Source organism: Barbus barbus, assembly GCF_936440315.1.
Source record: "Barbus barbus genome assembly, chromosome: 15".
Classification (NCBI taxonomy): domain Eukaryota; kingdom Metazoa; phylum Chordata; class Actinopteri; order Cypriniformes; family Cyprinidae; genus Barbus; species Barbus barbus.
Window position 1 is genome coordinate 29,131,186 of NC_136743.1, and position 123,008 is coordinate 29,254,193.

General features: G+C 37.3%; 2 protein-coding genes and 1 pseudogene across 3 annotated transcripts; 2 read left to right on the forward strand and 1 right to left on the reverse strand.

The window, feature by feature from the left end:
* Window positions 1-3,448: 3,448 nt before the first annotated feature.
* LOC306881126 (hypoxanthine-guanine phosphoribosyltransferase-like) lies at window positions 3,449-18,139 on the reverse strand (the record flags this gene model as incomplete). Its single annotated transcript, XM_079435041.1, has 9 exons — window positions 3,449-3,496; window positions 5,646-5,722; window positions 13,230-13,276; window positions 13,404-13,486; window positions 14,202-14,219; window positions 15,506-15,571; window positions 16,689-16,872; window positions 17,801-17,907; window positions 18,086-18,139. The coding sequence occupies 9 exons, from the start codon at window positions 18,137-18,139 to the stop codon at window positions 3,449-3,451; spliced, it is 684 nt and encodes a 227-aa protein (XP_079291167.1).
* Window positions 18,140-22,180: 4,041 nt separating this feature from the next.
* Window positions 22,181-69,711, forward strand: LOC306881115 (metabotropic glycine receptor-like; annotated as a pseudogene). Its single transcript has 11 exons — window positions 22,181-23,070; window positions 31,898-32,003; window positions 46,236-46,338; window positions 48,227-48,438; window positions 48,636-48,704; window positions 58,966-59,075; window positions 59,195-59,433; window positions 61,497-61,635; window positions 66,695-66,800; window positions 66,912-67,058; window positions 67,975-69,711. The product of its transcript is annotated as a metabotropic glycine receptor-like (transcript).
* A 17,067-nt stretch (window positions 69,712-86,778) lies between these two features.
* kcnt2a (potassium channel, subfamily T, member 2a) lies at window positions 86,779-117,566 on the forward strand (the record flags this gene model as incomplete). The annotated part of the gene is made up of 27 exons (XM_079435776.1): window positions 86,779-86,870; window positions 87,075-87,154; window positions 87,445-87,458; window positions 88,119-88,178; window positions 88,380-88,454; window positions 89,099-89,182; window positions 89,703-89,797; window positions 97,605-97,785; window positions 98,143-98,304; window positions 98,974-99,110; window positions 100,407-100,470; window positions 101,940-102,048; window positions 102,188-102,296; window positions 102,728-102,877; window positions 103,005-103,198; window positions 104,017-104,227; window positions 104,349-104,454; window positions 105,402-105,574; window positions 105,713-105,784; window positions 111,695-111,829; window positions 112,432-112,543; window positions 112,664-112,765; window positions 113,569-113,652; window positions 113,771-113,899; window positions 114,455-114,743; window positions 116,352-116,436; window positions 117,431-117,566. 27 exons carry the CDS (start codon window positions 86,779-86,781, stop codon window positions 117,564-117,566), a joined length of 3,240 nt encoding a protein of 1,079 aa, XP_079291902.1.
* Window positions 117,567-123,008: the final 5,442 nt, after the last annotated feature.

The window sequence follows — 123,008 nt, forward strand, 5'->3', positions numbered from 1 at the left end:
AATTTGGGTGGGGACTGGACACAAAGTAAGTGTTGACCTTTAATTCTTATTATAGCTTTAGCAAGTTCCTCATGGTCACATAACAGATAAAAGCATTGCCTGATACTGTAGTAACTCTATAGGGTAAAGGATGTGAGCGATACATGGTAACTCTGGGACAAAAGAAGTCTGCATGATTACGCTTCCTGCTTTTCGGCTTTTTGAATATGCCTATGATGCCCTGAAATGTAGTCTATATAGGCAGTTCATTAGATTTTGCCTGATTTGAATCCATTTTTAGCTTGCTCTATAGATTCTGGATCATGTAGACACTGGTTTACACTAATGGGAACATTGAAGATCTGGGAGACTAGGAAGCTCCTCCAGCAGTTCTGCAGTCAGAATGAGTTGCATTAATAGCAAACTAGTGTACATAGCCTTCAGGGGGTAGACACTTTGATGTTGAAATAAATGGTTATATCGCCAAGGGAATCATGATAAGCTGATTTGAAATTAGTAGTATGTGTCAGCTATTAAAGTGACCTGTCAATAATATGCTTTCAAACTAACAGAGTTCAACAAAGAGAGATTTATCTGTTCCAAAAACAGCAAAATGTGTCAGTCTGTGGCAAATGTCCTGAAGAACATTTTTAATTGAAATTTGCCAAACAAATGGCCCGCCATGCCATATCACAAGAGGAGAAAATAAAAAAAGTAATTAAAACATTTCTTCATTTCAAATTTTGTTTTATTTTTGCATTGAAATGTAAATTCTTTTTTTATATATATAATAATAATTTTTAAAAAGTCATACATTTTAATATAATATAGTTGGATATAATGCAACTTTTACTTTTGTCCCATGGCCTTCAATAAAGTTGCAAAAAACATTTGTCCCTTCATATGAAATTGTTTTGCCTTTTTGCCTAAGTTGAAAAAAAAAACGAGGACGAGGAGACACCACCCCTCACAATGTAGAGCGCTTTGAGTGCTTAGAAAAGCAGAAAAGCGCTATATAAATGTAATGAATTATAATTATTATTATTATTACAATATTGAATTGCATTTGGTCACACTGTTCACTTGAATTTAAGATGTACTTTGATTAATAAAGTGGGATGCATTTAGGAATATTTTCTTTGCAGATCAAACAGAAAGTAAAAGCATTGAGGATTGTGTTCAAATATTTAATTCAAAGTATGAACAATAGTACCAGTAAGCAACTAATTTTGGCAGGACTCAAAGCACTTATATTAATGACCTCTAGATCCCTGAGCAACGAAGAAGCTGATAGGCTTCATTAATGACTTGATTTCATGCATTTGGATGACTTTGTTTTTGACAAGTCAAAGGATGCCTTCACCCCATAAAGTCTGTTGCCATTTGTTAAACACGCTGGAAATCCCTAATGACATGTGGGAGCAGTCCTGTGGGAGTCATTAGGTCTAATGAGGGGCTTTAATGGCCAAAAAAAATAAAATAAAATCAAGTCATTTAACAGGACCATGAACATCAGAATGCAAACACTAATCACTTATAACATTCCCAAATTCCAGGATGAAACTGTCTCCCCACACACACACACACACACACACACACCTAAACGAGTCAAATAGAGCCCCATTTCCATGAACACCAAAATGAAGACAAAAATTGATCATGGCTTCTCCAATCTTTTTCCACATATTTGTGAATCTTTTTGGTAAAGCTGCAATTTTATGTTCAATTGCTAATCACTGGTCTGTTTCAAGCATCAAAATGACAATTCATATATGTTGGCTTGACAAAATTACAGATCACTGTTGTTGTACAAACTTTTCAACACAATGACTTTTTTGACTCAAATTTTCAAGTTACATCCACCAAACCCTGCATAATTTTATAAAACACTTGTAACTTTTTTTTATTATTAAATCCATATTGTATCTGATCAGCAACTTCTTATTAAAGAGAGAATGTGAAAATGTGAAAATTAAATGTTACCATGATTCACCGTGTTATTACTGCATTTCCCCTTTGTCTTACTTGAAAATTTGAGAAATTTTAAATTTGAATTTTGCAAATTAAAAAAAAAACAAAAAAACAACTATGCTGTAAAATTCATACATATTTTCTCAACATTGATAAGGAATGTCATTTGAATATATAATTGTATGAAATTTACAAGGACATGTGATTTTAGAATTACCAGTATTAAACACTTTTAATGGAATTAATGTAATTTAATTAAATTCCTTTGAATTATAACTCATGATTGAACAAAAACCGTACAAATGTATGAACACTACATATTTATTTTTAATAAAACATCAAAACAACATGTGTATATATATATATATATATATATATATATATATATATATATATATATGCTCTGAAAAGTTTTCAAATAAATTAATTTTATTCTCATAAAATCAAATTTTCATGCTGCAGTTGATCGTCAATATGCGCACATTTCATATTTATCAACAAAATTTAGTTCAGAAAGTGTGTGAGATATGGGGAAACGACTAAATATATATATATATAACTTAATAAATAATTTTACTAAAAGTATTTTTAACACCTTTTGGTACTCCATACATTCTTGGGTACAAAATGAACTGAAATACGAAACGTGTAACTTTTTTTAAAAAATGGTTACCTATTACAAAAAAAAAAAGAATGTACAAAGTTTCATTCCTGAACTCTGTTCCACTTTATCCCATTGTGTGTGTGTACAGGTGTGTGGCATGTCTGAGTCGTCTTCTGAAGTAACAATACCACAGAAAGTCATGCATAACCAAACAAGCAGGCTTTCATCTCTATTGTTCAAAACAGAAAAACAAAAAATGACATAAGTGATGAATACAAATGGATAAAATTGTAATGTCGTTACATGGAAATATTATAAAATGTATAAAATTCACATAAATGTAAACGTCCACAAATGTTTGCCAATAGTTTCTTAAGCTGTAGTTCACACAGCTTCTGCTGGTGAATAATCAGTGTATTATTAATTAACAGTGTAAGTAAACAGCTGTCCATTACAGAATGGAACACATTTCATATTTGCATTGTAACAACGCCCTATTATGATGGCCGCTTGTTAAAATGAGACACACTTAGTCTTAAAGGGACAGTTCACTCAAAAATTTTAATTCAGTTATCATTCATCGCCGTTCTAAACCTATAAAACGTCTGGTCAACTATCCCTTTAATGTCTAAATAGCATACTAACATATATATTAAAGTGAGAGCAGTATGTTAGTATGCTATTTCTGCTTACTACTGCATGCATAGGGTACATGTGTGAAGTTGTAACCCAGTACTTCATTTCTAACCAGTGGAACCGGTCCATATCGAACACAAGGAGGAGAACAGGAGATCTTCTTTGGATAAAGGTGTTTGATAACACATTGTGTGAGATCCACAGACATCTTCCATCAGTGAACCTTCAGAAGCTCATATATGAGTGAGATCATCTTCTTCAGATCTTGTATTTCTGTTTCCCTCTGTCACTGATCACACAGATGTGCTGAGAGAGAGAGAGAGAGATCGTAGTAAGCTCTCAAGAGAACCACTGCACGCTAAACACATCACGAGCACAGAAATGTACAAAGATGGCTAGATAAAAACAGAAATTAAACAGAAATCCATTAAGAAAGCAGGCTTGGTTATCAGGGGAAGCTGGTCTCAAATTGAAAGACAACCTCAAAAATGGAGGCTGAAAGTAAAAGCCCTCTCTACAGACATCAATTCTGTCAAAAAAGCACTTCTCACATGAAGATCCTCCACTCTTGGTTGATTTCAGTAGAGTTTGGCGTTAGCATGTTGCTAAGCTAACAATACAACTTGTAAAATTGTCAACAATTTTAATTAGACTGAACTTTATCTGTACTTTTGTGTATTGATATGAGATTTCCAGACTTTTTTGTCAACTGAAACCCTTATTTAAACCTAAAATATTTACTTGAAGCATCCCCTGAGAAATATTTCCATAATTTAACACATCTGTTGTCAGTTAATGATCAAATCACATGCAGTTAAATAAATAAATGACATTATTAAAATTATAAAATATTCTTCTTACACTACACTACACTAATATTATTGTTTCATTACTCTACCTTTTAAAGTTTGCAGTCAGTAAGTTTTTTCCTGAATAAAAATGAAGCGTAGCATTAGTTCTGGCAGGTCACATGAATCAAGCTTGCATCAGACTCTCAGCTGATCACTTCCACCTATACGACACCTATCGAGGCATTCCTAAATAAGCGCTATTCAGTATTATTCAGCAGCTTGCTTGCTCAGGAGCACATTACCCTCCTCCATCCCCAACTCCTCCTTTCGCCACAGTCAGGACTTGGCTTCTGATATTCCTGTTGAATCAGATTCTCTAATCTTGAATAATGTGTTGCACTAAATGTAATTAAGTACATTAATGATATCTGCTTGGTTCTGTTCTGTTAACCCTTGGGGGGTTTTATTATTGCTGCTCTCCCTGCTAATTAATGACAGGCTGCATGGATGAGCAGGGAGTTTTTGCCCAGAACAGAACCAGACTGCCAAACCAAACTGTATGCTAAGTGGCTATCATTGATGATAGTGTTCCTGATAGAAATACCTTTTTTTAATGATAATCTGGTATTTAAATATATGTGGGGCCCATTTTCAATATATTTTTGCACATTTTATTGCATGTCAGGTATGTATTTTACCATATGTATAAAAAAAAAAAAAAAAGAAATGAATACTTTAAGCAAGGAGGCATTCAAATTAATAAACAAATTCTATTTTAATTAAACGCTGTTCTTTTGAACATTCCATGTATTAAAGAAACCTGAAAAATACATAATTTTCCAGACAAAAATATTACGCACAACTGTTTTCTAAATTATGTTTTCAAGCAGCAAATCAGCATATTGTAATGATTTTTTGAAGGATCATGTGACACTGAATACTAAAAATTCAGCATGGTAACATCACAAAATTTAAAATAATTAAGTTATTGTAAATTGTGATAATATTTCATAATATTACTGGATTTACTTCAAAACTACATCGTGCTTACAATACATCATGTTGTGAGTGCTCCTGAAAATGCTGTGTATGTAGGCAGCTCACTAGATTTCAGAGCGGCGCTACGGTCTATGATGTATGCATGTGAGAGATAGATACTAGATTGTTGGATAATTGAGTTGAACGGCCCAGGGCATTCTCTGAAGTGGGTGTCATTTTTCACAACAGCTCACTTACCCCTAGCAACCGGGCCTCCAAATGGAGCCAAATGGACAACCGTGCAGCTGCACAGAGACTTTTCTTCCCTAATTCTTGCAGTGCTAATTCTGTCTGTCATTTCACACTTTGGGTAGACATTACAGGCTCAGCTCAATAATACGTCACTGCAGTATTAGCAAACAAACTCGCTTCTGCTTCAAAGAGAAGTTCTGCACATGTTTCTCGAGCCGCTGATCTCACACCAGTTGTCACATCCAGTCTGTGGAATATGTAGACACACGGGGCGAGTCCTTCGTCTGGGGATATTCTCACATTAAGCTTCATAAAGCTCTTTGACAGGAGTGACAAACAACATTTGAGTACACTTTTACAGACTGAATGAACCTATCAAGATGTAAATTTCAGTCAGTGTAACACACTTTAAATGTTGATAAACAGGCTCTTACATTGAGATCTCTGAAGTATTCGTTGTAATCCAGGGCATAGCCGACCACAAAACGATTGGGGATCTCAAATCCAACATCTGGAACAAATATTGCATGTGAATGAAATGGAAATGTTAATCTGTGGTGTTTCAGAGTAATGTTTTTGAGGGAAAAAACAGGCAACAGAGCTCTTAACCCTGTAAAGCCTGACATATGAAATAATTTTTTAAAATGGAACAGTCTATTGAACCTGTTTAAAAAAAGGTTTGCACATGTGTTGAATATAATATTTGATAGATCAGGCTGTTATGGCTCATATAGTATGATATAGTGAGAATATGGAGGTGGAAAGGCCTTCGGTTGTATACAGAGATCGATTCAAATATATGCAGTTTTGTGCAGTTGTTGATATTTATATAGGCAAAAAAAGTAATATGAATTTCTGATTGTAATGTAAATCAATGAGATCTTCTAACAGTATGGCAGAATACTTATATAAAATGCATATTAATATCAGTTGTCACTCTGTATCTCCTAAAAAATGTCTTAGTAAGAGGATATGATCAAATCTTTATTTTTTATTAGCAAAAAATATATTATGTAATGCAATAAAATGACGATTGAGAGATGAACAAATAAATGTTCCTCAAAAGCCTGATGGATCATATTTAGGGCCCAAGCCAGTAAGGCGCAGGGCCCTATTGTTCTTCTAAGGATTATTAGGGCCCAAGCCAGTAAGGCGCAGGGCCCTATTGTTCTTCTAAGGATTATTATTTTTTTTTTTTTTTTTATTATTTTTTATTTCGACTATCCGGGTACTTTTGGGGGCCTTAACGTGCCCGAAAACTCTTGAAAATTGGCACACACATTGGAACCTGCGGCCATTAGGACGCCGCTGAGGCTGGGACCCGGGCGTGGCACAGGGGCTCTACGGCGCCCCCTGCAAAATTGTCAGAAAGCTTGATGTATAGCTCACACATACTTGCACGTATTCATATGAAACTCGGTACACATATAGAACTCATTGAGCTGAACAACTTTCACGCTGCATGTTTTAGGCTCCGCCCAACAGGAAGTCGGCTATTCAGGGCTGTTTAAAAAGCGCATGCTCTGGAATTTGATATACTCCTCTGAGGATTTCCATACGATTGCCACCAAACTCGGTGAACATGATCTCAAGACATTGGGGACGCTAAATTGCGAAGATATTTTTGATATGTCGAACGGTTTGCCCGTGGCGAGGCGATGAAGTTATGGCGAAAAATGAGACACAGGAAATGCCTAATAACGTCCACATACATTGTATGATGTAGATCAAACTTCATTGATTTGTTCGTTGTGTGATGCCGATCGGATAGATGTGACTATTATGACTGAAAGTTATAGCGCCACCAACTGGCTGCAGGAAGTGTGTCGTTTTCAAAATGCTTTGAATTCAGCATCTTATTTTTACTCGATTTGCTTCAAACTTCACCAGAATAATGTCAAAACACGGCCGATGTAAAACTGTGAAGGAAATATTGATATCTAAAATTATGTTACCATGGCAACGTGTCAAAGTTGAAAATTCGTTTCTGGTGATTTTGAGGCAGATAACATGTTTAGAATGTCATGAAACTCAACACACATATCAGTATTAATGATAGTTAGACACTGGAAAAAGCTCATAAACGGGCGTGGAAGAGGCACTCTATAGCGCCACCTTTTGTCAAAAATGGGGGGGTTAGTTTTAGCTACAGACACCAAACTCGGTACATAAATTGTTCTTATTAATCCGGACAACTTTCTAATTTACAGTCATTAGCTACGACCAACAGGAAGTCGGCTATATTTATTTTAATGTGGGTTTTTTTTTAAAACGGGCTGTAAACAAATTAATACTCCTCCAAGCAGAAACACGGAAATCACACGAAACATTTTTTATCATGATGCCAAAATGCTGACGATGCTAAATTGCGGACGGATTTAGGATATCTTGAACGATGATTTAATGGCAATTTATTAAAGTTACAGTAAAAAAGATAATTTTTATTTTTTTTTATCTTTTAAGAGCAGCTTCCAAACACTTCATAAAAAATTACATACACAGAACAATACAGTCTGAGGATATGTGAATAATTTCATGAATTTACAATACACTATGCTTAGGAGAAAATTTAAAAACTATCAGAGAGTTGATATAATGCTTCTGAGTGAGAGGTCCTGTCAGCCTGCAGCTGAGTGAGGGGTGGGGGTGGGGTGGGGTGTGAGTGACTGTGTGAGTGACTGTGTGGATTGAGGAGCTGGGTGAGAGAGAGAAAGAGAGAGAGAGGGTCTGTTTTTTTTAAATCTTTAAAAAATGCTTATAAATCATTAAAGATTTTGATAACACTTTATAATAAGGTCTCAATTCTTAACATTAGGAAATGCATTAATTAACGTGAACTAACAATGAAAAATATATTTTTACAGCATGTTAATTCTTCCAGGATAGTGTGAACTAACAAAGAACTTTTTTTTAAAGCATTTATTAATCTTTTTAATGTTAGAAAAATAATCATGTTCAAAAGATTAACTTTAAAATGTAATAATATATAAACACATTTTGGAATTAATATTCATCAACATTAAATGGTATATAATTATTAATGATTATATATATATAATGATAGCTACAGACACCAAACTCGGTACATAAATTGTTCTTATTAATCCGGACAACTTTCTAATTTACAGTCATTAGCTACGACCAACAGGAAATCGGCTATTTTTTTTTTTTTATGTGTTTTTTTTTTTTTTTTAAACGGGCTGTAAACAAATTCATACTCCTCCCAAGCAGAAACCAACAATTCACACCAAACATTTTTTCACATGCTTCCAAGATACTGAAGATACTACATTGCGGACGGATTTAGGATATCTTGAACGGTGATTTAATGGCAATTTATTAAAGTCACAGTAAAAAATAACACTTTTCTTTTTTTTTATCTTTTAAGAGCAGCTTCAAAACACTTCATAAAAAATTACATACACAGAACAATACAGTCTGAGGATATGTTATTAATTCCATGAATTTACAATACACTATGGAGAGGAGAAAATTTAAAAACTATCAGAGATCTCCTGTCACTGCTTCTAATGTGTGCGGTGGGTGACTGGGTGGGTGACTGACTGTGTGAGTTCAGTGAGTGTGGAGGGGGAGAGAGAGAGAGAGAGAGAGAGAGAGAGAGAGAGAGAGAGAGAGAGAGAGAGAGAGAGAGAGAGAGAGAGAGAGAGAGAGAGAGAGAGAGGGTCTGTTTAAACTTCTCAATAAAATCCTTAAAAAATGCTTATAAAGCATTAAAGGTTTTCATAACACTTTATAATTAAGTCTCATTTGTTAACAGTAGGGAATGCATTAATTAACATGAACTAACAATGAAAAATATATTTTTTACAGCATGTTAATTCTTCATTGATAGTATGAACTTACAATGAACTAACAATGAACAAAATATTTGTAATATTAGAAAAATAGTCATGTTCAAAAGATAAAACATTAAAATGTAATAATATATTAACACATTTTGGAATTGATTTTGATAAACATTAAATGGTATATATTTATTAATGATGTAAATTAACAACAGTTAAATAATGTTGTTTTTTAACATTGGTTAATTCACAAATAACATTAAATATTAACAATATATTTTTTACTTTATTCATTTGTGTTAGAAAAAATTATTAATGTTAGTTAATGGAAAAATAAATCATTAAAAAATGCTTATAAATCATTAAAACCTTTGGTAACTATAATAATTTCTCATTTGTTAGCATTAGTAAATGCATTAACTAACATGAACTACCAATGAAAAATATATTTTCACAGAATTTAAAGTTTTTTATGTTGTTCTGTGTGTGTGTGTTTCACAGAGTTGATGGTTTGGATTAACCCTTTAATTGCCGTATCCCTTAAAACCAAACTGCCAGAGGGTTACTGTGATGCGTGTGCTCGCTGGGCACCGTTTTATCGATGCCACCGGGGTGGCGTATGCTGACGGCTTGGGCCCGTCATCGCTGCTCGCAGCTATATTTATTTATTTTTTTTTTTTTTTTTTTTTTTTTTTTTTTTATTTCAATCATCCGGGCACTTTTGGGGGCCTTAACGTGCCCGAAAACTCTCGAAAATTGGCACGCACGTTGGAACCTGCGGCCATTAGGACGCCGCTGAGGCTGGGACCCGGGCGTGGCACAGGGGCTCTACGGCGCCCCCTGGAAAATTGTCAGAAAGCTTGATGTATAGCTCACACATACTTGCACGTATTCATATGAAACTCGGTACACATATAGAACTCATTGAGCCGAACAACTTCCGCGCAGCATGTCATAGGCTCCGCCCAACAGGAAGTCGGCTATTCAGGGCTGTTTAAAAAGCGCATGCTCTGGAATTTGATATACTCCTCTGAGGATTTCCATACGATTGCCACCAAACTCGGTGAACATGATCTCAAGACATTGGGGACGCTAAATTGCGAAGATATTTTTGATATGTCGAACGGTTTGCCCGTGGCGAGGCGATGAAGTTATGGCGAAAAATGAGACCCAGGAAATGCCTAATAACGTCCACATACATTGTATGATGTTGATCAAACTCCAGTGGTTTGTTCGTTGTATGATGCCGATCGGATAGATGTGACTATTATGACTGAAAGTTATAGCGCCACCAACTGGCTGCAGGAAGTGTGTCGTTTTCAAAATTATTTGAATTCAGCATCTTATTTTTACTCGATTTGCTTCAAACTTCACCAGAATAATGTCAAAACACGGCCGATGTAAAACTGTGAAGGGAATATTGATATCTAAAATTATGTTGCCATGGCAACGTGTCAAAGTTGAAAATTCGTTTCTGGTGATTTTGAGGCAGATAACATGTTTAGAATGTCATGAAACTCAACACACATATCAGTATTAATGATAGTTAGACACTGGAAAAACCTCATAAACGGGCGTGGAAGAGGCACTCTATAGCGCCACCTTTTGTCAAAAATGGGGGGGTTAGTTTTAGCTACAGACACCAAACTCGGTACATAAATTGTTCTTATTAATCCGGACAACTTTCTAATTTACAGTCATTAGCTACGACCAACAGGACGTCGGCTATATTTATTTTAATGTGGGTTTTTTTTTAAAACGGGCTGTAAACAAATTCATACTCCTCAAAGCAGAAACACGTAAATCACACCAAACATTTTTTCTCATGATGCCAAAATACTGAAGATGCTAAATTGCGGACGGATTTAGGATATCTTGAACGATGATTTAATGGCAATTTATTAAAGTTACAGTAAAAAAGAGATTTTTTTTTTTTTTTTTATCTTTTAAGAGCAGCTTCCAAACACTTCATAAAAAATTACATACACAGAACAATACAGTCTGAGGATATGTGATTAATTTCATGAATTTACAATACACTATGCAGAGGAGAAAATTTAAAAACTATCAGACAGTTGTTACAATGCTTCTATGAGTGAGAGTTCCCTGTCAGCCTGCAGCTGAGTGAGGGGGTGGGGGTGGGGTGTGAGTGACTGTGTGAGTGACTGTGTGGATTGAGGAGCTGGGTGAGAGAGAGAAAGAGAGAGAGGGTCTGTTTTTTTTAAATCTTTAAAAAATGCTTATAAAGCATTAAAGGTTTTCATAACACTTTATAATTAAGTCTCAATTGTTAACAGTAGGGAATGCATTAATTAACATGAACTAACAATGAAAAATATAATTTTTTACAGCATGTTAATTCTTCATTGATAGTATGAACTTACAATGAACTAACAATGAACAAAATATTTTTAATGTTAGAAAAATAGTCATGTTCAAAAGAGAAACTTTAAAATTTAATAATATATTAACACATTTTGGAATTAATATTGATCAACATTAAATGGAATATAATTATTAATGATTATATATATATAATGATAGCTACAGACACCAAACTTGGTACATAAATTGTTCACATTAAGCCGGACAACTTTCTAATTTACAGACATTAGCTACGACCAACAGGAAGTCGGCTTTTTTTTTTTTATGTGTTTTTTTTTTTCAAAACGGGCTGTAAACAAATTCATACACCTCCAAGCAGAAACCACAAATTCACACCAAACACAGAACAAGACAGTCTGAGGATATGTGATTAATTCCATGAATTTACAGTACACTATGGCGAGAAGAAAATTTTAAAACTTATCAGAGATATCCTGTCACTGTGCTTCTAATGTGTGCGGTAGGTGACTGGGTGAGTGACTGACTGTGTGAGTTCAGTGAGTGTGGAGGGGGAGAGAGAGAGAGAGAGAGAGAGAGAGAGAGAGAGAGAGAGAGAGAGAGAGAGTCTGTTTAAACTTCTCAATAAAATCCTTAAAAAATGCTTAAAGCATTAAAGGTTTTGATAACACTTTATAATTGAGTCTCATTTGTTAACAGTAGGGAATGCATTAATTAACATGAACTAACAATGAAAAATATATTTTTTAAAGCATGTTAATTCTTCATTGATAGTATGAACTTACAATGAGCTAACAATGAACATAATATTTTTAATATTAGAAAAATAGTCATGTTCAAAAGATAAAACTTTAAAATTTAATATATTAACACATTTTGGAATTGATTTTAAACATTAAAACATTGATTTCAACATTAAATGGTATATATTTATTAATGATGTAAATTAACAACAGTTAAATAATGTTGTTTTTTAACATTGGTTAATTCACAAATAACATTAAATATTAACAATATATTTTTTACTTTATTCATTTGTGTTAGAAAAAATTATTCATTTTAGTTAATGGAAAAATAAATCATTAAAAAATGCTTATAAATCATTAAAACCTTTGGTAACTATAATAATTTCTCATTTGTTAGCATTAGTAAATGCATTAACTAACATCAACTACCAATGAAAAATATATTTTCATAGAATTTAAAGTTTTATATGTTGTTCTGTGTGTGTGTGTTTCACAGAGTTGATGGTTTGGATTAACCCTTTAATTGTCGTATCCCTTAAAACCAAACTGCCAGAGGGTTACTGTGATGCTTGTGCTCGCTGGGCACCGTTTTATCGATGCCACCGGGGTGGCGTATGCTGACGGCTTGGGCCCGTCATCGCTGCTCGCAGCTATATTTAATACTTGCAGTTTAACATAAAAAATGATATATGGATATTCAAGCAAATGCGTCAATCCAGTAAGTTTTCATCCTGAAAAATACTAACAATATAAAAGTTATTATGTTTACTTTACAACAATTAGTAAAGATTTCACAGCAAAAAGACACGTCAACCACAAGCTGAAGGTGGACATTTTTACAATTATACTAAAAGTCTTGATAACACTTTATTATAGGGACCGATTCTCACTATTAACTAGTTGCTTATTAGCATGCCTATTATTAACATTTTGGCTGTTTATTAGTACTTATAAAGCATGACCATATCCTACATCCCTAATCCTACCCAATACATCAATTTAACAACTACCTTACTAACTACTTTATAGGGTTAAACGTATATTATCCATTCTACTAATACAATGTTATTCACATACATTTGCATTATATATGTATTGCATTATATATGTAATCATCACTTACAGTCTGGCAGATATCCTGTCCCACTGGGCACCTGTTTCACCAGCAAACTGTGACAGACACAAAACGAGCCCCCCAAAAACACTTAATATGTGCAAGCTTTCTTCAGAAAATATGCACACACACTCCTGCACTGACTGACTAAAGAAGGTGACTCCTATCAGTCTGTGGACTCACCCAGCTACTTTGATTATCTTGGGCCTGAAGGCTTCAACGTGATCCAGCAGAGTCTTCATGGTCTTTCCAGTGTCCACGATGGCCTGAGGGAGGAAAGACACTGAGATGAAGCCTGTCACACACTATCAGCTTGAGAAGGCAGATCTTGGCATTGCATGAAATCATCAAAGGCACAAAATAAACTGTATTCAGTATTGAGTAGGATTAGGGATGTAGAATATGGCCATGCAGAACACGTGCTTTATAAGTACTAATAAACAGCCAATATGTTAATAACAGTCATGCTAATAAGCAACTAGTTAATAGTGAGAATCGGTCCCTATACCAAAGTGTTACCATTTCTTTTAACAAAAACTAAAACATAAGTAATAATGCACACTTTTTGAACAGTATTATACTATAAAATGATTACACATGCAAATATAATTGATTTAATGTAGGCCCCTATTTTTGCAGAAATGTTAATGTTGTACTTTTGCACTATTGTAGCTGTATGTGAACAAAGAAAATTAAATGCATTGGAAACAAATGTACAAAAGAAAATGTAGAGCACATATGGGGCAAGTTAGCAACAATGCCAATTAAGACTAAAAACAATCCTCTGGCTTCTAAGTCATATGGAATGAATGCGATTTTTTTGCTTGAATAAACAGAGGCACAAAATAATTGACTGACCTCTGAAATGTTCAAGCATATCAAAAAGAATCAACTATAAAGCATCTGAAAGGCCTTTATTTATTTGAAACTATATTAAAGTGACTGAGAGAGAGAGTTTATCCATACAGACAGCAGACTTACCTCCACAATCAGGACGTTCTTCAGGACATGTGAAGAGACACACAGAAGATGAACATCACAATATTCACAGAATACTTACTATTACAAATAACTCACATAGGCAAGCAACAACTTAGCACAGTAAGCAGACTAGGTGAGTATAATGGTGGGAAAAGGACAAAGCTGAATTACAGTAATGAGAATCAGCTCTGGCAATAACAGGAATTACAAAAACAACTTGGAAGGAAACAATCTGGGTGCATTGTACTAATGAGAATTTGTGGGATTGTGTTTAAATAATTTGAATCTAATTTCTTTTGGGCTAAAATGCGTCCTGTTTTCATTAGATTTACCCATGAGCTAGACTGGAGGCATTTTTTTTTTTACAATGTGCCATTTTCTAATGAAAAACTAAGAAATTTTTTATAAAATCTGTGTATTATTTTGTGCATACCATCAAACAGAAAAAAATTACACTGCTTTATGGACTCCTTTTCCCAGTTAAAAACAGAGGGGATTCATCTTCAGCGTGGAATAAAAAGACAAAAGCTGCTTTAAAGAACTGTGTCTGTATCACAGACTCGCACACTGTATCACAATCCTGAGCTCTGCTGGGAAATCCAATTACCTGAGCAACTGAGCAGATCAATCCTCTTACTGAAGAATTAGACATCATAAACCTTTGACAAACTCTAACCTCTCAGTCATGTCTATCACAAGACACATATTCAGAATCACTGCATTTTACCAGGAACTGAAGGAGGGAAAATAGTTCAATTAATGGTTGGATTTAAAATCCATTATAATTATAATTAATAATAAAATAATTTAGTCTCATCTCAATTTTATTATAAAAAGGTTTTAATGAGGGGAAAGTTGTAAAATGACATGATAATATTTGTGACGAATACAGGACAATAAATAGGCTGCATATTTATATTAGTCATCACCATGATTTTTTAAAAAATGTTTTACTTTGTCATTATCACTATATTAGTTTGAGTCAAATAAAAAAAGTGCTAAATAGACATGTCTACAGAAATGATATGAGTGTGAATAGAATGCTATCATATGTATGTGTGTGTATTTGTTTGTGTCAGTGTGTGTGTCTTTTGCATGTCTTGCTTGTGAATCTTAGACCTGTATTCCACAGAAACTGATGACCTTTCAAAAACTCTCACAGTGCTCCTAACGAACACATTTGGCCTAGTTCATTTAAATAAAATTCAAAAGGTGAATCTCAAACAAACACATTTTATTTCTCTCTCTTTTTTTTTTTGCATATTGACATTATTTGGATAGGTTTCAAGAGAAGATTTCTTTACCTTTCCGCTCAGCACAGACAGGTTCTCTGCTCCTTCTATGTGAAGAACTTGAGTTGACTGGTCATTCTGGTGTGAAATCAAGATTGAAAACAGTCAAATATTAATAGTCTAGTATTATATAAACAAAAAATTATCAAAATGAAAATACACAGTAAAAAAAAAACACATTTAACATATATTTACGGGGACCAATGTGTCTGGAAAGACTTACGATTTACTATAAAAGAGTCAAGACATCAGATCAAGTTAGTCATAACTGTTATTATTAAATTAAGTGGATGCTTTCCAGACAAAGTGGTTTAGTGTATAATATAAATGACAGTTATCATAGATTCACCTGGGTTCAGTAAACAGGCTTTAGTTGAAAAATGTCAGCAGAGCTAAAAATAATAAAAAAAACACCCTCAAAGCTGATATGGAAATCAAAAGACTTCACAATCTCACAGGCTGAGCTGAGATACAGAGCATGACAAATATAAAGTCATGATGCCCTCTGTTGACTAAATACATACAATACAGCCAACACTCATCAACAACAGTCAGTCCCATTTCATTAGTCAGAACAAACACACTGAAACTGACCCAAAAAAGGCCAAAATATTGGAACTTGGAGCAAAAACATGCAACTTAGTAGAATTTGCCTTTTTTCTTTGTAGGCTATATATTTGAATAATATATTAAATGAATATATTCACTTAATATAGCATTTTACTCTAGGCCTTTACAGACATTTTAGTAACTTATTAGGTCTTTTGAACTTAAATAAACTGTATCATCATGGTTTACACAAAAATATAAATCAGCACAATTGCTTATAAACACTGATAATATTCAGAAATGTTTCTCGGCTGGCTTAGTTTTGGTAGCGTGTCTGATTTCACACAGCAATTTACATGCAAGAAAGCCGTGATTCATTATAATCGTGAAGGCATGCTGAGAAAATCACAAACAAAGTGGCATTTGTAAAAGAAAACATTTGTGTCCACGTGTACGTGTGTGAAAGAAGCTTGTGATTGATCACATGATCGAAGCAGTTTCATGTTGTTTTAGCATGTAAAACGCTTAGGAAAATCATTTTCAATTTGCTCTACATTCAAATTGTGAGAAAAATGGAAAACAGCATCTATGGAACAAAATAGCAGAGACAGAAAGGTCAAAAACCCCTAACTCCATGCGTGCTCACCAGGTAGCTCTTGAGCCGGATGAAGTCCACCCTCATGGGAAGGGTCTTGTTGGAGTTTCGGCACAGGACTTTGATGCAGTCCACCAGGTCAGCGCAGAACTGATAACCTCCCTTCAGCACACACAGCACCACGATGTCATGATCGCCAAGATCATCCATGATATTTCTGGCCAGTCTCTCTGTCCTGGAAAATCCCAATGACATTGTCCACTTTGTTCCAAAAAGTGTTTGTTTTTCAGAATAAAATGAACAATATCTACATAAAATGAAATAATCCTTCTTGTCATCATAAATTAGAACGCCTGAGTGATCCTAATAGGAATTTTCCAACAAAAGATATTATTTACTATCATTTCCTGTGAGATTTCATTTAACTGTCCAATACCAAGACATTATTCCAACAGAACAAGTATTGGCACAAATAAAAAATTGGTAAATCCTAGAAATGTCTAATGATAAAGTGGCATCTTACTTTTGTCTCGGTATCAAATTCTGATAGAAATTTGATCTAAAAAGCTGATTTTTCATTTCACGTGTAAAACTTGCAATCAAGACTAAAAACAACAAGCTAACAAGTGTATGTAAATGCTTATCCAAAGTCAGGGATAATTGTAGTGTAATTACAAAATGAATCCACATGCAAATGAATTGTCATTAACTTCTCAAAAGGAAAGGCAATTCATTGCATCCCTCACATATATCCATTTCCCCCCACAATTTTTCAATTTTGCTTTGTTAATCTCAAAACTACTTTAGCACAAGTCCATTAAGAAACATTGTTTTCATCATAAATTAGGCAGTATGCTGTAAATGACTGTAGTTCTAAATATTGCTGCCAAAAGTATTTCAAATCTAAAAAAAGTATAATCTAGACAAAACTCAAATGCATTGCTGAAATGTTTTTAAAAAAAAAACTAATATGAATATACAGCACAAAATAACGTCACTTTATATTAATATAATAAAATATGAATTTGCATTTGTTCATACGCAGTGGGGTCCAAAAAGTCTAATCTCATGTAAACCTGTAATGAGAATAATGATCTAGACAGTCTGCACGGTGGACGTCTTCAGTAAGTGTTTACATGACTCTTTAATTTCATTTGCAGTACCTGTCCATGATAACTCCGTGTGGGATGTAGACGCACTCCAGATCCTCGGAGTAATGCTCGGGAAAGGAGAACAGGTCCAGCGGGTAACCGGGCCAGTCATCTGAGATCTGTGAAGCACAGTTGAGATGAGACACATGCATTCTTTTTTCACGTGTTGCAGAGTTGCAACTGCCTGTTGGCTACTTTTACAGTGTGATCACAAAGTTACAATGAAGTAAAATCCGCCACGCAATTTGTATTATAACTTCATTTGCGATGCTTTTAATATATTTAGAGCGCACAAACCACAATTCCTTTATCCACGTCTGTTTGTTTGCATTCCTGTTCCTGTCCTGCCATGTTGGATTCAGCTCGTCGACCCCTAAAGCACGAATGAATCAAACTCGCATGCTTCTCGCGTGCTCGTCGGTAGTGCTGCTGCTGACGCGCTCATGATGGCTGTCACCGGACTCACCGCTAGGGCTGGCGGAGCCCGGAGAATCGGTATGTGGCCTCAAGTCAGAAAGTTTGGGTTCAGTGCAATCCCCAGCTCTTGTTCAGTACATGTGTGTCTGAAGTTACCCCCCCCCCCCCCCCCCCCCCAAACATAGTCATGAATGGAAAAAAGCCTGTTTGTTTCCTTAAAAATATGCATCACAGATGAGGTGTAGGCTGTAACAGTATCATATCAGTTATATTATAGCCAACTGTTGATGGTGGTTTTTACTTTCAGTAATGACATCCTCTGTTGTTTGACTGCTAAAATTTCCTTCACAGAATTTAATAGAATAGCTGAATTTGTAAACTACAGGGTTGTCCACATACTTTTGGCCATACAGTTTATAAAAATTTAATTATATATATATATATATATATATATATATATATATATATATATATATATACATACACACACACACACAACCCAAATTCCGGAAACGTTTTTTAAATTTTAATAAAATGAAAACTAAAAGAGTTTCAAATCACATGAGCCAATATTTTATTCACAATAGAACATAGATAACATAACAAATGTTTAAACTGAGAAATTTTACAATTTTATGCACAAAATTAGCTCATTTCAAATTGTATGCCTGCTATAGGTTTTGTACTCTTCCAAATTCATTCTGCTACTGTCATCATACATTAAGTTATCAGTAAAGTTGAGAGGGCCTGTTTCAGAGACAGCCATGAATGCCCATGCCATGACTCCACCTCCACCATGCTTTACAGATGAGGCTGTATGCTTGGGATCATTGCAGTTCCCTTTTGTCTTAGATAAAGTTTCATCTTTGTCTCATCGGTCCATAAACACAGTTCCAAAACTCTTCTGGCTCACCTTTGTGCTTTTTTTGCAAACTCTAATCTTGCCTTTCTATTTTTGGTGCTGGTCAGAGGTTTGCATCTTGCTGTGTAGCATCTGTAATTCTGTGCCAAAGTCTCCTGAGGACAGTAAATTGTCAGAGCATCACCCAAGCTTTCTGGAAGTTGTTGGTGATTTTACAGACACGTCTTTTAGGGTTCATTTTCACAGCTTTTATGATTTGTCTGTCATCAACTACTGTTGTTTTCTCAGCCGATCAGGTCGTGGTCGCTGGTGGTTTCCAAACTCTTGATTTCTCCATGCCCTTTGTTTTTTTGCTAGAGCTCTAACAGACTTCTTCTTTTCTTTTAGCATCCGAATTGCTTGCTTTTCTCTCAAAGTCAGCTCCCTCGTCTTCATCCTGGTTTGTGTGTGTCATCATCGAATGCAAGATTCAGAATACAGAAGTAATGGATATAACTGATACGACACATTCCCTGCTTTTAATATCTGAAGAATTAATGCAACAGGACACAGCTGATCACTTAGAGAGACCTGTGAGGAAACTGCTCCAATACTTATGCTCACATCAGATAGAGGGATCAAACTCTAAAAGTGCTGATCTTCTTAGCTGGTAAAACATCTATGTGTTGAATCACCCAATAATAAAATGTGACATTCTGTAGTTTTGTCTCATATCCATCTTTTAATCATATTAAAGACAGCAAGGGTCCTTACACGATCAAGAGCCAGAAACGTAGCAAGGAGATCGGTAAAATAATCCATGTGACTTCAGCGGTTCAACCGCAATTTTACGAAGCTACGAGAATACTATTTGTGTACAAAAAAAATAAATTTGTGTGCTCGTCTGCGTCACCCCAGCTCCATTTTGGAGAATATCCACTGGATGGAAACTGCGTACGCTCTTCTGTGTTAGCCGCATACCGGATGCGCTGTTTTTGTTCAAAATGAAAGCGTAAATATACGTAAAAGACATATTTGCAGCTCACACAGAAGAGCGTATGCAGTTTCTGTCCAGCGGATATTATCCAAGATGGTGCTACGCTGATGTAGAGGAGACAAACTGTTGAATAAAGTCTTTATTTTTGTTTTCTTTGCATTCAAAAAGTGTTCTCGTAGCTTCGTAAAATTATGGTTGAACCCCTGATGTCACATGGATTATTTACTGATCTCCTTGCAACGTTTCTGGACCTGATCGTCTAAGGACCCTTGCTGTCTATGGAGGGTCTGAGAGCTCTCAAAAATATCATAATTTGTGTTCCGAAGATGAACAGAGGTCTCACGGGTTTGAAACAACATGAGGGTGAGTAATTAATGGCAGAATTTTCATTTTTGGGTGAACTAACCCTTTAATCACGTTCTCCTGATTTGCACTTGGCTCAAATTTTAAGCACTTTATATACTGATAAATGTAGGTGTTTACTAATGTCTACATAAGAAATAAGTAAGTCATTATGAGCTGAAAAAAATGCAGTATACTTGACTAGATTCACATTTTGTACACACACACTCACATATATATATATATATATATATATATATGTATATATGGTTAGTTAACAAATAAATATTGTCCTATGGTGTGACAGCAAAAATGTAGAAAAAAAACTTAACATACAAATAATATGAAAAAAATGTATCTTCATTCTTAGCATGAGAGAGGTTTGTCTTCAATGTTAGAGTTTTTTTTTTTTTTTTTTGCTGTTACACCATAGGACACATTAATACATCAACTAACCATATATGTATATATATATATATATATATATAGTTATAGTTATATATAGTTATATAGTTAATAATATATGACTTCTGTTGCCTTTATTTTGAGCCAATTATATTTTTAAGAAGACATTGTTCAGTGCCTAAGAAGTCATTTTCCTCATGGGGATCATTTACTTGTCCTGGCAATAGACGATTTCATGTTTTACAGTCCTCGTAGAGATATTTTGGTATCTTTTGATATCCCACAATATAGACAAAAAATCTGGAACATATTTGGAGAATTGTAGCATTGTATCACTTGCTCACCAATGGATCCTCTGCAGTGAATGGGTGCCGTCAGAATGAGAGTCCAAACAGCTGATAAAAACATCACAATAATCCACAAGAAATCCACACCACTTCAGACCATCAGTTAGATGACCAGCATCTTTGAAACGAGAAGCTAAATGTTTGTAGCAAACAAATGCATCATGCAAAGTTTTAACTTTAAACCATTGCTTTAGTCTTTAATCTGTTGTAACACTTCCTCCTGTCCTCTCACATCAAAATCATTTATCTGTTTAGTACTCTTTTAGACTGTTTATAGTGCTTCATCTGCTTTTTCAAGGGAGAAAGTGATAGATAAAGGACTCTAATTAATGTGTTTTAATTATCAATCTGTTTTAAAATTATAAGATAATTCACTCTTTAAAAACACATTTTTTACACTATTTTACAGTAAATGTTTTATTGTCCTTTAAAATGTATTATTATATTTATCGTAAATTGTAAGGAAACTATTAACAATTAGCACGTTTTTGCTGGAAAACTTTTATATTTTTTCAGGTGCATCGTTTAGAGAGTAGGTTAAAAAAGGTTTAATGTCACCCTAATAATGTATAGGCTTATACAAAACAATGCATCTTTAATATCAGTGAGATTATGGAGGAGAAGAATGGACAAGGATTGCTTAATATGCTCATGAGAACATCCCGTACCACCATCCCTTGTCTCTTGTCTCTCTCCACCCCACCCAAGTGCCAAAGACTGACAGGAGCGATGGCCATTCACAAGTCTCCAGTGCAGTAACGAGGGAAAGATGCTTTTGGAAACAATCAGCCCCCCGCCAGCTCCGAGCGAGCATTCGTTACTGATGGGAGTAGTGAACGCTACAGTAACCCACGGCAGAAGCGATGCTGTAGATATTTACCACAGTCGCTCCAAGATCTACGAGGCTCGACGCGTCAGATCCACAGATGTGGGTTGCGTGGTCGGTGTGTGGATGTGTCTGATTGAACCATTAGAGTTGAATAACTTTTGAGAATGCACGTCTGTTTACGTTGAGCTGAGGAATGGACGCGCTTAGGAAGTGAATGTCAATGGAGAATGTTCACGGTCCTCGTTGGCGTCGAGGCATGGATGCATTCCTGCTCTACCTTCTCCTGCTAGTGGGAATTGCGAAGGGATCAAATTATGGCTACGTGGAATGGTCTGAAAACGACAAAGATCCCGACATCAAGGCTAAATATCCGCTTTACAGCACCGGGGAGACGATGCACCAGCAGCCGACCATCTCCAGCACCGAGCGGACGGCAGTGGCGCATAAGCTCGAGGAGGATCTGCCGCGGGTGGTCACCGCTTTCCTGCACACGGGGGACTCATCCACCCTGGAGCATGTCAACTGCTCTCGGCGGTACGAGCTGAGCAGCCTCCGCGGTGGAGCTCACGCCGCCTCGCACTCCTCCCTCCACGGCGTCCTCGACACCATGGCGCACGCCACCAACTTCCTAAACATGTTCCTGCAGTCCAACAGCTCCAGGGAGCAGCATCTGCGGAGGGATGTCCAGTGGTACCACGCGCTGGTGACGAGTATGTTGGAAGGGAATCCTAAAATCCACCGGGCGGTGGTCACATTTCACACGGAGTCTCCTGAGGCGTCCGGTCCGCAGGTGTTCCTTCAGGCGACCAGAGGCGAGGAGCGCATAGTGCTTCAAGATCTATCCAACACCGCGCGCCATCGCCTTAAAAACAGGACGTCTGAGTCCGACTGGTACAACGAGTTTCGTGACCGAAAGAGACCCCAGAGGCTGGCCAAAAGTCGAGGGTTTCCAGCAGCGCAGGGCGGATATTTTCTGGACAGAAGTCATGTCAAGTGGTCTGCGCCCTATCTAGAGTGCGAGCACGGCAGTTTTGTGCCGCACTGGCTGCTGACGCTCTCCGCCGGTTTCTATGGTCTGAAGAATAACACGGCGCCGGAGTTTAGGTAAGACACTCCAATGAACTTCAGCAGAAGTCACAAACATAAACACAGACTGAAGAAGAATTACATTTTATAACTTGCAATCTCCAAATTCATGTTTATGTAAGACATATGTTTTAGTTTGAGCACATACAGCAAATGTATTGTAATTTGTACATACACTATGACTATGCCGTAGCTTATATGTTTAATGCGAGATCAGTTGTTCACATACTCGATATGATTGTAGGGGAGACCGGGGCGGGGCAAGTTGTCACTCACCCTTAAAGTAGTGGCCAAAATTATTAGAACACTAGTATTTTCACCAGCAAAAAAATAAAATAAAAAATAGATTTAAGTCACCTATTTCTATCTTTTGCTGTAGTGTGTCAGTAGGAAATATCAGTTTACATTTCCAAACATTCATTTTGCCATTAATTGTAATAATGAGGTGAGATTTTTGTCTGACAGCAGCCAGTGCTTCACACAGAGATCTGATCTGTGAAGAACTGTGGCAACATCTCCAAGATGCTTCAAGAAACCTACTTGCAAAGCTACTTGAAAAACTATGCACAAGTGCACCTAGGACAAAAGCTGCTTTAAACGCAAAGGATGGTCGCACGCCAAATGTTGATTTAATTTAGTTAATAGAAGTTAATTGATCAAGAAAATCTATTTATTACATAATTTTTGGCAGCATCCTCATTTTACAGCATTTTTACACAAGTGCCTAAAACTTTGCAGGTAGGTTTCTAGAAGCATCTTGGAGATGTTGCCACAGTTCTTCTGGATTTGGTCTGTCTCAGTTTGTTCTGTTTCTTCATGTCATTCCAGACAGACTGGATGATGATCAGATCAGATCTCTGTGTGGAGCACTGGCTGTTTCAGACTCCTTGTGCAAACAAAAATTTCACTGGATTATTACAACTAATGGCTAAATGAATGTTTGGAAATGTAAGCTGATATTTCCTACTGACACACTACAGCAAAAGATAGAAATAACTGACTTAAATCCAATTTTTAGCTGCTGAAAATACTAGTGTTCTAATCATTTTAGCCACCACTGTATTCCAGTGAGTATTTCAGAATTATTTGTAAAATTTCTGTTGGTAAATATCTTAAAGGTTTGGCTCCAAAAAAAAAAAATAGAAACTTTTCCTTAAGAATAAAAGATTAGTTCAGTGAACACATGTTGAGTTGTTATGTGGGGTCAGTGGTCACAAAACAGGAATACTAGTCTTTTAAAAAGGCCGTAAAATTCAAACGGTAAAACAACAATGAAACACAAAACAGTTCATGAAACACCTGGCCAACCTGACTTCTATAAAAAAAACTTTTATCCTGAGAACATCTTTTATTTCAAATCAGTTCATTAGTTGACTCTTATCTTAATGTATGCTAGTGTGATTACCAGTAAAAATAGCAAAGATATGATGATATTATGATTGTTGAATATTAGGTTTGAGGCAAGAATTGTCTTACTGTAACTTACTGTAATATAATTTGAAATTATCTGGCCTCAGAACATTTACTGCCAGTGTACAGTTACTGAGTTATGACCCTGTCTTGTTAGGGTTATTTAGACATTAACCACATTAAAATAAATCTGTATGTCGATGCACTTTGAATAAGGTTAGCACAAGCACACCTTTTAAGTAGAACATTTCACAAGGTCTTATATTCGTGAAAAAATTATATATTGTTAAAAATAAATACAGTATGTATTCAGACACTTTCTGAAAGGTTAGTGGACCATGTTCATATTGAACTACTGTCGTCATACATCTAATGGAAACTGTGATACCAGTTGGTTAAAAGTCATTGCAAAGATGGCTTGGCAGCATTTGTACATAGATGCCACTTGCCTGATATTTTGTCATCAAATGCAATGACATTCAGACATTTTTAATTTAGAGAAAGTCTCTTGAACACATGTAAACACTTGATTGCACAAAAAGAATGCTGGGTTTCTTTCAGCATAGTAATGTGAATATTAATGTGCTAAATTGCTAGGTATCACTCAGAGACAGCATCAGGTCACAAACCTTATTATTTCAAAATCAATCAAACCATGAATACATTTCAAAGGCTGCTGGCTGCACTGGTTGCTTGAACACATTTTGAGTTTTGGGCCAGTTGTACTTGAACTCTGCACATGATATGATATGCACGTGAGTTAAATTTTTTTTAATAATCTACAGCCATTGGAGTTTGTTGATATTGCAGCTGTAATGTTTTTTTGCCAGATGTCATCTACGCAACAAAATGACAATTATCAATTTGAATGGTTATATGACACATCAACTCCTGAGATTCTGTTCAGTATAGGCAGCCTTTAATGAAAAGTTCACCAAAGAATTAAACATTCTGTTGTTTGCCTTCACCTTCACCTTCATGACATACAATAATAGATGGCCATGCCAGTGAAGTAAAAAAAAGCACCATAACATAAAAGTAGTCTATTATGACTTTTCTTCTATAGACCATTATCATGGTAGACACCAATTTATTTTTTGGTGAATGCACATGAGGATCAGGAGTAGATCCGCAGTCCATTCAATGCGTTGTACTGTCTTAAGGTCCTCTAAATGCCACAACACATTTTCATGGAGTGCAATTCTATGTCTTTCATTCCATATAAATTTCATTAATTTAGTTTGTCAAGAGAATAAAAGCATGTTTTGAAGAATGCACATGTGTGTTTGTGCTCTTCACTTCTGAAAAGGATTCCTAAAGGGGGGTTCCCCAAAGAACCTTTAGGTGAACTTTTTTTTTCTTAATGTGAAGAACATTTTGAAAAGCTAAAGTACCCTTTTCCACTATAAAGAACTTTTTGTGGAATGGAAAGTTACCATAAATGCCAGTAAAGATTTATTATTAAAGGAGCCCTATTATGCTCTTTTACAAAGTCTTGATTTTGTTTTGGGGGTGTACTAGAACATGCTCTCATGCTTGGTGGTTGAAAATCGCATTATTTTTCACATAATTTACATTATTACAATACCTTTCTCCCCAGCCTGGCACAAACGGCTCGATTTGTTCCGGGTTTGATGAAGGCCCGCCTTCCGAAAAATGAAATGTGTTGTGATTGGTTAGCTGTTCCAGTGTGTTGTGATTGGCGAACAGCTTAGACGGTGTTTCAGATCTGAGCGCGATTGCCATGTTCACATATTCCCAAAACGAACCGAGCTAAGGGGGGAAACGTGCCAGGTTCCGAAACATCGGGCCAGGTGTGAAATCACCCTTACACTATTTGTTGCAGCATATATATGCAAATTCATTCTCTGCCAGCGGGAGGTGCTATTGGAGCGGGAGAGATCAAGGTTTCCCCGGTAACGCTGTACACAAAGCAGCGCTTCGCTCACAAACGCTGCTTTATCAGACATTACATGCAAGATGAAATGAAAATGACATCCAAAATTTTCTGAAGACAGTCGGTTTCCTTCAGAAATACAGTGATATAAAAACACCCGCACCGGGTTTCTATTCTGAAACGTGCAGTGCTCAACCAAGCGTTCTCCCCACCCCCCAACCATTCAGATTTCAGTAGGCGGGATTTATTTTAATGATATCACAAATACAGGAAAACAAGTTTGTAGTCCAAATGAGCCGTTCGTTGTAGTTCTTGAAAAGGGATTTTTTAAAAACTGAAATATCTCCCTTTAGAGTGGACTTTGAGATGTGTAACTTTGCAGATCTTTTTATGCCCAAACATACACACGACGCACTGACTAAAATTCAAAAAGTGAAAAAACATAATAGGACCCCTTTAAGAGTGTTGAATTTCAATGTAATTTCTCCAATAATGCATCACACTAGTTTTTAAGCAGCGAGTTACATTGTTGTATGGGAAACACATCCTAAGTCTAGAACAACATAAAAGTAAGTAAATGATGATTTCCAGGTCATTGTACAGCTATTCCTTAGTTTCATTCCCTTTGTTTCATTTTTAAGAAGCACATTACATCACTTACAAACACAATGAAGCAAATTAATCTCCTCAACGTGTTTTACATAAGGTCTGTATAGCCTACTTAGACTTATACGGTCAGTGCTGTTTTATTTAATGGTCTGTTGCATAAATTGGCATGCTTCAGTGGTGGATATTTTAGTCTAGCGCCAGACATGTGGGGTTCATTGCTGTCAATCAAACTGAAAACAAACCAACTCCTTCTCAAAGCTTTATTTTTGTCTCCTTTGGAAAAAGCATGCTGCTGACCCTGACCATGCATGCAGCTGTTTGCCAAAACCTGTTTAAACTCTTATATGTGGGCTATTAAATGGATAATTCACCCAAAATGAAAATTCTGAATTATCACATGTATTGTTTTTGGAATTGAGTAGGCCTCATTGATCTGAGCTGATGCACCTCAGTTTTTGAGTGAAAAAGGCATTATTTTGAATAATTTTGGCAATGTTTACTCAAAAACGGAGGTGTATAAGATCACATCACTGAGGCCTATGATCAATCACTTTGAAAAAGAAGTACAAAACCTGTGCTAATTGAAAAAAAACAAAAAAACAAGTTGATAAAAGGATTGAATCCAAATTTGGTAATAATATAGCATAACAAAGTCAGTGTGTTTTAGTCCAATATTATAACATTAACTAGCATTTTTGGAAAAAATAAAATCAAAATGACTGGAACACAATATGAGGGTTAAAACAACAACATGGCAACATTTTCCCCCCTACTCTTCAAGTTACTGACCACTAATTAATTGGGAATGAAAACTTTGAAAGCTTTCAACATTAGCTGAATGTAGCTGATACTTCTGCAGCAAAACTGGAAGCTCAGAATAGTGTAGTTAAGAATGGTCTTTTCTGTCTTATTTTATGATGGGATGCCATTTTTATGGCGGAATATTCTGTGAGGATTTCCAATCTGTCAATAATCAGGATTTTCAAGCCTCTGAAATTAAAAACACATTTGGCTGGCAATGCATTGTTATTTGTTATAAATAGCTATAATTGTCAGTGAAATGCAAAATAGTTTTGTAAATTGCAAGCATAATGCTTATATTTGGAGCTTTGTTACTTGCAGGATGCGTCACGTCAGAGTAGATATTGGTTTGTCATGGAGTTTTAGTGTGAAAACCTATGATTGCGGTTCTAATTTTTCTTGCAGTATGTTTCACATCAGTTATTTTTATCCTTATGTAAGTTATTTATACGTCTGATCATCAAGACATTGTAATAGAGTTTGAGAACAGGATTGTAAACATTGTTAACATCCCTCGACTTGAAAGAGTAGTGCGTTGAGCAGATAAGTCTCACATTTCTCTGTGACTCTCTCTCTCTCGTTCATGCTCCATTTTCTTTGCCTAAAGATAAGAGAGCGCGCTGGCAGCTCCAGCTATCTGCAGGTGTTTGTTTCACATCTCAGCAGACAGATGGCTTCTGCCTTTGGGCCTTCGCTGGAGTCGAAAATGAAACGGGAAGAAATGAGCAGAGAGGAGTGAATTGGGGGCTCATGCAAATAACAATCAGTGTCATTCCCCTGCGGCTCCAGACTATGCCACCAAATGAAGAGAAAATCAAAAAAGAGAACTCTAATAAAATGGATTTTTTTTTAGTCAAAGCAACAGGAACAAATGTATCCGTTCATAAGAATGAAACATTTAATTAAAGCCTGCAGTGTGAAACTGTTGTTGAAGTTTCAGAGGAGCAAGCACTTAAATTGTTCACAATTACACCAGAAAATTAATAACAATATTTATATAAGAAGTTTGAAATATGTAAGATTGGTTAATTTATTGAAGACTCTTATGCTCACTAAGCCTGCATTTATTTTATCAAAAAGTTTTCTATTTGAATATATTTTAAAATGTAATTTATTACTGTGATGCAAAGCTGAATTTTCAGCATCATTACTCCAGTCTTCAGTGTCACATGATCCTTCAGAAATCATTCTAATATGCTGATTTGCTCAAGAAACATTCTGATTATTATCAGTGTTTAACACACATTTTATAACTCGTAATTGCATGTTTACATCTCACAATTCTTATTTTCAGAATTGTCAGATATAAACTCACAATTGCGAGAGAAAAAGTAAAACTGCAAGTTTATATATTGCAATTCTGACTTCCGAGCACACACTTGCAAGTTTATGGCCTGGTTTCACAGACAGGGCTTAGACTAAACCAGGATTAGGCCATAGTTCAATTAGGACATTTATAAACGTGCTTAGGAAAAAACATAGCTGGTGTGCTTTTTGAGACAAAACAAAGGCACTGATATATTTTAAGATCAGTCAGAGCAAGTTTCTTTCAGTTGAAACAGCTAAGACTTACATTTTAGTCTAGGACTAGGATTAAGCCTTGTTTGTGAAACCGGGGGTATGTCTCACAATTCTGACTTTTTTCAAAAACTCACTCTTTTTGATTTATTATTCAGTGTCGGAAACAAGCTTCCACACCATGCAGTGCTGTTTGAGCAACAGAAATATGCGGCACATACTCTTCGGTCTCATCTCTCATGCTGTTATCAGGCAGGAAATGGAAAGGAGAGGTTCGTTTACAGCAATGCATTGATTCTAGAGTTAGTTGAATTAGATGCCGGAGACTGATGTGGTTCTTCATTTATTTCAACAGGGACATAGTAAGTATGTTAGTTTTATGTTACATTGTGCCTTTATAACAGACACCATCATCTTTGTGATATAAAAAAAGTAGCAAAGATTGTGAGAGAACATGGAGTCGATATGGAACGGCTTGGTCCACGGGTCTCAGATAACATGCCTTATGGGACATTGAAAGAGAAGCCCCCCTAATGGACCTCTATCTGGAGTAAAAGACAACAATCCTCATTTTCACGTAATGACCCGGAGGGCTGGCTTTTCCCTTTAAATCAGAAAGTGAGAATGCTTACATGAAAATCTTACATCATACAACCAACAGCATTTGCAAATCAGATTGAATATGGCATTGCAGAATTGATAAAAACACTTTTATTTTTGCAATCTGAGTGTCGGATTCTGTTCAGTCTAATGATGGCTCGTCTCATTCCCTGGGGAAGAGCAATTGAAATGCCCTTGCAAAGTGTAGCGTGCAGCTCATAATGAAACTGCAGGAACTATTGGATGCATGGAGGTTTATTTTGTATCTAACAAGTTGACCATTCTGCATTCTTTCAAAGAAATTGCAGTAGTTTTATTTTCTGAGGAATGTTTTCATGAGAAAAAGTTTATTTTTTCTTTTTAACATTATAACATTGTTTGGAGCATAATAAACAAATGGTCGGGGAAAAAATTATTCATATTTTAAGATATTTTCTATGTAGAGGACTCCAAGAGTTAATAAGGAACTGAAAACAAGACTCTATTACAAAAAAAAAAAAAATTATGTTCTATTTTTATAGTCAATATACCAGTCAATTTGTAGGTTAAAAAAGGTTTAAAAAAAAAAGGTAACCTGCAATTATTTCAAGGACCTATATATATATATATAAACACATTTACTTTTCCTTTGATTGTAATTATACAGTAATTATTCTATGAAATGTGTATTTTGATTTCAAACCATATTTGACACTTCAGCTTCATTCCTATGTGTGGTGAAAAATGTATATATTTATATTATATTTATATTTATAAGATAATTTAGTAATGGTACACTAAATAATTGTGTAGCATTTACTTTGAAAAAAAAATACATATATATATATATATATATATATTTTTTTTTTTTTTTATTTACTTGGAATATGTTTTCAATTGTGAATACATTTCAGAAATTATTACAAATAATTGGTAGGTAACACTTTGAATTAAATGTGAAATTTCAAGTAGAAAGTAGAAAATATTTTCTTGTAAAACCCACTCCAATAAGGTTTGTGTAATTTACTCCTATATTTTTTACAGTGCATCATGGGTGAATGGGAAACAATAATTTTTAATTCATTTAAAAATAAAGCTGAGTAAATGTAACATACCCACCTTTTTCTTTTTATGGGTCTGGCATCTGTGTCCAGCTATTTTAGCTGTATATTGAATATTGGTGTGCCTTACCATATTATTTTAATGTATTATCTTAATTATGAACACACTGGTTTGAAGTGCAAACAGCTTTACCGTTTACTGCACATTGTTATTCTTCTCGTTATTTCCCTGCAGCGGCTAATGAACCGGAAGTCTTGCCCATAGGCTTACTTCTGCATTGAAGAAAAAGGTGGATATAGTTCATACAAATATCAGATTTTCTATTTTGAATTTTAGAGAGTTAAGCACTTAAAGCTTTACTCCACCCCAAAATGAAAATTTTGTCATTAATCTCTCACCCTCATGTCGTTCCAAAGCCGTAAAAGCTTTGTTCGTCTGTGGAACACAATTTAAGATATTTTGGATGAAAACGGGGATGCTTAACGTTATGAAGCTACGAGAATACTTTTTGTATACAAAGAAAACAAATATAACGACTTTATTCAACAGTGAAGTATAATTCAAATGTTGTGCTAAAACACGCATATGTGAGTTTGAGCATAAATACAAAAAATACATTAGCAATGTATTTTTTATTTTTACTTTAGATTAATATTAATAGTAAGTCTTAGCATATGCACCGTAATATTTGAATTCACTCATCTTCATTCTTGCATATATTTGCATACTAATTTGTGCTCATCGGTAGCTCTCTTCACACTGCAAAGGTGGTACAGAAGCCACATTATGTGTTGATTTTGATGTCGCCTGAAATTAAAGTGTCATCATGACTACAGCGCTGCGGCTCTGATGCAAAAATATAACTATTTAACGAAAGCCTAAATCATTGATACTGTTATTTCACTGTCTTTGCGAGTTATCATTCAAATCTCTCTCTCTCTCTCTCTGTCTCTTTCTGTCATGGTGTAGAGGAGTTGTGCGTGTGGATGTTTATCTGCAGGAGGTGGACATTGACCAGTGCTCCAGCAGTGGCTGGTTTGCAGGAACTCACCGCTGTAACTTGACAACTATGGAGGTGAGCGTTCAGTCTCATCACTAACACACAATGATTGAGACAAAAAATGTTTGCTTCTGCATGGAGATTTACATTAGACTAAAGAAGTAAACAAAAAATGTAATTAAAATTAAATATTGAAATTAAGTGAAAAATTCAAAAAAGTGCATTATGATCAACACAAAAACATATTAATGTAATAGGTCATATTTTGGTGGAGAAATGCAAGAGGCTTGCTATTTATTTGTGCATTAAATCACAGATATATAATGACCTGTGTGCATTGTGTATTGTGAGCATATAAAACATTTGAATGTTTCGTTTTGTGCAGTGTTTGCATTTAACATCATTTTTCCCTTATCAAAGCACACCTGCATGTTTAAAGGGGTCCTATTATGCTCTTTTACAAAGTCTTGATTTTGTTTTGGGGGGTGTACTAGAACATGCTCTCATGCTTGGTGGTTCGAAAATCGCATTATTTTTCACATAATTTACATTATTACAATACCTTTCTCCCCAGCCTGGCACAAACGGCTCGATTTGTTCCGGGTTTGATGAAGGCCCGCCTTCTGAAAAACAAAATGTGTTGTGATTGGTTAGCTGTCCCAGTGTGTTGTGATTGGCGAACAGCTTAGACGGTGTTTCAGTATTGCCCCGCCCCTTGCCAAAACAGCAAGTTCGTCAATATTACCATATCAATTCAGACCCCGAGAATATTGAACAAGAGGATCGCGCAGAACCTTTGCACGCTCGGATATTGCAAGACATATTAAAGTGGTAACGTTATTCTTGTTGTTGTTGTTTTTTGTTTTTTTTGGCTAAATCAGTTTTAGATAGGATGTTAAGTTATTTTACAGCTTAAAAATAACTGCATTTACTATGTACAGATTAGTGCAACGGTAATATGTACAGTGGTGTGAAAAAGTGTTGGCCCCCTTCCTGATTTTTAATTTTTTTGCATGTTTGTCACACTTTAATGTTTCAGATCATCAAGCAAATTTTAATATTAATCAAATAGTGTGGTAGTGTGATGGTCTGGGGCTGTTTTGCTGCTTCAGGACCTGGAAGACTTGCTGTGATAAATGAACCATGAATTCAGCTGTCTACCAAAAAATCCTGAAGGACAATGTCCAGCCATCTGTTCATGACCTCAAGCTGAAGCGAACTTGGATTCTGCAGCAGGACAATGATCCAAAACACACCTGCAAATCCACCTCAATGGCTGAAGAAAAACAAAATGAAGACTTTGGAGTGGCCTAATCAAAGTCCTGACCTGAATCCTATTGAGATGCTGTGGCATGATCTTAAAAAGGCGGTTCATGCTCGAAAACCCTCCAATGTGGCTGAATTACAACAACTCTGCCAAGATGAGTGGGCCAAAATTCCTCCACAGCGCTGTAACAGACTCATTGCAAGTTATCGCAAACGCTTGATTGCAGTTGTTGCTGCTAAGGGTGGTCCAACCAGTTATTAGGTTTAGGGGGCAAGCACATTTTCACACAGGGCCATGTGGGTTTGGATTTTGTTTTCCCTTCATAATAAAAAAACTTCATTCAAAAACTGCATGTTCTGTTTACTTGTGTTATCTTTGATTAATATTTAAATTTGTTTGATGATCTGAAACATTAAAGTGTGACAAACATGCAAAAAAATAAAAAATCAGGAAGGGGGCCAACACTTTTTCACACCACTGTATTATGTTTATTGTTTTTTAATTCTAACATTATAACATGAATTGCAGTGAAACTGTTATACAGTTGAATTTACTTATACCATAGTCCCATAGACTTACACTATTAGTGGCGGCATATATAATACGGAAATTAATTATCTGCCAGCAGGAGGTGCTGTTGGAGCGGGAGCGATCAAGGTTTTCCCGGTAACGCTGTACACAAAGCAGAGCTCTGCTCACAAACACTGCTTTATCAGACATTATATGCAAGATGAAATGAAAATGTCATCCAAAATTTTCTGAAGACAGTCGGTTTCCTTCAGAAATACAGTGATATAAAAACACTGTTTCTATTTTGAAACGTGCAGTGCTCAACCAAGCGTTCTCCCCACCCCCCAACCATTCAAATTTCAGTAGGCGGGATTTATTTTAATGATATTCTAATGGACCACTTTGTGATGTCACAAATACAGGAAAACAACTTTGTAGTCCAAACGAGCCGTTCGTTGTAGTTCTTGAAAAGGGATTTTTTAAAAACAAAATATCTGCCTTTAGAGTGGACTTTGAGATTTGTAACTTTGTAGATCTTTTTATGCCCAAACATACACACGACACACTGACTAAAATTGAAATTAAGCATAATAGGACCCCTTTAAAGCTTTCTAACGTCATAATATCCCTGATGTGAAACTTTTCATTTTAACAGCATCAATTGTCCTTTCCAATTAATTGGATCGAGCGCAATTATATTTTTGTTTGCTCAAGTGGGATTGCTTTCATGTTTCTTTTTTTTTCCCACTGTGAAGCTTCACTTTCCCTCCAGATTGGTTCATTATCTTTGTTTGTATTTTAGATGAATTAAATGGGGGATTTATCACATCCTTGACTGGAGTCTGTAGTAAGCTGTCCGGGAAGTTGCTCTGCGAGAGCTAATTAGACCATCCGAGCTGTTCTGCCAGGGTGCCAGTGAGAGTTTGGGTTGGTTTGGATGTTTCTGGAGGGCACACTCGCACGCTAAATCACATCACTGCATGGGTTTATGCATTATGTCACTGCACAAGTGCTGGACTACATGAAGTGGTGTGAAAAACACACAAACAAATCTTAAAGCAAGCATGGTGTAAACATTTGTTCCGCTGTTTTTTGGAAATTTTACTAGTAACATACTATGTAATGTGGTATTTCTTTGAAAAATGTGCTAATTAAACATAACATTCATGAAACACTTAGAGTTCAGAAGCTGCTCTTTTGCTCTTTCTCAGTCTAAAGTGAGATATGTTCTTCATCTGTGTGTGTGTGTGTGTGTGTGTGTGTGTGTGCTGGATAGGGGTAGGTGATATGACCAAAATATTATTGTGTGTGATAATATAATTGTTTTTTGCTGGGATTTCAATGAAACTGATTTATATTTAATAACAAAATGATAAAGCATATCTTTGTATAATTTAGTGAATCTTGGACACCATTAATGATTATTCATAACAAATAAATAGTAAAAACAAAAGACTCAAAACAATAAAACTAACATAACAAATCAAATGATTCAGACTCTACATTTTGTAGCATTTGGACCAATCAGACACATGATTTTGCATTTGATTTAACAAATCAATTAGTCATTAAATTAACAAATAGTCACAGACCCCTCACCCAATACACATACTGGGTCCCAATATGTCTGTGAATGACTCCAGGCCCTCGGTTCCATGGCAAACGATCTGATAACGCTAGTTTTATTGCTCAAAGGAATGCGGGCAGAGCAACATTTCCCCTTAGGAAAGACACATTATGCCATAAAAACGGACTCTTCTATAATTAATTAATAGAAAAACCTTTCTTTGAATGAACACACATATCTTCAGGTCATTGTGTATATTATTACTGTTCTTGTATATGTTTTTGTGTATTGTATCCTGTTTTATGCATGCTTATGATAGAACACTATAATATTACCTCACTTATACAATGTTTGGTCTCTATCAATTCGTCTTCAGATGAACTGATTGAGTGTGTATATTATATGCAGATACCTATGCAACATATAAGTGTTCTAAGAATCTTTAATAGTTTGTATATCAACTTACAATCCAGTTCATATGGAAATTACCATGCATGGAGACAAAGAGTCGTAAACTTTCCCTCCACAAGTTCAAGTCACCATAGGCTCTTTGACTCCCCAGAGGTATGACCTCTATAGCAGATAAAGCTCTCACATCAGTGCAGTATGCGGTTCTGTTAGATCCTAAGAGGATGAGGAGGATGTGAGCTAGAACTCTTCTGGACCCTTAAGTTTTTGTGCCAGGCCTCGCGGCCTTGACTTTCCTTTCAACCAACGATCCTCGGATCTCAGCAGATCTCTTTCTTAGCTCTTTTTCCCTTTCTAACTGGGAAGAAACTCCCAATTACCACCGAGCCAGAATAACATCTTTTGGAGTTCATCACCCTTCAAACCCAGAAGAACTTTCATCCGAGACTGCATCCGGACACTCGTTCAACGACCAAAGGCATTGCAAGTATCGTACATTTAACTTAACAAAATAGAGGTTTAGTATAAGCTATAGACCCCGTTATAAATGGAGCTGATGGTATTATTTAGGTGGTTAACTGACTCTTTTCATAGCTTCATTCTCTGGTTTCCTGATGGTTTCATCCATCAACTCTCATTTGCCCTTTCCCCATGTGTGAGTGATTGTATGTTTGTTTGTTTGTATGTTTGTTAGACTAGTTTACGTTAGTGTTTAGTTAATAAAAGTTGTGTGCACAAATTACATGAGTTTCTGGTTCTGCCTTGCAAATTAAATTTCTCTTTACGATTTTGACCCTCGCTACATGCTCTAATGCATTAATAGGAAAGTATTTTCTGTGGCCAAGGAAATATCCTTTCTTAGAGTTGATATGAACTTGCACTGAATGTTCGCTGGATGGATAGATCAGTTAATGGCAATTTAATTATGCTACAGTTAATTGTAATTAATCATAATTAATTGTAATTATTTATATACAATTTCCCTTTTGAGGTATAATTTGCTACAGTTTTGATTGGACGAGCCACATTTGAAGTCATTGAAAAATCACTTTAATTCTGTTGAATATGGCAAGTTGCAATGTTGCTTAGTAGTACCAAAATTTCAGTAGTCGATTCCATGCCAGTAAAATTACATGGTTCTCTGTATCAATTTTGGTACCATAGCAAAAGCTATTGTAACTATTTTATTGAAATATTTTTATTTCAATTCAATAAATAAAATTATGTTCATTTTTAATGCTATTAATAATTATAAGTAAACAATATGCTAGCATGTAGCCTTAGCCTGTCCTGCATTTTAATATAGCCGTCACTCCAAAAACTAATGTGTAATTCGCAGCAAGAAAAATAAAACTTTTAAACAAATCTAAAGATATATAAAGATAGTGAGGAAAGTTTGAACTGAGCTAAGTGTGCTCCCTGTATAATCAGTTAATCTAATCTAAATCACTTCAGTTCAGCCATTGACTGAGTAAAAACTACAGTTTTGTTATGACAACTCTTGGAGAGTTTAGCATGGTAATAAAGATGGCAATGTTAATGTGTTTGGTCTTGGCGGAACAGATTTGCTATGCTGCTTCTGCAGAGCAAGTACCAAAACTTACTACTGCCAACACATCCACAGACATGCTACTGTGAGCATGTAATAAATACTGCTGCTGCACACATAACCAGGAATTGAAATTAACTTTTTCACTCACCAGCCAATTTTTAAAGTTACCGGCTATTCATAACTTTTACTAGCCAAAAAACAAAAAGAGAAATAAAGATAATTAGACAATATTTTGTGTTATTGTGCTGATATCTTAAGGACTACTGTGGACAGCTGACTCCTAAAGTTTTTGATATTCTTGAGTCAAATTCTTACATTTAATCAGTCAATTATAAAAATAATATATTTAGGCTGTTACTAATCAAATGAAATCAGTATCAAGAAAATTAATCTTTACAGAAGATGCATCTGAAGTGGCATTTAGATGTATTTACACGTTAATGCAGCTTAGAGGGACATGGAATGCTTTAACCTGCAGTTACAAATGCATAAATAATACTTTGATATTTTAAACATGAAATGTTGAATACTGATATTTGAAATTATAAAAAAAATGAAAAGATACTTTAAATGTTAAATTAAAACTGCAAGCAGGTGGCAGCAAGTCACCGAGTCGTTGCGGTTGAACCGAATCATTTAAAAGGTTGATTCATTCAAGGAACAAAACACCATCATTTTGCTCAGAGACATAAAACAGGGCTGTGGCTGTATTTGGAATGTTTTTGTTGGCGAAATAGAGCAAAACCTAAGTCTCTTGATATTAACTTATTGTTTATTGAACTGTTGTATAAAATCAATATCACATTTGTAACCTGATTTTTTAAGAAAAAAACGGCACTCTTCGTGTGATATTGATTAACTATATGAATTGGCATAAATATATACAATTTCTGCCCCCTTATCTTGAATTATGTGATTATTTTGAATGCATATTAATAGACTGAATCATCCTATGAAAGAACGCACTCTAAATGTTCACTAAGTTAGTCTAACCAGACTTAATCACGTCATGTATGAGTGCACTCTGTAGGTGTGTTTTGTTTGTTTTTTGCAATATACTCGATAATGTCATGCTGTCTCGTGAGTTCAGTATTTGTGCTAAACCTGCGCAGACTTGGCTTGCATGAACTTCCCCAAGACATTAATGAGTGAACATAACTTACGAAAAGTAACCGCTAAATCGGCTAGTGATTTGACAGCGTTACCCGCCACAGCTGATTTTTACCCGCATTTGGCGGGTTGGCTGGTGTTAATTTCAAACCATGCATATAACATATATGAAATAACCCCATAGCTGATCTATACAGGTGGAGCTGGGGAAGTGGAGGGTTTCTGAAGTGCATCGCAACTGCTACACCAAGCTCAAAACATTAAAACAATACAGTGGTACATTTTGGTATGTTCACTGCTGCTTTACACAAAACATGTTCTCAATCCATCTGCACTGTTTTTGAATTATTCTTCTATGTTAACATGTCTTTTCAGCATCTTCTGCCATGAATGCCATATTTTTAAGATGCTGTGTCACATTAAAGAGTGCTATTGGGAGCCCTGCATTCTGTTACATTGCATTTTGCTCAGTAGAAGTATGGAATTTTTGCCTTTTAATGCTTAAAAAAGGTAATTGGACACCAGACTTAAGGATATATAATTTGGTCATCTATATGATGTGATCGGATATTGCGTGGACTGGACTGGGTTTGCAAGGCCAAGTTATTGTCTTGTGTTGAGGAGAATTTGCCAGTAAGCTGTGATCCATTATAATTGCAGTATAATGGATTTCGGTGGGCTTACTAAATTATTGACCATGCTCCGTGTTTGTGTGGTCCCACTCATGGGAACACTAGAGGAAAAGCAGCAAGGAAAAGCACGGCAGCCTTCATAAGCACAATGCTTATTCCCGACCACAGCAACTGAAGCAAAACGATATTCGGAAGGGTTTCCTGTGTTCATGAGAGAGAAGTAATACTTGTGTGCTGTCTGAGTATGAGGAAGAAAGCAGTGCGTGTGTGTGTGTGTGTGTGTGTGTGTGTGTGTGTATCACTCCCTGTGTGCCCGTGTGAATCTATTTTTAACCTCATCTCTACCTAAGACAGCAGGACTATGCCTCTTAAAGTCTGTCCTGTCATTCAAGATGAGCAACATCAGCCCAGGGCTTGACAGGAGCGCATCCTGAATGCCCTGCAATGACTTTGTTCCTAAGGTGGATAAACCCGAGTGGATGTTAGACTCTGTCTTTCCATTACAGCTCGAGATAAGAGCACTGGAGACTTGAGACATGAAATGTCCGAGGCCGGCACCATATAATCAGAGCTTTGTCACACAAAGGCAACATTTTCCTTTCTGTTTCCCAAGGGTTGTAAGTCTTTTCTACTGCTGTGCCATTTCTTCCACTCCATTAGTTGTAATGGTAATGTTGTGTTATGGTGGATCTCATTGGCTGTCAGTAGAATGCTATTGTTTCTGAGTGTAATCAGTGAGTGTGTCGCATAAACTCTCATGCATCATTAGTAGTAGAATCTAAAACTGAAGATGAAAGACTTTAAATGGACAGTTTACCCAAAAGGAAAATTCTGTAATTTTTTTTTTTTTTTTTAGAAAACATGTACTTCCTTTTATCTGCAGAACACAACCCTTTGTGTTCCACATTTCACAGTGATGAATATCCAGTTTGGTGAACTCAATACAATGGCAATGGTAACTCAATTAATAAAGGATTAGTTCACCCAAAAATGGAAATTAGCCTGTGTTCAATAAAAGGCCTCCTGTAGCAAATCCATCCGTTTTTGTAAGATAAATATCCATATTTCACGACGCATACATCCTACGTCATCCACCGGAATGGCTTCCACATACGACAGATACCGGAAGTGAGAGAAAAGTGTTTATTAGGTTTGAAATATGGATATTTTTCTCACAAAAAGGCAATGGATTCGCTACAGGAGGCCTTTATTCATGCCCTGGAGCTGTGTGAGGCACATTTTATTATGGATGCACTGTTTCAAAGATTGGAAAGCCTCTGCCCATCTTTACTTCATAGATACCATAACAAATGTTTAAACTGAGAAATTTTACAATTTTATGCACAAAATGAGCTTATTTCAAATCTTATGCCTGCTACAGGTCTCAAAATAGTTGGGACGGGGACATGTTTACCATAGTGTAGCATCTCCTTTTCTTTTCAAAACAGTTTCTCGATGTCTGGGAATCGAGGTTATGAGTTTCTGGAGTTTTGGTGTTGGAATTTGGTCCTATTCTTGCCTGATATACTAGGTTTCCAGGTGTTGAAGAGTTCGTGGTCGTCTTTGACATATTTTTCGTTTAATGATGTGCCAAATGTTCTCTATAGGTGAAAGATCTGGACTGCAGGCAGGCCAATTCAGCACCCACTCTTCTACTACGAAGCCATGCTGTCTTGACGTTGTCTTGAGGGGAGACCTCTAAAACCTTTATATACCTTTCAGCATTCATAGTGCCTTCCAAAACATGCAAGCTGCCCATACCGTATGCACTTATGCACCCCCAACCATCAGAGATGCTGGCTTTTGAACTGAACATTGATAACACGCTGGAAGATCTCCCTCCTCTTTAGCTCGGAGGGCACGGTGTCCAGCAAGAATGTCCAACATGATTTCCAACAAGAATGTCAAATTTGGACTCGTCTGACCATAGAACACTTTTCCACTTTGAAACAGTCCATTTTAAATGAGCCTTGGCCCACAGGACACGACGGCGCTTCTGGACCATGTTGACATATGGCTTCCTTTTTGCATGATAGAGCTTTAGTTGGCATCTGCAGATGGCATGGTGGATTGTGTTTACCGACAGTGGTTTCTGGAAGTATTCCTGAGCCCATTTAGTAATGTCAATGACAGAATCATGTGATGAGTGATGCAGTGTCATCTGAGGGCCCGAAGTCCACGGGCATCCAACAAAGGTTGTCCCTTACGCACAGAGATTTCTCCAGTTTCTCTGAAACTTTTGATGATGTTATGCACTGTAGATGATGAGATTTGCAAAGCCTTATTAAAGTATTCCACAATCTTTTTATGCACTGTTTCAAAGATTGGAGAGCCTCTGCCCATCTTTACTTCTGAGAGACTCTGCCTCTCTAAGACATCCCTTTTATGTTACAGACCTGATGTCAATTAACTTAATTAGTTGCTAGATGTTCTCCCAGCTGAATCTTTTAAAAATTTCTTGCTTTTTCAACCCTTTGTTGCCCCCGTGCCAACTTTTTTGAGACCTGTAGCAGGCATAAAATTTGAAATTAGCTCATTTAGTAGATAAAAGTGTAACATTTTTCAGTTTAAACATTTATGTTATCTATGTTCTATTGTGAATAAAATATTGGCTCATGTGATTTAAAAGTCTTTTAGTTTTCATTTTATTCAAATTTAAGAAACGTCCCAACATTTCCGGAATTCGGGTTGTATAAACAATACAACCTTATCATATAAATTGAACTTCAAATAAACATAATTATTTTGTTTTTTAAATTATTTTAAAAAGAGCTCAAAACTTGAATTTTGATAACACTGACATCAAATAAACAGCAAAAGAATAACAAAGAGCTCAAAACATGAGAAAGTACGGTAGTGTACCATTTTGGGATGTAGAAGGCACTGGTCTTTTTTAATTGTTTTCCTATGTAAACACTAGATTGGCCCCTTTAACAGTTGCAATGAATCTCGCTGTCTTTCCAGCATCTCATACCATGTTTTGAGAACCATACGTTCTGTTTCATTTAGTTTCGTTCTGGTCAGATTTGATCCAGATTTATTGTTTATATAGAGACAGAACGACACGCGTCATAATCTGGAAACTACGCCCACTGGGGGGAAACAATCCAACGCTCTCCATTGACTTTGTATTGCGGGAAGCTGCCTCTTTGTCATTTCTGGCTTATAACAAAAAACAGAACAATGCCTAAAAGCTGGTATGTGACAAGGTGTACAGTAAACAAGCTGAAAAACCCAGAACTACGTTTTTATAAGCGGTTGACCCAAAAACGAGCGTTTAAGGACACAAAAGTAGAGCGCAACGTGTCATATTACTCTGAGAACTGCGCCCACTGGAGGGAAACGTAATCGGTGACATGAACCATTCATTATTTTTAACTATGTCAAAGGATTATTTCTCCACCCTATGTGAACCTGAGAGGAGGAGATATATTAAGAAATTAAATTTTATAGGTCTATGTCAGTGCCCCTTTTCCTTACCTTCCTTTTGTTTGAGAAATTATCCAATTGAATGGATTCAATGTGAAATACCCTGCCATCTACAACTATTTGTGTCCTTAAACGCTCGTTTTTTGGTGGTTGACAGCTTATAAAAACGTAGTTCTGGGTTTGTACACCTTGTCACACAGCAGCTTTTAGGCATTGTTTTGTTTTTTGTCATAAGTCACAAATGACAAAAAGGCAGCTTCCTGCAATACAAAGTCAATGGAGAGCATTGGATTGCCCCCCCCCCCCCATGTGGGTGTGGCCTAAATGCGCTCTGTCTTTGTATAGGAGGTAGCCTCTAAATGTGACTGGTGGAAATTAACAATATTTTAACATTATATTCATGTTATTCATACTATAGATAACAACTGCTTACTGTATGTGTTGGCCAGTTGATTCTTGAATAATTCATGAATCTCTGCACAGATGCACAGTGTAATTGAGTCAATACTATAACAATAGCAAATCAGACTGGCAACAAAAAATGCTGAATTTGTGAAATATTCCTATAATTCACATTGTCAACACCTTCTGTGCTTTGATACTTGATACTACTCAGAATAATTTCTCCATGAATTTGTGATGTGTTTTGATGTCTTGTTTGAACACTATGTAAATATTCCCAGTGCAGGGTGGAAGAAGTATGTGAATGCTTGGATAGTTTTTAATTCCTCTTTATAAAACTCTTTCAGTTTAGCAGTATTCTTGGATGTCTGTTGAATGCATCTCAGGTTAAGGTCAAGCTACTCCAGAAGGCGTATATTTTCTTCTGTTAAGGCCATTGTGTTGTTGATTCACTCCTGTGCTTTGGATCGTTGTCCTCAACTTCTGTTGAGCTACAGATGGCCTTACATTCTCAGGCAAAATGTCCTGCTAAATCACATCTTATCACCAATTTATGCAGAATTGAAAATTGTGAAGCCAGAGTTTGTCTATCCACTGATTCCGAAGCCAATGCCATGCTTAATTTTTTTATAAAAAGCTGAAATGTCATGAGAAGCAGTTAACAGGTAGCTGGTAAACACAGAAACACATCACAGCAGTGCTGGATGAACCGAACTGAAGCTGCGCTGTCACGAATATACACGCAAATCCAAATATATCTTGTTGTAGGCGTGTTATGTCGTCAGCATACAGCAGGAGGTTGAGCACCACTGTCTTCAGTGACAGATTGATCTTCTAACTCTGCTGATGTTGACACTCCTCACTCCCGAAGATTTCCAAACATGAATTCATGGTTTCAAATGTCTCGGCTCGCCCACATTTATCTGCTCTGGAAAGCAGCAAGACTGGTATTATCAAATCATATTCATATAGAGCATGCTCAGAGGGGAACAGCTAATATACTGAAAATCATGTTCTGGTGCCTAGGATAGAGAGAACTATTGAACCACAAGGGTATATAAATCAACATTCAGCCCTCATCAAAGCTTTGCCCTCTGGAAATTAAAATTGGCGAATCTCACAAGAACAAAACCATCGATTCACAAGACCTTTTATGATTGTTTTGCATTATGGCATTCATTTCATGATAATTAAGCACATATACAGTACCCATAAACATTCTCATTACAGTCATGTATATAGACTTTATAATTCACAATTAAATTATTATTTTTTTCAGTTATAACTATTCTCATTCGTGATTTTTATTGGATTCTCATTACTTTTAGTATTTTACAGTAAAAATAGTATTAGTATTTTACAGTATACACGTGTCATAAATGTCCATTGAAGCTGAGTTGAAATGAGCCCATGTGCAGATTTATATGGAAATGTATTTTCTTTGTGTAAGGGAACATATTGATCGCATGGAAATATATTTTTGTTCCATAAGGGGCAAGAACACATGAGGGCATTAGAAGCACGTGACAAAAAACAGGAGATATGACTGTGACTAAACTACAAAATAAAAGACAAGAAAACCTAAACGTGACACAAAACCCAAAACTAAATGTGACAACATCAGTCATGACATTCTGGGGTGTGTAACACATAATAACACACCGCTCATCCGGGTATTTGAGGCCGCGCCGCACTTGCTCTTGTTTCATTCAAACACAACTGCTATCATCTTGCACCTCAGTTATCGACTGTATTTACTGTGAAATGAAACCAGAAGACTTCAGTATTAATAGCAGACCTGCTGTAATATTTTTTGAAGTGTTCATCTTGATTGTTTTGTACACTGGATTTTAATGGATTTTAAGATAATGTACACGTAAGATTTTAAAATACCTGCATCTCAAATATCATTTTTTGTCCTTGTCTTTATTTATGTGGTGGAAAGCTGTGCAATTAGTGATAAGAATTTACATTATATGCTATAAATGTTTGTCTTGTCTTGTCAAAAACACTGTTCATGCAATGCTGATTGTTTTATTTTGCTAAAAGAAACAATCTCGTCAAACAATCTACGTTTCCTGTAAGAAAAAAATAATGTTTAAAAATATCACCACATTATCGATTTTACGAATGACAAACCTTAATGGATAACTTAGTCTAATATGTACAATCAACAAATGTTAAAAAGATGAGCTCTTTATATCACAGTACAACAAATAACTAACAATAATGATGAAGTCAGCAAACAGCAAAACAATAATCCTATAACAGTAACTGCATAATTTAATCATGCTGCAATGCATGCTGGGAAATCACAAAGCCTTAAAATTTCAACAATATGAAATTCTTTGTTCAGACAACTGTGTTTGACTAATTGGGACAATATTTGGGGTAATTTTGTTGGTCTGACAAACGTTTTTATGTAGTTTCAAGAAAATAGCATTTTTTAGTATTTGAGACTCTAAAAGTTTCGTAAACTGGAACATGTGCGGTTGCATTTCTTTACAGTGTGGTTTTTATTGCAGAATAAATAGAATGATATCCGCTTCACATTGGGTCCTGATCACCCTGTCGAGGTTTATTATCTTCTAGAAAAATCATTCCCTCATTAAGACACATTGAATCCTTCTTGCTAAAATAAAGGTGACAAAACAAGGGCTAATTTAACCTGAAACCTTTCTCTGAGATCAGCATCCAGCCCATGATGAGAGCCTCGCTTCATTAGATTTCCTCTGGGCTTCATGGCACTTCCAGATTATTTATAGAGTCTTGTAAACTCGGTGTGAGTTTTTTCAGACCTAGTTCTCTGTACAACAATTTATTTCTCTTTCTGGAATACAGCAGTCTAAAGAGTTGAAGTTCGCAAGTCTCTTTTGCACTTAAAACAGGCACAAAATGGCATTGTTGTTACAGCAGCATGAAATGTGCATCTTTTGCACATCTTTCTTGTTGCACTGTATGTATTGTTCTATACGTAAATACGTTTTGATTTCAAGCTTAGCAGTCATTTTAAAGGGTCTTTAAGGAGAAAGCTGCTGTGAGCCCATCTGTTTGCATGCTCATGTGAGCTTTACGGTGATGGTGCCAGAATATGAATAAAAATAAACTGCTGCACATGTATCGGCTGTCATAATAACTCATAAAACTGACATTTTCATACCTGGCAATGTGATAAATGACAGTGACACCACTGTCACAGATGGTCTATTAGCAGAGCCAATTTCCTCAGGAAGTTCCTTGCTCACACTGTGAGTTGTGTTGAACAAAAATATATCATTTCTAGCATCAGTTAATGTTTCAGTGCTTAAAAATGGAGAAAGAGGTAGTGGAACTTGTATTTGTAGCTGAATTGTGTCTCCTATTACACTGTAATGTAATACAACCTCTAATGAAGTTGTAAAACTAAACCCTTTTTTTTTTTTTTTGCTAGTGTAAGCCAATTACAGGCCATGGATTTGTTCTGGACAAGTACAAGTGCCAATGCAAGAGTGGTTTCTATCACCAAAGCCAAGTGGCGCTCAATGGCTTCTCAAGTAAGTACAAACCTGAACTGCTGGGACTTTGGATTTATAATGTGAATTGTTTTTGAGGTGAGCTGTATAGGAACATCTAACATTATACTTTTAATCTCTCATGGTATTTTAATAATTGATATTAAAAAAATGCTTGCGATTAATATGAAGAGATAAATATGAGTTGTGAAAACTGGGTCATCCTTCAATATAAGACAATTAGATTATTTCACAGTTTTATTGTCTGTGAACAATGAATGTGAATGTAAAATGCACATAAATAAAGTAATGGGTCTTGTTTGAACAGAATTTGTCTGGATTGAATTTATCTTTCTGACAGAAATAGATACACAAACATAGAGTTACTTCCTTCCACCAGATAATTTATGATCTCAAACTAGGCACGAATACCCCAAAGACAGAGTTTATATCTATTTAATGTGGAGAGTCCTAGTTGTTAAGAGCAATATTCCTCTCTCACACGCTCATATATAAACTAATGTAAAAATAGCTCCTTTGAAATGAGGCTCTTCTACTTTTGAAGCAGAAATCTATAGGCAAAACTAGTGTTTTTTCATTCCATTTTGCTTCTTTCAGACTATAAGGAAACATCCAAAATACATATTTAAATGTTTATTATCTATTTGCATCTGTAGATTTTAATTACAATATTTTTTTCTCATGTACTGAATCAGAAATCTCCACCAGTTTCAATGCTATTTAAACAGAAGGGTTTGTTTATATAACATTTGTCTGATTTATATAACATTTTATTCTTAAAAATAAATGTATTCTTTTTTGTCAACTGACAGTATTTTCTGATTTATGGAGTAATAAAAAAGAGATGCAAAATCCCCTCTGTAAAAGTCTCTGGCTTTATCCAATGCTGAGATTTATGTTCTGAAAATTATGCAAATTAGTGGCTCTTTATTTAGATAATACCTCATTTAAATGTTTTAAATGAAAAAAAAACTTGTAATAAAATGTACTGTGATTAATCAGCTGGGGAAAGTATGGTGATACCAGTTTGTTTTGCCTGATTCATAAAGTAATGAAGTAACAGAAGCTTGGAGACAGTATTGGCTAATGTACAGATACATGCAAATATGGACTAATTACAAAAACCTGCAGCTCTGTTCAAACACGTGGCAGATACACGCATTTACCTCATTTCATATTTTATAAACCAAGGCTTCCATGTACATATTTCACAAGCCCTGGGACTCTCTGAAAATCATGCAATCTAAATTTAGTGAATTTGGTTGAGCCTCTGCAGTTATAGTCTGTTATCTGCTCTCTGTCATTGTCACGATTCTGGTTTGTGGTCTTTTGTTCAACTGCCACAAGAGGTCGCCTCTCCAACATATTGGCTCTCACACCACACAGACTGTCATATATTACCCTGGACTGCATTTCCCAGCATTCATTGCACACAATTACACACAGCTGTCTCAATCACACGCTCACACCTGAGAACCATCTCACAATCACGCACCCTTTATAAACCATGGACTTCTTTTCTCAGATCGCTGTGTATTGTTCTGCGTTTAGCACTCTCCAAGTGTTAGCTGCCTTACCGAGCCATTCTGTGTTCGCTAAGTTTAGTTTATTTAGTTTATAGTCTCGTTTCCTGTTTCCCGCCCTTGTATCGTGGATTTACCCTTGTCTCACCATTTCGGACTCTGTGTTTACCTCGTTTGGATTATTGCTCAGGTTATCGGACTACCCCTCTTCTCAAGCCCTCTGGATATTGTTCACCGTTTCATGGTGGTTTCATTGTTTCATGGTGGTAACGTTTATTAGATTTGAGTTGTTTTTGGATAAATCCTTCAGTCACAACGCTGTATAAAATGCAAACACATCAACAGATATGTCATAGTATGGTTCCTTGTCATTCACCTGTTGTTAGAATCAGACCGGGGAACGTACCCTGATGAGTCCTGGGAACCGTCCGGGAGGTGTTTGCCCTGCCGAGAAGGCTGTCCGTTCTGCACAGGCGACACACCGTGTGTGGCTCAGGAAGACACGGCCCTCCGCCTCGCCATGGTCTCCTTTCAGGGCTTCTGCACGCTCCTGGACCTCATCAGCATGGTGGTCGTTTACCACTTCCGTTGCAACAAGGTAATAACATTTACTGCCAAGTATCGCACCTGGAAAGGCTTTGAACTCTGATTTTATTCTGCTAGAATTACCTGAAAGAAAAACTAGAGCTTGATTTCTGCTTGAGCTGGTTTATTTGGCTAAAGGGCAAATACTGCTTTCCAAAATGTCATTGTTCAGTATTCTCTCCTATTACTTCTCTCTCTCTTGTTTTTCAGAGAATCAAAGCATCTGGTCTTATACTTCTTGAAGCGATACTTTCAGGATCTGTACTTCTCTACTTCCCTGTAAGTTCTAACACTTCTTCGTCAGAAGTTCTTCTACAGTTCTTCCAGAGGGCGTCATATCGCGATGGAGGCAGTGCCTCTCGTTACTTTCCTCATTCATTCTCAGTTACCCAAAAGAAAACTCACCGCAATTTATAGACTTTTTTTTTTTTTTTTTTTTTTTTTTTTTTTTTTTTAATAATGTTGTTATATTTTTCTAAAAATCTTTATTAGTATTACATAGAAAAAAAGTCATTTGCATCTGGGGTGGCATGAGGGTAAGTAAATGATGAGAGAATAAATTTTTTTGGTGGAATATAACTGTGGCGTTGTACCAAAATTCATAGACTTCAATAAAAGACAAGATGCGCTCCTTTACCTTTTCATTCACCCCTTTTCTAATTAGCTTGTAAGCCGAGAATTATGGGTTCTTGCAAGTGATGTTGGGTAAAACAGTAGGAGGGGAGGGTTTCAGTGAAATTTGAATTCATGTGATTTCCAGCTAAAAACAGCAATGCATCCTGGCTGACCCTTTTTTTTTTTTTTTTTTTTTGATCAGATTGCCACAAAGGATCTAATACTAGATGGAAATAAGACCAGGGGCATTTTTAATTGCATGTTAACTTTGAAGGACCAGGCAGCCAGGATGCAGCTGTAAAGATCCATTATGATTTCTTGGTTTTATCCTCGGTTGACTGATTTGTACATTCTGCTCCTGAGACACTTTGAAATGCTTTTCATTTCGGCCCTGTGCCACGGCTGGTAGTGTATTACATAAGCCTGTTCAGTGCTGAAACCGTGACATTATTTTCAGTCAAAGCTAAGTATTCGTTGACCAGCTTTCACACAGATGAACCATTTCAAATGCAAATCAAGGTCTCATTCTAGTCACATTTCCTAACTGCAAACCCCATCGGAGTGTCTTCACAATGTAATAACTAGATTACTTGGGTAATTTTTCACTGTGAATGAAACTTTGATCAGACACAATGGGAGATGCCCAATATTTGATCACATCTCATTTGTGAATACTTTTTCGTCTTTTCCGTACTTTTTGTGTAAATTCAAAATTGAATCTGTCAAAGCTGAATTCCTCGGCTGTAGTGATTGTGCTCCCGTTCAATTAAAAACAGGCACGTCGTCTGTTGTGCTCATGTCTTTGTGGTATTTTTCTCTGTTCTTAAGCTAAGCACACCTCCCAGACCATCTGTGATCGTCAACAGCTCCTGCATTTATATGAGGGAGGATGAAACCGGGTAGGGATGGGAACTTCTAAATGGGGGATTTGAGGAATGGATTGTTTTTAATTTGTCACTTTATCTCTGGATTCACTACAGGAATAATGAAAACCAGATAATGTCACAAATATTTAATGTACAAAAAATCTCCCCCAGGATGGCTCTGAGTGTGAGGTTGTGGAGGATGCATCGGACTATGACTGTACAGCATCACTCTGTTCAGACACCTCAATCTGCTCTTGAATAAGAAAGCGTGCTTCACTACATCACATGTCTGGATATGTTTTATTGTAATGCTTATCTCATTAATTTGATCATATTGAATCAATGTCAAACTAATTGATCTCAATAATGACACAATTGTCTTCTTTAGAGCTGTTTATGGCTGGATAGAATTTGTTTCGCACTGCAACTGATGAACTTTGTCCTCTGTAGAGCTGTTTTAATTTAGTCTTACCCTTAGTCTTGAGTCAAATGTCCTTTTTTAGTTTTTATTATACTGAGTCAACCTATCCTGTTTTTTTTAGTTCAGTCAAAGACTTTAGCTAAAAAAAGATAGTGCTCTCCTATTACTTATGAATAGCAGAAAGTGCAATGCGCAATATGGAGGAATAATCCCGCCTTGTGAACAAAAGAGCCAATCGCGTCACTGCAGCTGCCGGTAGAAGATCCGGTTGCTTTAGAAACATTCATCATTCTGAGACATGCACTTAGTACCGCACATGCACATTGGCTGGTCTAGCCTGAAAAATAAGCTTTTCAATGCTATTTGAACACAAGAAACAACATTTATAATACAGTGATGAAATTTAATCGTAAGCCTGGTGAACAGTTTTGGTGTTTCCCCAATCAAAGAGATAGGAGCTGCACTTACATGACTGAAATAGAGCTGCCCAAGAGGCGTTTCAAAGGTTAAATGACTTGCCTTAAAGAGACTTTGGTCAAGTTTTAGTTGACTAAAAATCTGTTTTTTTTTTTTTTTTGTGTGTGTCATTTTAGTCAAAGAATACTATTTTTTTTTTTTTTTTTTTTTTTTTTTTTTTAATTAGAATCCACACAATTCACGAAAGGTAAATACTCCAGGTTAAACAAACACATGAGACACTAAACAATAACTGACAGAAAATTGAACAGAGACTTTATATAGGACAGCTAACGAGGGGCAAACAGGTAATGGGAGTAAACTAATAATGACCCATCCAGGACAGGAACAGGAACGATCAAATATGGGCAAATGATGGAGAAAACAACAGAATGTCCATAACTGTGACAGTTTTAATCAATAGTGATTAATTTAATAGCTTTTAAATTAAAGTTAATGCATGAATATTGTATTTGTTATCATGGGCAAGGATTTAAGTAACACTCAGTTTTTTTATATGAAGAGTTGCCCTGCTCTGGCTGTCTATCCATAAAGGCATCCTTGTCCTTAAAAAGGTTAAAGATCACTGGTTTAGTGATCTTCATCCCTAAATGTTACAAAAATTGGTATTAGCAATAAAAAAATGAAGCAGGGAATTTTTCTTTTTTTGTAAGATGATGTCATGCTTTAATAAAAAGCATTCACAACATCATAAAGGCTCATAAATTATTTATGAATCTTTGTATTATAGTAATAAAACATTGTTTTTATCATAAAAACCCTAATATAATCTGCTCCCTCTCTTAAAGTAAACATGAAATCAAAATTGACTTAATTCGCATTTTTGATAATCAGTGCATGTATTGCCCCTAAAATTATTTTTTTCCTGTTTTTTTTTTATATTTTTTATTTCTCTTCCAGCCACCTGGCTCTATTCTAATATTTAACATTTACTTTTCACAATACAGTAAATTTCTACACATTTTTCTCCCCACATTTTTTTCCAATATTATTTTGATATTTGACATTTATGTTAGTTTATATGGTATAGTTGGCTTCGGGTAAAGCCACTTTGAACCTTAACAAATTCCACTCACATTCATTATATAAACTGACATTCACTAATTATTATAACTGACATGTAATATTGACTTTTAGAAGGCAGAAGTGAGTGTGCAGTCAGGAAATTCAAGTCAGATTTGGAAGAAAGGAAAGAACAGAAGGGCAGAGAGGAAGCAGAAACGGCGAAGCATGAAGTTGAATTTGGAGTGAAAATAGTATGAGAAGAGTATAAATATATAACGTAGATGCAGAGTATGAAGATTTAAAATATGATCACAGTTAAAGTTAATATAAAGCATTTAAAGTTAAATATCCTTTTTAACGCCACATTACATAAGTCAGGGTTGTAAAAGGTGTTTCATGTTCCCTTTTTCTAACAAATTCAGTTTTCATGGCACAACAAATTGATTTTGAGCTCTGTATGTAACAGACGATAGTTGTCAGTGATCAAATATGTGCATGCACTCAGATGATCTATGGCTGCGTGTGTTTTCTATGGTGACATGCTCTGCCACATGCTGCTGTTCTGCTGTGCTGCATTATGCATTATTAATGAGTCCATCAAGTTCTAGCAACTTGTTAAAAATAAATCCACTGATTAATTAATGGCAGAGTGTTGAGGGAAAAGGGGGCCACCTATTTGTCTCAAGTCTGAAGTTACAAACATGTTGCTTCGTTTCTGTTGCTGTCCTTGACTCCCTGCCCTACAGTAATGACAGTACAGATACAGACCAGTTTTACAATGAAATTTAACAACAATTGTGCACGCTTCGGGTGTGTGCGAGTACAGCGCACAAGTAACGAACTGAGTTCTGTTTCGATTCTTCTCCTTGTGGTTTTAAATAACTTGAACGTGTAAATTGGCAAATTAATCTGCGAATCACATGCTGAACGGTGAACCTGGCCCGTATATCATGGATCAACTGCTATCCGTTTAAGCCCTTATAGCCTATATGACAGATCAGAGCAATCTTTTATTTACTAATTTAACATTTAACATGAAATCATCAAATTGCTACTCCATATCAATCGCATATAACGAGAATACAGAATAATTTGAACAATCATTTATGCACAATAAATAACAGAGCGTCATATCTATACACATTTTCCCCAGAACTTTCTCGCGACCCGGTAGGAATTCTTCCATGGCCCGGTAGAGGGTCGCGACCCGGTGGTTGGGGACCTCTGCACTAAATTTGTAATTCAAGATAGGTATGCACCGCTTTGTGATTTGCTACTTCTGCTTTCAAATCCTGTACATTTTATCACAAAATTCAAACCATAAATGCCATTTTCACACTCTTAAATGTGGCGTGACAGATCGCTGTAGCAACTTCACTTCAAGTCTCTTCCGCTTTAATACAGTGCAAAATAAACATGAACGATCTTCATTGAAAGATACAATACAACTTACCGATATGTTCATGTCTCATGTAGTCACTCAGCGTTTCAACCGAAAGAAAAACATTAAACAACATTTCATTTACCTCAAGAAAGTTAACCAGTGTTCACAGTTGGATATGATGCATCCCTGTTTGAAAAAAGTAAGACATATATTAAATGTTTATATCATAAATTGCTAATATCTTATGTTTATACCATGTTTGTATGCCAATTTTAGCTTTCTTTTGTTGTTAATTTTAACTTGTAATATTATGTATCAAATAAGAGGGCTCCCTGTCTATAGAATTGGGTGGGAGAGATTTTTTTCCTTAAAAAAACTGAACTATCAATATTGGTGGTTACTCTTTATTTCGCAGTTTGTGTACTTCCGGTGTACTTATCCAGGAAACGTCTCCAGGTTACACATGTAACCATGGTTCCCCGAGGGAACAAGACGCTGCGTCGGAAAATGCTATGGAGCACCTTTAGCGTGATCACGCTTTGAATCACATGTGTAATCAGTCCAATGGATGGGAGAGACATCATGGGCGGGGTGACGTAGGGACCAGGAAGCTTAAAAGCACGTGCGGTGGAAACAGCGGCAGCTTCTGGAGAATGAAGGAAGCGCTTGCAGGGATGCGAGAAGTATGGCAGGGAGACGCAGCATCACGTTCCCTCGGGGAACCTCGTAACCTGGAGACGTTCCCCTTCAGGAACTCGAGCTGCATCACAAAACCCTAGGGGAACGAGTATGCCATATCACCAGACTTTCAAATCCCTGCATAGTGTGGAAGAGCACAACTAAGGCGAAAGAACATAGGAGCTGGGAGTGGCATGAATGTCGAGGTCATAGAACCTCACAAAGGTGAGCGGCGTGGACCAGCCCGCAGCGTTACAAATGTCCTGCATAGAAGCACCCGACAGGAAGGCCTTGGAGGCCACCACGGAATGAGCCTTGACCCCCAGGGGTGAGGAGAGGACTCGCAAGCGAGGGAAATGGCATCCACAATCCACCTACTGAGGGTTTGTTTAGAGGCAGATCCCAAATCCCACGAAGAGACATGAGATCGTACCGGAGGCCTTAGCCACAGCGCACCGCGGAGGAAATGTGTAACTAGGGGGTTTCTGGCCACCGACTGACCCCCAAGAGGGGTGTGGTAGGCCTCTATAGACGCCACGTAAACCTTCAAGGTGGAGTGGGTCAACCCTGCAGAGAAACGGGCCTGCAGTAACTCCAGGACTGAACCAACTGGGCAGTTAACTGGGTCAAGCTGGCGGTCTCCACACCAAGAAGTGAAAAGCTTCCACTTCAAGGCGTACAGTTTCCTCGTGGAGGGAGCTCTGGATTGGAGAATGGTCTCCACAGCCTCAGTTGAGAGACCGGAGGCTATGAGTTGTGCCCCCTCAGGGGCCACACCCACAGTTTCCACAACTCCGGGCGAGTCACAATCCCCACCACTGTAAGGGTCTCATGTACTGCGGGCCAAAAGGCATCACGTTGGACACAGCTGCCATCAGACCCAGCAGTTTTTGAAACTGCTTGACAGTGAGTGATCGGCCTTCTTTCACTCTCGCGACTGAAGTGAAGATCGACTCGATCCAGGAGACAGATGTCCCTGCATTGTTGTCGAATCCCACACTACAAAATGATAAGTCGTCCTCTGTAATGGAGAAAGCACACTTTTCTTGGCATTCAGTCTCATTCCCAGCTCTCTCACGTGGGCGAGAATGATATCTCGATGCCGGACCGCCGTCTGGTCCGATTGAGCTAATATAAACCAATTGTCGATATAATTGAGTATGCGGAATGTCCTGGAGTCGCAGTGGAGCCGGAGCACCATCCACACACTTTGCGAGAGTGCAAGGCCGAACAGAAGAAATCAATACTGGTAAGCTTCGCCCCCAAAAGCAAACATCAGGAACTTCCTGTGTTGAGGAAGGATGGATACATGGAAGTATGCATATTTTAGATCGATCGTGACAAACCAGTCCTCGGACCTGATCTGAGACACAACCTGTTTTATGGTGAGCATCCTGAACTTTAATCACATGACTGAGAGGTTCAACTGATGCAGATCTAAAATGGGACGCAACCCTACATCCTTCTTCGGAGCAATGAAGTACCGGCTTTAGAACCCGGATTCTCTGTCACGAGGAGTGACCACCTCAATGGCCTACTTCCTCAAGCGAGTACCAGAGTGGTACCTTTTCAACGTAAATACGTATTACGTGAAGTCATGAACGCGCATCACAGAACAGGCGAGCATTTGTGTTTATAAAGCATATACATTTATTTAATTTTTTTTAAATGACTGATCGTTTCGCTAGATAATACCCTTATTCATTGTCTGGTATCGTTTATAGCCCTTTGAAGCTGCACTGAAACTGTAATTTTGACCTTCAACCATTTGGGGTCCATTGAAGTTCACTATATGGAGAAAATTCCCGGAGTGTTTTCATCTAAAACCTTAATTTCTTTTTCGACTGAAGAAAGAAATACATAAACATCTTGGATGACATGGGGGTGAGTAAATTATCAGGAAATTTTAATTTGAAAGTGAATTAATCCTTTAAGTAAACAGTACTGCTCTCACCCCAGGAAGAGAGGGGCGGGGTCAGCAGAGTCATGAGCATTTAAAGGGGCATGGACTAAAAAAACGGCTTGATGAAAACAGAGCTGATTTTGACAGGGTAAAGAAGGTGTTTTTTACACTACCATTGAGAAATTTTAACCTAAGTATGTTATAGACTTTTCATTAAGACCCTAAAGAATCATATCAATTTGTGGAAAATGGGCATCCGATGACCTCTTTAAAAATAGGGGCCCAGGACTGTAAAATAAAGTGCTACTGTATCGGCACATTTCATTCAGAATAATCGGCTATAGGAAATATATGAAAACTTATTGCAAGTATTATGGCATATATGGCAAATTAATCCCATATATGCCATAATGTTTGCAATAAATTGTCATATATTTTTGACAAAACATTTTTTTGCACATATGTGAATTTCTTTAGTATAAAATACTAAAATTAAAATAAAAAACCCTTCCTAATGTCCATCTTGATGTAAAACCAGAGTGACTTCAATTGCATTTACTTCAAATAAGCCACATGACAACTATAACAATATTTAACCAATCACAGGATATCATGCATACCTGCTTGAAAAAGTAAAACATATACTAAATATATAAGTATATATGTATTTAATAAATGACTAATAACATTTTATACAAGGGTTATATGCCAACTTTAACTTTCTTTTTTTGTGTTTTTTTTTTAATAACTGTTTTTTTTAAATCACCATAGGTGAATTTGAAAAAATTGCTGCTTTTACCTGAAGATGGACTTGATGAAAGTAGCACACAGTTCTTGTTCTTAGCCAGTTTCAGGAAACTAACGGTGGCACCTGCTGCTAAAAATGGCTGCATGAGTATTTTTCCACACATCAGCATGATGCCTCATCAAGTTGGACAGCATTTCTAACCAGAATGCACCTGGTAAAGATTTCCAGTGAACATTTCTGTGCCTAGTATAAAGCAGGTTTATAAAATGGAAACCTAACAGAACTAGGACTATAAAATAACAAAGACGTTTTTCCCAATTTGGTTGTAGTGTTGGAGTAGTTTCTTGTGTGGACGGTTCAAATATGAACTGCCTTATCAAGCTTTTCACATTCCTAATGAGTGTAAAAGGCATGTGCTCATTTATTTATCTGAGAGAAGTGCTGCTAATTGAGTCTTCCTCATGGTTAGAAGCTGCACATGGCGAGCTCTTTGATTATACTGGAGGGGCCATTTTGCTGTTTGCACATTTAAGAGGACGACTGTGGATTGGAGAGCTGTACTGGTGATTCTCCTAGGAGACACAAGAACAGATGCATCTTTCCATCAGTCCGCGATGATAGTTATTTAATTCTGCTGCTTTAAATAAGACAGGCACAGAACAAAGGGGACACCAGGCTTGATACATAATGAGGAATTCAGGGAGCACTTTACATACTCGGGAGGATAAAGAACAAGGATTAAACTATGACAATCTGGAAAGCTTGTATTTATACTTCATTCACATGCATAATAACATGAGTATATTTGTGCATATTTGTGTAGTTTTGAAAGATATGTCAGTGTGTTTCATTTGCATCAAGTGAATTGAGCCTATTTTTAAGGCCGTTAACACTGTTGCATTGTGAAACTATTGTAACAATTAAGAGTAGTTTACCCAATAAATGAAAATTTGCTGAAAATTTACTCACCCTCAGGCCATCTAAGATGTAGATTAGTTTGTTTCTTCATCAGATTTGGAGAAATCTAATATTACATAACTTGCTCACCAATGGATCCTCTGCAGTGAATGGGAGCCATCAGAATGAGAGTCCAAACAGCTGAAAAAAAACATCATAGTAATCCACAAGAAATCCACACCACTCCAGTTCATACGATCTTGTGAAGCGAAAAGCTGTGTTTGTAAGAAATAAATCTATTGTAAAGGTGTTTTATACGGTGGCTGAGAGAGCTTAACATGCTGCAAATAGAAAAAAAACATCTGCAAATTAAGAAAACCACTTTGTCAATTTTACAACACATGCGCTGCAAATGCTCACAACACAACTAAATAAAGAAATGCACTGCAAGTAGAAAAAAACACCTTCAAATTAAGAAAACAACTTCATCATTTTGACAACACACACGCTGCAAATGCTCACAACACACACAAACAAAGAAACACACTGCAAATACTCACAACACAACCAAGCAAAGAAATGCTCTGCAAATAAAATTCTTTATTTGGTTGTATTGTGAGCATTTGCAGCACCTGCTGTCAAATGGAGAAAGATATTTTCTTGATTTGCCGGTGCTGTATCTATTTGCACGTGTAATCTGAATTTCAGCAAATTGTCCTTTCATTTACTTTTAGCAAAATATAATTCCTTACTACTTTCTTTTGATTTTTAATGTGGAATTTGACATTCTTGACAGTTCTCATAAGACCTGCTACCTTCTGTTTTCCGTAAGAGCATCAGTGAAACTGTGAAACTGATGTGTTCTTCTTATCATAACTACAGTCTTAGTATTGTGACGAGTCGGCTGCCTCCCCCCTTATTATCATCACCACCCCGTCCCGTAATCGCCGCCCTTCACCAGGCTCCCTACGGGAGTGGGTGTGTGAGAGAGGAGGGGCGCTGAAACAGCTAGGGCTGGCGGCATGTGATGAGGCACACCTGATGTGAATCACCGCCGCTGTTTAAATGCAGAGCGCGCCTCTCCTCGGGAGACCAGTCTCTTACCCGTGCATGCACGCTGGTGTCCTCGTGGGTCCAGGAAGGGTGCGTAGAGGGATTCCCGCACCACCCAAGACGTGAGCTGCCGGACCCGCGGTCCGGACGAAGCCGCACCCGTGACACGGTCGACGGGCCAGGAGGTCGGGCCGTAGGATCCCCGGAAGTGCCGCCGCGACTGAAGAGGGACGAAGCCGCTGGATGAAGCCGCCACCCTTGCGCCCCTTACCTGGACCCTTGCTTCTAGAACACTGCCCTCCTTCACAAACCCCGCAGCACGACGAGGACACCAGACCCCCCCCCTGTTTATTTTGGACACTTTTACCCTGACGCCACACCCACTGTGTCTGTCGTTTGCTCCTCCCGTCACAGTATATAAAGAAATGAATGCAAAAGATATTCAGTGATTAGTCAACTTGCTAACTTTTAATTTTTATCTTTGTATCATCAGGTTATGATACAGTATTTTAATCCAAGTGTTTTCCGGTGTATTCTCCTGAGATGGGTCCGTTTGCTCGGATTTGCTATCGTCTATGGAACAGTGATTCTCAAACTGTACAGGTACAAATAATGCTGCCAGCTTCACAGTAAACAATTATATTTCTGCTGAAGTCTGCATAAAGTGTTTGTGTAGTTTACCACTTTTATATTTGTGCCCCGTCCTTGTTTCTCATACCAAGGGTTTTAAAGGTGTTCCTGTCCCGCACCGCCCAGCGGATCCCGTACATGACCAGCTGGAGGGTTCTGCGCCTGCTTGCTGTGATTTTGCTGGTGGTCGTGTGGTTCCTCGTGGCCTGGACCTCAGCTGTATGCCAGAGCCCTGACACCCATCATGCCCTCGTTGACATCGGTTTTACCCCAGAAGGCCTGCAGTTCAGCATGTGCCTGCTGGACAGCTGGGACTACATGATGGCTGCTGGTCAGTTATGCTTAATGTTATACTACCATAACAAGCACTGAAGAGCAAAATACAGACAGCGACACACTTAAACCACAATTTAAAAAGTCAATAGATGAGATGCAGATTTAAAAACCAGCAATAAATATTATATGACATCATATATTCTTTATACATTTTTTGTAATAATATTATAAGTATATCATGAAGTAGAATGCAGAGGTCAATATCTCACACACCTGCTGCCTTCGTTTGTGCTAGCAGCAGCCTCAAACAAAAGGAAAATGAGGCAAGAATGCCAAAGTCTCAGGGTTATGGATGCAACTTTGACAGAAGAGATGTGGGATGTATAATCGGATCATCTGAGTGTGGCCAGACAGCCTTTAAGGCATGAGGGTGTGAGACGTGGCCAGTGATGCAGAGATGGTTCTCTCTGACAACTCCAGTACCTTCTGCTTACAGCGTGAAGCACAGGGGGAACTGCATGGAGACAGCCCGGAAAACTCATGATATTCATGCATACAAACAAAGTCATTCTCACTTGCATTATTTCAATGGTGGACAAAGATATAAGGTAAACTCATTGTACTTTTTGGTCCTTTTTGAAGACACGAAACAGTCTCCGTTGTCTCATTTGTTATTTATCCCATTTTCCTGGGGGGGACTTTCCTTTAGCATAGGGTCAGTATAGTTAACTAAAACTATAATCATAAAAAAAAAAATTGTTACTTAAAATTAAAAATAATATCTAAAAAAAACTTTAATTGTTATTGAACTAGTTGCCAAGTCAAGTTTAACCTATTGTACTGAAGTAAAACAAAAAATATATGGATATATTTAAACAAATAAAATTACAAAAACAAAACACAAATTTACTAAAATGAAAACAAATAGATAAATCTCTCTTAGTGTGAAGACCAAAGAGTGTAAAGACCATCGACTCTACCGTGCGACTCCACCGGGCTAGGATACCGGCAAAGGATATCACTTTTTATTTAATTATTTTTTTCCCTTTTTATGTTTACTATTGAAATGTTGTTGTATGCATTTGTCAATTTTATTTAATTTCTGTATTTTCTTAAATGGGTGTGTATAGTATTTATAGTGTTAACTGTTAGTTTTAGTTACTTTTTCTTATTTGTAAGTCGCTCTGGATAAAAGCGTCTGCTAAATGACTAAAAGTAAAGTAAAAGTGAACCATTGGGTTGTGTTGTCTATTTATAGTCATTCTCTCTCATTATACTCACATCAGACTGCGAATTACACAAATCAGCTAAAACTAATGATTTTGCTGTGGAACTGTACATTGAGTAGCTATGCAGCAAACATGTCATAGTATTTTTCTACAGTCTTCAGTCCATGTGGTGAAAGAATGCAGAAAAATCAAAAATCATTTGAAGGTTTTTTTTTTTTTTTAAGAAACCGATTCTGAATGAGAAACAGCTCTCAATTCCTAACACTACAGCTTACAAATTAATGTGAATGCTTAAAATAGAAAAAAAACAACTAATATTAACTTTATTCAAATACTAAAATATATGTTGTTTTTTAAGTTATATAAAACAATATATGGTCACTTTAGTTATGTGACCAATTCTCACTATTAACTAACTCTTAACTATGACTTTTCCCTCAATTAACTCCTTATTTGCCACTTAATAATTAGGTAGTTGTTGAATTTAGGTGTGGGGTATGATTAAGGCATCTAAAATATGCTCATGCAGAATAAGGTATTAATATGTGCTTTAAGAATACTTATAAACAGCCAAGATGCTAGTAATATGCATGCTAATAAGCAACTCCTTAATTTGTCCTAATGTTGCAATATATGTATAGTCTGATTATGAGTTTAGAGATTAAGCTAATTCCATTCAGATTTGTTACGTTGTTTCAAACGTCGCCTTCAAGATGTTCATGCACCATCGACTTGGTGTTACTTTGAGTGATGCGGCAAAGGAGAGAGGGAGGGGAAACAGCCTTTCAGGCCGTGTGAAATCACATCTTTTCAGCTGGCATTCCCAGACTTGACACACTAAATAATTAGTGACGGCACTGTGCTGTGTCTCCTTGTGTTCCTGTTCCAGCGGAGTTCCTGTTCCTGCTGTGGGGCGTCCATTTGTGCTTTGCCGTGAGGACCGTTCCCTCCGCTTTCCACGAGCCTCGCTACTTGGCCATCGCCATTTATAATGAACTCCTCATCTCTGCAATATTTCACATCATTAGGTGAGCAATGTGCATTAGTTATGAGTAACAACAGCAGAAGCATGATTAAGATGTCATGCTTTCCATGTTTATTCATGAGACAGGCTCTCTGCTTTGTGAGTGGAATGCAACACCACACTTGAGGACTAACATGAAAGTTGAAATGCAAATGAAATACAAACTGAAGTGATTTTCTGAGATTTGTCATGTGCAAGGAGTTGTAATAGAAAAAAATGGTTAAATCAAACATTTCCCTTTCTTTGTGTTTTCAGGTAGACTTTATTTTTTTTTTAAAATTTTCAAAACATTTTAAAACATTATGTGTCATACACTTGCCAAGTTTGTATATGGTTACAGAGAAAAACTGGACATCACTAAATGATCACGCGCTACCATACTTTTCGTTCTGTGGGTTATGTGCAACAAAACATCACACATGTAGATGGATATCTCATAGTCTATTTTTCTTCTTCTCACTAACATTTGAATATTAAAATCGAATAAAATGATATTCCTTCGCATTTTTGAAAAGTTTTGCATACAGATGACAACACTGTCAAAACGGTCCCCGTTCGTACGGATCCGCTAAAAACAGTGTATTATGCATGACAGGCCAGTAGATGGCGATGTCATTTACACTATATGCCTGCGCACATATCTATAGACTGAACACATAATATGTACGTCACTGTTTTCACTCATTTATGTTTTTGTAGTTTACACAGACATGATAACAATATTGTTTTCAAAACTTGCAGTCTGAAACCTGTTTTTAAAAAGTTTGTTTTCAGGCCCCCAAAATGTTATGTAAATGGCCAAAATGCATAAAAAGTCTTCTATTTTTAGTTGAAAATGCTGTCGTGTAAACACTCCTCATTGCAGTCAGTTTCGAATAGCTTTCTTGTGTTTTCCACACATATTTCTATCATGAGCACTGCAAACACAGTTAGGCAAAGTAGTATCGGCATGCAAAACCTTTGTGAGACGTTCATGCTCTCTTTCATGCATGCATTCCCAACCTAGCACCATTAGGTTACTTACTATAAACTATTTTCAATCCAAACTGGGTCAAATAAATCCAAATTCCTCACCCAACAATCTCAACCCAGCGTTTTTTAGAGTGTAGCCTATTATTGCAGTAACAGGTTAAGAAAAGCTCTTTCTCAGTTTTTGTTTTGGAATAGAGAAAGTGGGATTAGGACCTTACACAACAATATACCAGCAGAGGCTAATTAACTTAGAAATTTAACAACTGTATTTTTAAACATACAATAAATTACAAGTTAAAAGATTAGCCCATGTTGTTTAATTTAAAAAGAGCTTCTCTTTATTTGCATGGAGATTTTTGTCCAACACAAACTCTGTGTTGTTTTAGTAAGGCGTTAAAGTGATTCTATGCAGCATGTCCTCGCATTCCCTCAAGAGTGTCCAAATGTCAGTTATCACACCCACCAGGAACAGAGACTTCCTGTTTTCTTTAGAGAGTGACAGTATAATATTCACATCTTATGAAACTCCAGCCCACATCCACTTATATTTACCACAGCAGTCTTAAGAAAGCTTCCTAAAGGAATGTTTGCTGCATTCAAAACACTGAACACAAGCTCTGTTGACGGCATTTGTGACATAATGCATACTGGTTACTGCAAATAATAATTTGAAATCTTTTGTGTTTTTAGTAGCACACTTAGAATTGAAGACAACCAGGCAAACATACCAGAGGGTTTTAAAGCAGAAATGTGATGCTTGTGTTTTTTTAAAGCACTTGCATTAATTATTCAGTGAAAACCTGTTCATTATTAGAGATGTGAAATTGTCTAAAGCTGTCCTTTCTGAGGTGGGAATACTATGTGGACGAACATCTGTATATTTACAGTATTTAATGGATAGTTAGCTACTGTGAAAAAGAAGTGCCCTTAATTGTATTGAATGTGTAGTGTAGAAGTATCATTCTAAGTAACTATATTTCACAGATAATATACTATTAATTAAAGTGCACTTTGTAACAATGTCAAATTAAAAGTTTTATTTTTTAAGTAAATCATTACCCTTTAAAATTATTACCCTTATTTTTTTAAGAATTGCACTTATTTTGATGTGTTGACTAATATTATAAAGCATATGTAAATACTTTAATAATTTGCAATTATGATTATAATTTGTAAAGTGCTATTTAAACTGTAGTCTTATTCAATATTACAATGTACTAAATTGCAACTTCATCATTGCAAATGTGTAATAACAAAATATACAGTATAATTTCAAGACATAGAACTTTTAATAGAAATTACTTACTTTTTTAAAAGTATAATTTACCATTTTTATTTACTATAAATGCTTTTCGGTACATTCGACAGTACACTTGAACTTTTATTTTAAAGACAATATATAAGTAACTTTGAAATTATGAAATATATAAAGATTAAAAGAAAATGTGTTCAATCTTAAATTGCAATGAATATGCAAGTAATTGTCCTGAAAACATTACATTAATTTTGCACTAAAATAAATTATTTTAAAGTATATTTTTTTACATAATATGTACTCTTTATAAATGTATGCTAAAGTATACTTTTTTTTATTACAAGGGACTTCACATCTGTATCTGGTGTTCTTGCACTTACTGGCTCTGTGCAGACACGCATATCTCCATTTTTTCTGCAACCGTCAATTCCCAGAGTGTGACACTGAACTGCAAATTTGCAGGGGTTTATTTAACATGAATTGTGTAACCAAGCCCCCTATAATGACTGAAAGTCATCTCAGCCCCAATTAGAAAGTAAAAACCGGATCACATCAGCAGAACTTTGCACTAGACTTGTAAAAAAGGTGAAGACAGCTGGCCTCAGCTAAACAACATGCATCATGAAGACAGCACTGATAAGCCACTCGAGAGAAGGTTCATAAAATATGCCTGCTGCAGACCGCTCACGGATAAAACTACTAAAGCCTAAAATAAACCCATTCACCTTGTTCCTGTCTCACCCTCAGTCGCCATCTTTCAGACTGCTTTGGTGCTCCTTCATTTCACTCTCTTTGACCACAGAATGCCTTTCATTTATTTCTCTAATAAATCATTTAAAAAGGCATAGATCTAGCAAGTGGAAGTTTAGGAAATATTTCAGAATCTGTGACAAATAGCCGTGAGCTCTCTTGAGCTTTGGTTCTCAACTAGAAGGTCACAACCCAAAAATAGGTCATTCAAGTCATAATGAATGTATGTATGGGTTGAGTTCACATGGACAGCATCATAAAGTCATAATTACCAATGTGATTTTGTATTTTCCTTATTGTGCCCTTCAAGCGGAGTTGGAAATATCATAATTACAAAATCCGAGCACTTGAATGTCTGAGAGAAGTAATGTTTACGAGTGAGATAATTCATCAGCTGTGACAATGGAAAGGGGGGAGTTGATTTGAAAAAATCATGGAGAGTAATATCATATATCTGTGAGCAGAAAGCAATTTATAGTGAATTATAATCATTTTTGCAAGTTAATTAACTTTTGCTTTATGTAACACGTTTAGTTTTGATATGCATAAATAAGTGATAGAATAATAATTGTCAATAATTTTGAAATGTAGTTGAAATAACAAATGCTCTGAGGTACTCTGAGTTTCCCAGATGCACTTGAAGGCAGTATAAGTCTCAACTTTTTGTGAAATAAAGAATTATGGCAGAATCAAATGGGTATTATTCATGATAAATTGTAATTGTGAATGTTGATACCACTATTCAATTTGTAGGCCTTCTGTGTGCTGCTGAAGATTCTGCTCATTTAACTGATTTATGAGGAGACAGACTTGTACGACCAAACGCATTTCCCATCGTTCTCTGTGGCAACACGAGAATGAAAAATACTCAGATAAAACACTAATTACACACCTAATGTGAATACTTTGCTGTTCATTTTATTAGGTTACTGATAAAATGCTTTCTGGCTTTGTGAAATGGAAAGAAGGAAATTGATGTCTTTTGAAAACAGTAGTAATTACAATTTCTATGTAAGGTTGAACTTCTCAGGAGAACTTGAATGCAGCATTAGATCTGTTCACAGTCAGTAGATACAACTAGCAACGCATGTATAGATAGAACAGAAAAATTAATAAGATCAAAAATCTGTATGCATTCTGCATCTAATATTCTGCAGCTTTACTTTTAAAACATTTTTCCATTGAATTGTTGGCTGCCGACCGCATGGATAAACACTGCATTGATGTGTTTAGGCACTTATTGACCTATTGTGCATTTCTCATATTCAGAAGCCTAATAAAATGATTTGCTCAGTGATTGTTGTTTTATGCAGTAATCTGTGGAACAAAACATCTGCATTGGTCTGCAGGTGTATGCATTTACAAAAATGTCAGTATTTTGCCTGTTAAAAATGTTGCACTTTTTTTAAGGGCAACTGCATTATTTTTGAATGATAGACTGTTTTGGTAGTGCATTGGGCTGCTACTTCATGCATTTATAATCTGGGTCCTGAGTCAGAACCTCTGCCCTAGAGTATACTTATGGAGTAAAAATGCACAGGTGTTATTTATGATGGCGGTATCACAGTGCCTAGCAGTTTTAGCAGAATCTGTTTCTCCACACTCCATTTCTTTGCCGATGTCTGCAACCCCTGCTGGTTCTAGCAGATAAGCTCTGTTTGTCTGAAAAGTGGTGATACTCTGTTTTGATGCTTTGCCAAAGCATCTCTTGAAAGGCGGTGTGATTAATGAGCCAGAATTTCATTACTCTTTTCATAACAGAGGAACAGTGACCTCCGTTGCCTCCAAAATCATCAGAATACCTAACCCTGTTGACTAAACACTGTTTAAAAAACAGAGCAAGCCCTTAGATGCCATACCACACTTTCAATTACATTTGCCCTCATTATGCTGTTTGAAGCTCTATGTTGTGAAATTTGCTCATGATTCTAAAAGGTTTCCTGCTTTTATTTAGCTTTGATCTGCTATTTGTGATGCTCTGTCAAAAAAAAAAGTCAGAGGAGCGGCCTGTAAGTGGTGATGAAAGTTAGCAAAATGGCAAAAATTCGCTTTTGGCACCTTTAACAAGCTTTGGTCTGATCTACAGGTTCTCTCTCGGCACTGGGCTGCATCCAGATTGGATGCTAATGTTATTTTTTGTCCACACGCACCTGACAGTGACGGTTACTCTGGGACTGCTTCTCATTCCAAAGGTGATTATTATCCTTGTCATTAAATCTATAGAATGTCTGCAAACAGCATATGGAGATTAACACATTCGTGTTTTTGAGAAAGTTCATAGATTGTTTCATCCTTCACTGCAGTTCTTGTTCACTGGAACTCATGCACGGGAGGATATAGCCACAGAGGCTTATGAAGATGAGCTGGATATGGGTCACTCGGGCTCCTGTCTGAACAGCAGCATAACATCTGCCTGGAGTGAGCACAGTCTGGATCCCGAGGACATTAGGGTAAGACATCTTCTCTGGTTCTCTGAATTTTTAGATACACAAACAATATCCTAAAAATCTGACAAACATTTTCAATGTTTGAACCACATCTAGTGTTGATTAAGTATCTCATTTAGATTTCTGTTTAAGTTTCAGTGAACAGTCTTGTTAGTGATATCACTGTGTTTTGTTTAAGTACTCTTATCGTGTTTCAGATTAGGTGCATTTTAGGGATTTAATAGCAGTTTGCAATTTGTAGCTCCACCTTACCTTGAACTTGAAAAAACTGTACTTCTTAACAGGACATTCTTAGCATAGCTCTGAATATTGGAAATAATTTTAGCCGTCATAGGTTACCTGTAAAAAAGGTAATGACGATGAACATGACAGAGGCAGTGTTCATTTTTATTCCAGTCTTATTGAGATGATAGCATGAGTATATTATAGGCTTCCCATGGTAATGGAATAGTGATTATTAATATTGAACTGCAAATACTTGTTCTTTATGAGTGTCATCACTCTGTAAAATATGTATCCAGTAATCAAGAACTTTCCATTGTGTGTTGATTCCCAGACCTCTAAATTATCGATGGAGACCAGATCACAAGCGAAATATGATCTGAGTTCACTTTAATATAAAAAAAACAATAGCATTTTGGCCGGTGCCCTGGCATTTAGTGCAGTTGTGTTTCTGGCAACTGGAGTTCAAATCACAGCTTTTGGTCCTTTCCAGTCCCATCTTTCTTCTTTATCTGTTAACTTCCCTCTTCACGATTTATTTGCATAAATGTTAATGCAAAGAAAACTGACCAAAATATGAATTAAGTGAAAAAGAACCCAGTTTAGACTAGAGGTGTCTGAGTTTGGTTCTTCTACAAGAGTAAAGACATTAACTGTGTTTTGTGTGTCAGTTTTATGTGTTCTTTGCCTTTATCAGGAGGAGCTCAAGAAACTCTATGGCCAACTGGAGATCTATAAAAGAAAGAAGATGCTGGCCAATAACCCTCACTTACAGAAAAAACACAGTTCCAAGAGAGGACTTGGACGGACACTAATGCGCCGTATCACAGAAATACCCGAGACAGTGAGTCGGCAATACAGTCGGGAAGATCGAGACGCAAGTGACCATGGGAGTAACAGAGGCACCCTGAGAAGAAACCCATTTGACCCGTCTCACTCCGGGAAGTCAAGGGAAGAATCGGTAAAGAGGAAGATGTTCTCACTGAAGAGATCTCACAGCTATGACCATTCGCATGACCAAGGTGGGGAAAGCAATGGAGTGCGTGAAAATAAAATGGAGAACTCTACTACTGAGGCTTCTCTGCTGGACACCTTGATGGGCCGGAGGTCCAACAAGAAGAACCCTGAGGTGGCAAAAGTCGAGTTAGCTGAATCTACCGAGTCAGTGCCCTTAGTGTGCAAGTCAGCCAGTGCACATAACCTAGCAGCGGAAAAAAAGCCTGTACATCTTCGGACCTCGATGTTACAGAAGTCACTGTCTGTCATTGCTAGCGCCAGAGAAAGGACACTGGGGATTGCGGGGAAAACCCACAGTGTGGAAGATGCCAGTAAAAAGGGTCTCAAAGCAATGGACAGCACGGCGCTTTCGGAAGTCAACGAATCCGCTGAGTGTTTACCTAAAATGATCATCAGCCAGTCGGTTGAGTACAACAAAACGCCTAGTAAGATGGGCATCATGAAGCAGCAGGTGAGCGGTAGTCAGCCCTCCATTTGTTCAGAACCAGGGAAGAGCAAAGACCTGTACGACCTCTCTGAGGTGTGTCCATGGGAAGTGGAGGAGTTACCCACTCCAACGGAGGGCAAGTCCCAGAAGCATGTTTCCATTGCTCCCACCGAAACTAATACGATCCATGGGAGCAGTGCAAAAAGTGTACACAAGTCTCAACACAAACAAAAAGGTTTGGGCCAATCTCCATCAAACCGGCGCCGCTCCAGAGATAAGACTGGGGACCGGGATGAAGGGAGGAAACACAAATCGCCTCTCAACCTCAATGCCCACAAAGACACAAGTCCATGGAACTTCGAGGATCTACCGTTGCAACAAATGGAGTCTGTGGGACTGTCACCCGAGAGAACAAGCCGTAAGAAAAGTGTCACTCCCACGGATGGAAAGCCCAAGATCTTCCTCTCAGACATTTCCAAGTCCACAGGAAGCCTTTTGCAGTCTCCAGCTCTCATGGTGGATATCTGCCCTTGGGATTACGATCCCCCCCTGTCCCCCAACCAGGACAAGACTTGCAGCCCCACACATCATTCAAAGAGAAGAGATTCTTGCTCGAAAAGAAAAGGATCCTGCTCCTCCAAAGACAAAGCTAAGGATAAAGAAGATGACAAACGAACGTCCAAGAGTAAGGAGCGGAGAAGCTCCTCAAGCAAACCCTCCGAGAAGCGTCGCACAAGCCAATCATCAGAGGGAGACCAAGTTGCCACAGTGTCATCTGGAAAGAGAAGAAGCTCTACCAGAGACTCTGCCATCAGTTAGCGTGCTGACGTTTGCCCCTGGGAGACAGAGGTATAGCCAAGTGTTACCTCAAATGATAAACAGCCTGCAACGACTGAAAACCACACAACTCGAACACTCTCCACTTACCTAAACATGGCTGAAGTTTGTCCATGGGACTTTGATGTGAAAATGTCAGGGAAAAGTGCATGACACCGAAATCACAAAATTAGACCACTCCAGTAGGGTTTCTAAGATGAAAGTTAAGGCCCGTTCACACCAAGAAAGCTAACTGTAATGATAACTGGCTTCCACACCAACAACAGACAGTAATGTGTGCTGCAGTTATATCATCTGCCACTTTAAATGCTCCTTGAACTTGGGTGGATTCTTTTTGGGTGTCAATGTTTTTTTATCATTCATCAGCTAAAAAAATAGAATTCTAAATGTTATGTTGCTGTGGTGTGGACTTTGCAGTTTTCATATATTTAGAACAATTATTAAACCTTTTATAGTTTTATATTTATATATTTATAGTTGTCATCCTTGGCGTGAATGGGCCTTTAGCCTTATTTTCACACTTATTTGCTTTGTTTTCAAAACGTTTTCATATATACCAAGTAAAACAATTTCTGAAAACCTATCAAATGAACAATTCTTGTTCATTTAAAATGTAAAAGTTTCATCCACAGAAAATGGCTTCCAGTTGAAATAAAATGGATATGGCTTCCAACTGAAATAAAAAATATAGTGCCTTGCAAAAGTATTCAAACCCCTCTCATTTTTAGTTTCAAGTTTGACATTTTATGCATTTATTTAAATGTTTTTATGTGACATTTCTTTCATTATATTTGATCATTTCCTTAAAAAAAATCTGAAGGGTAAAAACATAACACAGTGGATGTCCCAGATTCACTTCTGTTTCAGTTGTCAGGAAGTGTCCAGAAAATGCAATGTCCAACCCCTAAATAATAACAACAATCTCTTTGAAGAATTAGTTAAAGATGAAAATTAGCTCATATTTTACTCACCCTCAAGGCATCCTAGGTGTATATGATTTTCTTATTTCAGACGAATCCAATCGGAGTTACATTATAAATTGGCCTTGCTCTTCCAAGCTTAAAAATGGCAGTAGGCGGGTGTTTTTGTTCAACAGTCCAAAAGTAGTCAAATAAAGCGTATCCATCCATTTTAAAACATATCTCACACGGCTCCGGGGGGTGAATAAAGGCCTCCTGTAACAAATTGATGCATTTTTATAAAAAAATAAATAAAAATAAATATATATATCCATATTTAAAACAATATAAACAGTTTTGTGTAACTCCCGCTAACTGTCCTACGCAAGTTCATGAGAGACTGCCTTTCCGGCGGATGCCACTGGACGTAGGTGTAGCGCATGCATGTGTGTTTCTTGCGAAAACCAACGTTTATAGGAGCAAAGGAAGCAAAATTTCTTTACTTTACCAAAGGAAAACCAAGTCTCCTCTTGGCTTATATCGAAATCCTCTGACATTTTTCTTTACAAATCCTCGTTTTGTGCTTCTAAGTTGTGACTGGCGTTTTTTTTTTTTTTTTTGTCTCTCTCCGACGCGCTTCCACACTCGTCACTAATCACCGGTGCGTGAAGCATATGTCCTACGTCATCTGCCAGAACAGCTTCCGCCTAAGACGGTTAGCAGAAGTGAAAGAAAGGTGTTTATAACGTTTTAAATATGGATATTTTTCTTACAAAAACGCATCAATTTGCTACAGGAGGCCTTGGCGCATCCGGATGCGCATGGTTTATTTGACTACTTTTGGACCATTGAACAAAAACACCCACCTACTGCCATTATTAAGCTTGGAAGATCAAGGAAAAGTTTTAATATAACTCTGACTGGATTCGTCTGAAAGAAGAAAGTCATATACACCTAAGACGCCTTGAGGGTGAGTAAAACATGGACTAATTTTCATTTTTGGGTGAACTAACCCTTTAATTATTTTTTCTCACAAACCTTTCTGAAAATGAATACTGCAGTTTTTTCAAATCGGTAAATAAGAGAATTTGTTTTGGGGGTTTGAAGACCTTCTCAAGGCACAGTTAGAGAGAGTGGGGTAAGATGAGACACATCCTGTGTCTAGGAAACTATACAATTTTTATAAAATTTTAAGTTGTAATATATGGCTATTTTTGATGGAATAAACCACACAATCCTAACCCTGACTCTAGTGAGTAATTCTCTGGACAGGCTTATTATGAATAATTTTGAAGTTCAAGTTCGTGTTTATTTATAAAGCGCATTTAAAAACAACAAGCGTTGTATCAAAGTGCTGTACAATTTATACACATAATTAAACTATCAAAAGCAGCAACAAATAGATAAAAAAAAAACTCTTAAGATACAAATAAAAGCATGCAAGATAAACCATAAACAACTTTATAACCCCAGGTCAATTGAAGGTCAGTATATACAGTATCTCACAGAAGTGAGTACACCTCTCACATTTTTGTAAATATTTTATTATATATTTTCATGTGACAACACTGAAGAAATGACAGTTTGCTACAATGTAAAGTAGTGAGTGTACAGCTTGTATAACAGTGTAAATTTGCTGTCTATATAATAATAACTCAACACATAGCCATTAATGTCTAACCCGCTGGCCACAAAAGTGAGTACACACCTAAGTGAAAATGTCCAAATTAGGCCCAATTAGCCATTTTCTCTCCCCGTGTCATGTGACTCGTTAGTGTTACAAGGTCTCAGGTGTGAATGGGGAGCAGGTGTGTTAAATTTGGTATTAAAAAAAATAATTGTTGCTCTACATAAAGATGGCATAGGCTACAAGAAGATTGCCAAGATCCTGAAACTGAGCTGCAGCACGGTGGCCAAGACCATACAGCGGTTTAACAGGACAGATTCAACTCAGAACAGGCATCACCATGGTTGACCAAAGAAGTTGAGTGCTCACGTCATATCCAGAGGTTGTATTTGGGAAATAGACGTATGAGTGCTGCCAGCATTACTGCAGAGGCTGAAGGGGTGGGATGTCAGCCTGTCAGTGCTCATACGCCGCACACTGCATCAAATTGGTCTGCATGGCTGTCATCCCAGAAGGAAGCCTCTTCTAAAGATGATGCACAAGAAAGCCTGCAAACAGTTTGCTGAAGAGAAGCAGACTAAGGACATTGATTACTGGAACCATGTCCTGTGGTCTGATGAGACCAAGATAAACTTATTTGGTTCTGATGGTGTCAAGCAAGTGTGGCGGCAACCAGGTGAGGAGTACAAAGACAAGTGTGTCTTGCCTACAGTCAAGCATGGTGGTGGGAGTGTAATGGTCTGGGGCTGCATGAGTGCTGCCGGCACTGGGGAGCTACAGTTCATTGAGGGAACCATGAATACCAACATGTACTGTTACATACTGAAGCAGAGACTGGGCCGCAGGGCAGTATTCCAACATGATAACGACCCCAAACACACCTCCAAGACGACCACTGCCTTGCTTAAAGAAGCTGAGGGTAAAGGTGATGGACTGGCCAAGCATGTCTCCAGATCTAAACCCCATTGAGCATCTGTGGGGCATCCTCAAATGGAAGGTGGAGGAGCGCAAGGTCTCTAACATCCACCAGCTCCGTGATGTCGTCATGGAGGAGTGGAAGAGAACTCCAGTGGCAACCTGTGAAGCTCTGGTGAACTCCATGCCCAAGAGGGTTAAGGCAGTGCTGGAAAATAATGGTGACCACACAAAATATTGACAATTTGGGCCCAATTTGGACATTTTCACTTAGGGGTGTACTCACTTTTGTGGCAAGCGGTTTAGACATTAATGGCTGTGTGTTGAGTTTATTTTGAGGGGACAGCAAATTTACACTGTTATACATGTGCAAGTCGATTTGAACTATAGGTATATAAAACTGGCATTTTTTAAAACTAACAGAAAACAATCTTTTGTGTAATTGTTCCATGTGACAACTATCCGCAGTCTCTGCTGTATATCATACATGTTGGTGACTTGATAGATGTAACTGTCTATCAATGATTTGGCTAAATAATAGCATATTCTACAACATAGCATACTTGTTTTTTTTTTCTTCAAAAAATGGTGGTGGAGAAAAATTACTTACGGGAAAGTTGAGCTTGTAAGAAATCCTATTTCATTTGCCCAATGCTATAAATGTTTTCTTATAATAGCAGTTAAAAGGAGGCTCCTCTTACCCTATTCTTGTCTACATTTTTGAATTAATTGTAAATTGCAAAAACATATAAAATCATTCCTTTAAAATTTTTACGAACAACAACATTCAATTCGTGCCCAATTGAAGTGCAAGCGATGGTTAATTAAGATCAGTCTTTTAAAATATCTCCCATGTTCCTCAAAAACCTACCAAATATATTTAGGGACATGTTTCACATTCATGGGTACTATTTTAGATAAGGCCTACAGTGTTTTAAACATTAATTTATTTAATCAAAGATACCCAATGAATGGTAAACTGTACACCAGCAGGTTACAATGTAAATCGGTTCTTTCATCATTCTCTGTAAAACATTTGTATCAGTAAACTGCATGAATGCGAGTAAATCAAGCTACATTTTTAATCTATGTTGAATATTGAGAGAGAATTACAGTTCAAAGCATTTGTTTGATCATTGCATGGGCACACTTATCTGTTGCATTGTTGCTGGTACAGTATTGTTTTTTTCTCATTTTACCGAACCCCTACTGTTCTGTTGTGATTTGTATTAGTATCAACTACTGTCTTAAAGCATAATCAGTGATGTCACCCTATTGTTGATTGTTGCATCAATGTATACAAAGTCACATTGGCTCTTGCATGACAATGAGTAGGTCTGTCTTTTAACTGCACATGAAATTCCAAATCAGCAGGAGTGTTGTGAGTCTATTGAATATCTCAATGCAAAGTTACATTCCTAACTTCAGTATTATGCAGTTGTTATGCTCAATAACAATCCACACAGGAACATTTCTAAATATCTGTAAATAGATATTGTGTGATTCTTTGTGATAGCATGCACATACAATACTTCCTGCAATAAACATACTGTGTTCTGATTTTACTGGCCTCATGATCTTCATCATACACTTATATGATGAAGTTTTTAAGTAGTCCCCAATGGAATACTTCTCTAGGGTTTGCTTAATGTCTACCAAAGAAAAACAGATTTGGATAAATTTAGCATTGCATGACTTGTTCACCAATGATTCCTCTGCAGTGAATGGGTGCCGTCAGAATGAGAGTCCAAACAGCTGATAAAAACATCACCATAATCCACAAGTAGTCCACACCACTCCAGTCCATCAATTAACATATGTTTAAGTGAAAAGCAATGCATGTTTGTAAGTTACATTTATTAATTTCGCAGACACTTTTATACAAAGCGACTTACAATTGGGGAATACATACAGTGATTCATCTTAAAGAGGTAAACGGAAACAGGAAGTACTCGTAATACCAAGTTTCAGGCATTGTTCCAAACAATACAAGCTAGAAAGGGAAGGAATAAATAAATAGACAAAGTTGTCACTTGAAAATTGTCAGCGAATCAGCATTCCGGATTGGGGTTGGAAGATCGTGCCACCAGCCAGGAATGGTGAACGAAAACATTCTGTAAAGTGATTTTGTGCCTCTCTGTGATGGTACCACAAGGCGTCGCTCACTAGCAGATCTCAGATTTCTGGAGGGAATGTAGATTCGTAATACTGAGTGGAAGTAGGCGGGTGCTGAGCCTGTGGTTGTTCTATATGCAAGCATCAATGTCTTGAACTTGATGTGAGCCGCAACTGCTAACTAGTGAAAGGAAATAAAGAGAGGTGTAACATGGGCTCTTTTGCGCTCGATGAAGACCAGTCGTGCCGCTGCATTCTGAATCATTTGTAGAGGTTTGATTGTGCATGATGGAAGTCCAGCCAGAAGAGCATTGCTGTAGTCCAGCCTAGAAATGACAAGTGCCTGCAAGAAGTTTTGCAGCATGCTCCGTTAGAAAGGGCCTGATCTTTCTGATGTTGTGCAATGCAAACCTGCAAGATCGAGCAGTCTTTGCAATGTGGTCTTTGAAAGTCAGCTGGTCATCAAAGATTACACTAAAATTTCTGACTGAACTTGATGGGGTAATTGTAGAAGAACCTAGCTGGATCATGCTTTAGAGTTGGAGTGGCAGGGAAAACAAGAAGCTCAGTCTTTGCCAGGTTGAGCTGCAGGTAATGTTCTTTCATCCATGCCAAAATGTCCGCCAGGCAGCCTGAGATCCGTGCAGCTACCGTTGGATCTTCTGGTTGAAATGAGAGATAGAGCTGTGTGTCATCAGCATAGCAATGGTAGGAGAAGCCATGTGTCTGTATGATGGGACCCAGTGATGTGGTGTATATGGAGAAGAGGAGAGGTCCAAGAACTGATCCCTGTGGAACCCCAGTGACCAGTTGATGTGCTTTGGATACCTCCCCTACCCAGGCCACCCTGAACGACCTACCAGTCGGATAGGATTCAAACCAGTGAAGTGGAATCCCTGTGATGCCCAGTGATGAGTGATGACAGATCCATCATTAAGATGTATAACTTTAAATCGCCACTTCTGGCCAAAAAAGGGGCCATAATTCATAATAATGCTTACTCTAGTAAAAAACCCACCCCGTTGTCCTCTCACATCAAAATCCAACAACATACTTGTTTAGGACTGTTTTTTTTTTGTTTGTTTTTTTACAATTATGCTTGATCTGTGCATATTTCTCTTCTGATTCAGACGTGATGACTTTTTCACTGGAGAAAGCAATATTATGGATAGAGGACTCTTATTTTAGCCAGAAGCAACTGTTAAAAACATCTTAATGAAGAAATATATCAAGAGTGATAAATCACCCTAAAACATTTTTTTAAAGCCCATTTCTAGAATTCATATAAAGCCATATAATCTTTTATGAGGGAAAAGCCCATTCAAAAGTTGTTTTTCACAATATTTATCTTCAGTTGTACTAAGCACCTATTTGAATTAAGAAATACAGTATAGCCAGTTTTTGTTTAGTTTTTTTCTAGGCCATCATAAAAAGGCTGCATACACCCATGTACATAGAAATGTGCAGCAGAAAACACACATGAAATCCTTCTTTGATAAACTGAAGGGTGTGAACAACATGATGTATACTAGTACGGTTTGTGTTGAGTTATATCAAATAGTAAGACTGCCTCCCTGTGGCCAAACACCAACAGTTCACAGTGTGGCTTAACTGAGAAAGCAGTGCAATAACAATGATATGCTATTTTATATCATATGGCACCCGTTGCACACACATAGTTATACTATGTAATTAAGATAATGATAACAAGAAAACATTTTTTTTTAGCTGGAAGCAAATGATGTTAAATGTCTTAATGATGTATTTGTTTCTTAAACATGCACCTTTTTGCTTCACAAGAAAAGTTAATTGATGGACTGAAGTCATGTGGAATCGATTACTTGTGTATTATTATGATGTTTTTATAAGTTATTTGAACTCTGATGGCACCCATTTACTGTAGCGGATCCATTAGTGATCAAGTGATATAATGCTAAATTTCTCCAACCCATTCAGATGAAGAGACAAACACATCTACATGATGGCCTGAGGGCGAGTACATTCTCATCAAATGTTTATTTTTGAGTGTCACATCTGTGCTAAATACAAGTAAATACAATACATAAATCACTTTAGAATTGCAGTGTTGCAACACCTGAAATACATTTGACTGACACAACAAAACAACATTAAAAGTTATATAATTATTAATATATTGAAAATGACACTATAGGTCTATGTGTAAGTATAGTGTATAGTGCTATTTAAAAGTATAGTGCTATGTATAGTGCTATTTAAAGGTACAGTAAGCAATTTCTGAGAAATGCTGTTGATATTTGAAATCACCAAAACAAACATGCCATAACCAAAAACATCACATCCCTATCTTGATAGCTCCGCCCATACTTGTGATTGGCCACAAGTGTGTTGATGCTCAATCCCATCCACAACAGCTTCTCAGAAATCGCTTTCTGTACCTTTAAAGGGGTAGTTCACCCAAAAATGAAAATTCTGTCATTAATTATCTACTCACACTCATGTCATTCTAAACCCGTAAGACCTCCATTCATCACAATTTAAGATATTTTTAATGCATTCTGAGAGCGCTCTGGCCCTCCATAGACAGCATAGTAATTAAAGCCCCGTTTAGACTACACAATATTTTTTGTTGGTTACGACAGTCACTGTGTCAGATTATGCGATTTTGACTCATAAAATCTTGTCGTGTCGTGAACAAGAAACATGTCAGACTATAAGATGCTACCCGAGCATTCATGGCATGCCATCATTAACAACGTGCATGATGTCATCAGACAAGACAGAAGTTGCTATGAGTGTAAACAAACAATGGCTACCAACAATGTGTCTTGTCATCAGTAAACCCCAAAAAAGAAAGAAAACCTGACAATGGACACAAATCTGGATGGCATAAAGATGATGGTATGGACTGTCAGAGAGAACTGAGGTAAAATAGTTTTTATTTTACCTTTTTTCACTGTGTTGCAGTAGTCCCTCATCATAAATGCAGGAGTATTTTTGCCACAAACATTTCCTCCATTGTAAAATTACACCTAGCAAGACCGATACCATTGTCTCTCTTTCATTTCGACATGCTTGAAAGCTTGTACAAAGGCGCTTCTGTGCTCCTATTGACCAGTGTCACAGATGTCATGGAACTTGTCGTGTACAATGGGGAAAAAAAATTAAACATGCTAGTCTTTCTGTGTTGATGTCGTGAAGTGTCGCAGAGGTGTCATGCACTAAGACACACTACACAAATCCCCACGACACCCTACATCAAGCAGATCGTGGCAAAATCGGGCTAAAATCTTGTAGTCTGAACGGAGCTTAACACGATCAACGTCCAGAAACGTAGCAAGGAGATCGGTAAAATAATCCATGTGACATCAGGGGTTAAACCGTAATATTACAAGGCTACGAGATTACTTTTATTATGCAAAGAAAACAAAAATAACGACTTTATTTAATAATTCCTCTCCTCCGCGCCATTTTGGAGAGTATCCACTGAACGTAAACAGCGTATGCTGTTCTGTGTCATCTAAGCCACACGGATACGTTTTCTACACTTTGATTTGAACAAAAACAACATGTCCAACAGCATACTGTTTACGTTCAGTGGATACTCTCCAAAATGGCGCTAGGGTGACGTGGAGAAGACTAATTGTTGAATAACGTCATTATTTCTGTTTTCTTTCACTTACCCAGTGATTTACACGGATTCACGTGCCGACCTCTCCACCTCAAGCCACCTTTCCACTGCATACGACATTCGGACAATACTGACACATTTCTCCCCCTTGTTGCAGTCGCACAGAACTTTCAAACTGGTCATGCTGCCGTTACCTCGGCATATTCACCATGGTAAAATTAATATTTTTACATATTTTTATTATTATTATTATATAAAGTATTTTATTTTTGAATATAATTAATGTATGAATGCATTGTGAATAATCAAATGACCCCCAAAATAAAAACAGAAGGTTTGATAAATAATGATTTAATAATAATAAAATCATTATTTTTGTCACAATTATTCATGCGATTTCAGCAAGGTATCAACTCACACTGTACAAGAAGATCGTATGCGATGTAAAGCCAAAGCTCACGATTTATGTGCTCACACTATACGGTCCGATTGCCGAGCGCGATTTATGTGCTCACACTATACGGTCCGATTATCGAGCGCAATTTATGTGCTCACACTATACGGTCCGATTGTCGAGCGCGATTTATGTGCTCACACTATACGGTCCGATTGTCAAGCGATTTATGTGCTCACACTATACGGTCCGATTGTCAAGCGATTTATATGCTCACACTATACGGTCCGATTGTCAAGCGATTTATGTGCTCACACTATACGGTCCGATTGTGGAGCGCGATTTATGTGCTCACACTATACGGTCCGATTGCCGAGCGCGATTTATGTGCTCACACTATACGGTCCGATTGTTTAGCGTGATTTATGTGCTCACACTATACGGTCTGATTATCGAGCGCGATTTATGTGCTCACACTATACGGTCCGATTATCGAGCGCGATTTATGTGCTCACACTATACGGTCCGATTATCGAGCGCGATTTATGTGCTCACACTATACGGTCCGATTATCGAGCGCGATTTATGTGCTCACACTATACGGTCCGATTATCGAGCGCGATTTATGTGCTCACACTATACGGTCTGATTGCCGAGCGCGATTTATGTGCTCACACTATACGGTCCGATTATCGAGCGCGATTTATGTGCTCACACTATACGGTCCGATTATCGAGCGCGATTTATGTGCTCACACTATACGGTCCGATTATCGAGCGCGATTTATGTGCTCACACTATACGGTCCGATTATCGAGCGCGATTTATGTGCTCACACTATACGGTCCGATTATCGAGCGCGATTTATGTGCTCACACTATACGGTCCGATTATCGAGCGCGATTTATGTGCTCACACTATACGGTCCGATTATCGAGCGCGATTTATGTGCTCACACTATACGGTCCGATTGTTGAGCGCGATTTATGTGCTCACACTATACGGTCCGATTGTCGAGCGCGATTTATGTGCTCACACTATACGGTCCGATTGTGGAGCGCGATTTATGTGCTCACACTATACGGTCCGATTGTGGAGCGCGATTTATGTGCTCACACTATACGGTCCGATTGTCGAGCGCGATTTATGTGCTCACACTATACGGTCCGATTGTCGAGCGCGATTTATGTGCTCACACTATACGCTCCGATTGTGGAGCGCGATTTATGTGCTCACACTATACGCTCCGATTGTGGAGCGCGATTTATGTGCTCACACTATACGCTCCGATTATCGAGCGTGATTTATGTGCTCACACTATACGGTCCGATTGTCGAGCGCGATTTATGTGCTCACACTATACGCTCCGATTGTCGAGCGCGATTTATGTGCTCACACTATACGGTCCGATTGTCGAGCGCGATTTATGTGCTCACACTATACGGTCCGATTGTGGAGCGCGATTTATGTGCTCACACTATACGCTCCGATTGTCGAGCGCGATTTATGTGCTCACACTATACGCTCCGATTATCGAGCGCGATTTATGTGCTCACACTATACGGTCCGATTGTGGAGCGCGATTTATGTGCTCACACTATACGCTCCGATTGTCGAGCGCGATTTATGTGCTCACACTTTACGGTCCGATTGTCGAGCGCGATTTATGTGCTCACACTATACGGTCCGATTGTGGAGCGCGATTTATGTGCTCACACTATACGCTCCGATTGTCGAGCGCGATTTATGTGCTCACACTATACGCTCCGATTATCGAGCGCGATTTATGTGCTCACACTATACGGTCCGATTGTGGAGCGCGATTTATGTGCTCACACTATACGGTCCGATTGTCGAGCGCGATTTATGTGCTCACACTATACGGTCCGATTGTCGAGCGCGATTTATGTGCTCACACTATACGGTCCGATTGTGGAGCGCGATTTATGTGCTCACACTATACGGTCCGATTGTGGAGCGCGATTTATGTGCTCACACTATACGGTCCGATTGTCGAGCGCGATTTATGTGCTCACACTATACGGTCCGATTGTCGAGCGCGATTTATGTGCTCACACTATACGGTCCGATTGTCGAGCGCGATTTATGTGCTCACACTATACGGTCCGATTGTCGAGCGCGATTTATGTGCTCACACTATACGGTCCGATTGTGGAGCGCGATTTATGTGCTCACACTATACGGTCCGATTGTGGAGCGCGATTTATGTGCTCACACTATACGCTCCGATTGTGGAGCGCGATTTATGTGCTCACACTATACGCTCCGATTATCGAGCGTGATTTATGTGCTCACACTATACGCTCCGATTGTCGAGCGCGATTTATGTGCTCACACTATACGGTCCGATTGTGGAGCGCGATTTATGTGCTCACACTATACGGTCCGATTGTGGAGCGCGATTTATGTGCTCACACTATACGGTCCGATTGTGGAGCGCGATTTATGTGCTCACACTATACGCTCCGATTGTCGAGCGCGATTTATGTGCTCACACTATACGCTCCGATTATCGAGCGTGATTTATGTGCTCACACTATACGGTCCGATTGTGGAGCGCGATTTATGTGCTCACACTATACGGTCCGATAGCCAGAAACAAAAACAAAAAAAAAAACAATCGGTGATATCGTGAGGATTTGGCAATTAACGTATTAAATTATTATTATTATGATGGTAGTTTTATTATTAAATGTATAGGTCTACTACAATTCATTTGCCCCAAAATAATTGCGCATTTACCGCACAACTGAGGCGCGGATGATAAAAGATTAATTTACTCAAAACATAATTTATTTACAAAATCCATTTTATAGTTGTTTATCGTCCTCCGGGACTACTTGGTAATTTTGTGGAAGAATTAGATATGTTGCTCTCAACCTTTCCTGAGGATGGTACTTCCCTTAGTTATACTTGGAGATTTCAACATCCACCTCAGGCTGCAGACTTCCACACTTTGCCTCTTTTGATCTCAAGAGAGTGTTAACTACGGCTACTCACAAATCAGGCAACCGACCTTATTTACACACGTCGCTGCTCCACTGATCATGTGCTGGTTACTCCTCTGCACACCTCGGATCACTTCCTCCTCACTCTTAACCTCAACATGATTCCTGACACATCACATTCCCCTCCACATGTCACTTTTCGACCCTCCCGGATATCAGCTATGGTTTCAACTTTGCTTCCTACCCCCTAAACAGTCCGATTTTTACCCACATCCTGCTTTGCTGACGTTTTATGCACTCTCATTGAAATGGTGTGTTCTGAACGTTGAGCGTGCAAATCTCTCACATCTTTATTGGCTGTTTCCATTGCTTGGTCTATTTTCAATGCCTTCTCAAATGTTAAATCCATCTCTGCCAATAGTCTACGTTGAATACGGTCATCATTTATGCCACATACCAGTCTATCCCGAAGCATTTCTGTTAGTTTTTCTCCATAATTGCAATCATGAGCCAATTTCCTCAATACTGCTACATAATCAAGCACAGTTTCCCCCTCTTCTCTTGATCTTGAATTAAATTTAAATCGTTGTACAATTTCACTGGGTTTAGGGTTGAAATGCTGCTTAAGTAAGTCCACTAATTCATCAACAGTTTTCGAGCCTGGTTTAACTGGGCTTAATAAGTTCCGCAGTAGACTGTATGTTTGACTTCCCACAGAGCTCAACAAAATAGCTTTCTGCTTGGCTGCTTCTGTAATCTCATTTGCCTCGAAGAAATGTTGCAATATTTCACAATATTCTTCCCAAGACTGGGACTGACTTTCAAATGATGTGACTGTTCCTACCAAGTTGGCCATCTTTCCTTCCAAAGCTCCAACTTATAGCGCTCCAGTTTCCTTCTTCATCCTCTAAGTATTCTCCTTTGTTTATCCTCGTCGCCAAAATGTAATAACTTGAGGAGGCATGAGATCAGTTCATGAGTATGTTTACTCAGCAGGATGCATCAACAAACAGTACACTCAATTCCATCACAGGTGGAGTCAATCTACCTGAACCAACTTCTTCTCTGCTGCTTTTAAAGCAAAGACCCACAGTATTAACCTGCCCTCTACAGGTCATCAACAACAACTGACAATTCAGTGTCACTCTACAACACTTATGAAATATGCAAAAACAATTGTGCTTACACCTAGGTTAATACTGCAAAAATTAATTTAAGTGACCCAAGTAGTTTTTAAGAGGTTGTGAATAGACGTCCACTGACGTCCTTTACACATCTAGTCAAGCACCCATACAAAAAAAAAAAAAACACGGAAATCTTTAGAAAAAGAAAAAAAGAAAAAGAAAAAAAAGGACTCAGACCATTTGTATTTACATCTTGTTTAATGACAAATTATATTCACAACGTGCCCTGTGTGGTTAAGTGATTGTGCCACTGCATTTTAGTCATTATTTGACCCGTTTTCCATACATTACAATACTTATATATACATTTATAAATGTATAAAACAAGACTTAAAACAAGAAATCAAAACAAAATTTCAGTGTAAACCATGAATGACAGTCATTATTGTCACAAAAACTGTGGATATGGATAGGGACATAGTTCAGAGCACTTTTACTTGATAGATGAGTGGTTGTGAAATGTATATATATTTATAAATGTACAATACGAATACATTGAATAGCAACACCTTAGCAACCACCCCGGATACCCTAGCAACCACTTAGCAACACACCGGGTACCTTAGCAACCACATAGCAACACCTTAGCAACCAACCTGGGTACCTTAGCAACCACTTAGCAACACCCTAGCAACCACCCTGGGTACCTACTTAGCATCTATCTATCTATCTATCTATCTATCTATCTATCTATCTATCTATCTATCTATCTATCTATCTATCTATCTATCTATCTATCTATAATCTGAGTCTCTATCTATCTATCTATCTATCTATCTATCTATCTATCTATCTATCTATCTATCTATCTATCTATCTATCTATCTATCTATCTATCTATCTATCTCTAACAGACTTTATTGCCTTAAGCTTGTAAAACTACTTCAAAGTATTTCATATTGAAAACCATCAAACTTCAAACTTTTTTAAACTTCTTTAACTTTTTAAACTTTTCAAACTTTCTGGTCCAGCTTTCTCAAGCCAACTTAAAATTTGTCTCGACAAACTTTTTTATCTAGTTTTTATTGGTACCCTTTATTGATTCAGGGGACATTCTCTAAAAGACTACCTGTCTTTATCAGAAATGTCCTGTTCACTTTCACACAGTTACACACCTAGTTAAGGGTCTTTCTCAAGGGCACCATAGTGGGATTGAAGAGGGAGCGGAGAAATGCTCTTTTTTTTTCACAGCTAAAAAAACAGCTAAAATGTAACACACATTTAATGCAGAAAACCTTTTACTGACATAAGATTATGGTAGAGTAAAATATCATATAATACAGGTTGATTACTTTTTTGTAATGCTTTGTTCATAAAATGGATGCAAAATCTTCCATTGTATTTTAAATTTGGTTGTAGGACCATAAAAACATTTTCAAAATTAGTGTGTCATTTACCTCAAACCTTGCCTTTTTTTTTTTTTCTTTTTTTTTTCTTTTTCATATTCTCTTCCCTCAGATGCTTTGAAGAGGTGGAGCCCCAATACTACAGACTCAGACATTGATGCAGCACTGGCGGAAAACCTGAAGCACGCTCCAAGAAGAGCTGGGGGTGGAGGATATAAAAACTTGAGCCATAAACAACTTTCACAGACTCTAAAAACATGTAGACTCAAAAACACCGGGCTGACACAGACAGCATACTCCCTACAGCATACTCCCACTTTACAGTATACCACGCACTGCACTTTAAGTCCATACAGTTCAAACTGGACTACCAGTACACTACTGCACTAATACAACAATCTTTTTGCCAGCACTGGATACCATCCAATGCACATCCATGACATTTGTACATCCGGTTTATATATAATCTGCTGCATCTTCGCATATTACTGTGTATATATAACGTAGAATGTGTACTACATACTGTGTATAATGTGTATCGGTAACTGTATGTCTGTCTAATAGTACACTGTGTGTACTGAGTATATGTATGTGTATATTACACATTGTCATCTGTATAAGTCTGTACGTATGTATGGTAATGTCTATATGTAAATTGTTTCTGCACTGTCTGGAGCACGCTCTCAAGAATTTCACTCACGAAGGCACATGTGCTGTGGTGATGTGACAATAAAAGTGATTTGATTTGATTTGATGTACATATGTGTTAACCAGTGTTTGTGTTTATTTGTTTGATTTATGGCTGTTTAACAGTAAGTTCAGCTCTGACTTCATGCATGAATGGTGGAACACATGAATCACACTCCTGGAAGAGATGGTGGTCGTGGACCAAGAAAATGAGAGCAAACATTTAGAAAAAAAATGTGAAAGACTCTGAAAATAGTTATATGTGTTAACTGTGATCCTGTACTTTTATTTTCTTGTTTAAATAATGGCTGTTTAGCATTAATGTAAAACTGTTAGAGAAAATGCCATTATCATAGATTTAGAATTAACCACATTCTACTATTTTTATTTTCTTGTTTGAATAGCAGCTGTTTAACAAACTGGAAGACATTTTTAAAAAATGTAATATTCACAATAAATTGTGCCTGATTACTGAACTAAGTTATGTTTTGTGCTAATACTGTCAAAACACACAAGGTTTATGTATAGACTCAGCTGGTTATGTCTAAAATGAAAGTAAACCGCTGAGAGAAAGGATGTGCCTTTATATTAGATGCGTGCAGGTCTTAAAGGGACAGGAGGCTAAACATGCTGCCGACTGTATTTAAAGGCATAGTTCACCCTAAAATTTAATTTCTGTCATTATTTTTTCATTCACATGTTGTCCCAACCCTGTATTAATTTATTTCTTGTGCTGAACACAAAATAAGATATTTAGAAGATTCTGGATAGCCAAACAGTTGCTGGTCCACCAGTAGGGAAAAAATCCTATGGAAGTCACTGTGGACCAGCACCTGTTTGGTTTTCCACCTTCTTCAAAATAGCGTTTGTTTGTTTAGCAGAAAAAGGAAACTCATTCAGGTTTAAAACAACTTTTGAGTGAGTAAATGAAGGTATAAAAATAAAACACTAGCTTATTTAAATTTTTGGGTGAATTATTCCTTTAATGTTAATAAAACACCAAACACAAAGAGAAAAATCACTCACTACTCTTGACTGAAAATCTTTAATACAGTTGCTTTAATAGGAATCAAGCTAGTATTTTATTTTTATATTTGTTCATACAGTTTCTTGAATGCTCCTGCTAAATACACATTGTAGCCTACCTGACTAATAAATAAAAACTGTTTACTTTATTTATTTATTTATTTTCTGTGAGAAGAAGCTGCTGCTGAGGGGAAGCATCAATAGCCTATTTGCATCAACATTTGCATATTTGCGTCTATCAATCACACTGAAGTTACCAGATGTGAGCGTTTACTCTGGGAAGAGAGACAAAGGGATTGGAGAGAGCGATTGCACTTTGATCTTATTTTGTAGCTCGACCCTGAAATATTAAGAATAGTTGGAAAAAGGCAAAGACACAAACAAACTATTGGGCTCATATGAAGTTGTCTTACTGATCTGGTAAAGAGTTTATTGCGCTTTTGAGAAATATGGCCAATGGAGAAAACGGAGTGGCACCCTTGCCTAGATACAGATTCAGTGATTTTTTGCTTCGAGAGCAGACACGGCAAAACGATGACAAGTAAGTGCCTCCAGATTCCTCCTCCGTGCTGTCTAATGACTTACAATTGAAATCCTCATGCATTTTTATATTGTTGTGTTCAAAAACAATATGCTAACTGTACTCCAGTAGAAAATCAGAACATCACATTTTAAGAAGTATTTATGAGAGATAACAATCATGCATTGTTTAATCAGTAGGATAATTCTGTGCTTTGCCGTATAGGGTGCAGGTTGACTTCAACGTCAAAGAGAATAGTTTCAAACAACGCCTGCAGTTTTACTTCATCAAAAACCAACGATCCAGTATGACTCAGATTTTTTCTCTTTACACTTTATTTTCCTGTTAAATTCGCAGATCTTAAAATTATGTTTCTTGTTGCCATAATACAAGGAATTCAAAACATTATATAAAATATATATATTTTAAAGAACATTGTTTATAATTTCACACTGGTCTAAAATTAAATTTATGAATATAATATGTTTATATTTATGTTCCAAAAATCTCACTTGTTGAGTGCATGTATCACATGCTTTTTTTTGTATTACCACTGTCTAAAATGGTTTATAAACAGTGTTTTTGTATTATTCAGGTCTCATCCTACGAGTATTTTATCTTTCGCTCAATGTGTTAAGCTGCATTTTGTATATAACCAGAGTGCTGATGGACTCAAGTGAAGCTGATCATAAATGGTATATATATTTTTTTTTCTTGTCTCTAATTCCTTATTCACAGTCAGAATGACAATATAATAAAACATCTGGCCCAAGTAGAATGAGTTTTTGTATAACAAAACTAGAAAATAAATAAATTGCCTCATTATGTAAAAGTAACTTCTTATATTCCGATTACTACATTTTTCTATTCAGTTTACATACTACTATAAAAATGACTGTTCCATATTGATATTTGATATTTCTTCTCTCCTCATAGTTTTGAGTGCCCATACAAAAATTATACCCTGTTTGAAATCAACTGGTATGTAGTTCCAATGAACTGTAAACAAAAATTGAATATAGAATTGCTCTGATTTTTTCATTTTAATAACCCTGTATTGTTGTCAGGGCCTCAATTATTTGGGTTCACCGAAATCCGACAGTTTGGGGTGCACAGGTAATCTTGCAGATTGTAATATCCAACCATTTCTGTAGTATTTTTGGATTATTTTGTGAGAGATTTGTGTTATGGAACCGATATAAAGTTATTAATAATCAATAGAATATTCATTGGTGTTTGGTGTATGTATTTAAGAGTTATTTTCTTTAGGTGTCTGTTGCAGTCATATGTTTATTCATAAGAATCCTGCTGACATATCTACGATACAAGGTATGATTTTATTAAATTTTTTGTATTTTCCTAGCATTATCTCAGATGTTAGTTTACAAGAAGCATTTCGAAACAATGAACCTGAAACCATGGTGCAAAATTAACAATTAATAGAGGCAACCTACCGATATATTTTCCATGCAACTGTATTGATAACATCTGTGATCATTCTGTTTGTTTGTGCTCTCTCTGATGATCTAGGGAAACATATGGCAGCAGGTACTTCAAATAGTGTTTATCTTGGAAATGATTGACACTGTGCCCTTTGTGATTGGAGTAAGTATATCATTGGAAAACTGTTGGCACAACAAAAAACTGACACTAATAGTGCCATGATGTTGGTACTGCCACACCTAAACACAATTCTTTCTGATCTAAAGATTATATAAAGATCGATTTAAGGTATAATCAATTAATGCGTTCATCTGGTCTTCTTTTATTATCAGTGTTGTTTGGTAAAGCAAGCATATCTTATACTTTAGCTTATACATAGAGATTTTCCTAAATATAAACTATCCAGAAACCAGAATATCACGAAGACTCCTTTTGACTTGGGCTTATAATTAATCACTTAGAATACAACATAGCAACACCCTGGCAACCACCAGAACACCCCAACAACCACACAGCAACTCCCCTGGCAACTATCCTGCCTGAACAACCTAGCAACTACAAAATATTCAGATGTAACCTTCATTATAATCGTTAACATTTTCATTAGTAACTGTAATTTAATTACACATTTTTTCTTAATAACTGTAATGAATTACAGTTACATTTATTTCGTAATTAAATTATGTAACGCCGTTACATGTCACTATAGGTACTCCCCAACACTGTTTTTTATGGATTACATTTGTATTTTCGTTAAGTGCTACAGTTTTTTCTAAAAAATTAATGGTTTCTCTTTGTTGTAACAGATTTTTTATCGTCCTCTCCGAAACCTCTTCATTCCTGTGTTTCTGAACTGCTGGCTGGCAAAACGTGCTTTGGAAAGCATGATTGTGAGTATATGTTTGGAAGAAAGTATCAAAAATGTATAAATTCTGTCATGAAACTCTAGATGGTGCTGTCTGATAACTCAATCTGACATAATAACATCATCACATGGCGCAGCTGATTGGTTTATTTTGTATCAGCAGCCAATGAGCTCGCTGCTCAACATTCAAATACTTGGCTACTGCTTGCTGTAGCAGTTGCAGCGCACTTCAGAAGCCCTCCACCTCCCCCAGCTCCACCTGTATAGATCTGCTACGGGGTGATTCATGTATGCTATATATGGGGGTTATTGCAAATATTTTATACAGTATGTGCAGCAGCAGTATTTCTTACATGCTCATAGCAGCATGTTGTGGATGTGTTGGCAGTATCAAGTCTTGGTACTTGCTCTGCAGCAGCAGCAGTGTAGCAGATCTGTTTTGACAAGACTAAACAGATTAACATTGCCATGTGCATTACCATGCTAAAACCTTGAGAGTTGTCATGACAGAAATATATTGACATCTTTTTCTTTGTGGCTGTCAGAATGATCTTCATCGTGCTATTCACCGGACACAGTCAGCCATGTTCAATCAGCTCCTCATCCTCATCTCTACCATCGTCTGCCTCATTTTCACTTTGTGAGTCAGTCAAATATCCACTCACATATAAGCAACACACACAAATTCGACCACAAACTGCTTGTCAGACAGGATTTCCCAACAACTGTGTCTCCTGGTCTTAATCAGTGTTCACTCTCGCTTGGCTTAGACTGCAGTATTAGCCGTGCAGCATGATCAGGGTCAGAAACGGATTGAATTGCAGCTCATTTTCTGTGGTTTCTGCTTTTAGAGAGCACTTACTCACCACAAATGTACTTGTCCATCCTTGTTCACATCCTTATTAATCCCTGCTGTGTTGCCAAGCTAATTGTAAAATAGAGTGGCTCTAAAAAGTGTTGGACATTTGACATTTACCAACTTTGCAAATGGTTACAGAGAAAAACTGGGCTTCATACACTTAAAGGAATAGTTCACCCAGAAATTAAAATTCTGTCATCAATTACTCATGTTGTTCAATTACTGAGATCTTCGTTCATCTTCGGAACACAAATGAAGATATTTTTGATTAAATCCGAGAGCTTTCTGATCTTGCATAGAAAGCAAGGGTCCTACCATGGTCAAGGCACAGAAATGTAGTAAGGACATCGTTAAAATGCTCAATTTGACATCAGTGGTTCAACCGTAATTTTATGAAGCTACGAGAAGCATCACACACATACATCATGGTAGGGTGACATGGAGGAGAATAACTGTATATTAAAGTCATTATTTTTGTTTTATTTTGCGCACAAAAAAGTATTCTTGTTGCTTCATAAAGTTACGGTTGAACCACTGATGTCATATGGACCATTTTTCCTTACTGTGTTTCTGTGCCTTGACTGTGATAGGACCCTTGCTCTCGGATTTAATCAAAAATATCTTAATTTGTGTTCCAAAGATGAAAGAAGGTCTTACGGGTCTGGAACGACATATATGTGAGTAATTAATGACAGAATTTTCATTTTTGGGTGAACTATCCCGTTCACGACTGAGGATGACAAAATACCAGATTTTATAGTCGTTTTGAACACAGTGAACTCATGGAGAAACATTATTTGCCCTAAATTTAGGCCGTTTACACCTGATGTTAAGATGGGTTTTTGTCAATCTAATCACAAGTAGACAACGCTAAATACAGGTGTAAACCGGGTCTGAAAATAATCTTGGTATCCCCCTATTAAGGTTAACTTCAAGCAAGCTAGTCTGGTATTGATGAAAAATAGCATCTTGCAAGGTCTGAAATACCACAAAAAAAAATAATAATAATAATAATAATTATAACTGTCCCTGTATGAATTCTTCAAATTCTTTGTTTTTATAACATTTAGAGTTAAATAATATCATACCAGCAAGAGTGCTGTTTTCTAGAATAGAAACACATTTTGCACTTTAGATGACAGTTCAATACTGTCACGTTTATGTTCTGTTTCTGTCTTCATGTTTTCCTGAGTTCCCTTGTCTATCAGTTTCCAGGCCTGTTAATTAGTTCCACACCTGTTTCTGTTTCTCCATTATGGCCCTCTCCTATTATTTAAGCCCTGTGCTTTGCCCTAGCTCCTTAGTTCTCCTTAGTTCTTCACCAGCTCATTTTCTGTGGTTTCTGCTTTTAGAGAGCACTTACTCACCACAAATGTACTTGTCCATCCATGTTCACATCCTTATTAATCCTTGCTGTGTTGCCAAGCTAATTGTAAAATAGAGTGGCTCTAAAAAGTGTTGGACATTTGATATTTACCAACTTTGCAAATGGTTACAGAGAAAAACTGGACTTCATACACTTAAAGGAATAGTTCACCCAGAAATTAAAATTCTGTCATCAATTACTCATGTTGTTCAATTACTGAGATCTTTGTTCATCTTCGGAACACAAATGAAGATATTTTTGATTAAATCCGAGAGCTTTCTGATCTTGCATAGAAAGCAAGGGTCCTACCATGGTCAAGGCACAGAAATGTAGTAAGGACATCGTTAAAATGCTCAATTTGACATCAGTGGTTCAACCGTAATTTTATGAAGCTACGAGAAGCATCACACACATACATCATGGTAGGGTGACATGGAGGAGAATAACTGTTTAATAAAGTCATTATTTTAGTTTTATTTTGCGTATTTCCGAAATACGAATCTTAGCAGGGGAACCCCTCCAAAAAACATGTATTTTACCCCCCGAAATGTTTTTTACTGGTGGACTCCCCCTGGAAACGTGATTGGGATAGTTTTGAGTAGGGGGTTTTGTTGTGAAAACCTGGCAAACGTGTTTGAAATGTTTGAAAGCGTATAAATGAGATATGAACATACTTCAAAAGGCACATGGAAATCAGAATCAGAATGAGCTTTATTGGTCAAGTATGTTTATACATACAAGGAATTTGTTTTAGTGACAGAAGCTCCACAGTGCAACAGAGAGACAGCAACAGGACAGGACACAGATAATAAAGAATAATACAAATATCCAAATAGGCAATGTACAAAACAGCAAAAACACAATATATAATATAGACAATTATGTGTGTACAGGTCTGATGTGTGCAAATTTGAAAAAAAAAAAATTAGATAAATAAAAAAGTAAGCAAGTGTGGTGAATAAATAATAGAGTTGTGTGTTCCGCGTTTTATTGTCAAGTGTTCATGAGATGGATTGCCTGAGGGAAGAAACTGTTCCTGTGTCTCGTCGTTCTGGTTCGGAGAGCTCTGTAGCGTCGACCAGATGGTAACAGTTCAAAGAGGGAGTGTGCTGGATGTGAGGGGTCCAGAGTGATTTTACCAGCCCTTTTGCTCACTCTGGATGAGTACAGTTCTTGGAGACTGGGAGGGTTGTACCAATGATTCACTCAGCAGTCCGGACTACCCTCTGTAGTATTCTGAGGTCAGATTTGGTAGCTGAGCTGAACCAGACAGTTATTGAAGTGCAGAGGACAGATTCTATGATGGCGGAGTAGAACTGTTTCAGCAGCTCCTGTGGCAGGTTGATCTTCCTCAGCTGGCGAAGGAAGTACAACCTCTGCTGGGCCTTTTTCACAATAGAGTCAATGTGATTGTCCCACTTCAGGTCCTGAGAGATGGTGGTGCCCAGGAACCTGAATGACTCCACTGCAGTTACAGTGCTGTTCATGATGGTGAGTGGGGGGAGTGCAGGGGGGTTTCTCCTGAAGTCCACGATCATCTCCACAGTTTTGAGCGTATTAAGCTCCAGTTTGTTAAGACTGCACCAGACAGCCAGCTCCTTAACCTCCTGTCTGTAAGCAGACTCGTCACCATCCTGAATGAGGCCGATCAGTGTGGTGTCGTCTGCAATCTTCAGGAGCTTGACAGAGGGGTCTTTAGAGGTGCAGTCGTTGGTGTAGAGGGAGAAGAGCAGTGGGGAGAGAACACAGCCCTGAGGAACTCCAGTGCTGATGGTGCGAGTGCTGGATGTGGATTTACCAAGCTTTACTAACTGCTGTCTGTCTGTCAGGAAGCTGGTGTTCCACTGACAGACGGAGGTGGAGACGGAGAGCTGAGACAGTTTATTCTGAAGGGTGTCCGTGATGATGGTGTTAAAAGCGGAGCTGAAGTCCACAAACAGGATCCTCACATAAGTCCCTGGTCTGTCCAGATGCTGCAGGATGAAGTGCAGTCCCATATTGACAGCATCATCCACAGACCTGTTTGCTCTGTAGGTAAACTGCAGGGGGTCCAGTAAGGGTCCAGTGATGTCCTTCAGATAAGCCAAAACCAGTCTTTCAAATGATTTCATGGCCACAGATGTTAGAGCCACAGGTCTGTAGTCATTAAGTCCAGTAATTTTGGGTTTCTTTGGGACGGGGATGATGGTGGAGCGTTTGAAGCATGAGGGGACTTCGCACAGCTCCAGTGATCCGTTGAAAATCTGTGTGAAGATGGGGGCCAGCTGGTCAGCACAGGATTTCAGACAGGCTGGTGACACCGTCTGGGCCTGGGGCCTTCCTTCTTTTGTTCTTTCTGAAGACCTGGCACACGTCATCTTCACTGATTTGAATTACTCAAGCAGTAACAGTGTTACGGTGCATTTCATTACTGAAGACTTCCACCTTAAGATAATATAGGCTATATAATAAGGTAATATATATATTTATTTATTTATTTTAAGTCTGTGTAAAGTTAACAGACAGTGTTTAAAAAGTGCAATCCACATGTTTACATATGTTGATTACAGTGACTTTGGTAAAGCAACAGATTTGTTTTTATATTTCTGCAATCTACTTTAGTTTGTGTGATTTGTTACTGAATTTCATATTAATGTTTACACCAGGCTTATTTGTCAGTGCTTTATGTTGTTGTAATTATTACATGCTTACAAGGCTGGAAGTTCAACAAATCAGTCAATATAATACTGCGATTGTAGTTGTTAAAAATGTCATTCATATCAATTCATGCATCACCTAATTTCATCATAACATATAGGCCTGGCCTACAGAAAATAATATTTATGCTTAATCTATCTAATATTGTGTTGGTCATACTAAACAATGATTTATTTCTTGTCTTTGTTGAATAATACGCAATTGCAATATTGGTAAAAAACAATCGCAATTAGATTATTTTCCAAAATCGTTCAGCCCTAGCTTCTATCTCCTTCGTCTCTACCGTGGCCCGTCATCCCTCTGACTCCACCGGGCTCCCACATCCCTCTGGCTCCGCCTTGGTCAGTCGTTGATCATCTGCTGCCTCGGGACTCCACTCTTCTGGCTTCGCCTCGTCACTCTGTCCCTCTGGCTCTCTCAGGCTCCTCCTTCCCTCCGGCTCAGCCTTCATCCTCAGTCACTCCGTCTCCACCGTTGCCTCGGTCACCTGAGCCTTCAGCCCCACCTCGGCCCTCCAGATCCTCAGTGTCGCCCTGGCTCTCTGTCTGCTCAGCTCCATGCTAAACTAAGCAGAATAGTTGTGTCTCTCAGCAACACATAGGCTGTATCCAAAATCTCCCCAATACCCTCATTCCCTATTCCCTACATTAGTCCACTCATACAGATCACTTGAAGGAATGAATGAAAACAAGTGAGTGAATTTAGTTTGCTTTGCTGTTTAATAATCATTTGAAATGGGCAGCTACAATAGTAAGATTAAAGGATTTATCTTGAACTCTGTCACGGAAGTTATATATATAAACCCTAGTTAAACAATTTAATAGTCAATTTACAATGATTTTCTACTTGTGTTGTATTCCGTGGACAAGCGCTTTTAAAATGAATGGATGATTCAACTGCAGGCGCCATCTTCTGGCGAGATGCTGCCATTCATTCGGCGCAACTCTCACAGTGCATTATGGGTTATCTCTAGCCGGTGTGTGTTCATTGGTTGTACACTTGTTTTTGCCGTGCGTTGCAGGATTGAATGAGTGCACTCGAGAACGTCCACTTTCGGACACCCCAAAAAAATGGCTGTTCGCTCAAATAGTGCCCTATTTGAGGGAGTAGGGGGTGATTTCGGCTATAGTGGTGTTTTGTTTTTGAATGATTCAGTTCTTTTGAGCAAATGATTCAATGATTCATAAAGACAGTGGTCACTTGCTTCAGTTTGAACGAATTGGTTGAATGAGTGATTCTGTGATTGAATTAAGACTTGCTGGCTGCCACCTACTGGCTGTTTAGATTCGTATGTACAGGGAATAGTGTAATTTAATTCTGTTCATTTCATTTTGATATACATAAAATTATATATTTAGAACATTAATCTCGTAAAATTATTAATGGAATAATAATTGCAGTGTAAATTGATTTTGACAAAAGACAATAAGGATTTTCTTATTAATGATTTAATTTATTTGGTATAATATTATATTGTGTAGTGATAATTAGAATGCAATAAGTAATTAAAAAGATCTTCAACAATACGTAACTTTATTTTATATTAATAAATATGAGAGAGGTGTCTTTTTTTGGGTTAGTGGCACAGTAATACTGATTTAACGAAGTCACTGTATGTTTGTAAGTACTTTAAAACGATTTTGAATGTGGCTCAGCCAATCAGAATCAAGGACCAGAACTATCATTTTTGTTCTGTGAACATGATGTTCTGTGAAAATCTGAGTTTCAGCAACTAGTGTAGGGACTAAAATAACTGGGCAAAATATGCATATTGTATTTCAGCTTTGAAGCACAATTTAAATATTTGCTGGAATGTTTAAAAATAACACAAAATGTATGGGAACTGTTTAAACTTGAGAAGAACTGATGTCATGCATCCACTAAAAATCACCAAAACACCAGTAGGTTAGTTCAGAGAAATGGTCAAGCATAAATGTTTTTCAGATAACATATCTGCAGATTATCTGCTGTAGACCTCAGCAACATTAACTTTCTTTTTGTTTTCAACATATTGGAGGTTTTTCTTTTATCTCAGGACTAAAGCAATATACTAATTGCTCTGTGGTCAAGTGTTCATCATTAGAAATGTACAAACAGCACTACACAATCCCCATTACACTGGCAGTAAGTGCATCTTAACGCTTTTAGAGGAGATTTTCACAAGCTGTTTGCTCATAGACTTGGTATTATTTGGAGGCCTAATGCAGACAGAGAGTCAGAGCAAAAGATCTTTGTCATTTCCTGATCCCATCACTTCACGTCCATTTGCCATATAAGCAGGGGTGCACATAAGTGGTCCGCAGGTCCGCCATGCGCGATCAAAATTAAAAATGCGCTGTGTAAATAAGTTCTGAGAGTGCATTTGCGTACCGACATGGTTGACAGCTGTTAATTATGGGATCAGATTCCTGCCAAAAGTATTGCAGTCACGGATATAAAAAAAAATAACAAGCGTGCAATTAAAAAAAAAAAAAACGCAAGTAAAAATATATTGCACAAGATTTAAAATTGAAAGCTACGTTTTCAGAAATACAAACAATGGTCACGGATCGAAAAATAATAAGCATTGATGAAAATAATAATAATAATAATAAAAATATTAGCATTTTATTTTTAAGTTTACTATAGAATAATTGTATTTGTATGTAATACACCCTTATTATTTTAAAATAAAATAGTATTATCACACTTGATTATTTAGTTTATTATTTTATTTAAAAAGAAAAAAAAAGAAAGAAAGAAAGAATAATATTATTATCATTTACTATTATTCATTTATTTTTTTATAGTTATATTTAATGGGTCACACTACATGCCGTGGCCCGTGTGAGGACCAAACCAAATATCCAGGTTCTCATATGAGACCCAGAGTGAAAAACTTATGTGCACTCTTGCATGTAAGTCAATGTGTGATGGTTTTACCCAGAAATGGAGCGTGCATATCTCATGTCTCTTCGTAAACAAATATTTGTGCATATATGCATATACAAATATTTTTGTGCATAATGCATGTAACATATAACATGGTCAGTTTACATGCATTATGGCCATCATGCTGATTTTATGCTGCTTTTGTCAGCGTTTACTGATTTTGTCTCTGTGCAAAGTTCATAAATAACTTTGAAACATCAAACTTAATTGAGTGATTCATTTTAAACTCTACATATGGTCAATCATGAACAGGGAAAATAAAGAACAGTATATCCATATGAAATCATGAGAGGACAATAGTGGCATTGCTTTTCATTATTGACTTTCTAAAATCATATTAATGAAAAGCAAAACCATGATCAAGATTGATCAAAATTGCATCATTCAAGAATATGCACAGCAAAATGAAAATTGTGTATTGCAGGATTGTGTTGCCGTGAATGTTTCAATTCTCTTCCATAATGAGTGCAATTTGTAAACATATAATTCATTAATACATATATGACTGTAGTATACAGTCCCTCATGTGCTGCAGAACTAACATGGACTCCTTTGTGTTGTCTGCTTTTGTTAATTTTTTCCTCGTCTCTCCAGCATTTGTGGTGTTGAGCACTTGCAGCGCGCTGGGAAAAAAATCACAGTTTTTGACTCTTTCTACTTCTGCATCGTGACCTTCTCTACAGTTGGGTTTGGAGATGTCCTTCCTGATGTCTGGCCCTCCAAGTTGCTGGTTGTTATTATGATATTTGTGGCTTTAATAGTCCTGCCTATCCAGGTAAGCTTGCCTTGATACTAAACTCTAAAACAGCAATGAATAACAACCATTGTAGACCATATATCGCATGATGTACTAGGGAAAAATGGATTTAATGGATAAAAGCCCATTTATTCTCACCTTATTATTAAAGTAAGAGCAGGCATAACTTGTAACTTTAATGTTTTTACTTTTAAATTTTCAAGGGTTAGTTCACTCACAAATGGCTTCACAATGTTTATACACTTAATACCTAAATCCCATGAGGGATGTCTCAGAAGAATTATAATCTGCAGCAACTGTCACGGCAGTGTCATTAAAGAATGAGAGCTAATGCAGTGCATTATGGTGTTTTCTCTGTGTGATGTGATGCACTAGTTTGAGGAGCTGGCCTACTTGTGGATAGAGCGGCAGAAGTCAGGAGATTACAGCAAGCAAAGAGCAGAAGCTGAGAGACACGTGGTGCTGTGTGTCAGTTCAATCAAAATCGACCTGCTGATGGATTTCCTAAATGAATTTTATGCTCACCCCATACTTCAGGTACATTACAAAAATAAAATATAGCTGCAAGCACCAATTATCTGGGTTCAGGCACTTTAAGGCCTTCATGCGCAATTGTAAAATTGTCTTGCAACCATCTAAATCAGCGATGAAAAAGACATGTCATTTGCCATATAAATACAGTTTTTTTCACTTTTATATAACAGTTATAATTCCACCTATGGTTCAATCTCCATAAAACTTTGCATGCTTCTTTAGAGTCACATACACTGCAGTATTACAGTAGCAATTACAAGATACACAAATATCCTGACAATCAATAATGGCATTTAGGAGAAAGACACTGTATGACAGTTTCCAAGTCGATCGGACAAAGGATGGTGTAGTTACAGCCATTTTTATGTTTTTCTATTTTATAGCAGCACCAAGTGGCCAATCGCCACAAACCAATACATATGATAACCCAATATGGTAAATAACTCATTCTGTTTCAAGAGTTTTTAGTAGAAGTGGCACCGCCACTAATACCTTTTTTCTAATACCTTTTGATATTTGGACTCCAGAGTATCTTTCGGCCCAGATTTGGTTCCAATCGGGCAAAAAACCTAGGACTAGTTTGCAAAAGTAGGTTTTGTGAAAAATTAAAAATGCCAGAATTTTTTTTCCTGAAATTTCAACTGTTCAAGTCTTGTGGCTGTTGCCTTCCAGGAGTACCATGTCATCATCCTTTGCCCAGCAGAGCAGGACGCAGCAGTGAGACGGGTGCTGCGTTTCCCGATGTGGTCACACAGAGTCATATATATGCAGGGCTCTGCCCTCAAAGATCAAGATCTGGTCAGAGCAAAGTGAGTTTGAAGACATTTATGTTTATCTGCTGCAATATCTTGAGCCTTTTTAACACATCCCATATATACACTGGGCTTCTGCTGTGCAGCTGCTGCCAAGCCTTCTGGGTTATCAAGCTGAGTATTTCTTTTAAAAACAGACATTAATTATAAATGATCATATTTGAAAATTTTTGTCGAGTGGGTATTTGCATGTACATTTACATTTAGCAGATGCTTTTATCCAAGTTTAAAACTTGATCTAATTTTCATTGGGAATCACATTTACATGGAACAGAACCCAAATGCCAATGTGTTGCCTTAAAGGATTTAATCATCATCGTCATCAAAAAGAACAAATCTAATCAGTATTTTTGAGAAAAACAAATTGTGTAAGATATCAAGATTTAAATAAATTTTTCTGACACTGTTGCAAAACTGGGTTAATCTTTATTTAACAATGTCCTTGTTAAAGTGTAATTGTACATTTAACCCATTCAGAAAAAATATATATTTTCAAATATATTTAAAAATCTAAACAAAAAATAGCCAAAATATTTTTGCTAAAATATGTTCCAAAATATATTTTCATATACATATATTTTCAAATATATTTTAGATTTTTAAATATGTTTTTGGCCATTTTTGTGTATTTTTAAAAATGTATTTTAACAATATAAAGATATGCCCTCCGTATAATTCAATCCAAAAAAAAAAACAAAAAAACATTCACGTCACATTTGAAGAAAAGACTTATTTGAACAGAACACATTTTGATAAAAATCAGCAAAGAACATACTTTATAATGTTCCATTTTTTACAATATACTGCATTTAAAAATTGAAACATTATTAAATCATTGTAAATCTAATTTTGATCTGTAGTAGGCTGTTCCATCCACATTTGCATTAAGCCTAAATATACAAAGGCAACTGTAAGATTGGAAATGTTTATTGGCTCTGAAATATATTTTGACAAATATTTTGGAATATGAAGATTGAAACTAAATATATTTTCAAATTCACAAATGTATTTCATTGAGATCCACTGCTTATAACATACATTTAGCATATATTTTGGCCAGAAAAAAAAGTTGCATGTAAGTATGCATAATTTACTGTTATTACTTTAGTGAGTACATGTAATGTGTAACAAAGACACTGCAAAATTAAGAGTTACCCAAAATTGTTTTGTCTGGTTTTAAACATAAAGCCAACTAAATTCAAAAAGTTTACACTTTAAACAATCAAAGAAATGTGAATGGTGTAAGAAACTTAATGCAAGATATATTCTCTGAAAACAAGTCTTTCCACACAGGCTGGATAATGCTGAGGCTTGTTTCATTCTGACCTGCCGCTGTGAGGCTGACCGCAATGCAGCTGTATGTATTACTGAGATTTTTTTCATCAAAAAGTGAAGAAATGCTTAATTATGATTAAAACATTTAAAGCATTATTGTGAAAGCAGTCATGAACTACCTTTTATTTTTATTTTGTACTGTTCTTTGAGGTCCGCTTATAATGTTATGAAGATTTTTACATCAAAAAACACAATTCAGAAGTAGTTGACCCCCCTCGATAGAACACTCTGTTTGAATAGGCATGGCAGATTGTGGACTCTGCAGTAAATGCCCAGAAGAATGAGCTATGATTGGCTTGTGCATGTTTGACAGCTTACATCCTTCATAGATGGCCGCTGCTGATTTTGTCACGGGACGCTGTGAGAGCGCCGTGGAAAAGACAAGGTCTGGGTCCAAACGCAGGTATAACCTCAATTTAATAAACAAAAAGCAGACACAGTCCAAAAACGGAAACAGAAACAGATCAGACAGGATCTGAAAAACAACTCAAACCGAAACTGGAAAGGGATACAAATACGGCGACAGAAGGTGTTTGCATCCACAACCTACAAACAAATACAATTAATATAACCAGACAGAGCAGCGGGAGTGTGGTGTATAAATAGTCCATGACAATAGGGAACAGCTGGGTGTGTAATATGTGATAGGTGTGTGTGATCTGTGACAGGTGTGTGTAATATGTGACAGGTGTGTGTGATATGTAACAGGTGTGTGGAGTTAGGGGAATAGAGTCCGGGAGGTCGGGAGATGGTGACCTCTGGTGGTGAAAGGAAGAACTGCTGGGTCCGGACTCATGACAGATTTAAGTTCAAAACACATACTCAGTACATGTCAAACAATCTGTAATAACAGATGAAGCAATAGTGGTCATGTAATAAAAACACACACTTACTTAAACTTGTGTGGTGTGACATTACTGTCGGATCCAATATAATCAGCACAGAATCATCTTTTAGTGTCAATCTGGATGAAAATCCTGCCTTATTTGTAAACAAACCTGCAAATTTCTTACTGACGCGGTCTGGCACTTTTTTAAAAATTAAGTTCGTGAAATAAAGTTTATTGATTTTTTTTTCTGTGTATACCTGTGTTTGCCGCTCTTGTCATTTACCTACTACGTGCGTGAATCAGTGGCCGGGGCTAAGCAGGCAGTGATGTAGAAGCAGGCGTTGATCATCTTCTGTTTATCCACACTATTACGTCATAAAGTGGCACATTCCATAAGCTGTCGTTTTGGCAGACTGACTTCAATATAAGCTGTTTTTAGACTAATGAAAGTTTTGAGTTCTGAAACTTACAGGATGCTTTTATAGCACAATGGCCTATGATATGTCAAAAGATCAAGGGAATTTTGATTTCTCAGTTCATTGCCCCCTTAAGTCATCAGTGAACGGATGGGACATATAGAATATGTATTTTTTTTTCAGAGCTATATTTATGATCATTTCTATGAATATTCCACCTTTAATAACTTATTTGTTTCTTCTCAGGATCACCAGACCATCCTGAGGGCTTGGGCAGTGAAGGACTTTGCTCCAAGCTGCACTCTTTTTGTTCAGATTCTCAAACCAGAAAACAAATTTCATGTGAAATTTGCAGGTACTTTTAAATCGATCTTTGTAGATGATTCCAGAACATTTCAAACAATGTATGAATGCAGCAAAAGATTTTGATTTTGACAGAAAAGACTTTCACGCAGATCTTTCCAACAAAGTTGTACTGCTATTTTGCCCTTCAGATCATATTGTTTGTGAGGAAGAGTTTAAATACGCTATGCTGGCCCTGAACTGCATCTGTCCTGCCACATCTACCTTCATCACCCTGCTGGTGCACACATCTCAAGGCCTGTGAGTACACTTAGCCTGATGATATATCAAAAACACTTAAAGGAATAGTTCACCCAAAAACGTTTTGAGGCTTGCACCACCGCAAACCCTAGTAGTAAAAAAAAAAAAAAACCTATTGTCAGATTTGACTAAAGACACTTATCTGTGGACATAGATATTTTTGCAAATGCATTTGTCGGAGCTTCTCTTTCAGATGCATAATTTATGGAGTTTAATAAGTGGGCGTTTACACAACATTATTTTCAACTGAAAACATAAAAGGTTTTGTGTATTATGGACTCCAGAGAATTTTCCACTCCCATAGGCGATTGCGATCTCATGCTAATTTGCCCTGTTTAGTGAATCTAGCTCTTGGATTTTGTTATTCACGCACCCCCAAGTTGTAAAACTCAAAAGGAAAATTCTATATTATACGATGTGTATCTCTGCAGAGAGGGCCAGCATTCTCCCGAGGACTGGCACAGGATTTATGGGAAATGCTCAGGAAATGAAGTGTACAGCATTGTTCTGAAAGAAAGCATCTTCTTTTCTGAGTATGAGGGAAAGAGCTTCCCTTATGCCTCCTTTAATGCATATAATAAGTGAGTATGTGGGAAAAGCATATTTGAGCAATGCATTAAATCTACAGTACATTGAAAAAGACATTTGATTCCTCAAAAATGGCCACTTCTTCCTTCTTACTTGTGTATATATCTCTCATGTTTGTAGGTACGGCATCTGTCTCATTGGAGTCTGTCCTGACGACACTAAGAATATACTGCTGAACCCTGGTCCTCAGCACATCATGAACCCTATGGACATGTGCTTCTACATCAGTCTTAGCAAAGAGGAGAACTCCTGCTTTAAGGCCAAGATAGGAAACAAGACTCAACCTCCAACCAGCAGCGCTATTACTAGCATGGGTCAGACAAATGAGCATTATAATAATTCAAAGAAAGAAAATGTACATATCACAGCAATACCAAAGTTTGGGGTTTGAAAGAATTAATGTTTTTGAAAGAAGTCTTTTATGCTAACCAAGGCTCTATTTATTTGATTAAAAAAAATGCAGTAAAAATGGTAATATTGTGAAATATTATCACAATTTAAAATAAATGTTTTCTGTGTTAATATATTTTAAAATGTACTTTATTCATGTGATACAAAGCTGAATTTTCAGCATCATTACTCCAGTCGTCAGTGTCACATGATCCTTCAGAAATCATTCTAATATGCTGAAACAAAAATCAAGAAACATTTCTTATTATTATCAATGTTGAAAACTTTCGCACTGCGAAAGTTATTATTGTGGAAACAGTGATATATTTTTTCAGGATTTCTTCATCAATTTTAAACAAAGTTCAAAACAATAGTAAAACACAATTGGTGAATGTTTGAAGAGTATCCTGCCCACTCTTTTCCATATAATGTAAGCAAATGGGTGTCAACTTTCAAAATGACAAGAAGCACCATAATCTTCCCTTCAGCCTTGGTGAGCATAAGATACTTCTTTCAAAAATACTCCCATTTCTGAAATTAATGACACACATACTACGCAAGTAGTGTATATCCAAACATTTTAAATGTCTGTGCCATTATAATTTGGAGAGTTTCAGCAGAGGAGAAGCATTTCATTGCATAACAACTTAAATTTCAGACCTTTGGTGCACTTTGAATTCTCTCAAAAATGTGATGTTTCAATATATATTTGTCTAAAGGTTTTTGTTTGTATTTCCTAAAGGTACCATGGCTATAGACATGCAGGAAATAAGCATTTCGTCCGGTTTAGGTCGAACGCTCTCATTTGAAACTACTATATCTGAGACCAGAAAACCAAACACGGTTCCTGTTCTGGAATTGCCTGATTCACCTTCCTTTCAGACGGACAACCTGCTCATCGATGAGTCAAAGAGCCCATGTCAGCCCTGCACTAGAAGCGAAGGCAGCAATGGGTAATTATTTATTTCATTGAGAGAGAAAATAATCTGTGTGTTTGATTAAATGTCAACAAAGAAACAATGAGTAATGTCAAGATGGCTGCTACGTGAATGAAATCTCCTGAAATTTTTGCAGTTACATTAAGGGATATCCTCCAGATTTACCCTACATCGGAAGCTCACCGATACTTTGCCATTTACGGAGAGAGAAAGCACCCAAATGTTGTATGCAGCTACAAAAGGTATTACATACAGTATCTTGATTACACTTGGGTGGACAATCTAAATTTACAACAATAATTGTACTAAATTACTACAGGTAGAAAGTAAAAGTTTGTTAAAGTTATTAAAAGCAACAGTAAAAACATTTACAAAAGATTCCCATTTCAAATAAATGGTGTTCTTTTCAACTTCTAAAAATGTATCTGTTTCCACAAAAATATTGAGCAGCACGGCTGTTTCCAACATTGATAATTAGCAGCAAATTAGCATATTACACTGATTTCCGAACGATCACTGAAGAATCAGGTATTCAGCTTTGCATACATTAATTGTCAAAAGTTTGGAAACGTTACAATTTTTGCTTGCCAAGGCTGCATTTATGTGCTCAAAATACAGTAAAAACATTAAATTGAGAAATAGTGTTACAATTTAAAGTAACTGTTTTCTATTGCAATACATTTTGAAATGTAATTTATTTCTGGGAGGCAAAGCTAAATTTGAATCCTGAATCCTAAAAATGTTTCCACAAAATATTAAGCAGCAAAAACTGTTTTTAACATTGGTAAATAAGAGGAAGAACTATTATTATTAAGCATCAATAATAACTCAGCAGCAAATCAGCATTTTAGAGATTTCTGAAGAATCACTGTAAACTGGAGTTATGATGCTGAAAATGCAGCTTTCATCACAGGAATAAAGTTTTTTTTTACATTATATTAATATTTTACTGTATGTTTCACAAAAATAATGTATGTTTTATGAATATGTTTAAATATTCACTGTAGGATCCTGGGAATCACTAGTTTTATGTTAAATTGTAAAAAAAAATATTATTTATTACACAGAAAATCAGTGAAATACATTCAATTCATCAAGGATAACACAACAAAGTTAAAAAGGTTGTTTCCATTGTGTTCCTTGATGGTAATATTGCATTGCTTTATTTTCATGTCAGTTTTTGTCCAAGGCCTGCAACCACAAAGACAAAGATGATGTCAAAGCATACGGTTTGAAGAATAAGCTCATCATTGTGTCTGCTGAGACCACAGGAAATGGCCTGTACAACTTCATCCTCCCATTACGAGCCTCTTACAGATCAGAGAATGAACTGTGTCCCATCGTGCTGCTCTTGGAACATGAGTAAACATCTTAATTTTGCACATCACTCTCCTTCACCTCGTTCATTGAGCTTTACTTTAGTTGCCAATATCTTGTAGTCTTGCAGTTATAGTTAAATTTCCCCTGATGTCTACTAAATATTGAATTTCTTCCTTTTAGGCCAGATGCAGAGTTTCTTGAGACTATATGTTGGTTCCCAATGATATATTACTTGCTTGGATCAATCGACAGGCAAGGGACATTATCATGATACATTATCGTGTTTGTTTGAATCCTGTCTTCAAATAATCCATTTACAATTTGTCGTCCGGAAGAGGATAAGCTTGCTGTTGTACACTGAGAGTCACCTTCTTGAGATAACAAACACATTGTATTAAATAGCTCACTCACTTGACAGTAGAGTGCCGAAGGAATGAGTCCCAAAACCCAGAAACAAATGAGCATTAAACCCCACTTTTAACCTGAAAGCCTGCTCTGGAGCAAGGTTACCACTGCTTATGTGGTGCCAAATGTGTACGGTGTAAAACAATCTAGTATTAGAATGTTATGGCTAGAAGCTTAGAAACAGATTCCCACTCACATGCCTTGCACTGTATTCATGTGCTTTGGACAGTCACGGAAACACTGTGCACTGAGTGAAAAATGGTGGCAGAAAATGCATCATTTGGAGGGGAGAAAAGACAGTCTCATACCTTCATAGACCAAAAGGTTCATTCCAGAAAAACTAGTAGTATACTTAGCAATATATAAGATGCTAGAGCCATCATGTAAACAGACTACACGTTGCGTTAATCTGATCAATGACACTGACAATGCAAATATGAAAGTTGCACACTTGGGGGAAACTCTAAATACTGAAGCCTGATTTGTTAACATTTGTGCAGCTGCACAAACCTCTGGCATTTCAGCCCATCAAAACAGGCGGTAATGACTGCCTATATAAGTCAGCCCTGAATGCCATTCAGTCAGATTCTTTCAACTGAGAAGCAGCAGCATCATTAGTAACCAGAGCGTTCCCTTTTGAAATGGTCTCTCCCATTGTGTTGAATCACACACGGGGAACGATATACCATAGCGCCGTGCTAGTAGTTCAGAACGGAAGCCGTCCTGCAATTCCAGCTCTAGGGTACCGCCATGAGGGCCCTAAGAAACACAGCCTAACCTGTGAGGCTCGGACCACCATCCGGAGCATGCAGTCAAGACACTGTAGACCACTTACTAGGGGTGCAAGACAATTATGCAGGCAAGATCTGTGCCTGAAGGGAAGGGATGTCCAGATCATAAATCCTAGTAATGGTGGATAGTGATGACCAGCCAACTGCCTGGTAAATATCCCTAATGGTAACTCCACTGGACCAAGCCCAAGAGGAGGCCATCCCCCTAGTGGAGGGGGCCCTCACTGAAATGGGGGCCCTCAGAGCCCACTGAGGCATAAGCCAAGGCTACTGCATGAATTATTCAGCAGGGTAATCTCTGCTTCGTAACTGGCAGCCCTTTAGTGCGGCCTCCAAAGCACACAAAGACCTCCTCTGACTGCTGATATTGGCTAGAGCGCTCCACATAAATCCTGAGGGCCTGGACCAGGCAAAGTAAGATATCTCCCTGCTCATCTTCCGAAGAAGGGAGAGCTAACAGGGTGATGACCTGCACTCTGAATGGAGTAGAGAGCACTTTAAGGTAGTAACCTAGCTTGGGTTTGAGGATGAATTTACAGTTGTTTGGCCCAAACTCCAAACAGGAAGCCCTCACCAAGAACACTTGTACGTCACCCACACACTTGACAGATACTAAAGCTAGCAGCAGGGTGGTCTTAAGCGAAAAGGGCTGGAAGTCAGCCACCTCCACCAAACGGAGGGCCTCAAAGGGCCTTGATGACCGTAGACAGGTCTCAAATAGGAACAGTATGAGGGAAAGATGGGTTAAGCCTTCTGGCTCTATTTAGCATGGAAGGGGTGCGCCCCTTATCCAGCAGCTCTTTTAAAAAGGACAAATGGTCGCTAGCTCACAAGAGGATGGGTCTTCATTTTGGTTTGCACACCAGTCAGAGAAGATGGACCAATTTAGAGCATAGAGCGAACCTCTTGCTTGAGAAAGGTCTTTCCTCAGTGGAATCAGCTAGGGAACTGTCGATGACAGTTGTGTTAGGTTGGGGAACCACAACTGGAGTATCCGGCCTCCCTGATCCATCTGATGACTTGAAGGAGCAGAACAATGAAGAGAAAAGGCACAAAGATCTGTTTCAAAGTCAGCATCTTGAATGGCCGCCTCATTAAGGAGCGATTCAGGAGACTGAAATCTAGGATGGGCCTGAGCCCACCATCTGTCTTTGAGATGAGGAAATGATGGCTTCTTGACTCCTTGCATAAGGGTGGTGATGGCGCAGTGGATAAGACACATGCCTTTGGTGTGAGAGACCCGGGTTCGAATCCACTGTGAGACACCAATGTGACACCCTGAGCAAGACACTTAACCCCTAGTTGCTCCAGAGGCATGCGACCTCTGACATATATAGCAATTGTAAGTCGCTTTGGATAAAAGCGTCAGCTAAATGTAAAATGTAAATGTTGTTCTCTGGTAATACCACTTTAATGGCTCCCTTCACCAGCAGATACTGCACTTTCGGGAGCATCATTGTCCTGAACTGAAGTTTGGACCACACCTTTGAAGGAGGTAGGTGTGCAAGTGAATTGAAGTGAGTAGCCTCATTTTATAGTTTGCAGAACCCAACTTGACACACCTGGGATGGCATTGCCCATCATTGACAGTGTGAACAAAGGCTTGAACACCCAGAGCTGAATGGGGGATTGGAATGCAAACACAAGACTTCTTCAAGGGAGGTCTGGCCTGGCCTTGGTGCCATCAATGGAAGTGAGGGTGGCAGAGTTGGAAGAGTGGACATGAGCCGAGTAGGGTGAGTTTGTCATGAACTTCTGGAAAGAATGGTGCTGGGAGGCTCACTGGTGGTACTCTGGAAAAAATCATTCATCCAGACGGCTCCGGATGGGCTCTTCTTGGCCTGACCACTCCAGGCCAAATTCTTTAACAGCCTTCATACGGATGAGCTCACTGTCCACACTGGGCCGAACACCACCCTTGGGCAGAAGGGAGCTGGGGTCCTCCACGGAGCTGGACTAATCCTCTGTATTAGAGACTGCCAGTGACATGGAATCATCTGCAGCATCCTCTTCAGATCCTCCAAAGGGGAGCATGACGCTAGCTCCAGATGAAGAGTGCTGATCCTCTTGGTAAAGAGTACAGGGAATCATCTCGCTGTGGAGCGGGTGAGACATGCAGACCTTGCGCTGGCATGATCTCACTCGAGGCTGTCTTCTCAGGCCTCTGACTTACCTGTTTCTTCCTCCGAGGCTCCTGGGATGAGAGAAACTGGAGAGCATTAGGAGCAGGGACACCTTGACTGACAGGACTTACAAGCAGGACTCATGCTCTCACAATGAGAGCAATCGGTCTCAGTGAGCGCCGCCTCAGTGTGTGCAAGGCCTAGGCAAGTGACACACTCACTGTGCTCGTCTGAATCGTACCCTGCATGTACACATTTGTGGTGTGGCAATCTGAATCAGACGTCACTGAAATTTGCTCAATTAGAACTGAAAATTTGCTCTGAACTGTCACCAGAAGCTGCAGGGGAGAATCGCTGAGCTGGAGAGCATCTTTCCTCTGCTGGGACTCTTCTACGTGAGTAGCAGGCTTCTTGTTCTGTGTCTTCAGAGTCCAGTGGGGAGATGATCTTCACAGTGAAGGAGAACGATTCAGATGAAATGGCATTCAGTGGCAACTTATATAGGTAGTCGGGCAAGCCTGTTTTGGCAGGCTGAAATACCATAGGTTTGTGCAGCTGCACAAACATTAACAAACGTCAGGCTTTAGTATTCAGAGGAAAACTGAGTTTGCCCCAAACGTGATTCAACACAACATGAGAGACCATTTCAAAAGCTAACCAGATTTCTCCAGGGTTTCTAATGAGTAAAGACAATGAAGTCACGCAACCGTGGTGTAGGCCTAGTTTGTTTATAGCAGGGGTTTCCAACACGTCGCTCGCGAACTACCAGTAGCTCGTGGCCTGATTGGAGGTAGCTCGCCACAACATGACATATCGGCGGCCATGAGGTTATTTTAATTATCCCGTTTCATATTTTAATTATCATTATTTTAAATAATTTAGACCCGTATTTGATTACCATGATTTGAAAAAATCACAGTAAATACTGCTCAGCTTTAATCAAAGTTAGACTCACTAGTCTCACACAGACGCAACATGCAGAGTATAGTTTCGTTTTGTGTGAAAACATGACTGAAGGCAGACTGCTGAGGGAAATTATATGAAAGAATGTACTGTATGATTGAATTATTTGTATGAATGCATAATAGGAAACCGATTCTCTTAAGAAAAGTTTTGAAGGCATTTGCTTTCCATTTTCCCTCCGTGTGATCCGTGATAAAAACGTGTTTAGGTAGCGCAGTTTTGTTTACAGAGGTTACCGTAGAAACAGCACTGCTTTGCAGTTCATAAGCACCATCTGCTGTCAAACTGTGGATTTACAAGTTCATTCAGTCTGTCTTACAGTGGCCGAGAGAGTGGCACTAAGTGCAAATAGCATTTACACTGTGTTAAAATAGCAAGATGTTCTATTTTTACTACTTATTGCAAATAGTGGCAATTATCTGCACCTCAGTATAGTACATTATAAAACAGTACGCAATAATAACGTATTGAGTGTAAATTATAGTTTAATTCAAATTATTAAATGGATGCCACCTTATTGGGACAATAAAGCCCTACCACTAACCCTACCCTATTATTTTATTTTCAACTTTTTGATTATTTCCTTCATTTTTATTGAAAACAAATATCTTTCCGATGCGATGAGGTTTGAAAAGGGAGAAAAAAAGTTTGGTAAAAAGCGGACTCGAACTCGGGTCGATCACAAACCACACGTCTTATCATCTACCTCACTGAAACTGATGCTGAATGAACGTCTTTTTTTATTGTTGACTAACTCAATCACACATTGTTGGGCGGAGTTAGTGTAAATAGCCTTTGCCAACAAGGTGGGCTATTTGCACTTAGTGTAAATAAACACTCCGATAAAAAAAACAACTTGATCAATTTGACAACACACATGCTGAAAATGCTCACAAAACAACAAAATAAAGAAATGCACTGCAAATAAAATTTTGTTTTGTGAGCATTTCCAGCACCTGTCAAACTGATGAAGATGTTTTTTTGATTTGCTGGTGCTTTTTCTATTTGCATGTGTTTTCTGAAGTTGCAGCGCGTTGAGCTCTCTCGGCCACCGTACTGTCTGCCATATTTTTGTTCAGACCAATGTGAAAATCGGACCAAATTTTTGTTGTAAATCTTAACCGGCCGATGGAAAATCGGCTACCTTAATTGTTATCAGAAGTGTTGAGATTTTTAGAATGCACATTAGCTTATGTAGAACTGTTTATGGAGCAGATACAATTTAATTTATCATTCTCGACTCATCCTTTTTATAAAAAAAAAAAAAAAAGAAGATTTTAAGGCTGAAATGTTATAATTCTATTTAAAAAAAATGGTCAAAACTTTATTTGAATGTAGTACATGTCAGTAGATACCATGTTATGAATATTTTTTGTTAGTTTTAAATCCGGTCATCGTTTTTCATGCAAACAAAAAGTGCATAGTGCTGCTAATTTTTGTTGGCTTTTGTCATAAAATTTGGTAAAATGATTTCAGTGTGTGTATCAGTATTTTTTTAATATTTCCAGCACTTTTTAACAATACCGTGAATAACAGTTTGGATTGATACATTATTTAAGAGATTTAAGTATTGTGTAATATGGGTAGCTCTCAGCCGCTTTCATTTTAAAAAGTAGCTCCCGAATTAAATAAGGTTGGAGACCCCTGGTTTATAGCCTAACTACAGCTTTTCACATTTGGTGATTGGATCTAGGTTTACAATTCAATAAAGGTTGTGTTAATTTGAGAAGATTGATGAACAAAATATGTAAGAATCATAAACTTTTGTCGATCACAGAGCTTACATTTTCTGCAATAATTCAAAAGCCAATGGAAAAATCTTACTGACTTGATTTTTTTTTTGACGGAAACCAGAGTGATCCAAATCTATCTCCTTACAGTCTAGATGACCTGTTGCGTTGTGGCGTCTCGTTTGCTGCTAATATGGTGGTCGTGGATAAGGAGAGCACCATGTGCGCTGAGGAAGACTATATGGCTGATGCAAAAACTATTGTTAATGTCCAGACCCTGTTCAGGTCAGAGACTGCTTGAGATTTTGAGATTCCCAAAGGGTTAAATATATTTGAAATAATGAAGTTGCAATTCAGTACATTTAAAATACATTTCTTGATCAAGTACTTCACGTCAACACTTCAAAATAAGTGTTTGTTTTTTTAAAGCATAGCAAAAGATTATTAAATAATAATTTCAAATATGCTTTAAAAACTTTAAATGTTACATTACGAATTGCACTGTTTAAATGTCTACTTTACGTTCAACCAAAAATGAACAATCTGCCATAATTATCCATACTTTGTTGTTTAAAATCTGTACGAGTTTCTTTCTTCTGTTGCAGACAAAAAAAAAAAAAGAAATATACTTCTAAATATCTTCTTTTGTGTTCAGCAGAAGAAAGAAACAGTCATGAAACTGTACCCTCTTTAAGCACACTTTAGGTACACTCTTGTTTATTTAATTATAATATCATAGTATTTGTTTTATGTTTGCTTGTTTTAAACATACAGTATGCTTGTAATATTTGAAATACACAAGTGTTTATTCAGTGCAATTAAGAGCACTTATATTTCACAAGGGAACAGAAGATCTTCAGTAACTGAAATGAATGACTGGTCTGTAGGTTGTTCTCTGGGCTTAACATCATCACAGAGTTAACCCATCCCGCTAACATGAGATTCATGCAGTTCAGTGCAAAGGACTGTCACACACTGGCCTTCTCCAAACTAGAGAAGGTGAGCAGACATTCATGTCACTCTCATTTGAATAAATCATAAAATAATGGTTTTGCTTTGATTAAACTGTTTGGGCCTAAACCTTCTTTCCATGTTTTTTTGCATGGTTTCACGGAGCAGAAAGAACGAGAGAAAGGCTCAAACCTGTCCTTCATATTTCGCCTGCCTTTTGCAGCTGGTAGGGTGTTTAGCATTGGGATGCTGGACACACTGCTCTATCAGGTACTAAGACACCAAGTGCTGCTGCCTGTTGAGCTGAAATTATTTTTGCCTGTTAATGACCACTAGATATCAACATTAGCAAGAATGGAGATACTAGATGTAAACACTAGATGTCCTAACAAATACAGATCACATTATATATCAGTCATCATAGTTGTGGAATTCGATTTAGCACATTAAACTATTTTCTTGCCTATATACAATACCATTCAAATGTTTGGGATCATTATAATTTTTTTGGAAATACATGAATACTTTTATTAAGCACAGATGCATTCAATTTATAAACAAAAGTGACAGGAACAACTTTTGCATTTTTACAAAAGACTTCTATTTCAAATATGTTTTTTTTCATTTTCGGTTCATCAGATAGTCCTGCACAATTGTTTTCAACACTGATAATTAAAAACAATCATCATTAAAAAAAAATAAAAATTCTTGAGCCTTCTGAAGGATCATGTGACACTAAAGACTGGAGTAATGATGCTGAAAATTCAGCTTTTATCATAGGAATAAATTACATTCTAAAATGTTTTAAATTACATTATTTAAAATTTAAAATTACATATTAAAATGAAAGACACTTCTTTTAAACTGTAGTAATTTTACAACATTACTGTTTTACTGTATTTTTGATCAAATAAATGCAGCTGTGGGGAGCATAAATTCAAAAATAAAAAATAAAAAAATCGTACTAACCCTGAACATTTGAATGGTATGTATACTCTTGCTATTAGAAATCATAAATGTCCATGCCTTTAAACTTGACCGTAATTGTGCTAGAAGTGCTTCTGTTGTTTCAGTGTTTTGTTAAGGATTATATGATAACCGTCACCAAACTGCTGCTTGGACTAGAAACCACACCACAATCTGGTTTCTTATGTTCTGTAAGTATGACGTTTAACACTAGCACAGTGCCCACATCCGCATTTAAATGACTTTTATTAGATTGCTATTATTTGATGTTGCTTTAGCAGTGTTACAGTGTTGTGTATTAAATTTCAGATGAGCATCACAGAGGAAGACTTGTGCATTGAGACGTATGGCAGACTGTATGAAATGCTCTCCTCCACTGTAGGAGACATTCCCATCGGCATCTACAGGACTGAGTCTCAGACACTTGAACCTCCTGAGGTTTCATTACATTCAATCCAACCACAACACATGGACACTTTTAGATCAAGAGAAACAGTTACACTGGGAAGGAAGGGATAGGCAGGAGCCATCTTTACCCTTTACTTAATCATTAGGTTTTTTTCAATTTTGCAGAGTGCACCTTTAATGGCAGAAACAGGGTTCCATATTAATAAAGCTTGAAACTGCCCAATGTCCAGTTTTTCAACAAATGAGAGAAATTCAGGAAAATCACTTAGTATGTGTTAGTTTTGTAACCAAATGTTGGTTATTGCCAATTTGAAATTCCCTAATTTGTTGGATATTTTTTCTCATTATAACATTGGTAACAAAGTTAAATACTTACATATAATAGAAACTGAGAAAGTGCAATTAGATGTTACAATTTCTGGAATTGTTCCGTTTAAAAAGAAAAAGAAAATGCAGTAACATGGCATTTTCTGCAGTTAATTGAATAAAAGTTACAGATTAAGAGGTTAAAATTATGTATTGGAAATATCAGCATGTTGGAAATATCAAGAACGACAAGACAAACCTAGTTTTTCTTTATTCTAGACTCCACAATCCGAAATTTCAGACAAGGTGTCAGTCTTTGAGGAGGGAAAGGACCCGGAGGAGCAGCAGCAGGATCTTTCCTGTGAACTGCCAGACATCCAGACTCAATCTCTGCGTCGAAGGAGCATGCAGTGGGCGTCCAATCTGCTGGGGCCGTGGCACGCTGAGCGCGAAACAGACCGACTGAGTCAGCAGCGCGGCATCCTGCTCTCATGCTCTGAGAGACAGGAGCTCACTGAGCTGGTCAAGAAACGCATGAAGAACCTGGGGCTCTCCACGCAGGGATTCAGTGAGACACCAGTCAAATTTTACAGTGAAATCATTTCATTTATTTAGAATGTTTACAAATGATGTTATTTGATTTTAAGAACTCTACAACCAGGGTGCACAATTAACCTTTCTTTAATTATCTGACAAACCTTATTTAACTGGCAGTCTAACTTTTCAGTTTTCATTGACTTTGGAAGAAGGTGAGCCATTATGAAATGACTGAAACCCTCTGACACCAGGTTGTCCAGATGAAGGCCAATACCAGTCAATAGCAAGAGAAGATTTCTAGAACATTGCATCTTTACAATGTTCTAGAACGTTGTAAATGTTCTAGATGTTCAATCGGTTCAGCACTGCAGCTGGAATTGCTTGCCAGTTCAGCGCTGAAAAGAGTAAGACTCTGTCTCGGTTTACAGTGTCTTGACCTTTAAGAGAAGTCAGAATGAAAGTGCACTCTGCAGTGACCAAACCTCTCATCAGCAGAAAGAATCACAAGGCTAGGCTCACCTTGGCTGAGGAGCATGTTGTGTGGACGGAGGAGAACTCTTCACTTCAGTGATGAAAGCAAGCTTAATTTATTTGGGTCCGATGGAAAACATTATGTTCGGCGTCAAACTGGGGAAACACTGAACCAAAATTGTGTAAAGAAGTCAGTGAACGGTGGAGGAGGAAGTGTCATGGTTTGGGGGAAGTTTTCTGCAGCAGGAGTTGGGCCTCTTATATAGCTAAATGGTGAATGCAAATGTTTATCAGAATGTCCTACGGCAAAATGCTGTACCTTCCCAGCATTCATCGTCCAATCAGCCAGCAATTTTCATACAGGACAATGCTGCCTCCTGTCACACAGCACAACGGGTAATGCAGTTCCTTGAAGCTGAAAACATTGTCCAGTCCAGAGTCCTGATCCAAACCCTATTGAAAATCCTTGGTGACAAAGTTATGGTTAGGAATCCCACTAGAGTCACCGAACTGTGGAAGAAGAGTGGACCAAGATCACACCAGAGCAGTGTGAGAGACTAGTGATGTCCTGCAGCCATAGATGTGCTTAAGTCCTTCAAAGCAAGGGCCTCATTTCCTACTAATTTCATACTACAATCATAGCTGTTCTCTTCCAAACACCATGTTTTCCACAAAATAAAGGCTTAAATAAAATAAAGTAAAACACTGTTCTACTAGCAAGGAATAGCCAGGACTAAAATTCCTTCAAATTTTGAATGATGAAGATTCCATTATTTCTGAAAAAGAACAAGTGTTCCTAAATTGTTCTCTAATTTTGATCTCCACTATATATATTTGTTTTTAAATTTATTTGATTTTATACCTCCTATTTTCAGTTGAGTGTTTTGTTATTAGGAAATGGTCCTGGAGTTCTTTAGAATTACACATTGTAATGACTGAAAAACTCTAGAATAGGGGTTCTCAATTCTGGCCCTCAAAGTCCACGCTCCTGCAGAGTTTAGCTCTGTGCCTTTCTAGTAATCCTGAAAAACCTTGATGAGCTTGTCATTGTGTATTTGATTAGGGTTGGAGTCAAAATCTGCAGAAAAGTGGGCCTCAAGGGCACCTGAGAACCCCAGCTTTAGAAGAAGATTGTGGTAATATTATTAACATCTGTCTCTCAATCCAGATGACCGGAATAATAACCAGAGCAGGCACTCATACGCCTTAATCAACCCATCACTAGATACAAGACTGGAGCTTAATGACATTGTGTAAGTGAAGTTGAATTTATTGTACTTCATAGGGACACTTCATCAAATTCTAGCAAAATTGTGATTTCTTATTTTCTTAATTATAAGCCTATTTTAGTAGTTTTGCATTGTAAATAGACAATTATATCATTATTTTTTATACTTTTTTAATACTTAAAATCATAATTAAATCCTGGGCTACACTTTATTTTGATAGTCCACTTTAGACATTCTAACAACTATAAGTAACTTTGCAACTACATGCCAACTAATTCTCATTAATTTGCACCTACGTCTAACTACATGTCTACTAATTCTCAGTAGGGTAGGTTTAGGGTTAGTAGAATAAGTTGACATACTTGCAAAGTTTCTCATAGTCAGTAATGTTGTATGTTGTGGGCCCATTAAACTAAAGTGTTAGAAGTTATTAAGTAGGCAGTCTACTAATACTCTAATAACTGATAGTAGACATGTAGTTGCAAAGTTACTTACTGTTAGTAGAATGTCTATAGTGGATTATCAAAATATAGTGTTACCTCAGCTAACACTACATATACTGTATAATATGTATATATTATACAATTAAAAATATAAAATGATAATAATAAATATATATTATGATCATATTTATTACACACAAACACACACACATATATTATATTAAACTGATAGCCCAAAACAGGTGCAATTACAGTATGAGTGTTTTTTTATTTTAAGGAGAATTTGGAGGTGAAATTTCCTTAATTGTCAATTGTTATGAAAAATAGAAAACTATATGTCACTATAAACAAATCTTACTGATCTAAAAAGGAAATTTTATTAAAAAAATGTATATATTATCATTTCTTGTATAAATTTAATTTCTATTTATTGTATTTCTGTTTATTATCCATGTTGTCTGTTGGTTTTAGGATGCAGTATGACCAAGATATGATATTCAGCCGAATGGTTGTAGCTTATATGTGGCCGTAGTTTTATGTACATTTAATTTCAATTCTATTTGTTTTGGTTTCAGGTACATAATCCGTAAAGATCCTGTCTCATTAAAGCTGAACAATACTGACAACATCAAGAACAGCATGAGGAGCGATTCACAAATAAGAGAGGAACACAAAGAATCATCTCTGAATGGAGAATGCACTCATAAGTAGGGATGCTCCGATCAGGACTTTTGCAGCCGATACTGAGTACCGATTTTTTTGTCATGGTGATCGGTCGATGCCGATTCTGATGCTTCAAGCTTTATATTACATATGTAATAATGTTATATAAATAATCACAAAAATTATTCCTTCTACAGTGAGCATTTGAATATTCCTTTAAAATGGTGTTTATGCATAACGTGTATCAAGATACTTAATATAATACAAAAATAAATGCAAACAAAATATGTCTGATGCACCCCAAGGCAGAGATGGGCTTGGACTCGAGTCACGTTTTTATAGCTTTCAGACTTGACTTGACCTGAAATGACGCCAGACTTTACTCGACTCGAGGAAAAGGACTTGTGAATATTTTAAAAGCAACTCGAGTCTTTTATCCTTAAATACTTCTATAAGTGCATCCTCACCCCGGCATCCATCCGGACCGCGAGCGTAACAGCAGCACCATTTTAAGTGAGCAGCATGTCAACAGAGGAGCGGTTCACATAACAAGCGCTCAGGGTCGTTTATGGTAAATATCTTTCAGAGCTATATACTCTAGTATTTTTATCTAAAGCTAAACGCACTTTATTCTAGCCCTTTCAGCTTCGTGGGCTTTCTCTCTCCGGATGCGCCGGCGCCAATTAAGTTCAAGAGCTGCCGCGGTTATTTTAACAACTACAGAAACATGGTAAGAGGCAAAATTATAGATTACTTTCACTAAAATACAGCAGAAAAAAAACAATGCTGCAAATATAGTTATTTTTCTTACTATCTATTTATTTATCTATTCTTTAACCATTCCAGATAAAGTTTTCAAAGGAGTAAAGCCTCTGTTAATGCTATTGAGTAGGCTAATATGGCCAAAGAAGATATTATGTTTTATAAATAAATGTTCATAGAGCAGCCACGATCAGCTCCGGTGCCCGTGCCGTAAAGCCTGGGCTCTCGCAGACGTGTGCAGTGATGCGCAGATCAGCTCTAACACCACTGAATCTGCTGTTAAAAATGAACCATCCATTCATCATATCATCATGCAAAACATACACGACATATAACGAATTTTTCATTGTTTCTCCGGCCGATCGATCGGAGCATCCCTACTCACAACAGCTGTTTATCTTCCCTGTGACACAAGTAATGCTTCTTCAGCATCAGGTTAAGCTCTGAAAGCCATTAATGTATTACCTATACACAGCTCAGTTTAATGCACGTAAAGCCTTTGCTTTATCATACTGTATTTGTTCCTGCCAGCATGGTCCTGTCCAGCCTCATGCTCAGACTGACACACAAAGGTCAAAGGTCACAGACAGTGATCCAGTTAAAGTTCTCTGTTTCTGGCTGGAACTCACATTGGGCATCTGCTGTCAGACCCAACTGCAGTAATGCATGGATCTACATTTCTCACATCCCACTACATTTATATACATAGTGCCAGTGTAACCCACCTATAAAGACCACAAAAATATCTACCAATAAAAATATTGAAAACACTGGATATTAACAATTACGTAATTAAAGTAATATTTCAACCCAAAATTAAGATTCTATCATTATTTGCATGTTTTGTAGTGCTCTAAACCGATATGCTGTTACTGCTCTGTGGAGCAAAAAATTGAATAATTGTACCCATAGTCACAAATTCAGCTGAAAGCCATAAACTGGGGGAATTAATGACAGGAGTGTGTGAAGTGTGCAGGACTGGTTTCGATCACACAAGAGAAAGAATCATGTTTTGATAAATCAGAATTATGACAAAAATTCAAAATGAGCAGTCATAACTATGAGATAAAAACTCATAACTATGGGATAAAAAGTATTTTTTTCCCAAGATTTGGAGTCCGCTCTTGCCAGTCTTAGGGCTTCAACAACTGAGAGCAAGGCAGTTTCGGTCGAATGTCCAGACTGGTTGCTCTCAAGGAGGTTGTTCTGTGTGAGAAAGGCAGAGACTTGGTAGAACACAGCTCATTCAAGTGCAGAAATGCTAATTCATGCAATCATGACCTCAAGGTTAGATTATTGTAATGCTTTATTTGGTGGTTGTCCTGCAACCTTAATAAACAAACTCCAGCTGGTCCAAAATGCAGTAGCCAGAGTTCTTACTAGAAGTATGATCATATTAGCCTGGTTCTGTCAACACTTCACTGGTTCCCTATTAAACATAGTATACATTTTAAAATCTTGGTAATTACTTATAAAGCCCTGAATGGTTTAGCTCCACAGTACTTAAGCAACCTCTTATCGCATTATATACCTTCACATCCACTGCAATCTCAAAACTCTGGCCATTTGATAATAGCTAGAATATTAAAATCAACTGCGGGTGGTAGATTATTTTCCTATTTAGTACTCAAAATCTGGAACAATCTACCTAGCGTTGTTTGGGAGGCAGACACACTCTGTCAGTTTAAATCTAGAGTAAAGACCCATCTATTTAACCTGGCTTACACATAACAGACTATCACATTTCTATAATTCATATCCATTAAACGATTGTTAGGCTGCATTAATTAGGTCAACTTGAACTAGGAACACTTCCCATAACAAACGATTTACAGTGAGGTCTGGAAGTATTCGGACACTGAATTTTTGTGCTTTTGCTTTTATACGCCACTACAATGGATCTGAAATAAAACAATCAAGATGTCATTGAAGCGCAGACTTTTAGCTTTATTTGAAAAGGTTCCACAAAAATGACATTTACCCTTTAGGAGTTACAGTCATTTTAAGCAAAGTACCTCGATTTTCAGGGGCTCAATAGTATTTGGACAAAGTGACATAATTGTAAATATAAGCACAATTTTAATACTTAGATGAAAATCCTTTGCAGTCAATGACTTCCCGTAGTCTGGAGCCCATGGACATCACCAAATTCTGAGTTTCCTCCCTGGAGATGCTTTGCCAGGTCTTCACTGCGGCCGGTTTGAGTTGCTGCTTGTTTGCGGGTCTTTCTGAAAAAAGCATGCTCTATTAGATTGAGATCAGGTGACTGACATGGCCATTGAAGAATATTCCATTTCCTTGCCTTCAAAAAGTCTTGAGTTGCTTTCACAGTATGTTTAGGGTCATTATCCATCTGCACGGTGAAGCTGAGTCCTATCAGTTTTGTAGCATTTGGCTGAATGTGAGCAGCGAGTATACATGTAGCCTTAAAGACCTCAGAATTCATCCAGCTACTTCTGTCAGCAGTTACATCATCAATAAACACCATTGAGCCTGTTCCATTGGCAGCCATGTATGCCCATGCCATAACACTGCTCCACCAAGTTTGACATTTGACGTGCCGTGCTTTGGATCGTGAGCTGTTCCTTTCTTTCGCCATACTTTTCTCTTCCCATCAGTTAATCTTGGTTTAATTAGTCCAAAGAATCTTATTCCAGAACATAGGAGGCTTTTTTTTTTTTTTTGATGTTTTCTGTCAGTCTAATCTTGTTTTCCTGTTCTTGAATGTTACCAGTGGTTTGTACCTTCTTGTAAACCCTCTGTATTTACATTCATGAAGGTGTCTCTTGATTGTAGATTTGATTTAAAATCCATTGTAGTGGTGTATAAATGCAAAAGCACAAAAACTCAGTGTCCAAATACTTCCGGACCTGACTGTACATCATAAGAAGAATGGCAGCTATGCTAATATTAGTTAGTTTCATTCTTATTCCGAGGTCATCGTAGCCACACGCATGCAGTCTGTATCCAGAGCAGATGGCGTTTTGATCAGTGTTTTTTTGTTCTAATGGCAACTTAGAGGTGAAATTAGCTTAATTGTCACTATAAAACAAATCTTAATGGTCTTTAAAAAGACTTTATTTAAAAAAATATATTTCTTACAATTTCATATTGATTATATTTTTATTTATTATCCACCATTCTGTCTGTTGGTTTTAGGATTCAATATGACCAAGACATATTCAACCTAATTAGTTGTACTCTATGTATGTGGTTGTAGTTTTATGTACTTTTCAATTTTATTTGTTTTGGTTTCAGGTACATAATGCGTAGAATTATTGCGAATCCCATCTGAATGAAGGTCACATTCACAACTGCTGTTTATCTTCCCTGTGACAAAAGTAACGCTCTGAAAGCCATTAATGTATTACCTATACACAGATCAGATTAATGCACATGGAGCCGTTGCTTGATCACATTTGTTCCTGCCAGTGTGCTTCTGTCCCGCCTCATGCTAAGACTAACACACAGAGGGCAAAGATCACAGATGATGATCCAGTTAAAGTTTCTGGCTGGAGCTCACATTACACAGCTGCTGGATTCCTGTCAGACCCAACAACAGTAATGCATGAGTCACATCCCACTACATATATGTCATTTCATTCATTCAAAATGAGATATTAAAGGTATTTGCACACTGAGTCCGAAATTCTCATCCGAAATTTTCACACATTAAAAAAATGAATACAACCGCACGTTGTGTCAGTCACGTTTGCACACTGCCTCCGAAACTTTCACCGGTCATAAAAAAAATATTTGCATCCATATTTGCATTTTATCCAGATAAAATCTATAATTAAGAGACACCTTCGTGCATGCAAATACAGAGGGTTTACAAGAAACCCTTAATGCAAACCACTGGTAACATTATGACCAAATTAAAATTGACATTCAAAAGTTAAAATGAGATACTACTGTAAGTCCTGAGTATGAGATGTCAAAAAAACAAAAGTCAATTACGAGTTTTAAAATGAGATCTAAACTGAGTGTAAATTTAAGTCATAATTGACAGTCAAAAGTATGACCAAGTCAATATATAAAATGTAAAAATGCAATAAAATGTAAAAATGCAATAAAAAGCCATAATTGACAAAAAAAAAAAATGGAAAAACCATTTCCCTCACATAAGAAAAATAATCATTTTAATGAATCATAATTCTGTCAAGTCAAAGTTGAGATGGTCATAACTATGAAAAAGTCAAATGACAAGTTCAAAATTGTCAGTGTGAAATATACTGTACACTAGAGAGACCATGCTTTAGTAATAATCTCTCTTCCTTATATCAGTGTTGGATCCCAATGATTTCATGGTCTTTTTTTCTGAGAAAGCACATTAGTTTTAGTCTGGCTTTCTGACTGATGGATTTGCCAGTGCACCAGTAGACAAATTGAAAAACATTCATAAAAAGTCTTAGAGCCATACGAAGTTGTTCTGTTCTAAGGAGATGGTATGACAGCATGCTTGATTAAATGCACCTGCTAGCAGCAGAACCAGCCAAACCTGTTGATCAGAAGTGGGGTTCCACACCTGGCCATGTACAGTACAGTAATACCACACATTTGTAAAACTCAATCAACGCAAAGTATGCAAGGGCAGTGTAAATGTTATTGTTATAATTTTTGGGTTCTCTTTAATTTTTGTGAAGTTGTGCCACACCTCTCATGTCCTAGTAGACATGGTGTAAAGGTGCGATCGCATTTACCACTGCTCTGCGAAAATAGATTCAT